This window comes from Pleurodeles waltl, chromosome 9 (assembly GCF_031143425.1).
Source record: "Pleurodeles waltl isolate 20211129_DDA chromosome 9, aPleWal1.hap1.20221129, whole genome shotgun sequence".
In the NCBI taxonomy this organism is placed as follows: Eukaryota; Metazoa; Chordata; class Amphibia; order Caudata; family Salamandridae; genus Pleurodeles; species Pleurodeles waltl.
The window spans coordinates 373,120,399-373,264,577 of record NC_090448.1 but is presented as its reverse complement, the minus strand read 5'-3'; the positions used below and the strand labels follow the sequence as shown (position 1 = coordinate 373,264,577).

The 144,179-nt window shown below is 45.5% G+C and overlaps 1 protein-coding gene across 1 annotated transcript; it reads right to left on the bottom strand.

Annotated features, from left to right (window-relative positions):
- Positions 1-75,344: 75,344 nt before the first annotated feature.
- Positions 75,345-122,138, bottom strand: LOC138259321 (delta-like protein C). The gene is made up of 9 exons (XM_069206954.1): positions 121,474-122,138; positions 108,074-108,313; positions 95,585-95,642; positions 92,385-92,642; positions 84,709-85,070; positions 82,110-82,326; positions 80,033-80,705; positions 79,063-79,177; positions 75,345-76,263 (listed from the first exon to the last, which is right to left on the bottom strand). Exons 1-9 carry the CDS (start codon positions 121,546-121,548, stop codon positions 76,258-76,260), a joined length of 2,004 nt encoding a protein of 667 aa, XP_069063055.1. The 5' UTR covers positions 121,549-122,138; the 3' UTR covers positions 75,345-76,257.
- Between the last annotated feature and the right edge of the window lie 22,041 nt (positions 122,139-144,179).

Genomic DNA, 144,179 nt, shown 5'->3' with positions numbered 1-144,179 from the left:
AACTAACAGCCAACACAGATCTAGATACAATTAATTCTGTTCCAAAACTTTATAATTGGCTACAGGAAGCTTTTGATATCCTAATACCACTCAGAAAAACTAAACACGACAAAAGAAAACCAACACCTTGGAGAAACACAGAACTTGAAAAGATAAAGCAACAAATCAGAAGGTTGCAGCGGACTTGGCTCAAAACCAACAACATTCAAGACAAACTGCAGCTACACAAACTTAACAGAATATACAAATCATCAATCAAAAAAGCTAAAAAAAGCTACTACTCAGACAGAATACAAAATGCTAAATCTGCAACCAAAGAATTTTATAAAATTCTCAATGAATTTCAAAAACCTAAATGCATGGAAGGAAGTCATCCCACTACTCAAGATTTCACAAAGAAACTGGCAACTCATTACACAACCAAGGCAGACACATTGAACTCCTATTTAAAGCAGAAGAACACCATCAGCGCCAACACCTTTTCTAAAATCCCCTCTAAGAATAAACCAACCCAGCCTCTACAGTCCTTCAACCAAATATCACAAGATGAATTTATGGATTTGGTCAAAGTAAGCAGGCCTTCCGGTTGCCCTTCTGACCCTTGTCCACCACACATCTTCAAGAACATTCTTTTATGTACTTCTGCTGACACACCTGTAATAAAAATCATCAACAACTCTTTAACTACAGGAACTTTTACTGAAGACCTGAAAAAGGCATACATATGTCCGTTACTAAAGAAAACAAACCTAGACCTGCAGGACTCCAACAACTACAGACCAATCACAAATGGACCTTTCCTGGGCAAACTGATAGAAAGAGCAGCATTCACCCAGATGTCACAATTCATTGAAGACAATTCCGTACTTTCAGACTACCAAACTGGATTCCACCCAAGAAGAGGCACTGAATCGGCACTCATAGGAAACTGGGATGATCTTAAAAACACAGTCGACCACAGTGGAGTTGCTGAACTACTTCTCTTGGACTTCTCGGCTGCCTTTGATACGGTTGACCATGACACCCTAATTCAAAGACTCCATGGAGCCGGCATTGAAGAGACTGCTCTCAACTGGATTACATTGTACCTTCACAACAGAACTAATATTATCTATTCTCCCCCTTCTCATCCAAACCCTATCTCCCAAAAGCCGGGGTCCCCCAAGGATCAATCATCTCACCTTTGCTTTTAAACATCTACATGATATCATTACCAGAACTGATCAATGATTTTCAACTCACATGCTACAACTATGCAGATGACACACAAATACTACTTAAATTGGAATGCCCCAAAGACAATGAAAACTCACAAATCTTCAGTTGCCGTAGAGCTGTTGATCAGTCGAGGACTTGAAGCAATCTCAAACTAAATGCCTCCAAAACGGAAATACTCCTATGTGGTGACTGGAAAAAATATGACCCACTGTGCGCCTGGCCTGATGACCTCGGACCACCTCCTCAATTATCCAAGGAAGTTAAAAACCTCGGAATTACCATGGACTCCAAGGCCGATATTTATACTTTTTACCGCCGCATTTGCATCTTTTTTTGACGCAAAATCAGTGCAAGCTTACAAAATACAACTGTATTTTGTAAGTTTGCGCCGGTTTGCGTCAAAAAGCGACGCAAATGCGGTACTAAAAAAAAGGATAAATATGGGCCTAAGTTAAATATGAATGCTCAAGTGGACAAATTAGCACAAACAAGCTTCATCACCTTGAAGACTCTGCGATGCATCTTCCCCCACCTCGGATTTCCACACAAGGTGCAGGCTACTATCTCTCTTGGACTATCCAAACTTGATTATGCCAATGGCCTCCATGGATCATCTCTATCTATTATGAAAAAATTACAACGTATTCAAAACTCTGCTGCCATGCTACTATTACATGTAAAGCCACAAGTCCACATCTCCCCTGCCTTGAGAGCACTACACTGGTTACCTGTTGCCAGAACATCCACCTTCAAGCTGCTTTGTATCACCCTCAAAGCTAAACATGGAACAGGACCACTTTTTATCAAAAACAAAATAACCAAATACATTCAACAAAGAAATATAAGATCCACGGATAACTATCTTGTCTTCAGAAGACTACTCAAGAGTTGGCTCTTTCCTTCATAACCACCATACTCAAACAGCAGTGGACTGCGTATGCCTGTGTTGATAAATATTTTTAATCTGAATATGTGTATATTCTATTCTAGATGTGTATAGTTCTTTAGGAAATATGTATTGCTACTATGTCATAACAATAAATTACACATATACTCTTTAAACCTGTTTACCAAATGTATATTTGCCCACGATTAAATATGTATATGCATGTGAATATATATAAACATATGTGTATATATATATGTGTGTGTATATGTGTGTGTATAAATAAAAATAAATAAAATAAAATGCATAAATAAAACTCAAATTATAAATAAGTAAATTAAAGTTAAAAAATAAAGAGAATTAAATAAAGAAATAATAATAGTAATGGATAAAATAAATTAAGGAAAAATAAAATTATTTACAAATGTGTATATATATATATATATATATATATATATATATATATATATATATATATATATTATTATATATATATATATATATATATATATATATAATTATAAATAAATAAATAAACATAATATACATTTACTCTCTTTGAAGCTTTACTGTGTCTACCCATCACCATATGTCATGTCTCTATCAATCTAACCTCCATCCCCACTCTGACTCACCCCAAACCAATTCTACTACTTTCATATTCAAAATAACCCTGTCTAAGCTCTTCCCTCCTCTTCCACATCTAGCTCACCCAAATCTCACTTTACTACCATGATCTCCCAAACAAACCTAATAAATTCTCCCTCGTGTATCTCCCCTCGACTCATCCAAAACACCTCCTGCTACTATGATCTCCCTAACCCTTTCCACAGACTCTTCCCTCCTCCATCTCTCCTTTACTCATCCCAAGCCTCATCCTATTACTATAAACTCCCAATTAACACTTCTAGATTCTTCCCTCTATCCCTCCATTACTCTAGTAGATCCAAATAATAAACTCACATATCCTCTGCTCAAATTAACTCATAAAAATACTAAAACTGAACTCATATTTCCCTATAATAATCCACCACTAATTCCTCTTGGGTTCCGGAGTAGCGTGCTACTCGCCGAAAAGCGCTTCAACGCCTCGTCAGGGGTAGTGAGCGCTATATAAATACATTACAATACAATACAATTATTTATTTTCCTCTTCAACTTGTCTTTTATTTCGCTCTATCTGCAACCACATCCTTTCATCTCCTCCATTTCACCACTCCTCCCCAAAGACACAGCCAACATACTCACCTGAAAACACTACATTTTATTTTCCTTCGGTGCTGGCTATATTTCAACAGTTGCGACTGACCATCGCTCAGTGTTCTCTGCAGAGAGGCCAAAGACTGAATGTGCATGTGGCCTGCCCACATTTATGACTCACTGACAGGCCTAGTGAGAAACAGGCACTCCGGTCAGCCTCAGCTCCTTATCTCTCAATCATGCCCCTTCATATATACTCACCCACAACCTAAACTCACCCAGACACCTGAGGCAACTCAGATCACAGTATTCACTAGATAAGAGTCAAATGTTGCTTAAAAAACTACAGAAACACAACATCTGGAAAAAGCAAATAATCTTAGGAAAAGCACAATGAAATAAAACTTGAAACGTAAACAGGGATGCATAGCTGACATGAATCACCCCAAGGGTGTTTTAGACATTGTTGATAAAACAGTGTTTTGCCTGTAAAGTTAAGGACATGAAGATGGGGCCCAATAAAACCCATTTCAAATCCATTTTTAAATTACTGCAGCGTCTGACACCAGACAGGAACGGTCTCACTTAAAGCACTGAACACTCCGCTCTGGCTTCAAAATCCTCTACCAGCACAGAACACCTACCAACTCACAGGGTGCCACAGTGTGCCACACGATTGCAACTTTTACAAAAGCAATACATGTTTAAGGAAGGGCGACTTGGGCTGTCTCTGCAGGCCGATTTCTCTGAAAGTGATTGATACGGGCTGGTTCCTGGTTGGCAGCACTTATAAATGGTTTAAGTAGCAGATCTTTACTTTACCTGGGGTGTTGGAACCCCTACTTTTACAAAAAAATGGCTTGCCTTCCTAGGAAGACCAACAATTATGAATCAGTTCTGCAATAGTATCTCCTACATATGCTCAGTCTCGAATCCTGGACTCTATTCCACAACTCCCTCTCTTAAACCTACTATGATGACACATCACCTCTTTTAGAACTACATCACCTTCCAGCTACCAACAAAGTCTCCAAAGTCTAGCAGTGCAGCTGTACCTCTGCCCTCAATGGTATGATCCAAAGAGAAGGCCCCATCCTATAAAATGAGTGAGCTCTGCAGTATAATTGAGGCTGGGTGCTGTTTACCTTACAGATGTACAAAAGCCTTGGGTTGACCAGTGGTGCAGGGGATGCTTCCTGCACTGCTGTCTGCAGGGACTACTTTATGGTTTTGGATAGTTCCTCTTTAGCCCTGTCACTTCCTCACCCTGCACAACCTTCAGCAACCCTGCACCATAAATAATTTCTACATTTTCACATCACTACGGCATCCCTCACTCTTTTCAGGATTGTATTCCTGCTGCTCATGTTACTTTTATAGTCATCCTTGAACCTTTTCCCCATCTAGCAATACCTTTAAGGCTGCACACATCCCCACAAACCATGATTGTTAATTTGACTAACTCCCAGTCCCCCATCCTTCCCTACCGCGGATAGTAGGCACTGTTTAGCCCATATCTATTGCCTCCCAACATTGCACTGCTTGCAATGAAACACCTGCCTGAGTCCCTCAACCTACCACCGCCGTCTTCAGAGCTGGTTGAGAATGGAAGTGTTTTCTGCATAGTCAACATACAGCGACTAGCTCCAGCCACCCCCGTGCTGCCCTGAAGAATTATAAAATGAGTGCACCTAGGTAAACTGTGATTTAGTTCCATTTTGTCCTAGAATTTTACAGCTAGAGATTAAAGCAGCAGTTCAAGGCTTGTTTCTACAGTGGTGGATGGGGTCAGAAGGCCAAAGCATATGTTTGAGAAAAAATCACAGAATAGAGACAGTTGCAGCTTCTAAAATATGAAACACACTTTTAATAGTCCAGATTGCAACTGCAGTAGCCAACTCATGCCTCCACTTCAAAGCCCGCAATTGTCACTCTTAGTTACCTTTTCAGATTGAGCAACTTTTGTAATCCACCAGAGCTTGTTACTAGCTTTCCCCTTTCTGTTGCCAGAACTGACCCCGTTCACTGCGGCCAACAGAACACTGCAGTGGGAATATGACCATTCACTAGCACCTCGAAGTACTCTCCAACAGAGGCCCAATCCTGCAATGATCTCTGGGGCAGTGAATCAGCAGAGAGGACCTCGGCTGACGGGGAATCTGGATCATGCTCACTGTGTACTCTGGAACACAGCACCAAGAGGTCCGTGTGACCTCAAATCACTATGCTAGCAAACACAATTGACAGCTCCTGCTCCTTGTGAACTCTGGGCAGTGTTCACTGTGACCTCAGGGCACAGCATCAGGAGATGAAACCCAGGTCACTGGTAAATTCTGGGACACTAAAACGACTCATGCGCATTGGCCTCCGGCGGCAAACTGCACCATAAATGACACCCCTAATCATTCCGACTTCTGAAAATTAAGCTAAAGCCATAACCACTATTCAAGGTGGCATCTGGACACTGCTCCATGAGACCTTTTTCAGTTTCCTAGATGTAGGGTGTCTATGTAGAGTCAGCTTTAGCTGACTGCTGTCGAAGGTCTATTGTCTACAATGCAGTGTGCGAAGAGAGGTCTTTGGGACAGTCCCTTGCTCATGACTGAAAGGCTCTCTTGTCTGGCTGCTTCTTATTCAATCACTTTCCTCCCTATTGAATTTTCTTTTGTTTTAAAAAATACCATTCCAAAATTGCCACTGTGAATGCGCACATATATATACAGTGGCCATTTTTGATGTTTTTTACTTTATTCTTAACTTACCATTCTGAGATGGTGCACAGCCCTTTCATAAATGTAAAAAAAGACCTATTGGCTTGGACAATGTTTTGTCTTTCTTAGTGGTATTCCTTCTCTTTTCCTGCCCTTTCTCCAAAATGGAACTGAGGATGAACTAAGGCCCTGATTGTGTCTATGTGTGTGTCTTCCGAATCCTATGTACTGAGTACTGTTTGCACGACTGGAGTTTTGAGTTCTGCAATAATTATCCCGCACCTGCTGTTTTCCTATGACAGATTTCTCTTGGTAAAGCCTGGTCAAAATGTATAAAGGAAAACAGGCAATTAAAAGCAAAACATGCAGATTCTAGTGCAATGCCTCGATTCCAGAACAAAACTCAAAACAGGATGCATTTATTGCACTTGGTAAATATCATACTGCAAGCACTAATATTTACCAACTGTGGGAAACACCATCGCCTATTCTCATCATCTCATAATAAGAGAATTCGCGCCTAGAGGCTCACTCAATCACGGTTAGGGCCCACTGGGAACGTCGCTCTTCCTCTAGATTGCCACCTGAATGGCTATTCAATCACTCCTTCTCTCCAGGGTGCTCCAACTGGGTGTCCAGGTGAATGGAGGCGAGGGCAAGGGTGTCTTCCAGGTGCATTGTCATTATTAGCATGTCGTGGAGTCTGTGGCCAGAACCCATGCACTGTTTACCCCCTCTTTAACCTTAGCTTGAACCATGCCACTGTCTCAGTTCTTCTGTTACCTGAATACATTCCTTCCACGGACTCACTGACTGGCACTCTCTCTTTTGGCTCCTAAATGTCACACACCGATGGGCCGTGCTATTCCTGCACCTGGATGTTCACTGGAGATCAATGCATCTATGGTGTCTCTTGATTCATTAGGTTGCTTCTCTGTCAGTCAGAGGGAGCGGGACAAGGACATATGCAGCCCAAATAGCATGGTGAATTGTACAATGCTCATTCCTATGGTCTGCTCCCTGGCATGCATGGTGAACCAATCAGAGCATATACTACAGCTGTTTGTACAATTGTTGCACTTGTATCACTCCACAGTAATCCCTATGATCATATACTCTGACTATTTCCTCAATTACTACGTCTTTGCTGTCTCTATTCCCATAGGTTTTGCCTCTGTCACTCTTGGGTGGACCCTTAGCTGGTTGTCTAAAGCCCATTCCTAAGGGGTGCTTCTATGAGGCTCCTGGGGGGGGGGGGTTGCCTCTTATGATTTGTTATATAGCATGAGTTACGTCTAGATGAGCAACACATGGCATGCACCAACAGATCACTCACTCCCACAAGCGGGTGGCCTCCTCAACTATACACTATTATTAATCGTACTTCTGTTGGCATCACTATTTTTCCACAATAACCCATAAGAGTATCTGCTATGGCTGCATGCATAATATCCATTCCTACTGATCGCTTCCTGCTGTTCATAGGTGGACTTCCCAGAGCAAGTTTCACAGGTAGCTGAGTAATGCCCATTACTATGGGTTGCTCTCCACTGCTTATGTATGGTCTTCCAGAACAGATGTCTTAGCTGAGTCAAGATTGCACCTCAAAAAGAGTAGCATCATTCACCTCTTGGCTCTTTCTATGCCCATAATCAATGTGGTTTAGATGTATGACACTGATGACTCCATACGCATCAGGGATCTACATACTCACCAGTAATCTTTTGCACTTTTGCCCTACTCCCTTGTATAAATGCAGCTAAATACTCGCTGCAACACATTTGAACCAGTCTATGCCAACTTAAAACACTTCCCACATAGGCCACACACATCCTATACCTGATTTTAGCACTAGCAATTAATACTTAAACATCCCATCTCTCGTCTGCAAATATAGTCCAATGCGCAGTGGCAAAAACATAAGAGCACATCACAGTACTACCCTGAAAGGTTATCTGACAAACACACTCTCCCATCCACAGCCTTCCCACAGAGTAGCATCCTGCCTGTCTGCACATGTGCTTCCGAGCCTCATTAGGGGTATGAAGCACTAAATAAATGCAACTTCAATACAGAGGGAATCGAATTCCTGGTGCAGGGCACCAGCAGACACAACTTCTGCTCACTAAGGTCACTACATCAAGAAAGTAGATTCCTGCTCACTGATTCCCTTTCAAAAGTGAACTGTGATCTCTGGGACACCACAATGACTCTTGCCAAATGGCCTCTGTGACAAAGTACATCAGGATGCTGGTGATTACAACCCTTGGGCATTGAGCTAAGAGTCGCTATCACTACTTGTAGGAGGTTGGCTATCTATATAGTGTACGAAAAAGATGTGCACTGTGCAGAGAGTCCAAGCAACTCTACTATGGTATCCAGAGGTAAATAGCAGGCCACCTAATCCACTGTTTTGTGGTAGTGTGGGTGAGCAGTTAGGCTTATCTTGGAGATGTGCTAAGCATCATTTGTTGTACTCATAGTATCAATAAATGTGGACACACACTCAGAAGAATAACTTGAGACCATTTTACAAAAATACTCCAGATTTTTATACATTTTTGAAGACTAAGATCATCAATATACGGTAAGTGCTTCTTTTGTTATGATTTTTCAAAGTTTAGAAAATGTATGCTTTTTGTGTGTAATTAAGCACCATAGAAATGAATGGGAAAATCTTTAAAATGCATATAAAATAAGGCAATGCTCTCACAAGTGTCACCTTCTATTTTCAGGGCAAGGTCGTCGAGATGTCCTGGGGGCCAGCTTGAGAAGTTTAGGCGGTTCAGGTGCAAGCGGGAGCAGCGGCTGAAAGTGTTGGAGCTGGTGCACAACGGAGAAGGGGACCACTTGGAAACACACTGCACAGATGGACTTAAAGGTATGTCTGGTGGGTCCCCTTTGAGGGTAGAGGTCGCAAGGGGTTAGGGACACCTAGAGCATAGCTGGCTTGGCATTGCAGGTGCCAGGGAGGCTCAGGTGAAGTGTAGATACATCAGCCAAGAGTTGTGCATCAGGGAGTCCTTGGAAACAGGAGAAGGTCACTTGAAGGGTACATTGCAGGTCAGCAAGGCCACTCTGGGGGTGGTTCTTGGGAGTCCTGAAGTCCCTTGACTGATGCTTGCTTCTGGGGTATGGATAGTCCGGAGTGGACTTTGCTTCTAGGTGTCCAACATTGGGGGTCCACTACTCCATGTAGGCCCTGAAAGTCCCAATGTCACCAAACTTGGCACATTGGTAGGTTTTGTCCTTTGGGTCCCTTGTGTGTTTTTTTTGTCAGGCTACCAGGTCCGGTTCGTTGGTCAGTATCCGGTCAGTGAACTGGACTTCACTGGTTACTTGCCTGCAGGGTGCAGGACAGTGATGCCTTCACTCTGAGGGAGGTTCTTGGTGATATTTCAGAAGGCTGGAGGTGCTCTGGAGTTTTGTAGAGTCCTTCAGGTTTCCAGGCGACACCTCAGCGGCGATTGTCGAGTCCTCAGAGCAGCAGGCAGGGTTTGACACCTTTTTCTTTGTGCAGCAGGACTTCTGTCCCCAGGCCTCGGTTCTTCTTCCTTCCTGGTCTTCTTGTGTCCATTGAATCTGATCTGTAGGTCAAGGGATGCCCGCTAAATACTGCATTTAGTGGGTGCAGAGGGAGTACCTGCTTGTGGTGGCTACACTCTCTAACAGACCACTTCCTGTTTGAAGGGGTCACATATCAAACCCTGATTGGCTATTTGCCTACCATTCAGGATGGAGGAAAATGAAATGGAGTGGTCACCTCGCGTGCCATACCTGAGGAGTGGTGCAGGCTGAGGGAGGCTACTCCTCCTACTCCGGCTAAATTTTCCCACTCAAAGTGGTGGAAAACCATTGGGTAGCCATCTGCTGCTAGCAGCAGAAGCACGGTCAGATTTCAAAGGTGGTAAAGCCTTTGAAGCTGACTGCTGGGGCAGGGTGCCTACCTTGGGGAAGAGGTGTAACACCTCCACCCAGGAAACGCTTTGTGTTGTCACCCCAGGAGTCCAGACTTCTGTCTGACAGTTTCAGAATGGCTAAGAACAGTCAGCAACCATGCCAGGGCTGTTGAGTTTTGTAGGGGGCACCTCTAAGGTGCTCTCTGAGTACATTTTTATAAAAAATCCAACACTGGCATAGGTGTGGCTTTATTATTCTGAGTTGTTTGATACCAAACAACCCAGTATTCGGAGAGGCCATCATGTAGCTGGGGAACTCGTAAGGACCAGTGTCCATCATATGTATTTGCTATGGCTTCCCTATGCACTTACTATGTCTTGAGATTTTGCAAATACAAAGTAGGGGCATATTTAATTAAGCACAAATATACCCTCACATGCATTATATTGCACCCTGCCTTAAGGCTGTAAGGCCTGCCAGTGGGTTGACCTATACTGCATGCAGTCTTAGTTGACATGGCACTCTTGATGAGGGAAATGTAGAGTTGGCAACTTTTAAATATATATTGTCATGCATTTGCAATGGCAGCCTGCATGAGACTGGTGTGGGGCCTCTCAAAGTGACACAATTGGTGCTGCTGCTCTGGGGGGGCCCTCTTCAGTACCCACGCCCTAGGTACAAGGGGTACCAATTATTAGGAATTTACAAGGGTGGCTGAAGTGCCAAACATAGTACAGTTTTCGGGAAAGAGATCTTGCCCAGGGAACCTGTTTAGCAGGGGCCCAGGGCACTTATAGTTTGTAACCGCATCATTTTCCAGCCAAAAAGTGGGCAGCTCCCATTTCAAAAGAGGCCCATTCTCACAGTACTCTTGATGTCTTCCGGACACTAGGACAGAGGCACAATATCTGCTCATTATGGTCTCTGGGAGAATTCGCCAGCAGATGCAACACCTGCTCAAAATGGAAATTACATCAATACTGGAGATTCCTGTTCATTTTTAACCTCTTGGACTCTGCCAGGAGTTATGTCCTCTGGCAGCTATGGACACTCCACTAAAAGAAGATTCCTGCTCACCGTAAACTCTTGCAGATTGTATCAGAATAATTATTCATTTATTATGGGTTTTTGTAAAGCGCTACAACCACCAGAGGCAGCCTCGGAGTGTTTAGCTAAGCCCTGTGATCACCAGAATTTTTTGGACATTGTACTACGATGCTACAAAATCCGGCACACTTTGAAAAGTTCCGGAGAGTGACAGGGTACGGAGTAGCTGTAGAAGGGTGGACCTTTGAGTGAGCAGGACTTGGTGCCAGCTATGGCCGTAGTTATTGCAAAGAAAGAGCGACGATAACGACGCAGGAGAATTTCCCACAATTCATGTGAAAACAAATACATTTTGCTTGAAAGTGCACGGAGATTGCTGGTATTCAGGGGGCTGAGTGATCCACTTAGAGGGCTCTGATGGGCCGCGGGCAGGGACTTCCTTTATCAGATACGACAGTCTGGGTGTGATTGTACAAGCCCCGGGCGTCACTGAAAAGCAGCCCCCTTTCGTCATCCCTAAGAGAGACCTCTCAGATTTTCCAGCGTGGAAAATCCTAGGCACTATAACATACAAGGCTTCAGCATCCTTCGCAGTGGCTCACAGAGGGCTGCACTGTCCTACCCCCCAAGAATGGGCACTGTCTGCGAACTACCCTTTAAATCACAGCCACGCATTTGAGCCGGTTTTAGAGTTCGGCGTCACAAGGGTGACGTATATCCGGTCCTCTTCCGCTTCCTCTAGTGCATTATATCCAATGGCAACTGTAATATGGATGGCAGGATATCCATCATGTTTTTTATGGAGTGACCCGTCTGGCAAACTCTAAATCAGACACATACTGCAAACCAGATGTTTCTCTAAACAGGGCAGTAGGTAACATGCAGCGAACATGCAGCGCTGTTTCTGAGTTATGAAGCTCTCCTTACAGTGGAAAGAAGGAGTTTTTAGTTTGCGTTCAGGAGAGTCAGATCCATACCAGATTTTCAGGATATCAAATGACAAGTGTGTAATGGGAGCAAAACACCAACTTGAAGAAAGTGCTCATACCAGCACCATGGTGTACAAAGTGAGCAAGTAAATTTTGCAAGCAAATCCGATTGCCACCTGCAGGAGAGTTTGGGAGTGCATACTTTATACACGTCTTCAAGAAAATTGCTTGTGATTTCAGAGTTGTGTGCCAGATTAGATAGCTATCCGAACATCAATCCTTAAAAGCAGCCTCCTGGTGCGCAACCTATCTGGAGTTTTATCTGTGGTCAGTTCAGTCCTGCCACTGACCACACTTTGCCCGCTGCATTCACAGATGTCCACTGCCCCTGTGGACCTCTCTTGCATTTACAGGAACCCTCCGTGAAATGCACTCTAAGTTTGATGGACGGCTCCGTCATTTTAAGTTTGATGGATGGCTCCGTCAACATGACATCAAACTTACAACTTTTAAAAATATTTTCAAAAAGAAAATCCCAATGCGCTGGCATGAGGGTCATTTAAAAGTTCTTACTGCCCCTTACTGCCACAAATTATTTTTGCATGGAAGTGCCATTGGTATCTACTAGTGTTACACAATACTTTGACACAGTTTGTTTGTGGAGTTTAGGTTTTGTGCATAATAAAGCATTATTAAATGTGATTTTTGTCACCAGAGTGAGCCAAATGAGAGCTTTTTTTGGCCGACAGGGTTTCACTTCATCAGAGTGACGGAGTAAAGTACTATGTCGGCCTGATGGAGGCCCCATCAGCCATATTTTGAAATATCCGCCAGTCCAGCTGACATCTGTAGCATTAGCACAAACTGCTGTCATGGCCTTTCCTGGCAATGCTTTGTATGTTTGACAGACGGCTCCGTCAACATGACAGAGCCACACAGCAAACTTTAAATGTTTTTATTTTATATTCCAAAACAAAACCCAAAGTGGGATTTTGGCCCGGAACATTTAAAAAAAAGCAATGCCCCTCTCACCATGAGAGTTTTCTACCATGGCTGGTGGGGCATTTTGCAGTTTTAATTGCCGCTTACTGCCTGTTTTTAACTGGCTGTAACGGACAGTGAACACTGACAATGTGTTGTCAATGTAAATTGGGCGAGCGGACACATGGCCAAACCTCCAATGGCCCTTACTCTGTCAGGCCGTCTTAGGTTTATGGTGGCAGCGGAGACAGGGAAGTACTCACTGTCAACATACTGAAGGACAATCAACTCAAATTAGGGGGCAGACCTTCAGTTTGGTAGAGAGGTTACTCTGCCGGCACTGCAATGGAGTACTCTCTTGGGCAACTCCAAATTGGGCCCTTAATGACTTGAGGCCTTTTTTAGAACTCGGTAGACAGGTTACTCTGTCACAACGGGGACGGATATCCCGTCAGCCGAAATCTATATCCCATTATATTCTATGGGATTTAGAATTCAGCAGATGGGATATCCGTCACCGTTGTGAGGGGGTAGCCCATCCGCGAGTTCTAAATCAGGCCCATAGAGTAAGGGTTATGCGTGTGGTCAATTTTCTTATGATTTAAGTTGAGTCTGGAATCTTGACTTCGAAATCCATTCACGGTTCTTCTTTGGGAATACATGTATAGATTCAACTATAATACTCTAATCGTGTCATATATAACAACCTTGGTTCCCTTTTCAAATTGACAATATACTTTTCGGAGAAATACAGGTTTGAAACACAACTTTCTTGTGCCTAATAAATAAATCAGAGTCTAGATAAACCCAACAATAAACTGCCAGAGCAAAATACATTTGCAGCAACAATAGATCAAGAAGAACAAATACACAAGCAACAGGTTAATTAGGGATCTATGCCAAACAGAACACAACCACTTGTTGTTGCAAGCGTATTTGCTGTGGCATTTTTGGCATACCACATTTTATCTGCACTAAGTACGTTTTATCAATGTAACACTGTATTCACCATATCACACACCACAATTCAATACAATTGAAAATGTGTTTCATGTGCTCTGACTTCATTTAATGCACAGTTGAATTGTGCTGTGGATGCATTTGTTGTTCATTTAAAGGGGGTACAGCTTTTTCTGTATATGACTTAATGTGGCCAAATTCCTCTTCTTAGGTTGCCCTTTTCTATATATGGGTAGTTAAATTGAAACCACACCAAGAGCTATTTCTTTAGAAGTACTGTTAATAAAGACCACACCAGGAACAGATATCTGTCAGAGGTATTTTCCACCCACTGGCCCATCCGGAGAAGAGGGGGGACTTTTTCATAATAACATCAGTTGGAAATGTAAGTTCCTGACAGCAGTATTGATTTGATAAGAGGAGATATCCAAGTGGAATCTGTACTTACATACGCATGTAGTAGTTTTGTTTTAGAGCCACCATGTAGTTGGAGATGGTTGTGTCAAAGTGTGCTGGACCTTCAATGGTGGTTAGCCATCGAAAGAAAAAGGGAAGGGGAAACCAGATCAGAAAAAAAAGCAGGTGATCCCTGAGTGTCCACTGTGTTGATGAGCTAGGGCAGTGGTCTGTCTGAGCTGTACTTGACATGCTCATCGGGTGGATTTTATTGGGAAACTTGCCACTAGAGCTACGATCCTTAATTCTTCAGTAGAGTTTCTTAAGCCATCATCTTATTCTCCCTTGGACACCGGGGGTGTAAACCTACACAGATATGACCAATTACAATCTATGTAATGTAGCTGAAATTTTGAACAAACTGACAATCCAGTTCCAACTTATACTGTGTGAGGTCGCGAGACCACAATTGACGGTATCTTTCTCATCCTTCTCATTAGCATAATTGCATCTGATGCACAGTCTGGGGGCACACTGGCCAGTGGAATCAGTGACCACAGCCCTAATGTCTTATCATTGAATCTACCATTTAATCCAATGAGAAACCCCTAGACTGGCCTCAGTACACTAGCACTGAGCCGTACGAAGCTCATGCTATGCTGGGAGACAGTAGACATGATGCACATTTTCAATAACGTCATTAGGGCAAACACTCCTTTAGCAAATAAATGTTTGGCCTCTGACAACAAATATAATCATAACCCCAACAACCCAGTTGGTTCAATAAAGACAGATGTCTGTGGCTAGCCCTGCATAGCAACCCAAGGACCAAGAGTGTATCCAGCATTGCAGAGCCACTTTTAAAACTGCCCCAAAGAACAGGAGTCTGACGATAAAAGAGAAGGCATGGAAGATGTTGCTTAGCTTGTGTTCCCTCAGATACACAAGCATGTTTTGGAAGATTGTTGATTCACAGTCACTGAATGTAGGGACGGATGTTAGCCCTGCCACCTATATTAAGGCTGATGACTGGGTTCAACGTTTTAAGTCAATCTACCATTTGGAGGCTCATTCAGTTGTGGACTGCATTAAACCAAGACCAACATCCCCTCTATCTATCAAGTCTGAGCTACAGGAAGTGCCTTTTGAAATCCTAAATAGTCCATGAGGCAAGACCCCCGTTCCATAACCCGGATCTCAGGACTCCTGTTATCACCAATGCGAATCTGCCTGTAACTCGATAACTCCGTCCTCATGGCACATGGCTGTGACTGTGCCAGTATTTATAAAAGGCAATAAGCAAGAGGCACGTTGCTACAGACCCGTTTCTTTGTTGTACTCAGTAGTTAATGTGGTTGGCCGGGTCATTTTACAAAGGGTCCAGTGCTGGGCAGAGGACAATAATGCCCTATCTGACGCCCAATATGGATTTAGAACTGGCCTGGGAACAATAGAGCAGTGCCTCACCCTACATCCTCACCCTACATCCTCACCCTACATCTTGTAGCAAATATACAGCTGCCAAGTGGGGCCAGTTGTTTGTTTGTTTTATAGATCGAATGAATTGATCAAAGCTCTGGGGCATTTTATCGCACATGAGGATGAACAATGTTGTAAGTGATTTTCTGCATAGTTTACATAGTAATGTCAGATCCTCAGTGAGATATGGCCGGGGAATGAATGTTCAGATTCCTTTGCACTGGAGAGGGGGTTCGCCAAGGGTGTGCCCTTGCCCTAGTACTATTCTTATTGTATATTAACAGGCCCAATGCTTTTTTAATCACACAGTGCAAGGACATGCCTCTGGTAAAATCTAGACCCGTCCCTGCTTTGCTGTATGCCAATGATACTGTTGCAATGGCCAAAACAGCCTTAAAGCCTTGATTGACTGTTTTATGGGATACATTCACAATTTAGACATGGAAACCAACTTTAGCAAATCGTACAACTTGGTCTCTGGCAGAACTAACAGAAATGTTAGAACTTTATCCGTTAATGGTAGATGGTGGGAAAGTTGGCGCACTTCTCATATCTGGGTATTTCTTTTGATTCCTCAAGCTCATAGGCAAAGTGCCTTTCTACCAGGTGTGCGAAATTCAATCAGGCTGCATGTGCCTTATTTAGTTTTGCCCAGAGGATCAGAAGCAAACTGATCCTCTTTTAGAAAGAAACCGTCCCAAGTGTACCCAAATTCTGACCTACTTGGTGGCCATCTGGGGATATTGACCTGGCCAGAACTTGCAGGTAGAAGAACATTATTTTTGAAGGCGGCTCTTGGGGCTTCCACCCAACAGCCTAATTTTCTACCTGCAAGAAGAATTAGGACTGGGTTATGCAGAGCAGTGGTTCCCAACCTGTGGTCCAGGGACCCCTGAGGATCGACGAAGCCTTTTCAAGGGGGGCATGACTGCTTAGAAAGTAAAATAATAATAATAAAGTGTGTATACATAAAGTGGCTAAATGAACAAATGAAAATTCTTAAACATACTGTAAATGTCAAGGAATTTTGAATTGGAGGCTAAAAATTTAATTAGTATCCTCTGATTTGTGGGAGCAGTGCACATGCATTAAACAGAATATAGTATGGAGGATGTGAGGCTTCAACTACATTTAGAATAGCTTCAACCTTCCTAATAATTTTTTGTCATTTATATTTGTTTGCAAACTAAATAAAATGTGTTATCATTTGTGTATGTGTTTGATGAATGCTTGTTTCTGTATTTATGTGCATTTTTTGTAGGTTGAAATAATTGACAATGTTTAGGAAGTCCACTGCTCCCAGTAATGACTCAGTGGGTGGTCCCCAGATTCCAATAATGATTCAGTGGGGGTCTTTAGGATACAGTAATGATAAAGTGGGGGTCCTCAGAAGTTAAAAGGTTAAGAACCACTGATGTAGAGGACAGTGTTAAATTTGCACCCTTTTTTAGGGTCGAGCCTGCGTTGCATGCGCTCAAGCATGCGCATCGCAGCGAGACGCTTTTGTATTTAGAAAAGGGCTCGGAGCCCTGTCAACTTCACGTCAGTGTTTTTTATTGGTTCGTCGGCTTGCCTAATAAAATCTGCTTGCTTTCATTAGTCGAAGGCACGCATACGTCATGCCTTTTCCGGTGGCCAGCCCTCCTCGAGCGCAGCGACCAAGTACAGAAAACATGCGAGGCTCGCTGTTTTCCATCGGGCTCGTGGACTTCTTTTTCTCTAATTTACGAGCGCGATCTCGCTTGGCAGAAGTCGAGCGCTTTACATAGTTAATTTAAATTTTTCCGGTTGTGTATACAAATGCACTTTTGCCCGATAGGTGAAAAGTCGGGTTAGGAATTTACAACGCGATCAGCTCTAACATGAGCAAACGCAAGACCCGTTGCATTGTAAATGCTTGTTTATTATGGCTGTCGTTTTGGAGTAATCCTCAACCTTCATTCATCTGCTCTGTTATTGAAGAATGTTTAGCCTGTGACTATGGTCATTTGATACTTTGGATTGAGCACATTTAAAAATGTGCCACCTTGCTTAGAAGGCCAGAATTATTTACTAGCCCACAAGGCGTAACACAAGCGGATAAATCATGGGCTAGGGAGAACGTCATTGCTCATGCTAATCTATCTGGAAAGGGGGAGGAGTTGATGTCATCATCTATGCGGGAATATGCAATAATTCACACTACACCGGGCCAGGAGCCTATTTGAATCCTGTTATTAATCCATGGGAAAGACCGCTTCTTACTAGATTTCATATAGGTTCCATTCAAAGCCTTTTATGCTTTCCTTTAGCCCAGTGCAACCCTGCAACAATCATACTTTGCCCATGTGACAAATCCTCACCCCCAAACACTTATGCTTTGTCTTCTTTTGCACATTACATAACCAGTTCAGCAGACTATATTTGATATATGTACTCAAAAGCAAGGGTTTTGCAAACCAGCTTTGTTTTACTTAAAGACATTAGGGTCACCAAATGTATGTGAAGCTCTAATGAGCTTTTTAAAATCATCAATAAGACATTGTAAACACCTGCTTTTTAGGGTCGAGCCTGCGATAGCATGCACCTGGGTACGCGTCTCACTTGCAAGACAATGTTGTTAACAAAAAGGGCTTGAAGCCGGCCCATTGCTTACCATTTGTTGGCTTTCTACTTTACAGCCTGGTAATTGCTTACTGCAGGCCTAGCATCATTTGCGTTCCTTTCTGTGGAGCAGAGACCAAACACTGATTGATTCAACTTAATCAGTTCCCGTCCACTGCTCCCAATGTTATTAAGGTACTTGGTTTTGACATCTAAAGTCCAGAAAACAGAAGACATGTGACTGGTCAAATTGTGCCCAGAAAGTCAAACAAAATTGCAAATATATAGTTAACCTTTTTCTTTTATTTTGCCAGGTCTTCTTTTCTCACTTTGCACTAGTGTTTTGCTTTTGCACTTGGGTGCTGTTCTCAAAAGATGACATTATTTTGTTCTAAATATTGGAAAGCAACATTGTTTCTTTCTAATGTGTAATTTCCTAAATAATGCTTAAACACATAATCGTTTAGTACACTGCAATCCACCCCAGCCCACTCCAATCCAGACTGCTCCACTCCAATTCACCCCAATCTACCACCCCACCCCACCTAATCAATTTACCCTAACCCAATCCACCTCACTCCAATTCACCCCACTCAATCCAATCCATCCCACACCAATGCAATCCACCACACCTCAATCCTCCCAACCCACCCCACACCAATTCATCCCAATCCAATCATCCCCACTCTAATACACTCAAATAATCTGTCCCAATCCAATCCGTCACACTCAAATCCTCCCCACTCCAATCCAATCTACTTCAATCCAATCCATCCCAATCCAATCCTCCCCACATTAATCCAATGCACCCACTCCAATTCACTCAATTCCAATCCACCCACTGCAATCCAGCCCAATATATAATTGACCCCACTTCAATCCAATCCACCTCACTCCAATCAATCCACACCACCAAATCTTTCACAATCCACACTACTCCTATCCACTGCACTCCATACACCAAGATCCAATCCAACCCAGCCCACACCAATCTAATCCACTTCACTCCAATCCAACCCACCTCATCTCATCTCAACCTAATCCACCCACTCCAATCCAATCCACCCCATTTCAATCCAGCTCACCCCACTCCAATCCAATCCACCACACTCCAATATGATCCACCTTGCTCCAATCCACTCACTCAAATTTATTCCACCCCATTCCAATACTACTCACCCCACTCAAATCGAATCCACTAATCCCATTCCAGTCCAATCCACCTTAATCCACCTCACTCCAATCCAGTTCACCCCACTCCAATCTAATCCACCCGCACCAGTCCACTTTACCTCATTTCAATCCAACACACTCCAGTCCAATCCACCCCACCCCAATCCAATCCACCCCAATCCAATCCACCCCATTCCAATACACCCCTCCCAATCCATTCAGTACAAAAAATCCAGTCCAACCCAATGAACTACAATGCAGTCCACCCCACTCTAAATTCACCTCAATATAATCAACCCCATTCCATGCCACCCCACTCCACCCACTCCAATCCAACCCATTCAAAAAATCCACTCCAGTCAAATCCAATCCAGTCCAGTCCACCCCAATGTAATCCACCTCACTGCAATCCACCCCACCAACACTCCCAATTCAGTCCACCTGACCCCACTCCAATTCATTTCACCCACTCCAATCCAGTCCACCCCAACCCACGCCAATCCAATCCACCCCATTCCACTCCAATTCAATCCACCCCACACCAATCCAATTTACCCCACTCCAATCCACCCCATTTCAATCAATCCACCCCACTCACAAGTCCAAATCACCCCACTGCACCCCACCCCAATACAGTCCCATCTACCCTACTGTAATCTATCTCATCCAATCCACCCAACTCCAATCCAATCCTTCCCCACTCCACCCCACTCTCTGCAATCTACTCCACCCCACACATTTCTAATCCACCCCACAAGGCTCAAATCCACCCCACATGACTCTGATCCACCCCACTCCAATCTACATGTAATCTACTTCACACCAATCCAATCCACCCACCTCAATGAAATCCACCCCACTCCAATCCACCCAACCCAATTCACCCCATTCAAAACCAGTCTGTCTCACTCCAGTTCAATCTACCCCACTCCATTTCAATTCACCCACTCAACTCCAATTCCCAGTCCAATCCACCCTACCTAATCCCACTGACTCCAATCAATCCCATCCAATCTCCCCCACTCCAATCCAATCCATTGAATCTACCCCACCCAATCCACTCCACTCCATTTCAACCCACCAGATTCCAATCCAATGCACCCACTCTTATACAATCCAACCCACGGCTCCAAACCTCTGCATTCAACTCCAAACCATCTCACCCCACTCCAATCCAATCTACCTCATACCACCCCACATGAATACACCACAATCCAATCATCCCCACTTTAATCTGCACCAATAATCTGTCCCAATCCAATCCGTCACACTCAAACCCACCCCAATCCAATCCAACCCACCTCTCCCCACACCAAACTACCCCACCCCACTCCAATTCAATCCACCCACTCCAATCCAGTCTACCCCACCCCACTCAAATCCAATCTACCCCAACCCACCCAACTCCAATTCAGTCCACACCACGCCAGTCCAGTTCACCCCTCTTCAATTCAGTTCACCCCACTCCAGTCCAAACCACCACAATACACCTCACCCAAATCCAGTCCACCCCACTCCAATCTGCCTCAATCCCATCCAACCCACCTCAACCCAATCCACCCCACCCCACGCTAATCCAATCCAACCCAACCACATTCCCATCGACCCCTACCCAATCCCCCAGTCCAATCCACCCTACCTAGTCCCATCCACCCTACTGCAAACTATCCCATCCAGTCCACCCCACTCCAAACCAATCCCCCCTCCACTTCACCCTGCACTGTCCAATCTACCCCATCCCACACAGCTTCAATCCACCCCACAAGGCTCCAATCCACCCCACATGACTCCAATCCACCCCACACCAATCTACTTCTCTCCAATCCACCCCACCTCACTGCAATTCACCACACTTCAATCCACCCAACCCCAACCCAATATCCCATCCCATCCCAATCCACTCCACCCTACTCCAGTTCAATCCTCCCCACTCCAATTCATTCCTTCTGACCCTATTCACTCCGCCCCATTTTAGTCCACCCCATTCAAATCCAATTCACCCACCCCACCCCAATCCACCCCGGTCCAATCCACCCTACCCAATCCCCCATACTCCAATCTATCCCATCCAATCCACCCCACTCCAATCCATCCAATCCACCCCACCCTATCCACTCCACTCAATTTCAGTCCTACCCATTCCAATGCAATCCTCCCACTCCAATACAATCCACCCCACAGCTCCAATCCTCGGCACTCAATTCCAAACCACCCCACCCCAATCCAATCCACCCCACCCTAATTCACCCCAATCTGATCATCTCAAATCTAATCCGCAACAGTCTGTCCCAATCCAATCCGCCACACTCAAATCCACCACAATCCAATCCAACCCACCTCTCCCCACACCAAACGACCCCACCCCACTACAATTCAATCCACCCACTCCAATCCAGTCCACCCCACCCCACTCCAATCTAATGCACCCCACTTCACTCCATTTCAATCCACCCCATGCAAATCCAATTCACTCCACTCCACCCCACTTCAATCCATTCCACCTCACTCCCCACTCCAATCCAAACCACCCATGTCAAATCCATCCCATTCCAAAAATCCACCACACTCCAGTCAAATATAAATCAACCTCACTCCAATCCAATCCCAAACCTCCCCACCTTAACCCATTCCATCCCACCCCACACTAATCCAATCCAACCCAACCTAATCGAACCCACCCCTCCCCAGTCCCCCAGTCCAATCCAACCTACCCCAGACTAATCTACCCTAGTCCAATCTACCCCATCCAATTTACCCCACTCCAATCCAATCCTCCACACTCCACTCCACCCCATTCCATCCAATCTACCCCCACACAGCTCCAATCCACCCCACAAAGCTCCACTCCACCCCGCATAACTCGAATCCACCCCACTCCAATCTACATTTAATTTACTTCACACCAATCCAATCCACCTCTCCTCAATACAATCCACCCTACCCAATCCACCCCATACCAATCCAATCCACTCCACCCCACTCCAGTTCAATCGACTTCATCCCACTCCAATTCAATCCTTCCCACCCTATCGACTCCCCCCTTTTCACCCCAACCCACTTAAATCTACCCCCTCAAGTACACTTTGCCCCAATGAAATCCACCCCACCCCATTCCACACCAGTCCAATCCACCCCTACCCAATCCCCCTACTCCAATCTATCCCATCCAATCCATTGAATCCACCCCATCCTATCCACTCCACCCCATTTCAGCCCACCACATTCCAATCCAACCCTCCACTCCAATACAATCCACCCCACAGCTCCAATTCTCTGCACTCAACCCCAAACCACCCCACCCTAATCCAATCGACCCCACCCCACTCCAATCCAATCGACCCCACCCCACTCCAATCCCATTCACCCCACACCACCCCAATCCACCCCAATCCAATCGTCCCCACTCTAATCTGCACCAAGAATCTGTCCCAATCCAATCTGCCTCACTCAAATCCACTCCAATCCAATCCAATCTAGCCCACCTCTCCCCACACCAAACAACCCCAACCCACTCCAATCCAATCCACCCTACTCCAGTTCAACCCACCCTAATCCAATCCTCCTCACATCAGTCCAATGTACCCCACTCCAATTCATTCCATTCCAATCCACCCCACTCCAATCAATCCACCCCACACAATCCTCCGCAATCCACCACAATCCAACCCACTCTAATCCAATCCAGCCCACGCCAACCTAATCCACCTCACTCCAATCCACCCACTCCATTTTATCCTAATCCAACCCACTCCACTCAAATCCATCCCACCCCATTTAAATCCAACACACTCCACTCCAATCCAATGTCCCCACCCTCCAATCCAATCCAGCCTACTCCAATCCACCCACTCAAATCTTTTCCACCCCATTCCAATACTATCCACCCCACACAAATCAAATTCACCCACTCCACGCCGCTCCAGTCCAAACCACATCAATCCACCCACTCCAGACCTATCCACTGTCCCTAATCCAGTCCCATACACCTTAACCCACCCCACTCCAATCCAACCCAATCCAATCCAATACACCCCACACCAATCCACTTCACCTCACTTCAATCCAACCCACTACAATTCAATCCACCACGATCCAACCCACTCTAATCCAATCCAGCCCACGCCAATCTAATCCACCTCACTCCAATCCACCCACTACATTTTATCCTAATCCAACCCACTCCACTCAAATCCATCCCACCCCATTTAAATCCAACACACTCCACTCCAATCCAATGTCCCCACCCTCCAATCCAATCCAGCCTACTCCAATCCACCCACTCAAATCTTTTCCACCCCATTCCAATACTATCCACCCCACACAAATCAAATTCACCCACTCCACGCCGCTCCAGTCCAAACCACATCAATCCACCCACTCCAGACCTATCCACTGTCCCTAATCCAGTCCCATACACCTTAACCCACCCCACTCCAATCCAACCCAATCCAATCCAATCCAATCCACCCCACACCAATCCACTTCACCTCACTTCAATCCAACCCACTACAATTCAATCGAACACACTCCAGTCCAATCCACCCCAATTCAATCCACCCTACTCCAATCCAGCCCACCCCACTCCAATCCACCCCATCCAATCCACCCACTACAAAGATTTCACCCCACTCCAGTTCAATCCAATCCACCTCAATGCAACCCACCCCACTCGAAATCCACCCCAATCCAATTCACCCCACTTCAAGCCACCCCAATCCACACGACTTCGATCCAACCCATTCTAAAAATCCATCTGACTCCAGTCCAATCCAGACCATACCACTCCAATACACTCCACCCCAGTGCACTTCACCTCACTGCAATTCCTCCCACTAACTCCAGCCCCAATCCAGTCTTCCCCATCCCACCCACCTCAATCAAATCAACCTAACTCCAATTCAATGCGCCCACCCCAATCTAATCCACCCTGCCCCAATCACCGCACCTCACTACAATTCAATCCACCCTACACCAATCCAATTCACCCCACACAAATCCGCCCCACTTCAATCCAATCCACCCCACTCCAGTCCAATCCACCACAATACACCCCACCCCAACCCACCCCAGCCCACTCCACCCCACTTCATTCCAGTCCACCCCACTCCAATCCAACTGTATCCAATTGAACCCACCCCACTCCAAAAATCCACCCCACCCCACTCCAGTCCAATCCAATCCACCTCACTCCCGTCCAATCCAATGCACCCCCACCCCAATCCAATCCTCCCCACCCTAATCCAATCCAACACGCCCCAATCCAATCCACCCCACCCAATGCCATCCCAGTACAACCCACCCTACCCCAATCAAATCAACCCTGCTCCAGTCTATCCCATCCAATCCACCCCTCTCCAATCCAATCCTCCCCACTTCTCTCCACCCCACTCCATCCAATCTACCCTACCCCATAAGGCTCCAATCCACCCAACACGGCTCCAATCCACCCCACATGATTCCTATCCACCCCACTCCAATCTACATCTAATCTACTTCACTCCAATTCAATCCAGCCCATCTCGTTCCAATCCACCCCACTTCAATCCACCCATCCCAATCCACCCCATCCCAATTCAATCCACTCCACCCCACTCCAGTTCAATCTGCCTGACTCCAATTCAATCCACCCCACTCTATCCACTCCACCCCATTCCAATCCATTTCACCCACTCCAGTCCAATCCACCACACGTTGCTCCAATCCTCCATAATCAACTCCAATACACCAACCCCACCACATCCCAATCCAATACACACCACCTCAATCCTCCCCCTCCAATTCACCCTGCCCCAATCCAATCCACCCCAGTCCACCCATCCTATCCCAATCCACCGTACTCCAGTCTATCCCACCCAATCCACCCCACCCTACTCACATGCAATCAATCGAATTCACCCCACCCTATCCACTTCACCCCATTTCAGTCCACCCCATTCTAATCCAATCCACCCTCTTCAATACAATCCACTACACACAGCTCCAATCCTCCCCACACAGCTCCAATCATCCCTGCTCAACTGCAAAACACACCACCCCAATCCACCTCACCCCACCCCAGTTCAATCCACCACGTTCCAAATCACCCCACCCCAATTCAGTCCAACCTACCCCAATCCACCCCAGTCCAATCCACCATACCCCAATCTACCCTACTCTAATCTATCCAATTGAATCCAACCCACTCCAATCCAATTCTCCCACTTCACTCCACCCCGTTCCATCCAATACACCCCACCCCACACAACTGCAATCCATACCACCTCACTCCAATCCACATCCAATCTACCTCACTCCAATCCAGTCCACCCTACCTCAATGCAATCCACCACACTTCAATCCACCCAACCCCAATCCAATCCACCCAATCCCAATCCACCCCATCCCAATACACCCCACTCCAGTTCAATCCACCCCACTCCAATCCAATCCACCCCACCCTAACCACTCCCCCATTTCAGTCCACCCTATTCCGATCCAATCTATCCACTCCAATCCTCCACACTCACTGCTAATCCACCCCACTCTAACCCAATCCAGTCTACCGCACCCAATCCAATCCACCCCACCCCAATCCAATCCATTCCACTCCAATTCAATCCTCTCCAACCCACTCCAGTCCAATCCATCCCATTACAGTCCAATCCAATCCACCACAATCTACCCCACTCCAGTAAATGTAATCCACTCCACTCTCATCCAATCCACACCAATCCGTTCCACCCCACCCCTGTCACTCCAACCCAATCCACCCATTCCAACCCAATCCACCTACCCTAATCCAATCTAATACACCCCACTCCAATCCACCCACCACAATCCACCCAAACATTCCACCCCACTTTACTCAATTCACCCTACTCTATCTCAAACCCAATCCACCCCACTACCTCAATCCAGTCCATCCCACTTCACCCTATTCCACCCAACTCTATGCCACTCCACTCTATGACACTACCCTCTGTCACTTTACTACTGAACTCTACACTTCTGTACTCCAATCTACTCCACTCTACGACATGCCCAAAAAAGCCATTCTACAGCACTCTACTCCCCCACTACACTCTACAACACTCCATACTTTGTCAGGGGCGGCCGGTAATTTTAGGAGGAAGGTGGGCGGGCGGGAAGCACACTCACACTCACACTTATTTAGCCACACACGCACGCACATCCGTTCACAGCGCTCATCAACATTCAAACATACACGCACGCACTCACCAAACATTCTTTCAAAAACCGCACACACACACACTTACCTTCAGCTTGGAGGTCTGAAGAGGGTTGGGACTGCTGCCGTCCCTCATTGGCTGACATAAGGTCAGCCAATGATGGAAGGCAGCAGTCCCAACTTCGTCACAGAGTGGGATGGGGTCAGTGAGACTTCTGACCCCTCCACACTCTGTGAAGAGGTGTCACTGATTGACACTCGCCCTGGGTGCTTCAGGGCTTAAACCTGAATCGCATGGGTCGAAGTCAATGGGTGAAGCTTCCCCTCGTCACCGAGGGGAAGGGCCTCGACGCACCTTTATTGAGCTGAGGAGGTCACGCCCATAGGAGCTGTGACCTCTTCAGCCCAGCAAAGTTCAGCACAGGCAGCCATGAGTCTGACCAAATCGCGCATGTCTCGCTCCTGGCTGCCTGATCTGAACATAAAGAGTGTCTGTCAGGCTGACCTTTGCTCAGCCTGACAGACACTCTTCATGAGGGGCAAAAGATGGAGGGGTATGGCTCCTCTGCCTAAAGGACGGGCTGCAGCTGCTTTTAGCCATGCTGAACAGCACTCACGCTGGTGTACAGTATGGCTAAAACACATTGCCAAAGCCAATAGCTCTTGTTTAGGCGAGACCAATTGGCTTTGCAAATGCCTGTTCAATCTGGATCTTTCACCGTTTAATACATTTGTGGATTGTCCTTTATTGACCAATTTTCTTATATTTGTATCTTTTATTTATGTATTATATACCAGAGCTACAGTGCTATTGTTGTACTTTATGCTTATATTTTAATGATCTAATAAGGATTTGTCTGTTTGTCTGCCACAGTGTCTGAGTGAGTCAGATATTTTCCAAGCTAGTGTTGCCACTCAACAGCATTATGGGACAGACCCTGTCTCCCAGTACTGAAATGTTCAGCATTAATCATGTGGAATTAAATGTCCTCAATCCAAAGTTGTTGTTCAAACATTCTGTGATCTTTCTGCAATGTGTATATCCTTTGTCGAGCAATGGATGGAATTGTGTTGGCGTCGTAAATTTGGAATTCAATATAGTAACAGATTATCAACTTTGTCAAGGATCCCATACATGCATAGGGTGCGCAAGGCGCTTCTATACCTCTACCTCCTAGAGTGGTGCAGAGGAGCGCCAATGTGCTCAGACTTGTGACCACCTCAGATAAGTCTGGCAACGCTGTAGCAGATACAGGGGGTCATTCTGACCCTGGCGGCCGGTGACCGCCAGGGTCACCGACCACGGGAGCACCGCCAACAGGCTGGCGGTGCTCCCAAGGGCATTCTGACCGCGGCGGTTCAGCCGCGGCCAGAAAGGGTAAACCGGCGGTCTCCCGCCGGTTTACCACTGCCCTACAGAATCCTCCATGGCGGCGGAGCGCGCTCCGCCGCCATGGGGATTCTGACACCCCCTACCGCCATCCTGTTCCTGGCGGGTCTCCCGCCAGGAACAGGATGGCGGTAGGGGGTGCCGTGGGGCCCCTGGGGGCCCCTGCAGTGCCCATGCCAATGGCATGGGCACTGCAGGGGCCCCCGTAAGAGGGCCCCGCAAAGTATTTCAGTGTCTGCAAAGCAGACACTGAAATACGCGACGGGTGCCACTGCACCCGTCGCACCCTTCCCACTACGCCGGCGTCCTCGTGGGAAGGGGTTTCCCGCTGGGCTGGCGGGCGGCCTTCTGGCGGTCGCCCGCCAGCCCAGCGGGAAACACAGAATGGCCGCCGCGGTCTTTTGACCGCGTTGCGGTCATTCGGCGGTTCCCGCCAGGCGGGCGGCTCCCGCTGCCCGCCGGGGTCTGAATGACCCCCACAGTGTCAGTAAGGATAAGGGTCCATAGCTGTATGGCACATCAGCCTTAGGATGTTGTTTTTTCACTGCAGATTTACATTTCTGACTTTAACCTTGTGTTCTTTAACCACTGACATTTTTATCATGTTACACACTAGAATTGATTTATGTTTTAGAAATTATCATGAAGATGCCATTGGTCTACGGCACCAGAAACATACACAGTGCTAAAACGGTCAAGGCCCTATACCAATTGTTCTTAGCCTGTGGTTCAGGGACTGCTGGGGGTTCGCAACACTTAGGGGGTTATTACAACTTTGGAGGAGGTGTTAGTCCGTCCCAAATGTGAAGGATATACCACCAGCCGTATTACGAGTTCCATAGGATATAATGGACTCGTAATACGGCTGGTGGTATATCCGTCACTTTACCGTCACTTTTGGGATGGATTAACACCTCCTCCAAAATTGTAATAACCCCCTTAGTCAGGGTGTTCGTGACTGTTTAGAATACTAAGGGCCTGATTACGACCTTGGCAGAGGGGATTACTCTGTCCCAAATGTGACGGATATCCCGCCCGCCATATTACAAGTTCTGTTGTATCCTATGGGACTTGTAACACGGCAGACAGGATATCCGTCACATTTAGGACGAAGTAATCCCCTCCACCTAGGTCGTAATCAGGTCCTAAATATTACCAGATTAATAAAGTGTGTATGACTAAAGAAGCACAATGTAAAATTTAAAAGTTTTAAATGTTCCATAAATGTGGAGGAATTTGAAATTGGAGGCTAAAAATGAAGTAGGTGTCTTCAAATTGGTTTGTGGGACAAGTTCAAATGTATCAAACAGAATATAACATGGAAGTTAGGTGGCCTTGGTTGAATTTAGAAAAGCCCCAGCCTTCCAATCGAAATGACTTTTTTAAACATTATTAGTGAACTAAATAAAATATTTAATGATTTGGTATTTATTTGATGATTTTTTGTTCCTGTATCTTTGTGCATTATTTTCTGGGTCAAGGCATCAAAACTGCTTAGGCATGGACCACCGCAGAATTTATTTCAGCGGGGGGGGGGGTAATTTTAACGTCATCCATCCAGAGGCAGCGTAACACTACGGCGGCTGTAGTGTTACTCTGCACTGTGACCCTGCACACCAGGCTGTACCTAAATACGGGGGGGGGAGAGGAGATGGGGAGGGTCGGGGCAAGTGCCCCTTTGTGGACACCGATGGATCCAGGGATTCTAATAATGATTCAGTGGGGTCCCCGGATTCTAGTAATGATTAAGCCGGGGTCCACAGAGGTCAAAAGGTTAAGAACCTCTCTTTAATAACATACTTTAGAGAAAGAATAATGTATTGCTTTAATGAAAAAAGAATGAGGTAGTATCTTATTTGGTATAAAAAAGCAGAGTCGGCACAAATTCCATCATGTATGAATTTGGGATCGCGTTTCCCTAAACTAAAGGAACATTCTAAAAGATTATTTTGTTCTGAGGTTTGTGTAAGTGAGAAACAATAGCCAAATGACTCCACTTTTGTTAACTTTACAGACTGGGCATTTCCAATAAGGGTTACAATCTTTTCTGTAACAGACCTTGTTGGTTATTGACTATAAAAATATTTATCTATGAGATTACAATTTCTGACAATTTTTGAAGAAAGCCACAAATGGATTGCTCCAAAACAAAGGTGAATGTATTTTAACTTAAGTTTGACATTTATTACTTGACATATGAACTCAAGCATAAGCACTAAACTGTTAAGAGACCAGTTAGAGGGATTGGAACTCTAACCATCAAAGATTACGAGGTGCCACATCTGAATATTCCAAAGTAGAGAAGTAAGCCTTTGCCCTGCCCTAAATTGAATTGCAAGTGCTTCTTCTTGCCTCATGTGTGAGCACAATGAAGTAGGACTCCCCTCCAGGGAACTGAGCAGTCTCTCATGTCCCCAATACTCTCTGAAGGCATAAACAGATCATTGGGTCAACAGGTTAGAAGCCTAAGATGTCCCTTGTGGGGCAAGAGGCCATGAACCAGTAGCTGCCCTCCTACTATGATGCAGGGAGGGTTCTAGCACATTTAACTGATCAGGACAAGGAATGCTATGTGTCTGTGTGTATGAGGGAACTGCATTACACAAACAGAGCTATAAAGCAACAAGGTCCTGTACTTAGAAGGGGGGTTCATTAGACCGCTCATTGAAGGGGAAGGGTATGGTCAAGGGTCAGTATAGTGAAAGGCGAGACACAGAACGTAAGCATTGGACTGCAGGAGGAATAAAGAGACGAGGTCCCAGGTCAGCAAAGTAGCGTGGAAGGAAGAGCCTGGAGGGAGGGGGTTGATAGGGGGAGACGAGAAACTCTGAAAAAATGGTGTGTTAGGTGGAAGGGAAGCTAGGGTAAAGAAGGGACTGAAGTGTCACTCACTGCCTGATTGCCTCCTGTTCCAACTACCCTGATGCTCCCTCCCTTCCACATCACAAATCTAAGTTATGTGTGGCGTTAAGCCACAACCTTTATTCCTCCTTGCCCATTGGTGTTCTCTTTATATGTTCCCACAGTCTTGTCCCCACGCCCTCTTTAGCCTTGGGTCCTTTGAGGCCCAGTAACAACTTGCCATTGTGCAGAATCAAGACATTTGTCAACAGCATGTGCGCCATATTGTGAACATCCAGATCCCTGCTCTGCAATCTTCTTGAGCAAGCTGTAGAGGTACAGAGGCAGGAGAGGCACTTGCACCTCGGATATGAAAGCAGACATGAGTTTACAGTCTCCTCTGGTTCCTCTATGCCTGATCGCAGGCAGTCAAGGCAATTAGTAGTTTTATAGATACAGGCTATTTTTAGCTCTTTTTGTCCTACCTTTTTCTGTGGGGTGCTGGTGCCAGAGACTAGAGACACCAACAATTTACTGTGTCAATTAACATTGGAGATACTGACCGGAAATAATACTTTGATATCCTTTGGTACCTAAAGAGCTAATCCCAACTGCAGTCACCGCAGCTCACTGAAACATTAAAAAACACAAAACATAGATTTTTTACATTGTTATGTATGGAAGGTAGTTTGAACTCGTGCATCATTCAAATTACCTTTACCCATGCCATGCTCCATTTTATGCAATTTTGTTTCTTTGGATTGTAATACTGAAAGTAACTGGTCATTGATAAGTGGAAGCATGAAACTGAGGCCCAGATGTGCAAAAAATGATGATATGGCCTTAGGGCCATAATTATCCCCGTGCTACAATCACACACAGGGGCAGGGGGCCTTAAATAATGGTACTAAGCTTGCTAAGTGCCATTATTTAACGCCTGGGTTAGGGCAGACGTTACGGGACCTGTGGGCCTATCTCCATGGTCAGAGATCATGAAATGGGCCCACAGGTGCCCTTCCCTAGCCCCAGAGACACCCACACCAGAGGGACACCAGAGGACGGGGGGACCTTACCCAGAAAAGTACAGGTAAGTATTTTCATTTTTTTTAAATGTGCCATAGAGGGGCCTAACTTGGGGCCTGTTACATGGCTCTGGGCCCTATTGCCATCCCCAGGGGGCGTATGTCCCCTGGGCATGGCCATTGGGATGGTGGGCATGACTCCTGTCTTTAATAAGACAGGAGTCATGTCCATTGGGGTTGAACATCAAAAAATGACACTAGTCTGGCTAGAGGTATTCTTATGCCTCTGACCAGATTAGCGTCATCCTCTGACGCACAACCTCCTGTTCCCCCTACACCTCTCACACTCGGCTAGCATCCTTTTTCATGACACTAGCCGGGTCTTACTGCTGGCTACCGTCATTCTACAAATATGACATCTGGCTGGAGTCTTGGAATGTCGCTAGCCAGCGGTAAACTTTTTCATGCAAAACTGCTTTAGCACAGTTTTGCGTGAAAAAGTATAAATCTGGGCCTGACTGTTTCTCAAAGATGGTCACTCCAAGATTCTTATAGCAATGCATCAGCTTTACACTGTCAATCGGCAGTGACTACCATCTTTGCTTTGTAATGCTGTTATCTGAGAGCTGTTTGTGGTCATGCTTGAGAACCATATGGGACCAGAGATATTTGTTTTCACTACAGATTATGGGGGCGATTCTCACCCTGGCGGGCGGCGGAGGCCGCCCGCCAGAGTTCCACCCTCCAAAATACCGCTCCGCGGTCGAAAGACCGCTGAGGGTATTTTGGGTTTTGCACTGGGCTGGCGGGCGACCGCCAAAAGGCCGCCCGCCAGCCCAGTGCAAAACAGCCTTCCCACTAGGACGCCGGCTCAGAATTGAGCCGGCGGAGTGGGAAGGTGCGACGGGTGCAGTGGCACCCGTCACGTATTTCAGTGTCTGCAAAGCAGACACTGAAATACAAAGTGGGGCCCTCTTACGGGCGCCCCACGACACCCCTCTGCCGCCAGGAACAGGATGGCGGTATGGGGTGTCAGAATCCCCATGGCGGCGCAGCGAGCTGCGCCGCCATGGAGGATTCTACAGGGCAGCGGAAAACCGGCGGGAGACCGCCGGTTTTCCCTTTCTGACCGCGGCTGAACCGCCGCGGTCAGAATGCCCTGCGGGGCACCGCCAGCTTGTTGGCGGTGCTCCCGCCAACCCTGGCCCCGGCGGTCAGAATGATCCCCTATATATTTTTAACTACTCTGCCAATATAAACAGATTACGAAGAAAATGTATTTTTGAAAGCAAAACAATTCACCTGACAATGATCTCTATTGAGATGACAATGTGTTACATAGTATCTGATAGCACTATTCACACCTTTTTTTTCGATAAAGTAAACCTTGACTGATCAACCACAGATAACACTATGGGGGTCATTACGACCTTGGCGGGCGGCGGTAACCACAGTGCGGCCGCCATTGTGACATTCCCGCTGGGCTGGCGGGCGGAAACCAAGTTTGCGCCCGCCAGCGCAGCGGGGATGAGGCCGCAACATAGGAGCCGGCTCCTAATGGAGCCAGCGGTGTTGCGGCCGTGCGACGGGTGCAGTTGCACCCGTCGTGCTTTTCACTGTCTGCCATGCAGACAGTGAAAAGCTGTCCGGGGCCCTGTTAGGGGGCCCCTGCACTGCCCATGCCAGGGGCCCCAGGACACCCCTTACCGCCAGCCTCTTCCTGGCGGTGCAAACCGCCAGAAACAGGCTGGCGGTAGGGGTGTCATAATCCCCAGGGCAGCTTGTAGCGCTGCCCTGGCCGATTATCACCGCCGGGGCTAAAACGACGGGAAACCGCCGGCCCCGGCAGTGCGACCGTGGCGCTTCCGCCGCGGTCGTAATAGGGCTGGAAGCACCGCCAGCCTGTTGGCGGTGCTTCCGTCCTTTTAGCCTCGGACCGCCAGGGTCAAAATGACCCACTATGTATTTATGGAAGCTTTAGAGTTCTCCAGATTACCTGCAAACACCAATTCCCAAATTGGAGATTAAACAATGATCTTGGGAGTGTGAGGTCTACTACAAAAAGGAGCAGTTATTCCAGTTCTTCATGCTCAGGGAGAGCCTGTCTTTTAATTATTAATCTTTTTAGTTTTTCAACTAGAGGGAAGTTCAGATTACTCTTCGATTTAAAAGTACTGAACAAATGTGTGCATTAAATCATATTTGGAATGGTGACTTTACAATCCGTGATTCCTCTACTGTCACAAAGACGTTTTATGGCAACACTGGACTTACAGGATGCTTATTTCCATATAACAATGCACCCTCCCAGTCACAAATAACACAAATGTGCACTAGATGAGGATCGCTTCTAGTACAAAGCATTAGCATTTGGCCTGTCATACTCACCGACAATATTTACTGAGATACTTGGCCTGCGGTGACATACCTTCAATTACAAGATACTCAAATATTTTTATACCTTAGTGATTGGCTTATTTCTGGTTCTTATTTCCTTAAAGTGCAAGCCAGTGTCAAGTACAAGTGCACAATTTAGCTGATGCTGAAACTATTAGTCAATCATCAGATATCTAGTCTACATTCCTTTACAGAGAAGAACTTCATTGTAGTGTTGCTCAATACAGAGTTAGGCTAGGTCTTCCTTCTAGAACCAAGGAATGTCAACATACAGACTCAGCTGTCAGATCTGTTAGCCCCACCCGTCAGATCTGTTAGCCCTACCCGAGGCCAGTCAGAACGTGGCTCAGAGTAAAGGGTCTAATGTCTTCAACAACAAAGATAGTTTCCTTTTTACAACACCATAATAAAACCATTGGTTTACCACTTCCTTAAATATTGGTCTCCTGTTACCTTGAATTATCAGAAAGTTATTCTAATAATAGTATGTTATGCTATTATGTTACATTATGTTACGTTATATTATGTGTATTTGTAAGCACTAGGGTATCCTGGCACTGAGCAGGTGTGTGTGACTAGCCCTGCCTATGGTAGGTTGGTTAATTGAAAAGCCAGGTCTTTAGCTTCTTGCGGAATTCAAGAAGAGAGGAGGAGGAAACTCTGATGTGGAGAGGGAGGTTGCTCCAGGCTTTATGAGAAATTTCAAAGAATGCTGTCCTCCTGATTTGGTTCTTTGTATGCATTGGATTTGTGCAAGTAGGCGTCCTGCAGAGCAGACGTTTATGGGTGATTGGTGGAAGGAGATGCAACTGTTCAGGTAGGTGGGGCCTAAGTTGTGTAGTTCCATGAATGTGTTTGTGAGAAGTATGAAATTATGTTCTTGTGTGTCAGGGAGCTAGTGGAGATTTTTTATGGGTGGTGTGATGTGACTTGTGTGTGGGAGATTTAGGATGAGTTTGGCTCCCATGCACTGGATGGTTTGTAGACTTCTGGTGAGTTTCTTGGTGATCCTGTCATCGAGGGGGTTTCTGTAGTCCAACTGGCTGTTGACTAGTCTTTTGTGCCAATTTTTCTACTGTTACTTGGAAACCATTTGAAGATCTTCCTCAGCATCTTCAGGGTGTGGAAACAGGGTGCAGTGACTGCATTGACTTGTGAGGTCATGCCCAGATTGCTGTTGATGAAGATTCACAGGTTCCAAGTGTGGGTGCTAGATGTGGCTCTACACTACTTCTTCTGCTTGACAGTGTTAAGCTTGAGACAGTCATCTTTCATTTATCTAGTTAGCACCTTTGATCATGCAGGCCGTGAATTTGTTTCTGGTGTTTGGGGTCTTTTCCAAGATGGAGAGTTTGGGTTGCATGTCATCGGCATAGAAGAGGATGTTGATGTCATGTCCACAGATGATGTTGGCCAGAGGGATCATGTATTTGTTGAAGAGGATGAAGCTGACCGATGAACATTGAAGGTCCCTGCAGATGAGTTTGTGGACTTTCAAGGACAAATATGCAGGCTTACAGCTTGTGCCATATCCGTTAAGAAAGAGCTTATCCATTGAAGAGTGGGTCATTGGAACGCATCATGAGGATAGGGTCAGTAAGAAAAATTGTATGGCAGAAATTAATTAAAATTTTAGCAAAAAATGCATACAAAATGGATCAGCAGAAGTCACAAATAGAGTTCATAGGAAAAAAATAATCATAGAATTGAAAGCATAGGTTATAAAGCAAGTTAAAAATCAAATCATTGATTAGTAAAAAAATATATATATATATTGTATGAACTCGATACTAAAATGAATCAACTGAATATGACAGGAAAAAATGCAACCATACAATCATATACATACTGAACACTGAAAAGGTAATAGTGTGCAAAATACATGAAAATTCTAAATAATAATTGGGGAGAGACTACTCGCAATTGTTCGGTTTTCAGGAAACAAATTTCATGTATTTAAGGAAGTGGGGAATCAACTGGACAGATTCACCCTTCAGGCAGGTCTCCACTGCTACATGCCAAGTTCCAATGGATAGGGATCTAAACATCAGTTTAAGCCAGTATTTGCAAGGCATAACGAGGCTAGGGTAGGTACAGATCACATGGCCCAGTGATTCTGACTTTGCGCCACACAGATGGTAAGAACGATCTGAGCTTTGCCCCAGCCTGCCATACCAAAAGGCAAAACTAAATTGGTGCAGGGTCCTGGTGGTCTGTTTACAAGGGTTCCACCGAGGAAAAAGAGGACTGGGATGTGTATCTTGAATGTTAGGTGTCCGATTTAGCTGGTGGGGGTGTCTGTGTAGGTGGAGCAGCTAATGGTATCTTTTAATATGATGGCGACTCAATTTTTGGGCTTGTGCTGATGGTCTTGCCTAGCAATCTTGTGGCAGGCAGGGATGGCTGTAACGATGTTCTGGTCAAAGGTTTAGCCATGTTTTTGTGAGAAAAAGCAGGTCCAGCAGTAGGTCATATATCTCTGGGGTGTATCCAGTAAGGGAGCGGGTACTGAGGAGCATGCATGCGAGTGTGTTGTGTTGGTGGTGATTAATCTACGTGAGCAGGTGGCTGGTTTCTGTGAGTGTGAGCGACTGGGGAGCTGGGTGCTATCGGTAAGGGGTGTGGTAGGTGTAGGGTGAGGAAGATTGCATGTGAACTGTCCTTCAGTATTGTGTAGTGTGACAGCAGTGCAGTGGTGAGGGCTGAGAGCTCAGATGAGTCAGGCAAGGTGGGGTGAGTAGGGATACAACCAGAGTTCTTGGCGATCGGTGCAGATGGACACATCCACTTCCGCTGCCATTAAGTATGTCTAGGAAGGGGGGGAGCGCAGGGGGTGATGGGTGGGAAACTAGTTATGTCACTTTCTGTGCCAAAGGATGATGAGAAATCCCTCGCAATAACAGGCAAAATAAAACATGAACTACAATAGTGGTCAATGGCGGTTACAGATACACATCATAAGAAAAGGGACATACTTACAATATCCCAACCCTGTAGTAACAGCCGATGCGAGTGCATGGGGTTAGGGGTGCAACACTAGAAGGACAAGAGCTAAGTGGGAAATGGCCAGGCCTAGAACAGGGTGGCTCACAAAATTGGAAATAACTGAGGCCCATATTTATACTTTTTTTGCACCGCATTTCCGCCATTTTTTACGCAAATTCGACGCAAACTTACAAAATACAATTATATTTTGTACGTTTGCGCCGCTTTTGCATAAAAAACTGGTGCAAAAAAAGTATAAATATGGGCCTGAGTGTGGTCTGGATTCTTTGCTAAAACGTAGTCTTAATCACAGCAGACAACCAAGTAGCAAGGAACTATCTCAGCAGACAAGGTGGGGAACAAAGAATACACCCATTAGCAGAGGTAGCAGAGAAGATGCTTACCTAGGCAGAAACAACAGTATAATCCCTGAAAGCCATATATACTTTTGAGAAATATAATACGCAGGAGGGCAATCTCACCCAACATTCCAAAGTCTGTGTTTTTTCACCTCAATCGGGGCATTTAAAAAAGGGACACAGTTCCGTAAAAATGCTCAACTTCGCCAATATTGTTTGAACCAAGTGTAGAAGTGATATTAACTGCACCACATTGGCCATGCAGGACATTGTTCCTTCTACTCAAACATCTAGCAGTAGGCTGTCAGCAATTTCCATGAAATCAGTCACTCCTTCAATTCCCCTTCTATTCCGATTGCTCACTCATACAACTTATGAGTTTATATCTAGCTGTACGGAAATTAAAGTGTAGACCTGACAGCCTTAGGGTGGTCACCCCCACCTTTTTGCCTGCCTCCCTCCATTTCTTTATACTGTTTTTGCCAGTTTTACAACTCTGCGCACTTTACCACTGCCAACCAGTGCTAAAGTGCATATGTTCTCTCCCTTAAAACATGGTGACATTGGCTCATACCCAGTTGGCATATTTAATTTACTTGTAAGTCCCTAATAAAGTGCACTGCATCTGCCCAGGGCCTGTAAATTAAATGCTACTAGTGGGCATGCAGCACTGATTGTGCCACCCACATAAGTAGCCCCTTAAGCTTGTCTCAGGCCTTCCATTGCAAGGCCTGTGTGTGCAGTTTCCCTTGCCACTTTGACTTGGCATTTAAAAGTACTTGCCAAGCATGAAACTCCCCTTTTTCTACACATAAGTCACCCCTAAGGTAGGTCCTGGATAACCCACAGGGCAGGGTGCTACGTAAGTAAAAGGCAGGACATATACCTGTGTGTTTGATATGTCCTGGTAGTGGAAATCCCCTAAATGCGTTTTCCACTGTTAAGAGGGTTGCTCCTTTCATAGCTTTACATTAGGGCTACCCTCACATACTGTTTAAGCGGTAGGTTCTGATCAGAAAGGGGTAGGCAGGACAGATTTAACATGACAGAATGGTAATACAATTACAAAATACTGCTGACTGGTGAGGTTGGATTTTAGATTACTATTTTAGAAATGCCACTTTTAGAAAGTGAGCATTTCTCTGCACTTAAAAACCTTCTGTGCCTTACACACTGTCTCCAATCCACATCTGGGCTGGTTGACAGCTCCCTTGTGCATTTCACCCAGACAAGCACAAGCACAGGATGCCCAGTAACACCTGCACACATCTGCATACTGAATGGGTCTTCCTGGGCTGAAATGGTTAAGGGCCGGACACTTACATTTTAAAGGACAGTGGCTTGCCCTCACACAATGGACTGCCAAACCCCCTACTGGGACCCAGGGACCTTGTGCACTTCAAAACCACTCATTGAAGTCTCCCCCACTTCAAAGGCATTTTTGGGATTGTTAACATATAAACTGGGTCCCTGACCCTACCAACTCAGACACTTCTTGGGACAGACACTTTGCACCAGAACCTGCAACCTGCCAAGAGAAGCTGCCTGGCTGCCCAAAGGACTCACCTGGACTGCTTTGCTGTGAATGACTGCTGCCTTGCTGTTTCCCTGCTGCCTTGCTGGCCTCTGGCTCTACTGAGAGGTGCTCTCCAAGGGTTTGTATTGAGCTTGCCTCCTGTTCCTGAAGTCTAAGGGCCAAAAATACTTAATTGTGCTGCGGCAATCGATGCACAGCCTGCCAGAATCGGCGCACAGCCTACCCAGCGGTGAGAAAATCACTGCATCACCGAACTGGAATGACGCAGCCTGGCTCTCCGAGTAGAGATCAATGCAGCGCAAGCGTTGCGACCAGAACTTCGATGCACAACCCACCGGATCGCCGCATCACTGAGCTGGAATGACGCAGCCCGGTTTTCTGCGAGAAAAATGGATGCAGCGCCAACCGTGCCATAGAAACTCCACCGCAGCACCCACCGAATCAACGCAGCAACTGCAACTTCGTCCCGCATGCTCAGGGTTTCCAAGCATTGTCTCTGGGCATTAAAAGACCCCTGCTTCGCAAAGAGGATCCAAGCCTGCGTGCTGGATTTCAACGCAAAGCCCTTGCCGTGAGGAAAAGAATCGACCCATAGTCTGTGTGCGCCCAGAGAACCGACACACACCTACCTTTTTCCACAGATCTCCTCCTCTGTAATTTTGGAGCTAATCAGGTACTTTGTGCTTGCAAGAGACAATTGTTGCTTTTAAGAACTAAAGACTCTTATTATTACAAAAGTAATATTTCAACTTGTGACTATCAAATCTTGATCGTTTTTTTACCTTAATTTATTCAGATAAATATCTCATATTTTTCTAAAACTGTGTGGTGTATTTTTGTGGTGTTTTCACTGTGTTGTTGCATGGTTTATTGCACAAATCCCTCACACATTGCCTTCTAAGTTACGCCTGACTGTTCGGTGCCAAGCTACCAGAGGGTGGGCACAGGATAATTTGGATTGTGTGTGACTTACCCTGACTAGGATTGTGGTCCTTACTTGGACAGGGGTGCATACCTTTGCCAACTAGAGACCCCATTTCTAACAACAGCCCTACAAAATTTAGGATGCTTTGGAAAGGTTGCTTTGGGTATACAGGAGGAAAGAAAAATCTCTAAGCTTAAGTTGTATTCTAAACACTAGTATCATTTTGAGAAATGGTGTGGTGCCAGAGCTTTGGACGCTAAAACCTGTGATCAATTTCAAAGTTTGGTACTTCTGAGCGGTACATTTATGTTGGGCTTAGCCCCAGCAACTCTATTGGCTCAATGGGCATCCATAAGAGCTTTTAGGGAGTCAACTTCAGATATTTTAAAACATATCTCATTAGTATCAGAGCTGTTAAAAAAATTCAGACTAAAAAAGCTAATCATTCCAGCACCTATGTCAGAGTGGGATTTGTCAGTAGTGTTAAGCTTACAAAAAGACTGTTTGAACCCCTGCAGACTAGCAGTATTTGATGAGTCTCCTCAAAGATAGCATTTTTGATTGCAATAACATATGGTCGGCTGCTAGGAGAACTAGGCTCAATAGTGATGAATTACTCTTACTTAAAACTATTACCAGATAAGGTTGTCCTTAAACCTGTTCCAAAATGTACACCTAACCTCCACAAGATGTGTCTTTTGTCTCAGGAGATAGTATTACCAGTCCCGACCTCAAATGTACTAAATTCCATTTCAGTTGAACTAGATGTGAAAATGGCTATTCAAATCTACTTAAAGAGGGGGGAAAGTGAAGACATATTACAGCTTTGTTCATCATACTTGGGGTAGCCAACAAAGAAAAAAGGTGTCTACAGCTATATTGAGCAGGTGGGTGAGGTAGGAGATTTCACAAGTTTATTTGTCTGAAGGTGTTGCAGTCCCTTTTACTATTAAGGGCACGTCAACAAAGACTGTGGCCACTTCATGGGCAGAAGTAGCAGAAATTCCTTTACAGGACATATATGTAGGGAAGCTACATGGTCCACCCCTAACTCATTTGTGTTGCATATTCATTTCGTTTTGGGGAACAGTAATTGTGATCATTTTGAATTAAGAGTACTGAAGACTGCAATTGTGTAAGTATGGTTTATGGTATTGTAATTAGCTAAAGCTATAAAGTTTTATTTTGTCATGCTAAACTTGTGACTTCCATATATCCTCAGATAAGTAATGTTGGAGGAGCAGGAAAAGAAGCAGTAAAGATTGGGTAATGTTTTCATTGCTTACAGGTAAATGCACTGCAGTGATTTTTAGACAGGACAGGAAGAGGGACAAGGCTCTCTTTGTTTAAAAAACACAGCAGATTAAACTTTAATCTGCAAAGTTTTTAGGTCACAGCCTACAATACACCGTAGCTGTAGGTTTTGGTAAATACATCTTGGGGACTTTCAAAAAGTTGACCTAGGAATGCATTCCACTCCTTGATTACCATTGGCTTTGTGGTTTGTAACTCACACTTTCTGGCTTTCCATTTGCTGGCTTTATTTGCTTTAGACTCCTAAGGTTCAGTTTGTCCCTCCTGTTTCATATACAATGTTTTATGTATCCTTCCACAAACTTGCTTTCTATTAACAGGCCTTAAACTATTGTTTTTATATTGTCACATTTGCAGTGCATTGAAAGGCAGAGGTCAAATGTCAGGAGCTGTGCTTGTTTACTTTCCTTTCTCTGACTTCAAAGTTAGAGGATTTATGTCACAATCTTGCTGGATACTAGGGGAAGGAAATAGTTTTTTTTCTAGCACATGACAACATTTAAATTAACTGTGTAAGTATTTCCCAATATATCAGAATTATGAACGCACATATAAAGCACATTTTTGTAATTTCAGAAGTGTGTTGGAAACAAATACCTTAATATGATCAAAACAAATCATTAAACTAGGTGATGCAAAGTAAAACTGTATGTCACTGTAAATGTAATGGTACTTTCAACTGAAAATGTATTGTCTGTAAAAGTAGTGTGCTATCATACAATGAATACTCCACTTTACGCCACTCCACTCAACACCACTCCACATCACTGCACTCTACTCTGCACCACTCCACTTTACACTACTCCGTGCCACTGCACTCTACGCCTCTCTACTCTACCCTGTACCACTTTACACCAATGCACTCTTCACCACTCTACTCTACACCACTGAAGTCTAGGCCACACCAATCTACTCTCCACAACTCCACTCTACACCACTGTAGTCTATGCCTCTCAGCAACACTGCACTCTACGCCTCTGCACTCTATGCCAATATGCTACATCAATGCACTTTACTCTGTAACTCTCAACTCTATGCCCTTGCACTCTACACCAATCCATTGTGAGCCTCTCTAATCTACTCTGCACCACTACACTCTATGCCACGGCACTGTACGTCATTACACTCTATGCCACTCTACACAACTGCACTCCACTCTGAGCCACTTCACTCTACTCTGAAATAATCTACTGTACGTCACTTCACTCTACCCCACCCTACTCCACTCTGCACCACTCCAGGCTATTCCACTGCACTCTATGCCATGCTACTCTTAACCAATGCACTCTACACCAATGCACTCTACACAACTGCTCTCTATGCCACATTATTCAACTCTACACCACTGCACTCTGACACTCTACTCTGCAACACTGCTGCTCTCCCTCTGAACGATGTCTCTCTGCTCTGCACTGTTCCACTCTACACCACTGTACTCTGACACTCTACTCTGCAACACTTCACTCTCTGCCACTGAATTCCACAGCACTCTACTCTGCACTACTCCACTATCCGCCACTGAAAGCTCCATCACTCAACTCTGCACTACTCCACTCTTCACCACTGAACTCATCACCACTCTACTCTGCACTACTCCACTCTCTGTCACAGAACTCTACGCCACTCTACTCTGCACTACTTCACTCTCTGCCACTGTCATTGCACTTTAAGGCATACTCTACTCTGCACCACTTGCTACCACTCTACTCTCCGCCGCTGCTCTGCGGCACTCCGACCTTCGCCACTCTACTATGCACCACTCTGCTATGCACCACTCCATCTACACCACTTCCACTGCACCCAGTGCCACTATACTCTGCAACACTCTACACCAATGCACTCTACACCAGTCCACTCTACTCTATGCCACTTTACGCGGCTCCACACTATGCCACTCCAATATACAACAATCTCTGCCACTCCACTCTATGACACTCAAGTCCACTCTTAGCCATTCCACTATACGACACTCCATACTACTGTTCTCTATGCCACTAACTTTTAGCCATGCTGAACAGCAGCCACACTGGTGAACAACATGGCTAAAACACATTGGCAAAGCCAATATCTCTTACGTAGGCAAGACTTATTGACTTTGCCAATGCTTGTTTGAACATAGAGAGACTTCCCCCTCTTTCGGCCCTGTTTGAAAATCACAGCAGTGCATACCCCTCAACACCCATAAATACATTGCAGTGGTTACTGCAGAGTATCTTAGGGCGCTGATAGATATGCACTGCAGAGTAATATGTAGTGGTTTCTAAAGTTCGGAAACCACTGCATACCGCTCAGCAGGAGCACCCTTACATACTCTGCAGTAATAACCACTGCAGAGTATGTAAGGGCGCCAGGTTGTACCTGGCTGCGCAGTTTTTTAGTGCAAAATGCATTCTCACATCGATTTTTGGATGCAAAGGTGAAATTTGCACTAAGAAAATAGCACCAAGGCTCATATTTATACACAAATACAATTGTATTTTGTAAGCTTGCGCCGCTTTTTAAAAAAATGACGCAAATGCGGCGCTAAAAAAGTATAAATATGGGCCCAAATGCCCACTCCGCACTGTTGTGTAATTCCGTAGAATCTCGCGGAATTTAAATGTAATTCGGCAGAATCAAACTCCGCCAATGTAACCCACCTCTACTGAAAACCTTCAGGTAAGTCCTTTGTCTCTTCACAAGGACTTAATGATGAAATTACTTGGAATCATATTCATTCATTAGGTGAAATACGACCCAACGTCACATATGACACGTATGCCCTGTTCTCTATGATGACCTGACCAGATATTTATGTGGGTTATTAATTTATGTTGTTTATGTGGGCACCGGGACAATATATGCTCACCTGGTTTTGTTTAAACACACACACACACACAAAAATAAGGACTTTGATTCCTGCTCTTTGTATGATGCTGAGTATACAACATAACCCTTTGTTCATAGGTTCCCCTTTCACCGTGGACACATGGGCAACTTGGTGTGACCTGAGTCGGTCTAATTGACCTCCTTCTGTTGCAACTGCATTCAAAACCATTATGCCAAAAACAAAATGAGTTGGTCTGCTTCCGTCTAATATGCATTGTAATAATTCGCTATACGATTCGGGTATCTAATGTAAAAGCAGATGGGAGAGAACACTGTGGTAGAGTTATTATTCTGAGAAGCACCTTTCTTTCATGCAACGATGACACAGAACAGGGCATTCAATGCCAGTTCATACGGGACTACTTTTACCATAATCCTTAGAACATACGCATCATGTTACACACACTCACGCATGCGTGATGGCCTCCACGGGTAAGAAACCCCTTTAAACAACTGGTAATTCCATCCAGAAACAAAGACTTCAGACATTAGATACATTTTCGACCCAACACCATTGACGAAGTAAATGACGGGGCATAAGGATGAAGGCAGTGCACATACAGGGCTATGATTTTCATCTTGAGTGCAACCCCACAAAGCTTGGTCTTCTCTTACCCTCAGCACTCCATAGTGTGTGACTATAGGGATATGTCACCACTTGCTGCTATGAGGCCTGATAGGATAATCGTAGCATGAGATACAGAAATAAGTTGATTTGTAAGTGGTTTTGGTCACCCCTTGTTTTCAGTGGTGTGTGTTCCACAATCTTCACATTGCTTGCAGTGTGCTGTATTTGTGCTATGTTTTCTTAAATATAACTAAGGTGTGTCATACCGCCTCTCGCCAAACCTTGGAACAATTGGAACCATTTGCTGAATGTATGTATACCTTTGTCATTTCAGACACTAGTAGAAGCAATACTCACTGGCTAAACACTACTAGTCACTATACCTGCTGGCTAATTGAGCCTGCATTTTTTTACATTTGTCTTCCCCACTGAACTTACCTGAATGGTAGGGGTAGGACTGGATATAGACAAAGATTAGGGGTTTTATATTGCTCCTGATGAAAGCCGAGGACCCACTGTAGCTTATGAATAGGCTGACCATGCCGCCTATCATGAGGATTTGTGTGGACAATGATATCCAGAAACATTCAGAATTTAAGGGGCATATTTATAAGCCCGTAGCACCACCTTGCACCACATTAGCGTAATTTTTGTACACTAATGTGGCCCGAGGCCAAAATCCTCACGCCACATTTACAACGTGGCACAATGTCTGCATTGAGCCACTTTGCAACCCTTTGCACTACATTATGCCAGCACCAGGCATAATGTATGCAAAGGGGGCATTCCCCCGTTGGGGGGGGGCTGAAAAATCAAACAGATTTCCTTGCGTCATCTTTTACGGCACTTTTAACACCTGCTCAGAGCAGGCATTGAAAAAGGGCTCCATAATTTATAATGGGCCTCTATGTACTCTGCAGGAGTAGTGCCAATATTTTGGCACTACTACTGCAGAGGCAAAAAGAACAGATGATGGACGGAATGCAGAACAAATCAAACATTCACCCCCAGTCACAAAGATCTGGATTTCATCCATCATTTTTTTGCTCACCACGCCACCCCAGGTGGGACCCAGCCATATGCAAATCAGTCTTGACCCTGTTCCTCATGGGAACAGTCCAGACCAAACTGCCAAGCCAGGTCCTCCCTGGACCGTAAACAAGCATCCTAGGACCGGTTTCAGGGTAACACCCTTCATCAGCTAGGCTAGCTTGAATCCAGTGGCGCAGTTCATCAGCTAGGCTAGCTTGAATCCAGTGGCGCAGTGAGCACGGGACCCACATCTGGGCATACCCTTCCCACTTGGGGCAACAAATGCAAAAAGAACAGATGATGGATGGAATGCAGAACAAATCAAACATTCACCCCCAGTCACAAAGATCTGGGTTTAATGCATTGTTTTTTTGCTCACCACGCCACCCCAGGTGGGACCCAGCCATATGCAAATCAGTCTTGACCCTGTTCCTCATGGGAACAGTCCAGCACGAACTGCCAAGCCAGGTCCTCCCTGGACCGGAAACAAGCATCCTAGGACCGGTTTCAGGGTATCACCCTTCATCAGCTAGGCTCGCTTGAATCCAGTGGCGCAGTGAGCACGGGACCCACGTCTGGGCATACCCTTCCCACTTGGGGCAACAAATGCAAAAAGAACAGATGATGGATGGAATGCAGAACAAATCAAACATTCACCCCAGTCACAAAGATCTGGGTTTAATCCATTGTTTTTCTGCTCACCACGCCACCCCAGGTGGGACCCAGCCATATGCAAATCAGTCTTGACCCTGTTCGTCATGGGAACAGTCCAGCCTGGCTGATGATGGGTGATACCCTGAAACCGGTCCTAGGATGCTTGATTCCAGTCCAGGGAGGACCTGGCTTGGCAGTTAGGGCTGAACTGTTCCCATGGGGAACAGGGTCAAGACTGATTTGCACATGGCTGGGTTCAAACTGGAATGGCATGGGTGGCAAAATAATGATGGATTTAGGCCCAGATCTCTGTACTGGGGGTGAATGTTCGACATTGTTCAGCATTCCGTCCATCACTTGTTCTTTTTGCATTTACCACTCCTGCAGAGTACATCAATAGTGTTATGAAAAATTATGCTATAACCCCCTTCGCTGCACCATGGTGTGCCGTATTTTAAATACGGCGCACACACGCCAGTAGGGGGGTGGTGAAGGGTGCAAGAAAAGTGGCGCTGCACACAGTGCAGCGCCACTTTTCTTAAATATGGCCCTTAGTTTTTAACCATACTGAGGGCACTCAAAATAGAGAGAAACCAGATAGCCCTTAGATATTTTAATTTATACATTAAGGGCCAGATGTACCATCATGGCCCATTGCGATTCGGTAATAGCGATTTTTAAGAAATCGCTATTACCGACTCTCAAAGGGCCATGTATCACATTTGCGAATCGGTAATAGTTATTTCTTAAAAATCGCGAATGCTATTACCGAATCGCAAATTGCAATACCGGCCCCATTCGCAGCTATGGGCCTGTTGGCCCATAGCTGCGAATATTTTGCATTTCCAAAATTGCGATTTCTGAACCAGAAATCGTAATTTTGGAAATGCAAAGGCCAGGGTGCTGGGGGCCTACGGCCCCCTCTCCTGCACCCCAAAAACTTTTTTTCCAACATGTAAGGTACACACATACCAAAAGGGCATGTGTGCTTTACATGTTTAATTTAAAAATGCATTTTTAAATTTTGCACCAGGATACCACCTGGTTGCAAAGCATGGTATTTTGCAAGTGCAATTTCCAGGTCGCAACGCAAGAAATCGATATTTTAGCGATTTTCTTATTTGTGGTCTGCGAATGCATTTCATGCATCACAGACCACTGTTTTGCACTTGCAAACGGCCGAATTTACCGATTCTCACCGTTTGCGAGTGCAAAACTTTTTAATACATCTGGCCCTAAAAGAACCCCTTTTAGGATAATATCTAAAGTGCTCCCTCTGATAGGTTCAAGCCCGTACTGGCCTATAGGGACCAGGATGAGATCCAGTGGAGCAAGTCCCAGGCCCCACTCTCACTGTGGGCCCCTGCTCTGCCAGATTCTTGCCATCCTTGTGCTTAATTTTTCCTTCTTCTGATCTTTGCTTTTTCTATTTTTTCCTTTGCCTTAGTGCCCTTGTCTGTTGTGCCTCGTTTTTTCTCTTCTTTTGCGCCCTCCTTCTTCTCCTGCTTGTTTTGCTGCCCCCATTTTTCCTGCCTCCTGCTAGTCCTGGCCAAAGGCACCCAGCACCCAACCTTCCTCCCAGGAGCTACTTAAAGGAGGCCACAGTGTGACCCCATTGAGCAGGTCTCAGGCCCAGCTCTCACTGTCAGCCCCCAAGCAGACAGATTCTTGCCCTCCATGTGCTTAATTTTTTTCCTTCTTCAGGTGTTTGCCTTTTGTGCCTTTTTCCTTTGCCTTAGTGCCTTTCCCTTTTGTGCCTGCAGTGCCTCATTTTCCCACCCTTTTCGCCAGTTGTTTTGCTGCTGCCCATTTCCCTGCCTCCTGCTAGACCTGCCCAATGCCACACAGCACCTCTCCCTCCTCTCAGGACCTACTTAATAGAGGCAGCAGTGTGATCCCATTGAGAAGGTCCTAGGCCTAGCTCTCTCACTGCCTGCCCTGATCAGCCAGATTCATGCTCTCCTTGTGCTTCTTTTTTCCTCCTTCTGGTCTTTGCCTTAATACCTTTCCCCTTTGCACCTGCCTGTGCCTGTTTTTTTTCCTTCATATTTTTCCCTCCTTTTTCTCCTTCTTGTTTTGCTGCCACCTGTTTCTCGCCTCCTGCTAGCCCCACCTACTGCCACCCAGCGCCCCTCCATCCTCCCAGAACCTACTTAACGGAGACTGCATTGTGACCACATTAAGCAGGTCCCAGGCCCAGCTCCCTCTCTCTCTCTTTCAGCCCCTGATCAGCCAGATTCTTGCCCTCCTTGTGCTTAATTTCTTTCTTTCTTCGGGTGTTTGCCTTTATGCCTTTTTCCTTTGCCTTAGTGTCTTTTCCTTTTGTGCCTCACTGTGTCTCATTTTTCCCTCCTTTTTCTCCCTCCTTTTCCATCTTTTTTCTCCTGCTTGTTTTGCCGCTGCCTGTTTTCCACCTCTCGCTACCCCCGTCCACCGCCACCCAACGCCTCCCCATCCTCCCAGGACCTACTTAATACAGGCAGCAGCTTGATCCCATTGAGAAGGTCCTAGGCCTAGCTCTCCTGCTCTATTGGCCCCAATCAGCCAGATTCTTGCTCTCCTTGTGCTTATTTTTTCCTCCTTCTGGTCTTTGCTTTAGTGCCTTTTGCACCTGCCTGTGTCTGTTTTTTTTCCTTCCTTTTTTCCCTCCTTTTTCTCCTTACTTTTTCTCTTGCTCGTTTTGCCGCCACCTGTTTCTCACCTCCCGCTAGCCCTACCTACTGCCACCTAGCACTCCTCCCAGGACCGACTTAAGGGTGACTGCAGCTTGACCCCATTGAGCGGGTCCCAGACCCCAGCTCTCTCTCTCGCTGATAGCCCCTGATCAGCCCAATTCTTGTGATCCTTGTGCTTTGTTTCTATCTACTTCTCGTCTTTGCTTTTTGTGCTTTTTTGCCTTTGTGCTTTTCCCTGTTGTACTTGCTCTCGTGGGTTCATTTTAGTACCTTGCTCGGGCACTTATATTTTAGCTTAGCTTAGGCCTGTGCCCTTTCATATAGAAAATATGCTTTATTCTTATTTATTCATTTTAGAACAGCTTGCTTTTCAGTGGAGATATTTTATTTTTCCCAATCAGCTGTAATTCTGTGAGAGTGTAATTATTATTGCTATGTACAACATTTCTCATCATGTTCCTGACCTGTTGACAAGGAACAGTAAGAGACCAACACAAGATAATGCTTGGCACCGCTGCCACAAGAGCTTGCACACAGCATAACACTTAGGCACATGCCCACATCAAAAACATGCTTTACTATGAAATACCATGTAGGCCAAAAGGGGGTTGAGAGAGGTCCTTCCGACCAGGATTTCCATCTATGCTGCATGCCATTTTCCAGCAAGACCTGAGCTTTGTCTCTGCAAGCCAGCTAAGGAGACAAAGGGCAGACTTTCTTTCTAAGGTAATGGGGCTGGGTGCTCCTCTCATGGACTGAGTATGGACAGATTGGGCTATCACCACTGTGTTCTCAGTAGAAGCTAGAAGCTAGGCATTAGTTAGGAATTCTAAATGCATGTTCATTTCAGTATGTTAGGGTTCTCCATATTTTTCTCACTTACTTCCACAATACTAATTTTATGTCTCATTATCCTAATAATTGCAGCTCATATATTTTATCGTAGATTGCAGACTTTTCAACAAATATATTGAAAACCACCCTGCATCTCTTTATTGCCTGTGTGTGTGTGTATGAGACCTTTTGCTGACAAAAGAAAGAGGGTGAGATCTGTTCACACCGACTTCCCTGAGAGGTCACTAGAGTGTCATGTGATAGGCTGCCACAAGTCGCCTTTCCTTATTGGCTTGGATGAGGTGCTGCTAGCAAGCCTGTGGGATTGAGCCGGCAGCTGCCAACTGGTGTGGGAATGACTCAGTCACCCACAAGCAGTGGTGCTGCTGCCCCAAAGACAGCAGTCTTGTTCGAACAACGAGGGCCCTACTACACTGCCTGTGTCTCGTTTTTCCCTCCTTTTTCTCCAGCTTGTTTTGCCACTGCCCATTTCCTGCCTCCTGCTGGCCCCACCCACAGCCACCCAGCACCCCTCCTTCCTCCCAGGACCTACTTAATAGAGGCGCACAATGCAGCTGCAAAGTGGGCGTGCCGCTGGTGCGCTAAAGCCAAGCCTGTCTGCGTTCTTCTGTGCCTGGACCGCTCCCAGGGCCAGAAACCCTGGTTTTTCTACACCCCACAGCTACACCGCTGCTGAACTCCGAGCCCTGAACCCCAGACACCATGACAGGTGGTGCTGCTACACCTCCCCATAATCCGTGGTAGGACCTTTCTCCTGTATCCACTGCTCCTTCTCCTGCATCATCAGATCGCCACCAAAACACCATCAGTCACCGCGCACACCAACCAACCCAACGCAAAAACTTCACAACAGCTTGCCGGCCTACTCTTCAACACACGCTCGATTTACAAACACACCACTAAGATCTGGGACCTCATCACCACCCTCACCCCAACGCTGTCTTCCTCACTGAGACCTGGCTCACACCAGCGACTGCTCCTGACATCACCACAGCAGCGCTCAAGGGATACAAGATCACACACCAAGACCACACCAACAAACCCGGAGTAGGGATTGCCATCATCCACAAAGAAAACATCCACTGTACCACTGAGACAGAAGACACAATCAAGACCATGGAACACCTCAAATTCAAACTCCAAACAGATGGAAAAACTACCAGAGGTGCCCTCACCTACACACCACCTGGACTACACCCCAGCTTTTGTACTGTCCTACCCCACTTCATCACCCCTCTATCATTGACTCCAGAGACTACATCTTCCTTGGAGATCTGAATTACCACCTCGATGACTTCACCCAACTAGTTACTGACCCCACCCACAACGCAGGACACACCCTGGACCCCATCTTCACCTGAAGCAACAGGGTCAAACACAGCCACATCACCAAACTCACCTGGACCGACCACTCCATTGTACACTTCAACATCGTCAGCTCCCACACCCTCACTGCTGAGCCACCTAGCGTCCCCCACCACAGCTGGAGCAAAGTATCAGAGAGCCAAGGCACCAATGCTCTCACCATTTCATGGCCTAACACTGCATCAAACCTGGACCAAGCTGTCAAAAACATAAACTCCTACAGCACCAACTGCACCAACATAATTGTTCTCATCAAGACCTGCAGACACAGGAGATCCACCAAGCAGGTAAGGTGTTTCACTAAGAACAGCAAAACGCCACGGCAAGCAACTGGAAAGAAGTTGGTGCACAAGCTAGGACCACCTTCAAGACCTCCCTCAACCCCTACCACCGGCTACTGAAAGAGACAAAGAACAAAGCCTGAGCCGACCGCATTGAGTCCCGTTCTGACCACAGCCAGGAGCTCTTCAACATTTTCAGTTAGTTTGCCAACCCTACAGCCACAGAAAACAGCATCACCCCCTCCCACGAACTATGACAGACTCACCAACTTTTTCCATGCAAGATCATCACCATCTACAAGAACTCCAAACCCCAGCCCATGCCCTCAGTCTTCCTTTACACACTCACTGAAATCAACATGGCCTACCCACCTACCTCATGGGTCTAGCTCACATGCCAGGACACTACCAACATCATGAACTCTGCTCACTCAGTAGCCCCCACGGACTCCTGCCCACACCATATTTTCAATCTCAGAAGCTGCAGGATTAGCAGCGAGCTCGCCACTCTCTCCAACTCCTCACTTGCGCAGGCACCTTTCCCAAAAACTGGAAACATGCAGAAGTCAAACCACTCCTCGAATAAAACATCTGCCGACCCAAGCAAACTCAAAATCTACAGCCCCATCTCCCTTGAAAGTCCTGGAAAAAGCCATCCAACAACAACTGACAAAATATCTGGAGAAGAACCTTCTCCTAGACACCTCGCAATCTGGATTCCAGGCCAACCACAGCATTGAGACTGCCCTGATTTCAGCGATAATGACATACAAGCCCTCCTCTACCGGGGAGAAACAGCAGCTCTGATTCTCCTTGACCTCTCAGCGGCCTTTGACACCATATCTCATCACACCCTGATGAGAAGACTGCAACATATCGGTTTCCAAGGAAAACTCCCTCAAGTGGATCGCCTCCTTCCTCACTGGAAGAATGCAGAAGGTCCACCTACCTCCATTCACCTCCGATCCCAAGGACATCATCTGCTGTGTCCTTCAAGAATTCTCCCTCAGCTCCACCCTCTTCAACACATACATGGACCCTTGGCCAACATCATCAGATCCCACAGACTAAGCATCATATCTGATGCAGATGACACCCAGCTCATCCTCTCGCTCTCAGAAGATCCCGCCAACACAAGAACCAACTTCCACAGGTGCATGGCGAGCTTTGCCAAATAGATGAAGGACAACTGCCTGGAGCTCAGCACAGACAAAACGGAAGTGCTGTTCTTCAGCAACAACACCAACCCTTGGAATGACTCCTGGTGACCCTTGAAACTAGGACCATCACCCAAACCGACGGACCATGGCAGAAAACTTGGCATAATCCTGGACAGCAAACTGATCATGAAGTCCCAGATCAACGCAATTGCCTCTGTCTGCTTTCGTAGTCTGGGCATGTTAGTAAAAGTCTTCAAATGGCTCCTCCTGAACACCTGATGTACCGTCAATCAGGCCCAAATCACCAACTGATATAACTACAGCTATGCACTCTACACTGGGATCACCACACACCTTCTGCAGAGACTTCAGACCATACAGAACTCAGCTGCCAGTCTCATCCTTGACCTACCCAGACATAACCACATCACCCTCCACCTCAGAAAGTTCCCCTGACTCCCCGTACAGGAGAGATGCCGATTCAAGCTAATTGTCCATGACTAGAAAGCACTGCACAACCAAGGACCAGCATACATCAACCGTTGCCTGAGCTTCCACAACCCTACCAGACAACTATGCTCCACCTCCCTCTACCTCGCCCGCACCTCCCCCTCGCATCCCCTAAAGCAACAGTGGAGGACAGTCCTTCTCCCACCTCGCAGCGAAGTCCTGGGACAACCTCCCTCTGCAGCTACGGACCTCCACCTCTCTACTGGAATCCTGGACGGAAAGCACTCAAAACCTGGCTGTTCCACTGAGTCACCTGAACCATCATGCCCCTCAAGTGCCTGGATACCCTTTCGCACTATATAAATCCACTTGATTGATTGAGTGATGAAGCATGCCACCAATAGAGTGGGCGAGAAGCTTAAAAAACAAGAATGGTATTCATAGGCAGGTTTCAGTTCCCCACCATTTGGATTCCATCCAGGTTATAAAATACTTGTGTATTTGTTTTATAAAGGGAGACAGTATCCTAGATAACTACGGTTGCCCTCTCTCTCCCCACCCCAACTCTGGGCTTGAAAAGTGCTGTCTCTTCACATCAGAATGAGAGTACTACTGTGTGAGTCAATGAAATGCCTAAAATCTAATTATCGATGTTTTACTTATGATGGCACTGAGGTCAAGCCATCAACGCTTGCTCTCACATGGAGATTTTCAAACAGAGCTAATAGTTAAATGTTAACACAAATAACATGGAGAAACAAAGGTCTCTGTCTGTGGTATGTCTTTCATCCAAACAATAAGACAATATATATAAAATTGTAACATAGTACCATAGAAGGCATTGCTGAGCAAATAAATAACTGTACTTCAAATGCCATGTCTGCTGTCTGCATGCTCTATACAATGTAATATTGGGGGGAATTTAGAATCAGACACTGAGTGTGTGTCAGATGGATTTGTGTGTAGTAATTTGCAAGTAATTGTTCAACTTGCTTATATCTTAAGTGTTCCAATCCCTTTGGCAAAGGGTCTCATCTGTGCCAAACAGTGGGCTGATAATTCTGGAAGTAGCCATGTTGGAGAATGTCAGGTGCTCCAAGTGCTTAGCCTCAGGTACAGGTTTATGCAAAAAAATAACAAGCAGTAGTGCCAGAAGTTTGGATGCTGGTGGATCTTCAGGAACGCTCAAGGCATGCAAGTGGGATCCACATGCTCTGTTTCCCAGAAAAGCCCACCACCGAATAGTAAAGTTCGGTCATCAATAAATCCAGTGATTTCATTTAGGAATGCAGTTTCTGCCTAGGGGTCTTGTCTCTGGAGTTTGATGCCCACTGTGTTGCCTCCACAGTCTGCTGGCTTACTGTGACATCTCTAAAGATGGTACAGGAAAAGCCTCACTGGATAAAAACTAGAACAGGGGCTTATTGTAATGGACACAGAGGAGGAGAGCATTTGGACAACATGCATTTAAGGCTTCTTGAGCTCCTTAGTGGTGACATTCCCGAAGGAGATAAAAGGTACAAGAAGAACTGCAGTGTCTTAAGCAGCACCGGCAATCTTAGTATGGCAAGAGGTGCTCACGCTCAGGAAGCAGCCCGTCCTCAAGCAAGTGCAATAGTAGTTGTGGACTTCCTAAAACTTGTTCAAGTCGATATGGTCAAATTCAAAGGTATCTTCTCTGACATGCTGCGAATTTTGTAGATCCACTTCAGATACTCACACCACTAAGCTGTACTGACCTTCACAGGGAGAGTGAACTAACTTGGCAGGATCTAAGACGAAGGGAACAGAGGCCTGGCATGACCAACATCTGTTTTCTACAGCAATCTACAACATTAATGATATATATCAAGTTACTCAAACCCACCATGTTTGCAGCCATGTGCATCCATAGGCATGCCACTCTCATGGGTGTGAGTCTGTGCAGTTACGACAGTGTAGATTTATATGGAAAGAGGTAATGTCAGTCTCCCCATCTGGTGAGCAGGTACCAAGCCTGTTGCCCCTTAATTTGATCACATGCCACCAACCCGAAGTCTCTCCAAAAGCTGGTTTGGTAGACCGTGGTCTCCCTTACCAACGGTGGGAATTGGCATGTAGCTAATCCCTAGCCATGTCAAACACTTGGCTGAGTTGCAACAACATCAGATACAGACCGATCAAGTTCCGTGGGGCTCATGACATGGGTTTCCATGCGAAAGAGACAAAACTAGGCCCTAATGACAATTGTAAATAAACACATGTAGATTTATTGACGTGCATATTTACTATTACATTTAATAGTACATATCTACTGTTTTGCTTTTCACCATTTCTGAGGGCAAAGCACCCCCTTATGGAGTGTCCTACACATGGATTTAGGAGTGTAAAGTTACTACTCGCAACTTTTTACACATAGGCAGAGACCTCCATCACTGTGGCAGAGGTATCCCTATGGAAAAGTACAGGGAAATCGTGTAAAGTTTATTAAACGTTTTTTCACAAAGTTAATAGGAATATTTTAATGTAAACATTAACGTAAAACAATGTGAAATATTGATTTTCAACCTAGAACTAATATAATCAAATGTTACATACAGCACAGTAACTTAAATGTGTATTAAATAATTAAGATATTTAGTTAATTGATAAACAATTTTTTTTAATTGTTTTACAAAATCCAACCTGCAGATTCATTTTTGTAAACCTTAGTAAAAGTTATGTACGCAAAAATAGATCTCATCGAAGACAAGCAGTGTCACCTCTGCTCAAGAGCAAAACATCTAGATTCATTCTAAACATGCTTTTGTGTCGTGAGCACAGCTGATGATATCATCAAAAAGTGATGTTTGCTAAACAGGGAGTTCTGCAAAGCGTTGTCTTTCCCACCGCTAAGTACTGCGCGTTGAGGGGAACAACAGTAGAATCTGTTGATGAATGCTGGGATGGAGTCAGTAGAGAATTTCTGACCTCAAAATGCTGCACGGGTAATTGGGTGGGAGAGGAAAGGTATTGAATGCTATCCAAATGATAATAGTGATGAGAGGCAGGCAGGGGCATGTACTAAGAAGCATAATTAAGAATCTTTTCCAATTGATGTAGAATATATAATTAGGGGAATGGCTTAAAACATGTAAACTAAAATCCAGTGCTTCCCATGGCATACCACCAGACCAGTATTTTGGAGCTTCTCTGTGAAACGTCTGTCATTCCATCCAGATATCACACAGTAATGAGTGTGTACCTACAACAAGCCAATCTTATTGACTTTGTCAGTGCAAGTCATCAGTATCAATTACATGAGTAACAACGATATCTTTGCGATATGAAACGGAAGGGGTAGTATTCTTCGTTGTGCCTCAATCACTCCTTTTCTTTCTTTTGCAACTCTTTCCTCTACGGCCTCTCTGCACCCCATTTCTTCCGGCATCTTTCTGAAATCTTCCATCTGCATATCTCACTCCTCATTTCTTTTGGGTCAGCCCTCTCTTTTCGCTCTCTCCTGCACGTACTTCTTTGCATCTCCTTCAATATCCCCCAACACTCGTAGCGTGCCAACTCACCTGTAAGCACTGCATTTTTTTTTCCTTTCACCCTGCCAGTATTTTGACATCCTCGCACCTACTTCCCACAGAATCATGATTACAGTTGCCACATGTTACCATTGGTTTGTGCGCTCTGCAGGGAGACCAGGGATTGGATGGGTATGTATTCTGGACATCTGTATGACCAATGACTGGCACCGTGAGAAAATTGCACTGCCTCAGCATGAACTCCAGAGCTCTCATTTGGGGTCCTTTATAAATACCCAACCTGAATGTACACAGACAACTAAAGACAACCCTGTTAATAGTCTCTATAATTGCATTATGCGGCAGAAAAAAACAGAGAAATCCAACATCCTGGAAAAAAACATTCTTACGGAATGCAAGTGTAGCAAAATGAAAAATATAAACAAACTATATTGCTGACACGAATTACCTAAATGGTTTTAGGCCCTTTGTTCAGAAATCGACCATCTTTTTTACCTGCAAAATTAAGGGCATGAACATAGGGTCAGATAAAGAACTATTTCAATGTCCGTTTTTAATTATTGCACAATATGAGACCTGGAGGGACTTGCCTCACTTAAAGACCTGGAGAGGTCAACGATAGGAGTGAGTTCGCTCTGTGGAAATGACAATAAGTGTAGAATGTTGGTGGTGGGGATTAAGTATGAGGGACTGCAAAATTTAGTAGGATAACTTGCATTTCAATTTGCTGAGGTGGGTCGTATGACTAACATTCAAATTCTTGGTGACCCATAGATATCCGTAAGATGGAACTAGTTCAAGCTTTTATGAGTCCAAATACCCTGTAAACGTTTATTTAAATCTGCCAAAGACCATTTTGAGTTATTCTCGAGGAATGAGAGGGTGTATCTGAAAGTACAAGAAGGAGATGGATTTCTTCATTAGGGCCTAGATTTACCAGGGATTGCCAGGCAATTGCTCAGTGCTGCACATTTTGGACAGTATCCACAAGCCTTTTTAATGATAAGTTAGTACAATGCTTTGCGTTGCTTTGTGCAATTCAAAGTGCCTGTGCAAAGCGTTAGTAAATAATCCTCTAGGAATCCAACTCTTCCTCCTTCCTGCTCAAATGAAGCAAGTGAGTGAATGTTGCATAGTGGGTATGAATGACAGCTGCTGCCTCCATGTTAATGGGTTCAAACTATTTCTCAGTGATGGCTGGGAAGTGAAGAGGTGGTGACAATCAAAATGGTACACAAAGGTTTTATTCCAAATTAATCATGTGAGAGGCAGGGCAGGATGGTTTTAGTGATGTGTGGTGAACTGCTGTATTTAAGCATCCTTTGGACATCTAGCAGAGGAGGAATGTGGAGGTAGCTGGCAAGAGGTTTGTATGGGTTGCTGTGAAGCATTAAGATAGGTGGTAAAAGGAACAAATGGTGTGGCTGAATGGGGTGACAAGTTATAATGAGAAGAACAATTGTCCCCAGACACCAGTGATTTTAGGCATAGAAACGCACAGCTCGGGAATGAGGGTGCTAATAGGGGAAATCATTATTTTGGTGTATAGCAGGACACTGGGGTGCGGTAAGTTGCAGTATTTATAATGGAATATGGGTGTGCCGATCATTCTGTTCCACATTAAGACTGTGTGTAATGCCTGCACATTTGTCTAACTCAGAGGTCTTCACACTGGGGGGTGGGCCACCCACAGGGGAGGCCTCAAGTGATCCCTGGGTGTGCCAGTTTCTGGCCAAAAGAAGCATTATGCTGATAGCAGGCCTTTGTTTAAAGCTGGCAAAATAAGCAGCACTAAACCACTCTGTAATGGGCCATCCCTAACATGTTTTGTCATTTATATCCAAGCTGGGAGAATGTGTCAAAAGGGGAGGGACTCCAAATACTAAAACCCCCACCCCCGCTTCTAATAGTCATACTGTGAATACTTTTACTTGTTGGTAAGGCCTGCCTGACCAGAACAACACGTGTGGCATCATGTGTTGGATTGCATTTTTTAAACAGTAACAGAAAGTAACTGCAATGTTTAAATAAGTTTACGCATATTTAAACATTGCCAATTGAATAGAATAATTGTACAAAATTCATAAGGGGGGCAATATATGTATATATATTTTTAATTTGGGGAAGGGGGTGCGGCATTCATTGTTTGAAGACCACTGGTCTAACTGCACCTTAAGGTGCGTGAGATCTAGTTTCTGCATTTTTGTGTCTGAGAATTTTGGTTACCACCTACACATGCTTGTAACTATATACATATTTGTAGAATCACATATGTGCATGTTGCCTGTTCATATATGTGTTTGGTAGTGTGAGCACCTATCTCCGTGTTCCTCTGCACGTTTGCCTCTTTCTTAGCTCAGCGCAGGCCCTCTCAGAATCATTTCCTCCTATTCCGTGGGATAGTGGACTGTCTCTTGAATCTCGTCCCATGCAGACCGACTTTCCTCTCACTCACATCCTTAAACAGGATACTGAGCTCAATAGGAGCACAAGGCTGGAGGTTCCTCGTCTGAGAAACCAGCTAACAAGGGAGGAAGGTGTGGCCCTGGATCTCGGATACACTTGTTGCTGAGTCTTCCTCCCCCAAGGGGACTACGCTTGACACAGATTCCATGACTACTACACTTAATGCAAGTGTAGCGCTCGATTCCATCCCAGAGGAAGGCTTTGCCATGAGCTGCCTGACTGGCACTTCTGCTATCTTTCGGTCTTTAACCCGTAAAACCACGAATTGACTGAAATCGAAGGGTCAGACCCAATTCCAATTTGTCACTGATCTGCAACAATGGAGGTCTTCTAGCAGTAACTCTTGTTCAGTCCCGTTTTCCCAGCAGAAGCACTTCGAAGTAAATTATGTTTTCTTAACCAAAAATCTATAAAGGCAAAGTAATTTTTAAAAAAGCAAAGCTATCATTTTGAGGGGAATGGCCTACAAGAAAGCAGACATGACCAACACTGGAACGTTGAGGATAAGGTCAGAGAAGGGTGCAGGAAATATCCCTTTAATATAAAAAGAGAAATTGTGCCAAATAAATACAAAGGTGTGGTAATGTTGTCAAAATAATGGGCCTCATTATGACCCTGGCGGCCGGCGGTAAGCTGGTGGTAACACCACCAACAGGCTGGCGGTGTTCCGCCAGCTATTATAACCGTGGCGCATTAGCCACGGCCATACCGCCGGCCCTTCCAACAGGACATAATCCCCATAATCCCCAGGGCACCAGTGCAAGCACCGCTGCCTCAGGGATTATGAGTCCCCAACCGCCAGCCTGTCCACGGTGGTAAACACCGCCATGGAAAGGCTGGCGGTAAGGGTGACTCGGGTGCCTCTGGGGGCCCCTGCACTCCCCTTGCCCTCTGCATGGGCAGTGCAGGGGCCCCCTGGCACAGCCCCATCGTGCATTTCACTGCCCGAATTTCGGGCAGTGAAATGCGCGACGGGTGCAGCTGCACTCGCTGCACATCAACATTGCCGCCGGCTCTATTATGAGCCAGCTGCAATGTTGAAGTGACTTTTCTGCTGGGCCAGTGGACAGAAACGCTATTTCCATCCGCTGGCCCAGCAGAAAAGTCATATTAGAGATCCAGATATACCGGTATAGTGGCGCCTGCAGCTTCGGCGGTCTTTTCAAATTTGTTTAGGGGGGAAAAATAGATTTCTCAAATTCCCAAAGCACGGTAAAGCAATATATTCAGCACTACCTTTTAAACCCATCCGAATATTTATCACTGGATGGTGGCCGAGGCTTTAATGAATTCATGCTGCTACAGAAAGTACAAAAATGCTGCAGCTCCTCTTTCATTCAATCTCGAAAAAGTGAAATTTGCCTTAGCATTTTTCAAAGGGGACCTGGCCTGGCAACTCAGGCTCGACTGTTCTTATAGAAGTAGAGACAAAGTTGATTGGCATGTGGCTCATATCTGTCTAGAGTGGCAACGCAGGCAAAAAAAAAAGATGGACTAGAAGGAAGAGGACCCAAGTGATTGCCAGTGGGTGAAATTAATTCAAGCATTCCTTCCATTACTTTGGGAAATGTTGCAATACAATGGAACGATTGCAGAGGCAGAGGGCTTTAAAGTCCCTGCATTTACTGTTGGAGAGCTAGTGAAGGTTGATAAAAAGGGCAGAAATAGGGAGGTTTCGGTTGTGCCTCAATGTCAAATATGCTGCGGCATTCTGTTTGCACGACGAGGACTCAAGGCGTTAGGGCGCAACCCAGCAGAGGGCCCGACATGCATGTTCAGATGCACAAGGAAACTGCACCCTCGCTGTTGTTCATGCCTTGGAAAGGTGAGGGCAAAAACTGCGACCAGAAAAGCGATAAAGCACCAAAAAAAGTGCACCCAAAAGCCTGTCTGTAAACCCTGGTTTTCCAAAGTGAAGTGACGCAAAAGTAACAGGCCCAGATTGGCTGGCACCTTTTAAATCAATCAATGGAGTTGCCAGAGTTAAACGTGCCATCCCTGACAGAGCCAACGCTAGACTGACAGCGGGGAAGTTTCTCTTTGAAGGGTGGTGGTACGAAACTAGCTTACTCCTGAGCATACATGCCAAAAAATCCGATTCAGGCAGGAGACTCACGATTTTCTAAGCCAAAAATGGATTTATTTTGGCTGCCTAGCGCCTGAAATTGCCTCTGCTTCGGGGTGGGAGGCAGTGGAATACATCCTCCCAAATTTTTTTTTTTACATCTCCCACTTTCCTATTCTAAAATGTTGACATGTATGCTTCAGCTAAATGCCCACAATTTCCACGCCCTTGTCACAAAGATGGCCTTATGGAGGACGATATGACAATGCAGCGAGCGTTGTGATGCCAAACACCCAGGCTAGCTGAAAACGACAAAGGATGGGGTGACGTCTCAACAGACATGGGACTCTCAGCCCAAGCCTGGAGACAGGCTCGCTGAAACAAGCAGACACTAGCGAGTTAAACCTAAGGGCTGCTACCTCAGAGATGTACTGAACAGGGGAGGCTCCTCGCCTATGGCGGAGGAATGTCGCCCCACTGCTAATAAGGCAGCACAAAAATAAAATGATAATACATTATTATCATTTTATTTTTCTGCTGTCTAGGGAGGAACCAGCATCCTCCGCCGTCAGGAGGGAGGCAGAGTAGTGGTGCACTCTAAGTTCGCATGTCAGTTTGGCTGGCCATCTGAGGCCGGCCAAACTAATATGCGCACTTAGAACTCTCCACCTGAGCTGTATTTCACAGACGGGTGGAGACCAAGTGCAGGCTTCCCTGAGCGGCATTTCAGCCAACTCAGGCCAATCCCGGCACTTCTCTCTTGCTGTGTCACAGCATGAGAGAAGCATCTGGATTGGCTGGGGAGTGGAGCAAAGGTAGCACCTAGGCAGCGGAGTGGCAGATGCGACAGGAGCGGTGGAGGCAAGGAGGCAGGTAAGTGCATATTTTGTTTTTATCACCCCCCCCTTACCCTTAGGCGTGCTGCCCCACCAGCCCTGCCCACTAGCAGCCCCTACTGAAGCCAAACTACTTTCAAGGACTTGAAATACAGCCTGGTGGTTGTGTTTGCTAAACTTTGATTACGATATATTGATACGGAGCGATTAAAGAGTGACCTACCCTTTCTTCTGAGCGACCTGCCTGAGGTGTCCCGATAGTGGTTCTAATAAAATGCAGTCATTTCAACTGCAAAATTCTGTCTCGATTAAGTGATTATTCAACACGGCGTAATTTGGAAGAGGCTCGTGGCTTAGACGCCCAAAGGCTTCAGTAAACAAATATTTACGCATGGAAAAAGTGAGATGGTAAAGCAGGGAGCAAGATGCCCATATAACGAGACTGAAGCCTCGGCTGCATAAAGCACACTGCCTCTTACATCAAGCATCGCACAGTGGCAAAATGATGGAGGTCCCTTGCAGAATTTGATATTGGCCCCTGAGTAACCTGAATCTCACAGATATGCATTAGTCTTAGGCTCAATGGGGCCCTCTGAACGGTTATGGGGCACCCAAAGAGTTGGACACCCCCTCCACCGCAGTGTCTGCAAGGAGCCTGCGTTACGCCCCTGGCTCTGTAGGTAAGGGCTATTGGCGGTGCAGGATATTAGGCTCGAAACTTGTCCAGTTATAACTCAGGATTTTAAAATCGACGCTGAGAACTGCCCCCGTGTGCGTCTTTGCGCTGCGCCGAGGCTCGCAGCCAGTCACGCTCCTTGTTTTCGGGCTCTTGGCGCGAGGTCACTCTGACTGACAGAAATCCTGGTGTCCTTTGTTGTGGCCTCGTGTGCGCTTCCTGTTTTCGAAGGCTGGTCTGTGGGAAAGCAAAGCTGCCATAAACTCGAGGTGGGGGGAGAGGAAAAGAGGGGGGAGCAGCTATTTATTCCCACCACATCTTACACAAGTAACCAGGGAAAGAACCGAGGCGGCCTCCTGCGTCGCTGGGCCCAATGTCAGAGGCCTGCCTGGCAAGAGAGTGCTGCCTGGCACTCGCTTGAATCTCAGCACGGGATGGGGTGGGGAGTTGGGGCGTTTGTGTGGGAGGGGGGAGCATTGTCTCCACGGATCTGGTGAGTCCGGTTTTACCTTAGGTTTAAATGATAGCAAACATTGCTGCATCAAGGTCAAATCCATTCAGTCTTCTCTTTCCAAGTTCAAAACTGCCCCAGTTTCAAACAAGGGCCACCTTTTAAGATCGCTAATTAACTAACGGAGGCCACATTTATTTTGGTGCCCAAGTCTATTTTCTGTCCCAGCCCGACTGCCTATCCACCCGCTAGTAGGTCTCACTCACTTGGTGCAAGGTCTGTCACTTTAATGCGCATTCTTTGCCTGCGACAGTCTATTCCCTGATTTTAATACACCTGGAAGTCAGTCTCTGTCTTACTATTTTTCCCTTTATAACTTTTTTCCCGAGATGGGTTCAGACTACATGCCTTGCATTATTAGGCTTGCCCTGATTATGAATCCCGTGAAACGCAGGCGAGCGTGGTGTAGTACTTACACACCTTAATACCCAAACCCTGGTTGGTTGTTTTACTGGATGCGGTAAATACCTCCTGGCCTTAGTTTTGCATGTAAAAGGTTGGATGTTTACGTCTCCTAATTCTACGAATAATACATTTTTATGGTACCCCCCTAATAAATTTGCAAGATGTTTGCAGTTTAAATCTGCCAAAAATACAGGAAAGGCGGGGGTGAAGGACTGTAGTAAATAAGCACGCATGGATATTGAGTACATGCCATTATAAATCACATTGCTTTCTTAGTTGAGTGCATCTTACACAGTTACTTCTCATTTTGGCATTTCGATCTTTAATCATTTGTCATAGTATTCTCTTGTGGATAGCTCTTGATAAGGATTGAGCAATCCTTGATGGCGTTGCGTGCTCTTTTTCAGTGAGAAGTAGCTATGTGAGATATACTGAATTAAGAAATCTGCACAATTACTGTCCATGGCTTGATAAATATAACCGAGAAACAGGTGTCAGCAATATAGTGGAATAGAAACAATGATGATATTTGGCATATGATATTCAGTACTGTTAGTTGGTTCCCATGTGATGATTTTTCGTGAAATGAAGATAAATAATTGAATAAGAGAAGACTGGAATTGCTTGATTTGTACAATGATTTAAATCTTTTTGCACTTCCAAATAAAAATGTAAATAAACTGTTGATCAGAACTGAATCAGCAGGTGTAACTGGTGAAGGGAGGCCATGACGCCAGGCTCTATTACCCAAGGGGTTTGCTATACATACACATCTGGATTTCCATATCAAGCTCCACTTAAAGGGAGATAAAACTAAAATAAAATATTTGTCTTTGTCCTCAGTTGCTGTGCTGGTAGTGGTCACTTATCATAGATTGTGCCCCAGTGGACAAACTTAGTAGTGACTAAAGCCCTCACTGCATGAGCTGCTTAATATGATGCAATAATAGCGCCTAGGGAATGACCAATAGTGCAGCAATATTCCAAGTTTTGCAATTCAAGATGAGGGAATGTGCAGTAATATTGTATGTTTTGCCCCTGTTCTGACCTGCAAAACTTGGAAAGTTGAGCTTTTTCATAACTCACATTTCGTCAGGATTTAAATGGCAAAATTTGTGTACATATGAGCCATTATGTGTTGTATTTACCCACAAGATGTAATTCACATTCGGACACAAATTCCTTCTAGGGATAAACTTAAGAAATGCATCTCCCGTGCTCTTGCATGACTATTAGTCAACGATTCAGTGCCATTCAGAAGGTAACCATACCTGTCATTTCACAGGTTGCTTTGCAGGTCAGAAACGAACGAGACCATCTATGAAACAGAAAGTGACTATGGATTCTGTGTTCCAGCTTGCCTCAAAATTCTTGTGGTTACTGCCTTCCTGAGGTCACAGCGTACTTCACAGTTCAGAAGATAAGTGTCCTCTCTGCTACAACTCGTATAACAGTTCAAAAGTTAACGTCAGCAATATCAAAGAACTTCCATTTCAAATCCTTTCTGTGTTGCATCTTGCTTCATGACTCAGAAGTTACCTCTGCCTTATGTCACAGCTTGATTTGCAGTTCAGAAAGAAACTGTACTCATTATGCCAAAGCTTCTCCACAATTTGGAAGCCAATTTATAACTCCTGTGTCACAAATTGGTCCCAGTGATAAATGGTAATGCTGCTTGCTGTTACAACTTGAGTAATATTTAAGGTAAAAATGCTGCTATGTCACAGCTTGCCCAAGACTGCCTCACGAATCAGCAGGTAACCATATCCCCAGCTTTTTTTTTTTCAACCTGTCCGAGCACATAAATATTGCAGTGAGTAGGGCAGATCTGAAAAGCAGATGTTTACCAGAGCAAAAAGCATTATTTAAGGAACACAGTTTTTAAGGAATTAAGGGCCTGACTTAGATTTGGCTGGAGGGAATACTCTGTCACAACTTGACAAATATCCCGTTCACCCTATTACGATTCCCATAGGATATAATGGTATCGTTATAGGCAGACGGGATATCTGTCACGTTTGTGACAGAGTATTTCCCTCCACCCGAATCTAAATCAGGCCCTATGACTAAACAAACAGAAAGGTAAGATGCTCAACAGATGCAACATTGAGTTAAGACAGTGTAGGTCTTATGAAAGTGACAGCTTTCTGAGAAAGCCAAAAAAGGGGTGCTGATTGGGTCCATGGCCCTTATCTTACAAAGGCAGACCAAAAGAGGCTGGCGTTCAGGAGCAGAGCCGTAGGTAAGAGCAGATTGAGACCCAATATTGTAGTTGAGTCCATGCTACGTACCATCATTTATAGAATCATGCAAAGTGCACTCTGGTCCTTGAGAAGTACACTTTTTAATATTGAATAAATATGATTGCTGGTTGAGAAATTTATGGGGGCAAGGCTATCAACATTCTGGGATTAACTACCACCCTCAACACCTGGGGCTCTCAAAGTAGGTTTGGTTGGGGCCCTTAAGCATATTACAAAACCCACGCTTCTGGGGCCAAACACGCATGACAATAGTTGCATACTCTGGGACTCCCATAGAGAAAAGCGAGGAACAGTAAAGATCTTGGATTCATGCAAAGAGGATTAAGGAAAGACAGATCAGGGGTTTCCACAGAAAGGAGAGGGAGCAAAGACTCACAACAGAGCAGCACACACCTCAAGAAGCATCCCACAGAAAACCACAATGAACAGGGTTTCACATAGAAATGAACAAAGAAGCACGAGAATCAGGATATACCGCAGTGAGAAGCAGAGTATGACAAGTAGCACGGATTCACACAAAAAAAATGCAAAGAAGAACATGTATATGAAATTAAGTAAAAGAAGAAGTAGGGAAAGGAGCATAATTCACACAAGAACCACCTGGAGAGAGGTGAGGGATTCAAAGAGACAGGAACAAAGAAGACCTGGAACTATAGATTAACAAAGAGAGAAGCACAGAGGGATTGATTCAGAATTCACACAGGAAAATAAGAAAAGACGTGTACTTTAGACTCACTCACAGTGATCCAAACAAAGGCAGGATGGGGGTAATGGATTCCTTAAGAGAAGAATATAAATTGATTTGGGATTCACTAAGAGAACTACATGGAAAGTCAGGGATTAGGAATTTATATAAAGAGGAGCACATAATGTGGAGAACAAGGGATTTATACAAAAAGACAACGGACAGGAATCATCAATTCACCCAGAGAAGGGCAAGAAATGATATCGGTGTGGGGTACTCACAATAAACAAAAAGCAACAAAGATGCACATAGAAACACAAGGGCCACATCATAGGGCCTACTCCTCGTCGGATCGGCGCTGCATTGCCCAACAGGCCCCTTAGTGAGGGGCTCTTTGCCGGAGATCTTTTAGTTGGAAAGTGCTAACGCTGACTATAGGGATGGACTCACAGTGTACAATACAGTACATTGAAGTAGAGAGTTTTTCTACCCGGCTCCATTTAGAGCTAGTAGGAATGGTAATTTTCTCGACACTCTCCCTTTGTTTTTAACCTTGGCATAGGCTCTGTAGGCAAACATATATTCTTTCTTATGGCCTATAGTCGATTTTAACCCCGCTCATTCCAGTCCTATACACTACACAACAGCAGGCCGAACAAGGAGCAGGCCTGATGATGAATCATGTAACCTATTGGTTTGTGGGCCTCTCTTGCTTCTAACAAAAGAGTGCTTAGATGACCTAGACTCTCCCCTAGCTGGGTTCGAGTAGGACTTCACTCCTTGCAACCGTGTACCTTACAGTATTAAGCATTTAGAATAGGGAGACCGTATACTGGACCGATTAATTCTCCCAGACCCCCTATAGATTGAAGTGTTTACAGAGTCTGGAAGAACATGTAGGAATGGGTATCAGGGTGCAAAGTGCCAAAATGAAGGCCAGGGACCAAATATCTACAAAGGCCAAAAGGGATTGACATGGCCTGGGATACAAACAGTGCCACCTATAAGGGAAGGAGAGAAAGATTGTCATCATGTACATTACAGGGATGTCAGATCTATGCTGACGTCAGGGATGTTGAGATAGAGACCACTTTAGAGCAGTGGTTCCCAACCTTTTGACTTCTGTGGACCCCCACTTTATCATTACTGAAACCCGGGGACCCCCACTGAATCATTAATTGAATTTGGGGCCCCCCTCCACTGAGTCATTACTGGAAGTTGGGGACCCCGGCCTAAACATTGTTGATTATTTGAAATGCAAAACACTACACAAAAAATACAGATACAATCATTCATCAGATACATACACAAACGATAACACATTTTATTCCATTTGTAAACAAATGTAAATAAATAAAAAATTAATAGAAGGGTTGGAGCTTTTCTAAATTCAACTGAAGCCACACATCGTCCATACTATATTCTGTTTGATGCAGTTGCACTGCTCCCATGAATCAATCCGAGAATACTAATTTAATTTTTAGCCTTCAAATTCAAATTTCTAGGCATTTACAGTATGTTTTAAAATGTTCAAATGTACATTTGGCCACTTTATTTACATACACTTTATTAATCTGTTAGTATTATTAAATTTTCTAAGGAGCTGCGGACCTTCTGAGGAGGCTTCGCGGACCAGTAGGGGTCCCCGGACCATAGGTTGGGAACCACTGCTTTAGAGGACCACAAGGAAAAGCAGAGATCCACAATGAAAGGTAGCAATATTTGATCCACAACATGGACATTTGGTGGACTTGAGATTAACAGAGGCACAGTTAGGGGCACAACACGGATGTAAAAACCTGAAGGGGGACACCAGGCCCAGATGTAGAGAGGAACCATAGGTCTACAAAGTAGACAGGGATAGAAAAATATTTGCATTCCAGGTAACATGAAGGACTTGAAATACAAGTAGATACATGGGCCCAGCAAGGGGCTGCCTTTGGATTCTACATGTAGGGATTTCAGAAATAGATGGGTGGAGACTACAAATAGAGAAAGAGAGAAATTGAGGGACCAGAGATTTAGAGTCACAAGAATGGTGAATACCTTGGGATACAGAAATAACAGTAGGGCTAGGCAATGGCGGGAGATCAGCATGAAAAGGAAGGAAAGAGGAATGCACATATATACCAGACATGGCACATTAACATGCACAAAGACCTGGGATCTTTCTCTCAGATCTGACCTACGACTCACATTTGGAATCAACACAAACCAGTCCTAGGATTAACACAAGCAAGAAAATAGCCCACGATCCACACAGCTCTAGAACATGAAATGCACATTACCAGCTTTGGATCCATGTAGATTCACCTATACTGGGACAAGGGATAGTATCCACAGAAGCTATCTAACCTGGGAATCACAGAGTGACAAACATCTGAGATAAACACGGGCATACTGGCCTATGACTTAAACTAGTAGTACAGTCTGGAACTTGCTTTGGAATGTTGGCCTCATATTGGCACGGGCACAATTACCTCACATCCTATATTGGAACAATACAGTTTCAATGATTTTTACATCCCCAAACGGTTGGGAGGATGTCTTGTGATTCACAAGATCAGGGACTTTTGGTTTACACACGTACCTGGACTTACAATGCATACACAATGAGTCCTGGGATTTGCACTGAGGCCCAATCACCGGAACACAACAGAAGACAGAAAATTAGCATTCAAAACTCCCACCGACACTTTCATTCCCAAACAGATGACTTAGGGCCCGAGTTAGACATTGGCTGACGGCCACTCCGTCACAACGGTGACAGATATCCCATCTGCCAAAATCTAAATCCCATAGGACATAATGGGATTTAGCTTTCAGCGGATGGGATATGCGTCACTGTTGTGACAGAGTAACTCATCTGCCAAAATCTAAACCAGGCCCATAGTTTTCATACTAACATGTAATTATAAGATTTCCAAATTACAACACAAGTGACGTATGTGAGGTGTTTACCAAACTACAATATAGTCATAGATAAACAATGTATATGATAAGCAAAAATTTGCTGACATCTTTATGTTCTTTCATGCTCGATAGGATGCATGGCCCCTCGGTTGAGCCAGATTCTAATATACATAAGAAGGCCCTCAGCCTTGCCAGCAGCGATGAGACCACTTTCCAATACACCAGACTAGTTATTATAGCCACAGAGTTGGCCTGCATCTGAGACAGCATATTGGTCTGAAAGTAGATATCACTTACAGCACCACTCAGATGCACAAGGAGTGAAACAAACTTCTAATGTTCAAGAATTAGTTAAAGTTTATTGGCCCACAGAAACTCAAGGACCTAAATTGATTTCCAGCAAATCATAGTTGAAGTCATCAAGGTTGTTCAGGTGAGAGACTGGATTCTGAAATGTAACAGATATTAGAAGAAATAAGGACCTGATTTAGATCTCAGCGCAGGGGTTACTCCGTTGCAACAGTGATGAATATCCCATCCGCAGAAATCTAACTGACATTGTTTTCTATTGAATTTAGAGTTCGGCAGACGGAATAAACGTCACTGTTGCGACGGAGTAACCCCCCCCCCCCGCTGAGATCTAAATCTTGCCCTAAGCGACTTTGGAGTCTACACGGTAGTGAAACTGCCTACCAATGAGTTATGATCTATAAACATCCAAGGATAGAGTGAGAGTGGCAATACGTTAAGGAACTGGAGACCTGTTTGGTGATATTAAAAAGTGTAGGGCAGGAAAGAAAGAAAGCAGGCTTGGTGAGGGCGTCCCTAGCTTATAGAAGAAAGTAAATTGCACACATTTGTGAGGCAGTGAGCGAGAGTTGCAAATGTGTACAATTTCAACAATGCTTGCACATTGTTATGTAAGATGGCTTTCAGGCCTTTTTATACAATTTTTTATGAGTTACGATATCAATATGAGAGTAAAAGGATAATATTTTTTGGGAGGTGAAGAATGCAGAAGAACCCCAAATCACTGAGAGTTCTCCTCAATTGTTGTTAGTCACTGTGCAAGTAAATGCTACTATTTACCAACACAATATTATTTAAACATTTGTTTAGGAGATTTAAAAAAGTGGCATGTTACCTAATACTTAAGAGTGCAAGATGAGTTAACAAAGTACAAGTGTAAGACAGCAAGTTGTGTTATAAGTGGAAGCGATCCGGAACAACACGTCCGGAACCATGCCTGCGTTGTTCACCCAAGCTGAATAACGCAGGACTTTTTCTCTGCCTTAACAACGCATGTGCTGAACAACACCCATGCGTGGTTAAGGCAGAGAAAAAGGAAGATCCATCGGGGACGATGCGGTCAGGTAAGTGGGGCAGGGTTGGGGGTAGTTTTTAGGGATGGGGCCGGGGGGTGAAGGGGTTGTGGTGGTTAGGTTATATTCTTTTTTTTAAGGGCGGGGTGTCGGTACTATGGTTTTTAGGGTGGGGGTGGGAGGGCGGGGTAATTTTGTATTTAGGGTGGGTTGGGGTGCGGGTTTTTAGGGGCGAGGTGGGGGGTCAGGGCAGTTTTGTATTTGGGGGTTGGGGTAATTATGTTTTAGGGGCGGGTTTTGAGAGGTGGGTCAGATTAATTTTGTAATTAGGGTGGGTGGGGGGGTCAGGTTTTTAGGGGCGTTGGTGGAGAGTTGGGGTAATATTGTATTTGCGGTGCGTGGGGGCAGGTTATTATGGCTGGTGTGGTGGGGTCGGGGTAATTTTGTATTTAGGGCAGGTGGGAGGTCGGGTTTTTAGGGGGATGGGGGTTGGGGTAATTTTGTATTCAGGGCTGGTGGAGGGGTCGGGTTTTTTAGGGGCTGGGTTGGTGTAATTTTGTATTTAGGGCTGGTGGATTGCGGGTTATTAGAGGTGGGGGGTCGTGGTAATTTTGTATTTAGGGCGGATGGGTTTTTAGGGGTCGGGGTAATTTTGTTTTTAGGGGTTGGGTAGTTTTATTTTTGGGAGGTGGGGGTCTGTTTTAGGTCCCAGGGTGGGTGGGGGTATCAGGGTAGTTTTTAAAGGTGGGGTGTCGGGGTACTTCTGTTTTTAGGGGCAGGGGTGGGGGTCAGGGTAATTTTGTTTTTAGGGGTTGGGTTGTTTTATTTTTGGGGGTGGGTAGGGGGTATCGGGGTAGTTTTTATGGGTGTTGGGATACTTCTGTTTTTAGAGTGGAGGGGTGGCATGCGACAACCATGCATGCCGTTTCCACACATGCCTTTACTAGGCTTGCCTTTACAACGAAAAGTCGTTGTAAAGGCATGCGTGGAAACAACGCGGTCGTTGTTCCGACCACGTTGTTCAGGCATACGTGGTTGCTGCATGCGTGGTTCCATCATACAACCGTTATAAGTCTCTTCAGAAGGAGGGAACCCATATTTGACGTTCGTCCATACCGAGCTTGATTTGGGATAAACACAGATAAAAACCAAGTCTGAAGAGTTTGGTCTTCAGGAGTTTACTGAATCAAAGGTGATTGGGGTCTCATCTCAAAGTGCGAGAAAGAGCTTTATATCCCTGATTTACCAAGGAGCTGCATTCATGTTTCATTCTTTTTAATGGTGTATGCTGGATATGGTTTCTGGCAGTCCTGGCTGGCACACAGTAAAGTAGTTTATGAAGATATTTTGGGCCTTTGCTCCAGTACGGTTTGCTGACAATACAGATAACTTTATCCTAGCATGGCCTGGAAGACTGTAGGGATATCAGGACAGGCTTGATAGGATTATGCTTGGGGAGCTAAACACACTTTCTCCCTGCCTGGTTTCTTTGCCCTTGCAATCTACTGGTTGATTTCTTGAGGAGAATGTGGATGGTGTCATAATACTTCAGACCAGCCATGACAAGGGCTCCAGTCATCTCTACTCCCTGGCCAGTTTGAAGATGTGGGAGATTATTAAAAATATTTGAAAATTGAAAATATTTTTAAACCAATTACTATTTCCGGGTTCCTGGCTTTTTATGGAGTTGAAAGAGAGGCTTCAAAACTTGATGGCTAAATGGGAGTATCTTATATAATATCAAACATCCTGGGTTTTGGCACCATTCATGCAGCAGAAGCTTTTCTCCATCCAATGAAGCACATTTTCCAAGCACAAACTGATGTTGGTGGGATTAGTGAATTGTTTCTCTACCCGGAAAAGGATATGCGTGTCCTCCATGCACATGCAGAAGTTTACCTTGTACTGTTGAATTACCTGAGCCAGACGACAAACGTGTACATTAGAGAGCAGACAACACAGGGATGATCAATGAAGATGGGCATGTAGTACTGGGTGCATGGACAGTTCAGCAAACCCAATCATGTTTTTATCTTTCGACCAGGAAAGACAGAATCCATGGCTGAGAAACCCAGCTAAACTTACCCAAGATTTTCAATCAGTATTGTGAAACCAGTGCAGTGGGCTTCCACAAGGTCAAGGAAAATAAGGATTATGATATTTACCCTGTAATTACTCTCGTAGTTCTCTGCTGAACCACTTGCGCTTTGATAACTTGTTTGGGTTTCAGAAGAGTAACAGAAGCTACCATATCTACGGCAAGTGTATATTGTGACAGAGGTAATCCAATGTACTTACGGGCTCTTTTGGATTGCGTTGTGTGGGCTTCATGGCACTGTAAAGTGAACTCAAAGCTCTCTGTTATAATTTTTTAGAGGGGGTGGAATTACTGTTGTTTCAAAATGCCAACACATGCGGGGTGATTTCCACCCTGCGTGCTGTGTAGGTGTGACATGGCGGTAGAGATGAAGCACAAATAGGACAGCAGTAGCAGCAGAGCCACCAAAATCGATTTTCAGTGGTATGTAAGAAAATGGGGGTGATTGTGTACCCTGCAGTGTGCATTGAGGACGTCACCAGTCATTGTAATCCTAAGGCTTGCACAGTCACAAGTAGGCTCACTGCCGACTTTAACATGGAGTTGTCTACTAATATGTTGAAGATGTCCGTGAGGAATATTTTGTTGTCTTTACTCTGTAGGCGGAGTGTAAGTTAAATTAACTCCTCTGGGACATTATGGGTGTTTGTAGAGCAGCAGTAGAAGACCACTGCTGCAATGAGAGAGCTACACGATTTAATGATGGGAAGGGCTGCTACGCACTCAAATGTTGAGCTATATTGGTACGTATTAGGTCAATAGCATGTGCGAATTCTACCCCTCCTTCTCTCTTGCCCTCTCAATCCTTCATCTTGATCTTGTGGCTTGGGGCGGTATTTTCTAAAGTAATTATCCCCAAACCATGTTTCAATAAGGCTAACTGTATGACAATGCAAACTGGATCGGAAGTCTTGGGTGTCCAGAGCATGCTTCAACGCTGAGCAGGCAAATGGGATAAGCAGTTTGGGGACATCTTTATTATTAGTGGATACAGGGTGTAGGCCAGAGACACTGACTGGGTCTCGTGGGGTGAGATAGTGTTTTCAGAAATGTTGAGGAGATCAGTCAGCTCTCTCTTTGGACTGTGGTTTGGTGTCTTTGTGGAGCAGTATCGTGGGGAGAGGCTGAAGAGTGCTTCTGTATTTGTGTGTGGTAATAGCAAGGGAAACACAAAAGGATGATAGTTTGGAGGAGGTAGCATTGGCAGAAGACCGGGGCAGTGTAGGTTTTGTTATTATAGTGGTGAGCGGTTTTGATTTCTTGAAAAGCTGCCAGATGTTTTCCAGGGTGTTCTTGTAACTGGCCTGAATCATAATAGTTCTGTTGCTCTATAGATTAAACAGTGAGCTAGTGGTGCAAACGTGGCTGGCAGCATCGGGGTGACTGTCATAAGTGGGTTGAAGGCATCTCTTTGCTTCGCAGTTCTCCCTGCTGCCCAAACACACTGAAAACAAAATTGATTCTGGAAGCCAGAGGGCTTGTTTGAAATCTACGTGGTCAGTGCTGACAGCATCAAATCTTTCAAAGAATTCTTTCTACTACGTTAGCTGCATTCCCTCATTCCTCGTGCCCTCCCATCCAGTGTGCTTTTCCTTCCAGCTGTGTGAAACCGGATGTGCTGATGATGCCAGTGGAAGGAGGGGGCGTTCCACGACACCTGCACATGAAAGGCCCCCTAAACAGGAAGGCTGAGCTACGCAAGAGGATGACCGGGTCAAGGAAGTTCTAGGGGAAGGAGCCAAAGAAAGATCTGCAGGCCTTAGCTTTTAGTGAGTGGTTGAACAGGCTGAACAGTAGACTGGGGCATTGTGGGATGGAGTGGGGAGGTTAGATTGAGCCAGTCCTGAACCATTACTGAAGACGTGCTCACTGGGCTATTGAGCAGGGCCTTGTGAACTCAGAATGACTGAAGAGTGGTCACTTTGTGTGTGCAGTTTAGTGCGTGTCCTTGGTTTCATATCATCATGTTTCTGAACATCACGATGATAATAGTTCCAGAGAAAACGTTAAGGAAAAGGAACCCCTCCTGAAGCAGCATTGAAAAAAACACTTCAAAATGCCAACACATGCAGGGTGATTTACGTAGGGATTTAACGAAAACGAGCAAACTGGGCATTGCCAGCTCACCTTCATGACTTTGCCCATTCCTTTGTGAGCCTGCATGGCCCTTAGGGAGATTATAATCCCTTGGCATTCTGAACCTCGATAAGAGGTCTCCCAGGTATCATCCCTAACACTAAGAACAAGAACAAATACATTTAAAAAACGCAAGAAACTAAAATGTGCATTTGGCAAAATATATTTCATATATTCCTTTCAACAGAAAGCCATACAAGGAAACTGACAGGGGATCTATATACAAACACGTCTTATAAATATACAAAATATACAAATTAAATATGCATATATAGCGATATATAAAAGGAATCTCAAAGCTTTGTACAAGTAGCATTTTTTAAATTATAATTAAAAACACATTATGATAAAAACATTACACCCAAAAGTTTGTTTCTCGTTGATAAAGCTCAGTTTTCTGCGAAAGGTTTGTAGTCCATGTTTCGTATTTTTCTTTTGTCCTGAAGTAGAAAAGGTTTGGACACGCTGGCCCTAAGTCAGCTGCTCCTGGAAGTCTGTCCGGATTAAGTCAGGAGAAGGTCCTGTCAACACCACTCCGTCCCAAGTCTTCCCAGTCTCAGGAAACAGTAGAACTCGGTCGAGAGTTCTTTGGGTTGTCTGTTAGACTTGGCCTGGGTTCCACCGAGAAGCATGCAGCATGATACAGTCATCTTTCGTGCATCGAAAGTAGGATGAACACAACAGTTTGTGGAGAGGCCATGATACGGCCACCGGGGTAACGTTTGGAAAAAAGGACCCGCCTCTTTGCCCAAAGTTCTGGAGCGGAAGTCCCTTGGAATAAAATGGAATGCATCATGACCTTGCCGTTAGTGCAACTTTTCCCCCGGCTCTGCCCATCCTACACACTCACCGGGACGCCAGTGTCAAACGCTTTTTCCATCCATCCCTGCTTCCTCCAGGATTCACACCACAGTCAGTTTTTATAAATAGCAGCAGGAATAAATATTAAATATAAAAAATGGTCTATATATAAATAAAAAAATAAAGAAAATTTAACTCCAGAAGTCCAGGAAAGTTGTAAACATTGGTTATTGGTGGAGGCCCCAGGTCAGGGAAGTTTCAAACCTAGAAAAACAAACCAAAGAGAAAAGGTTAAGAATCTGTTCTCCATTTGCACTGATGAGTTAAAGTGAGGCTGCTGGTCGTCCATTGCTAAATAAGTAAGGACGACTACATGGCATGAGGGAATGAGTTTCCAGAGAGGCCATTTCTAAAGGGTCTGCTCTGTCTCAATGTCCTTTTAATGCCTGGCCGACACGTGAAATGGCACCCTAAATTAATAAAAGAAAATGCTTGAGACAATGCTGCAACCTCTGTGAAACCCTGTGGTTAGCATTCTATCCCATACTCTTTTATTTTATGTGTACAGTTGAACCTCTCCATGCTCTCCATAAGCAATCTGCAGCTATATGTATGTGTTCAGATTATAATACTCATCCAGTATTTGTTCTCTTTTTCTGGAGCAATATCAAAATCAGAGAGGTCAGACTCCTCAGTTGACATGTAACCGTGACAAGTATTTACTCCTTGCACCTCCAGGGGTCAGACAGGAATTCACTTTTGTACTCTTTCAAGATAGTGACCACTCAAACGAAGTATAAGTGCTTTCCAGGTTTACACTTTTTCCTTGAGAGTGCTGACCTAAGTATCAATCAGTGCTGTCAGACAGCAGTCTAGTTTGTGCGGAAATAGAGCATTAACCAAGCTAGCTTAACAGTATCAACATTCAGATGACAGGTATGGACTACTGCCTATACTACAGTTCTTGCTACATTTCTAGCACTTGAAAAATATCGTGCAGTCTTCACTAACATAACTACCCTGAGGCAGACTCTTGAATCATTAACGACATCCCTCACAATGACTGATGGTTAACCATAACTCGGGTATCACCAGGGGTTATCACTAAAATGGTCAATTATCATGCATCCAGCCTGAGATACCCAATAACCTAATTTAAACCATTAGAGACCTTACCTCATATTAACTTAATATCCAGTGAGTAAACTAACATCACAGATCCATTCAGTGCCACTTCTAGTAGCTCTGACATCTTTTACAGCATTAGGCACAAACAGCACTTCTTGAAGTTGAGTGAGTTGGCACCATACTGTGCCTACTTTTTGCTACCCCTGACTTAACGTGATTAGCTGAGAAGCTTCCCAGTCTTGTTCTGATGTTAGGGAATAGCTGTTTCCTCTAAAGCAATACTTTCTCTCACCACAGTGCACTGCATCAGATCCCCTATTCCCTGCTCTTCAATGCCACAATGGCATGGTGGTGCTTGCTGGGTACATAGGTCTCTGCAGCGTTTGGTGGGGCCAAGGAGATAGTGTGACCAGAATTGTATGGGGGGTGTTGATATGGCTCTACCCTCGTCTGGATACACAGTAAAACACAAGCTTGAGTCCTGGTGAAAAACAGGCCCTGTTATTCTACAACAAATGGAAAGTAAGGGATTTTAAAAACCTACATTAAAATGAACCCTTTATTTACCAAACTGGTAGTTTAAGAAAATATCTGTTGGTAGCTAGAAGGCAGGCCTGCAAGTGGGGAATGGTTGTAGGATACCTCGTAAGGGCGTGGGCAAGAGGAAGATTTGATTAGTGTGTTGTAGGCAGGAGAAGGGTCTGCTGAGGTAGATAAAAGTGGTGACCATTTCAGATTGGGGAAACGTGACATTTGCAACAAGCATAGTACTGCATGCTTTAACTGAAGAAATGGGGGCACCTTAGCTTGCCATTACACTAGTAGGAAGGGGAGTCTGACCCCATATTCTTTTACAGTGGCCACTAAATTAAAACATAATTGCAACTAAATTTTCACTTTAGGATTCCCAGTTTTTTGAATGGCCATACAAATGTTATCATTTGTAAACAATATCAGTTTTCTATATTTATGAAAATATAGATCCAAGGTCCTAATGAAGAGTTCCCCGAGCTATTGAGTTGGTATTGTTTTCAAGTTTGGCTTTAAAAGGTAATTGCTGAATACTCTTTCACAAACAATTTCACTCCCAAGGCCAGCTGTGTACAACATTTATGGGCAACCGCCACCACTGATACCTTCTGAGATGCTCCTGGGCCATAGGATGCCTTAGACCCTACGCTTTTGGCTACCCACCACTTTTACAAACCCAATTCTAGTTTGAAACCCACTGTAAAAAAGTGTATGCCTAAGTAGTGAAGGTGCACGATGTTAAGTCTCCCTTTGGGGATACAGAGCATGTAGTGGTGGCTCACATGAGGGAAGAGGGGTGGGGAGACGCGGCGACTGGCGGTGAAGAGGAGGGCCCAAAAAAAGAAAATATAATCATTTTATAAAACAAACAAACCTTACCTTTCTTGACGCGCTGCACCACACAGATCCTCGGTCCTCGACTGCAGGCACAGGCTCCCAGCCTGCCCTGCTTCCAATCCTAACACCGCTTTCATGCTGTTGGCAGCATTAGGATTGGATGGAGTGCCCATCCAGGGCACTCCGAGGCGGAGTGGAAGTCTCTGCCTGCTGTCACCAACCCGGCAACGCAGTGCCTGCGTTGCAGGTTGGAGAGAGTTTAGTGCGCATGCGTGTTTGGCCGGCCCAGGATGACCGGCTAAACATACATTCCCACTGTGCACTCCCCCTCTGTGCTCGTCACAGCCTATGGCGCACCCACTTTTACAAGAAAACAATTATAAAAATAGTTTAGCGTTGTTTTCGTTTAAAAGTTTTGCTGCTGCTTCGCAACTCCGCAGTAGCAAAGGAGCTGCCCCTGTGAGTATGTCCAGAGAAGCTTCTGGTGGTACTTAAAGTTTTGAAAGAATGAAAATATTTCAATAGCAGAAGCTGCTATTAGACTCACATCTCTGACATATTCATTACCTCTGTGGCATAAATGCACGGCTCTGGGGGGTCCGGAATGATATAAATAGGGCGATAGCCCCCTTCTTTAGGGTAACCAATGGGTGGACTGCAATGCCTTGCTTCAGACTTTTTACTGCAATGTAAAGAAAGCACAAGTTATTGAATATTTTAGGGGAAGATGGGATCATAGAAGTACAGAGCACAGTGTGGAGCAAGGGTTCTCTGCAGGGCTAGCTATCAATAAAGTGAAGCATCAAGTTAGAGCACAGTGTAACACATGAAGCTCGGAAGAGATAAAGCTACATACATACGACTGTCAGTAACACAAAAACAGGATGTGACTGCAAGGATGAAGTAACAGGGAAGAACTAAATGAGTCAGAGTAAAAAAAAATTAAAAGAAACGTGAAAGAGAAAAGGAAGGGAAAAATTGCAAACAAAAAAGTGGAGAAAGACACCAAAACACAGTAAGAGAGAGAAGAAAAATGTGGAAAACAACTTTTGAAAGCAACAGTACAATGAGAAGAACAGCAGGGATAGAAAATGAGAAGCGGGGGGAAAGATAAATGGAGAAATGAATTGATTTGAGAGAAAATTGGCAACGAATAAGAAAAAGCGATAGTAAAACAAGCAAAGCTGCAAGGTAAGGAAGAGTGTAAGAAGAAAGGAAATACGGCAGTGAAAAGCGACTGAAAGGAAATAAGGGAAGCAAAGGTGGGAAAAAACTAACCAGAAAAGAGAAGGTTGAGGAAAGAGCAAAAGAAGGCAAGGAAGAGGGTAAACGAAGTTTTGTGGAGGGGATAAAAAAGGAAGGATGAAGGAGGAAGGAAAAAATACAGAGGGTAACAGGGGCAAAGTATAGCAAGAACAGTGATGGAATGAGGAAAAGAACAAGAAAGAGAATTAAGGCAACCTAGAAGAACTATCAGAATGAAGAAAACGACAAAAATAACCGAGCACTTAAGAGATTTAGAAAGGAGTGCACTTACTTCTCTAGCTTCTTCCTCCCAAAAATCTCTGCCTCAGAGACGTTGCGCTCCAGGAGCTTCTGCTTGTATTTGAAGGTGTCACTTAAGCAGTCCGTGCCGAATCGTTGTTCTTTGTTGGGCACCTTGAAGCACCCGGGTGAGATGAGGAAGGCCTCCTTTTCTTTCAAGTTGTTTCTGGTCTCCAGGTCATTCCTCACTGCATTCCTCGCTTTCTGCTGGTTCCGGCGCATCTGCTTCAGTACCACCACAGCGGCACACACCATCAAGGCCAGGGTGATCAGTCCCAGAACAAAGGAGATGGCTACAGCTGCTGGAAACTGGTCATCAGCCACTCGACGGCTAGGAGATGGGGTAGGGTTCTGGACCCGGAATTCACAGGTGGAGCCCATAAATCCAGGAGGACACTCGCAAACATGGCCACTGAAGTGGGTGTAGCAAGTGGCCCCGTTGCGGCAAGGGTTGGAGCCACACGCATCCATGCGGATGCTGCAGTCCTTGCCACCATAGCCAAGGGTGCAGGAGCAGGTGTAGCTGTTGACGCCGTCCACGCAGGTGCCACCATTGGCGCAGGGATACTTGGCACAGTCGTCGATGTTTACCTCGCACCGGATGCCAGCAAAGCCAGCCCGACATTTACAGATCATGCTCCGCCCCATGTCCAAGCAGTGCCCACCTTGGAAAAGAAAAAGACTGAGTAAAAAACACAGACATCGGTTTCTCACATTCCTCCAAGTGTGGATTTGGACCCCTGGATGTCAGGGGATAGAAAATGTACACAATTGAGAGGAAAAACACCGAATTCTAAAGGAATGTGTTTATTGCTTGGATCATAGGCGGGCCTCCATAATACACAGTGTGAAACTGCTTCTGAGCTAGGGGACAGTGTATTGCTTTCAAATGCTGTAAAATATGAGCAATCCTCATCCTGTACTGAAGTGAAATCATCCCAGAAGTGTGGCACCCCATACCTGCACTGGTCTTGCTGGATTTTCTGTTGCAGATAAATAAAGCTAATATACGGTGCCAGGCACTGAAGAGAAGATCCAGCACACTTGCTACAGTCCCTCCTTCTCTGCAATATGGGGCAGGTATTAGTAAATTCCTATGGATGCTTTTAGCTCCTTGTCCTGCCCAGGCCTTCCCTGACTGCGGAGTGGGCAGTAGACTGATTGTGAAAACTCATGCCTGAAGTATGAAAAAGTGATTTCTAGGGTGAGAATGTTAAGCTTTATCGTGACTATGTGGAAATTGGGCACCAACCAGGAGAAAAGTGGCTATACCCACCTTGAGACTGCAGGGTTGAGCATTGCAGCATTTGATATTTAATCCAAACTAGACTGTCCTAGGAGGTCACGAGGAGCCAGATTAGTGACTGCACATCAATCGGAACAACAGCATGCCAAGGAATATATTCCTTCAAGTGTCACCGAACCACAGACTCCCACCCACCAAGTGACCAGGCTCTTCTCATCACCCACCATAAGGTATCCCCCCTCATCCAATACCTTCTTATTCCATAGTGTCTCCCTGTAGATTCTGCTTGGCCTCCTAAACCCACGTTACATTCAGGTAATCAAACCACAGAGAGAGCCATCTCATTAGACCACGAGGCTCTCAACCAGCTCGCAGACTGTCCAATGGGTCACTTCTACTCAACACTACACAATCTCCACCACTCCCAAAAGTACATTAATTTCTAGTAAATTCCCACTATTGTACAATCTTGTGACCAGCTGCCAAAACTACATGTTCCAACCAGTACACAAACCCATACAATGTCAAATAGATCTTAAAGAAGAACATATTCTGGAACAGTTGCCAGTTTGAACAGGCTACACACATTCTTGACAGTCTAACGAGATTCCACCTACGCTCAATCAACTGTAAGGCCTGCTCATTTCTCAACCCGTTCAACACCGCAGAGAAGCCACATGCACTAAAGATCATACACATGCCAGCAATACTCAACCAACTCCAATGCACACCCACCTCAACAGCATGCAACTTTGTATCTACTCTCAATAAATAACCAGCAAGTCAAACTTTCCATCCCCACATATTCATACGTGGTTTGTACCGTTCAGGCAGGGGTTATTGCTGCAGCGGTCAATCTTCTTCTCACAGTTGGAGCCGTGGTAGCCCACTGGACACCTGCAGGTGTATCCACCACTAGGCTTCTCTGCGCAGGTACCTCCATTGAAGCATGGTCCGTCCGCGCAGGTCATGGCACTAATCTCGCAGTTCTTGCCATAGAAGCCCTGGGGGCAGGTGCACTTGTAGTCGTTCTCCAGATCCTGGCAGAGACACACACCATTAGAGGTCAGTTACCTGGTTGACAACAGTAGACCAAGAAACTAGTTCCCAGCTTAACATATAACTTACCCCATCACCAGTGGCTTAAGGAAAACTTAGATGGCTTCCCTGCGATAAAAAATGGTAAGTGGGCTTTTTGCAATACCCATACCCTTGAACTGACAAGCCAAAGAGGCTCCTCTTCATAGCTAGATGACTGGGGGCCCCCTGTACCATAGGGTTACACCCCTGCACACCACTAAGACTCTACCCAATGCACTCACTTGTAGGAAAATGACAGTGTCCTATTTCTTCTGTTCACAGTGTTCTCCTAGTAACACTCTCTACTGAAATGAACATTGTGATTGTGGTACCTTTCAAAACTGACAGGGGTTTCTAAATCTCCAGACAACTATAGCGAGCCACACATTTTCCAGAGTACACAAACTACTTCTTCAGATGTCCACAGAGAATGAGGCTTACTTGCTATCTTTCCAGTGAGCAACAAGACATGCAAGCTTGGGTGCAGGAAGGGCGCACAGAGTCAGCATCATGCTAAAATATATCCTGAACACTAGACTGCAAAAGTTTCTACTTTAAAATAAATCTAGACGGCCAAATTATTTATGTAAAATAAACAGTGTTATTGTTAATAATCTCTCCTAATGCATCTAAACCAAATATTAAGCACTTGCACCCACATATGGTGAGAATGGTCCGAATTTTGGACCTCATAACAGGTAGAAATCATGTAAGGAGGTGGTTATGTAGGACGAGATTTTGATACTCTATTTTTAGTAATGTTTTTACAATATATATTTTTATTTGGAACCCAAGGACTCCCATTTTGAGGGATCCATGTCATCCAAATATTTAGGCATAGTCTACTCACGAGTACAGAATTAGCTCCCGCTACTAGTGTTCTCCTGAAACTATTCCAGTATAACAAAAATAAAGGCACCATTTTGATCACTAAACATGTTACTTTTGCCTCTCTCCGTCCTAACACGCCACAATTGTGAATATGTTTCCTAAGCGGCAGAAGTATGTGTCTTTCCTTATGTGTAGTCCCCCATTACTGTGGTGTCACACTATTGATCACACAGTAGTTGGGCTCAGAGACATCATACCTTCTACACGAAAAAATCAGATTGACCTCAACATCAGCTCTAGCCCATTCTTTACTGTGCTAATGTGTCTGTCTGCCAGTCACTTTTAACTTAGGAACCAGTTTGGCTTGCAACCACTTTTGCTTGGGGGCAGATTAAAGAATTCAAGGTCATCATCCTTAAGTAAGTGTATCTCCATGTTACTTCTGAGGCTCTACACCCAATCGAGTCTCACAATTTTAATTGTGAGAGTACAATTTCTTTGAAAAATGATGCTTGCTTGTGTAACTTAAATGTCTCAGTCATACCATTGTCTCTCGTTTCCTCTGCAGTATGTCAGCAGGATACAAAGATACTTTTCATAGACAGGTCACAATGAACTGATTCACCTCTAGGCACCAGGGCTCTAGGGCCTGCATACAATGTGACCACCTTGAGGTAAATTCATGATTATTCGCCCTATGAAAAGTTTCTTTGTGTTATCCTGTCAAAAGCTATCAAGCCAAAATAACATGTTTGGTGAACATTGCTTCCTTTTGAAAAACAGATACCCATCTTTGGTCCTTGAGTGCAAGAGCAAGGCCAGATTTTCAGGATGATCTCTAAGTATTTGAATCCTTTACATTTAGGCCCATTAAAGGCACCCTGATTTCATGTTGAGAGCCTGAGAATCTGCTTGCCAGCAGTCCATGTTATTCTATGTTGGACATCCATGATCCTCGATAGATTTTGTAATGGAGCATTAACAATAGGGGCTTAAGACAATAGCGAAGGATAGAGTGAGAACTGAACAGAAAGGCAAACATAGCTTAATGGAGAGAATTCCCAAAAAGTCAACCTGTCAGAACTTGGGAACACCAACGTGAGGGAACTCTCCAGGAAGAAGAGAGTGGACAATCACGGTTATGAGAAAAACAACTCATACAAAAATGCAAACACTTAGAAACAGTAACATGAATAAATGACATGTTTTCACAAATTAAAATTCATAAGTATTCACAGCGAGAATATGTAACTTGAATTGTGCGGCACCAGAATATCATCTGCCATGAATACTGTGTTATAAATATCATCTATAAAAAAGTACCCCCACTGGAGTTCGGAATAGGAAATTATACAAAGTGGGATGATATGTTTGTAAACAATCATTAGAGAATGAGAAGTATGGCAGATGATATTTCTGTACGCAATATTCTTAAATCCATCCCCAGCTGCCCATGTAAATAATAATCAGAACGGCAGAGTATGAGAAGTATGAAAGATGCAGGTACTGACGTTGCAGCTGCCGCCATTTTTGCAGGGGTTGCTGTCGCACTCGTTGATCTCGATTTCACAGACGTTGCCAGTGAAGCCGGGCTTGCAGCCGCAGGTGTAGCTCCCCTGGCCCGTGTTGCTGCAGGTCGCGCCGTTCATGCAGGGCCTGTGGTTGGTGCAGTAGTTGAGGTCCTGGTTGCAGAAGAGGCCGCCCCAGCCTTCCTGGCAGTTGCACTGCCAAGGCTGGCTGCAGGTGCCGTGCGAGCAGCCGGGGTAGCGGACACACTCGTCGCAGACTCGGCCTTGCCAGCCGATGCGGCACTTGCATTCCCCGGGGCGCTCGCAGTAGCCGTGGCTCTCGCTGCAGCCAGGCAGGCAAACGGCTGCAGGTGCGGAACAGAATCAGGAGAGAAGAGGGAAGGATGGGAGAGGGCAGGAAATGAGGAGACACAGGGAGGATCATGAAGCAAACATTGGAAGGAGTGATGGAAAGCACAGAAAAAGCAAGAAAGCAAAGAGGTTGGAGGATAAATACAGTAAAGTAATAAAAGGAAAAGTAGAAGGGAGGGGGGTACAACGAAATGAAAAAGGGAATGCAGGTAAGTAAACAAAGGATCCAAAGGAAAGGGAAATGAATGAGCACGGAGGAAAAACGAAGAGAGGACGTTCAGTAGGAAGAAATGACAAAAGAAAATCAAAATAAAGGAGGCAGTAGAGAATGACATAAAAGAAGACGGCAGAGATAAAAGAAACGATCAAAATGAATGGGCGGGAGTGAAGAAGGGAACAGAGAAGAGAATAATGAAGGGACCAGGAACATAGGAAAGTGCGAAAGGGTAGGAGAGGTGGAAAGAAGCAAGCGTGAAACAAAAAACACAAACGCAGAGTGAATAGAAAAGAAAGCAAAGGAAGAGAAGCGTTATAGGAAGAATATCGGAAGGCATGAAAACAATGTAAAATGGTTTTGAAAAAAGTGAAGAGGGAAGGAAAGAGAAGAAAAAAGAACAAACAGAGAAAAAATGGATTATTTTTACATACTAAACAGTTAAACAACATCAGGCAGCTGTCGTCCCCTAGATCAGACAAAAGGCCCAGCATCCCCCTTTCCCGCCCTGTGCCACATGCCTCACAGGGGCAGAGGATTTGGGGGAGGGTCGGACACGCGTGCCCCCTATTCACAGCGCCAGCATCTATTGTTGGCTTGACAATGGGGCTAGGGAGCTGCAGAATTAGGGCGGCCGCCTTGTGTGAATGGGGACCAGAGGGCCCAGCTTAAAGTCTTCTTACTTAGCAACCAGTCTAAGGAAAGAAGAAATGTTACCAAGGGGAAGCTTGCTCCTGTCCAGCCCTCGCTTTGTAAGGACGAGCATAGGAAGAGGAAGCTGGTTAAACCTCCCACTGCCCCAACCCTCGCCTCGTATCCAGACGGGGCCCGTCAAAGGTGCCGCCTGCATTCACCAGGCCCCACAGCCTTAACTCACGGTGCGCCATATGCCAGGGATCAAGACGCTGTGCAAAGCAAGTTAAACACTCCGGCTGGTGCCCCGCCACGGCTGCCCAGGGGGGAATAAGGAAAAACAAAGATCATCACTGCAAAATGTCAAGATTAAACCAGCAGGCCTTGAGCGTGGCAAGCGGTTCTAATCCACGGGTCTTGGACCTTCCCAGGGGCTACTGCACTGTTTATAAGCAAGGCTTCAGTCACGGTATATTTTAGGCTTAAATGTGCCATTTGAGGCGAATACTATGTATTGAGTTATGACGTGTTGTACTATATTATCGTGTTTTCTGGGTTATTAATTTTACTATGGTGTATAACATACTATGTGTTATGCTAGATGGTGTGCTGTGTGTCTTGTTCTGGTGTTTGAAGTTGCTTACCTGGAGGCAACAACATTTCTGATCTGGTTTACTTGCGCATTCATCATCTATTCAGACATGGTGGTGCCAGAATGGGACGCTCATTTTGGCAGGCCCCAAACTGGGTACCAGAGATAGCCAAGCTCACTTGGTGTTGTGTCATCAGGACCACTGGACTGGAACTGAAGCTTCCCAGGGCCAATACTTTCTGGTGCAAAGATGCAGTCTGCCAAACAACTCACATACCCATGCAACTGCTGTGTGTTGACACGTGGGTGAAGGAGTTTTGAATAAGACCTTCATGGCCCATCCTAGCTAATTAAACCCTTCACTGACTTAAATGATCGGAGAATGAGAGGAATGACATAACACAAGACAGAAGCTCCAGCTTATAATGGGAGCATCCTTACAAACCTAATTTTCCAATCCTGTTGATTGCTTTCAAAGATGTCTACCTAGGTAGCACTCCAGTGTGGTAAGGTTCCATTGAGCTGAATGCATCAGAGTGTCTGTCTTTGAGTTTTGATCTGCAGCTTTACTGACAGGACTAGACAGACTGTAGAGGCACAGATATCCTATGCCTTTCATTTTTCAGGTATGGTATCATGGTTGTCCATCAAGACCACTTATTATTAAATATCAGTAGAAGTGACCATTGTTGAGCTAAGAGGACTTCACATACTTAAAGGAGACACGCCTGAAGCCATATACTTGCACTTCTCTGAGTTAGACATACAAACTGCCACACAAGCTTGCATGACCAGTTAGCTGGGTTTTAGGATGGGAAGGACCTTCCTGCGGGGAGACTGGCACACTCATCTCGCAAAAGGCCAGCACAATTGGGTGAAGGCTGGCACTGAAGTGCCGTCAAAGTGTACACATCTACAGTTAGGCCTATGGAACAAGGACAAAGTATGAAGGATGAGATTAGCACACAAGTCAGAAGTGATGAACCATTCTTTTACATGTGTCTGACTATGACACTGGAGGTAGAAGATTTCTATTGCGCAATACTAACAGGTGGCCATAAAGCAAATAGCAAGCACCAATCAAAACAACAAAATTAAAAGATTGCTGACTACACGGGGGTCAACTTGCCTCTCCAAATTTGAAACCATCATCCTGAAATGAGTTTGGGGCAAATAGAGACTTCCACACAGAGGCCTTAAGTGCTTTCAGACAACGAAGCACTAGGAGAACACAGAAGGAGGCATTGTGACAGCGGCTCACAGAACACTGCAGCACTTGTAAGGATCTCTGATACAAACATATGATTCACCGTCAGCACTTCCTGCAGGACCTTGTGCTCAAAAACTCATGATGAGAAATCCCAAATGAACCATTAGCCAAAACACTGACTAATCTAGCTTTGAAAGAAAAGGGTTCAAGTCCCATGTGTCCTTGGAGCAAAAAGTAGACTGTGCACTTGGCAGACTGGGTGCTAGTAACATGTGCCACAAGTAGTGGCATTAATAGCACGTTTGCCTACGATTGGAACACTTTGGCAAAGACACTAGAATACAGCAAGGCAGCGTCAAAGATGATGAGTGTGCAGTAAGAAAGTATTCATCTAAGCTATGGTGTAAGTGTAATTATATTTTCTTTATTGTATATATTGTTGTGTCATGTTATACAATAGTCTGTATTAAAAATAATGTAGTGTCTTCTGTTGGTGTTTACCAAATATCATTGTATTCATTATTAAAAAGGGGAGACACAGCCTGGACATGCAGAGAGCTGATATACGTCATTTTCAAGTGGGACATAAAAATGTTCACAGTAAGAATAGCATGATAAACATTACAACACACGAAAATAGACAACATTTGCATGCACAATAAACATAGAAAAACATTTTAGAAGGACTGTAGTCATGCCAGTTTTTGATCACATGGAGAAAGTCTCGGCCGGGCACGTTACAGACTATTCCCCAACTCTGTGGACTTTTCAGAGGCATTATCCTGTCAGGAAGGGCAGTTCACCTCTCGCAATCAGATATTCTCCACGAGTATTATAGGGTGTTAATTGTGCACTGCCGCAGTGTAGTGCTTTTTGAGGCTACAGGACTCCCCAGTGATTGTTGCCATGTTGGGTTTGAATAGCACTGGCAACAGTACTGGTCCCTGGAGCACCCTACACTACCCTGATAAGGGTTGTGCCCAGGCTCTCGGGCCGAGAACTATCAGAAACAATGTTGTGAACCAGGGTAAAGTTGTGTGCCCAATAATTCTAACTTGGAATGATAAGAGCTCCTGCGCACACCTCGGTCCAGGGGCCAACTGCTGGTAATAAGTCCAGCACTAACAGCAACGGGCTACATACTTAGCTGGATGGCAATATTTGTGTGCAGCACAGGACTTAGTAAGGGCAGTTGCATAGTCAGCCATTCTTTCATTCTGCGTTTACTTGGTTTAATAATGATCTTTACCGTAAAGAACTATAATCGAGTATTGGCCAGGACAGCTTCTCAATGACCATCTATGTAAGCTTGGGGAATGTATCCAGTCAATCAGTTTAGTCTGTTGGAACTTCAAAGTTCCTAGAAATAGAACTGCTTATGGGGGCCTCCTGGGTAAATTAAAATGTCAGCTCTTTGCATGAGCAAAAGAAAATATTAAATTCACTGTTTAGTTGTTCACTTAATCCAAATCCATGTTGTTTCTTTTTAGGGATGAGTTCCTGAACTTTGTAAATTCCGAATAGGAAGTAACTAAAATGTTGGATAAAAAACGTTTCTTACTAAGACTGAGTTCGTTTTCAGAAATGCAATTTGAGAGACTATGGTACTAAAAGCTGCCTTTAGAAAAATGATTGGATTAAAAATAAAAAGAAGCACAAGGATGTAAAAAAGTACAGTTTTACAGTTAATTTAATGCAGTAAATGCTTAAACAGGTCGGTAAAATTAATATTTTTGTGACATTTTAAGAACTAATGTACAAAGTAAATTGCCTCATCAATACCAGCAAATATAGAGAAATCAATCTATGTGGCTGGCTCCTGTGAAGTTGGTTAAACAGATTCCACTATTAACTGTCTCTTTAGTGCGTAGTAGGCACAATACCAGGAAAACACGTGTGGAGTAGATTGTGAATGCTTTCACAATGAAACTGTTAGCCAACCTCTTTTAAGCAGTTCAACATAATACTTTGAAAATAGTATTCACATCCCAAAGTCTGTACTCCAATGCATGTTAAACTGTTCAGCCAAACTTATCCTCTTGTGTATATCGTCTTCTCACCAATCTGGTTTCAAACGTTCACAGAGGCTAGTAACTAGACTACTATAAACAAAATTAAAATGGATGGTGTGATGTTAGTATTCAAAGAGTGCCTATGAATCAGATTTACTAATAATCAATTTGGTAAAAGTGGTTGCAAATTCCACACTGACTTACCACATCGATTTTGAGAACCGGTTTATGTACCAATTTGTAGGAAGTCACCATCTAAGCTGCCCAACTCGTTGTGGGTAACAATCCAATCTACCTCATTAAGGCACATGAGGTTGGTCGCAAATTGCAACCCACCACAAACAGCAACAATCACAGGGATGGTGGCCTGCTTGTGCCCGCAGATCACCATGTCTTTGATTGCTTTTCAATTAAGAAGTTCTTTTTAAATGCAGGGCTTTTTCCTAAAAGGAAAAGGGGAAGTGTTAACAAAAAAATAAATAAAAAATGTACAAACATTTTTATAAGTAAAAATTGATCTCATCGGCCAAAGCCTACTCTTAAAATGTGTTTTTAACAATGACATAGGGTAGGGGGACCCATAGAGAAGCCTTTTTGTTTGCAAATGATTTACCACTACCTTTCAGTAGATGGTAAAATATAGCATTTTGCCACCAGATTTCAGTCGCAAAATATTAATGCATCCCACTGTGAGTCACGGTTTGAAAGATACACTCTAAATACCCCCCTTCCAAAGAGTGATACAGTATGTAGTCACAAACCCAATTTGCATTTCAGTGATGTGCTACTGAATTGCAGTTTGGAGATGATACATACTTAAAGGCCGTTCTGCAGTCTAAAAAGGCCCATTTTCATAAAACGGATCCTTTGCAACTGCAAAACGCCTTAGAACATCTGGTCATAAGAAAGTTCACGTTAGCAAGGAGGTCATTTTTTTCTCATGCTAAGTTGTGTCCCTTGTTGTATCGTATGCGAGCAGCTGTCCAAGCAGTTTAGGAACCGTTCAACCCTCTAGTAACTATGTTGCAATGAACTGCCTGCCCAAATTGCATATCATGCTCATATGCAGCATCCAACGAGCAGTGCTTTGCGGGGGCAGTGTTGCCCAAGTGGCCAACGTGCACATTCTCCCTTGAATGGAACGCTTCTTTGAAAATTCATGGATTATATGTTGTAATTAGAGAGCGTCTTTAATTCTACTGGAATGAGATCTCAAAAAAGTAAAAGGACAGCTGATTTCCTAATTAAATTGAAACTGCGCGACCTTTCGTTATAAATGAAGTCTATACGCAGAGAGCTATCTTATCTCTAGGATATAGGGCTGAGAAGCAGAAACAGAATTTAGATAAATGATCCTCACTACAAATGAGAAAAACTCATTAACGTGGAGCAACAAGTAATTTATTTACTTAATCTGGCTGTCCACATTCCTCACTAATGCAAGGTGGTTGCCTAATAGGGAGGAGTTGTGTTGCAAAGATTAGACTCAGGTCTTCATGACCAGCTAGAACAAATGACTGGAGTAGTTGGTATAATTCTGCCTTTTGTAGAACCTGGCAATTATTTTGTCAGTGACGTCCAAAAACACATTTTACGCAATAACGGGGCTAGGGCTTTGGGTTTAGCGTCAGGATCATAAGATCAGGAGACTTAAATGTAACCTCTTCACCTCTGGTCACATCCTGTGATTTTATAGGTAGTTCAAATATGCTCCTGCTCTAAATGTGAAGCATTGGTGGCGATGTAGTCTAAGTGTCTATACTATGACAGGGGCTTCAGTCAAGGTCGAACTGAACTTGTGCTTAGAAAAAAGAAGTGTTCTTGGTTCTCTGAAAAGTGATTTTGATGGTCTGAAAACTCCTATGGAAGAAAGTTCTAAGGACGTATTGAGCAAAATCAATTGTAAAAAAGAATTGCAATCAATGTGCATTAAATCTCTGATGGAATAGCTGGTATGTCAGAGCTTTTCAGGGGTGGGGTTTAAGGACAGGGAGAAGAGAGCGGCAGCAGTAACAGACACAGACCCCGGGCCTCCGGATGCAGCCCTGATCACAGTGGCATGGTCTGTGTAGGGCAGGGGTCTTCAAACTGGGGGAGTGGACCGACCCTAGGCGGGCCTCAAGTGAACCCAGGGGGGTGCCAGGCTCAGGCCAAAAGAAGCATTACACAGATAACAGTGTTTTGTTTTAGGCAGAAACATGCTATTGCATTTTAAAAAAGGTAACAGTACTTAACTGCAATGTTTAAATAAGTCTCGACATATTTAAACATTGCCATCTTTGTAAAATATTTGCGAAAAATTCTGAGGGGGGCCCAATGATTTTTATTTTTCAACTGGGGGGCATTAAAAAGTTTGGAGACCACTGCAGTAGGGTCAGAAGAAGGGAGAATTAAGTGGGTAGTCAATAAAGTTTACTTTTAGGCTCTACAAATAACCTCTTGGCACTAGTGGTAAAAAGGCAAGGGTATCTCACCACCACTACTGTGAATGCCAAGGGCGATTGGTGTTCTGTGGTATTTCACTCCAAATCACTACTGTATAATTCATGGTTTTGCCTGTAATGAAGTGCCTAGACGCTTTCATGGTCGGGTGCCCCAGCGAGCACATTGCGGCATGGCAGGGATGAGGCAGTGATGTATACTCACGTTCGGAGCAGTATTCGCCCCTCCAGCCAGCCAGGCACAGGCGGTTCCCTTCTTCGTCGCAGCTGTAGTGTCCGAAGGTGTCATCCCGGGGCCGGCAGTAGTCGGAACAGCTGTCTCCATAGTAGTGCTCATCACACAACACGTGATAAGAATAGCGCAGCTCACTCTGCTCCCCAAGGTGCACGTCCTGTGACCAGTCCTCGCCCACAGCCAGGCGCCGCCGCGTGGCTAGGCGGCTGAGCAAGTTATCACTGTTTTCTGGAGGTCAGAGGAAACGACATTCAGGTTAGACAGGCACCTCGGAAACTCTCACGACGACGGCCGTTCATTTACGCCTCACATGCTAGCATGCAACAAAAAAGCGGAGCACATGCCCATTTAAACTTTCAGAAGCCAATCAATTGACCGATAAAGTCGGGCATGGATCCCTTTTCAGTCATAGTATGTACCCTACCTTTTATCTGACTAAACAAATAAGGCATGTTTTTGTTTCTTAACCCCTTTTATGTCTATGGTGTGACCCAAGGCTTGACTCCTTGTTCTAGGCACCCTCTATCGTATGAGCTAATAAATAGGTTGATCCCAATCTTTCCACCGGAAGAGCTGAGGCAAGACTACATCTTTTGCAGTGCTGTGTGAGATGGAACAATGTGATCAGACAACTCCAACCGCCCAGCAAATCTCCTCAAAAAACTCTTTACAAGCTGCCATGTAGTATTGGCCATACAGAATGACTGTATTCTGTATGAAAAAACATCTAGCACTCCAAAGTTTTCTTAAGAACAAAATACAGATTTCAATAGGTATTTTTATGTTCACATAAAGCAATATTGTAAGGGAGCACAAGAAATCTATTTATGGAAATCTACTTCTATGGGGAAAATCTATGAAAAAAATCTAAACTCAAAACCACTGCACAAAATATCCATACATGGCTATAAGTTCACAAAAAATGTTTACATTTTCGCTGCCCAGATCAGCAGACGTTTGGTTGTGAGAGTGATAAGCAGTTCGTTGAGTTAAGGACTTGTATACCTACAGGGGGCCTGGAAGGAGACAGGAGTCACTGTTGTTGGTCAGTTCCTGGACTGAGTAAACTTCCATCAACTATGGTTCTGTCTATCGTAATATCCTTGTAGCATGCACAGCATCTTACACTTGGCACTTGTGGCTCGATTTCTGTTATTATTTAGGGATCTACTTTCTTGTTCCTCTGGTCTTCTGCTTGGTCTGTGGCTGGCAGCGATGACCTTCTTATGGAGAATAAGGTGGGATCACACATACAGGTTTGACAGGGCCCCGTGAAATTCTTTAATCAGGAGAGTACATTTTTAGCCTCTGCAGAAGATGTTATTGCTATTGACCTTATCAGTGGTTATAGCTATGCCACGTCAGTACCATATCAGTGGGTGAAATACCACGTCATAGAATTATTCAAATCCTTCCCAATTTTGGGAAAGACATAGCTGATAGAACACTCTCTTTATTACTCATCTCATACCTTAAGCAAAGACAAATTGCACTTGTTTTGTTGTATATTTGATTTTGGCAGCGATGTGAACTTGAAGCACCTGCTACCAAACAGCTATGATGACTGGGAGGCAACGCCTCCTCCTGCCTTTGGTCTGCTTATAGAGGCACTAGAACCTCAGCCTACTCATAAATGGAAAAGCGTGATCATAACGTTTCTACCACAAGGCACTCAGTATTTCCAGTACAATCACACTTTGATGCTTCTCTCAGTAATACAAGCGATACCACTATAGGACCCAATGTGATGGGGATTAACATGTAGAAAATTGTACTTCTGCGCCATCCAGAAATACAGGGGTGTTTTCTAAGGACACATTATTCCTATTGTGACCCAAAGGTTTGACACATGGAAACCCATGCAGTATTAACACACAAAGCAAAACTGGAGAACTCTTAATTCTAATTTAAATAGAAACTCCTGTCCTGCCCTCGCACATCAAATGTATGTGGCATTCCTATTGACTGGGTGGATCAGCACGGAGTATCTCCGTGTGAGATGGCAGTCAAACAAAGAATGCCCATCATTGCTTGAATGGGTCAAAAAATGAGTGTTCACAATCGACTGAGTGTGACAACCAGCAGTGTCCTTCATTGGTGTGGCATTAAATAATGAGAGAGTTCAATTAAATGATAGGGTGCATTAAATAGTGCCCACCAATGGCTGTAGCCTCAACAAAATTGCCCAGAAGTTACCTGGTATACCAAATATGCCCATTATCAGTTAAGTGTTAAAAAAATGAGTATTGAGTGGGTCAACAAAGAGTGCCCTAAGTTTGATTGTGTTAACCAAGGGAACTTAATAAATGTACCAATAATTAATGTTCCGCAGCAGTTGGGTGCCCATCTCTGTCTATTGGTGGTGAATGTAGACAACAATGAGTGCCCATCAGCAGACGAGTGTACCAACAATGTGTACTTATTAGGGGTTATAAGTGTCAACAAAGTGCCAACTGGTCACTGTGCTAACAAAAGTACCTATTTGTGTTTGGCAGCTCTAATAAAAGGTATGCATTGTTGGTTGGGTATAATATCAAAGAGTATCAGTCAGTAAGGGCTAGCCATCAGTGCATAGGTGCGCCAACAAAAAAAGACATAATTTAAGGTGGGTGTGAAATATTCTTTCGGTCATACGACTGCATGAGAATAACCCATTAGTTGGAAGTGCTAATATAACTCGGCAAAATGTCTGGAAACATGTGCACGCAGACCTCTCAAGATTTGGAAGTGGGAATATATAATGATCCCCCCCAAGGCAAGGAATTTCAGCACTCCAGACCTTTTCTAGGTGGAACACTGGCTGCCACACAGCCTTGCTATACATATTTTGAAAAAATAAGCATATTCCTACTAGACACATTTTTTAACAGAAGAGTGATGGCTTCTTGGGTGCCACGTGTCAGGTTGATGGATATTCCCTGGCCTCAGTGACTATGGCTATGTCGCGCAAAATCTTGAGAGAAACTGCATCAGTTGTGTCAATATAGAAACATACCACAAGTTCCGACAGTGCGTAAATGTATCTAAACAAAGCACACCCTACTGCCACCCAGCCTATGCACCCTTCTTACTGTAATATGCTTTGTATTTGTATTTGGGCACTGATTATACCTAAATATGTCTGCAAAGAAAGACCCCTGTGGGGTTTTGAGGAACCTAAAGTCACTTACCAGTAGAAGCCTCGGCGTTATTTGTGTTCCAGGACTCAATGATGAGGGAGAAAGTACCCTGAAATGCACAAAGGCTTATACTTTAGGATCCTGCAAACTGAAATACATAGAATCACTTCTAGTCCCATAACGTACCGATATACCCCAGCACTATGTATACAGCAAAACACATCAGTTTGTCAACTCTGTTAAAGTTATGTTACTTACCATAGTATCAGGAAATATCTTAATCAGATAGAATCAATTTAATAACTAAAAGGTTTGGCGTCCCTCCTCCTCTTCTATTCTTCAAAGTCATGAGACGAACCTGATATTTTCTGTCACCTTATCACATTTGGTACACCCCATAACTGTCCTTTATTTGTAGGCTCAGACCTATTCTTATACAGATCTCATTTTCTCTTCAACTTTTATTGTTCAGCTGCATTGAACAAACAGAATCCAGCAGCGCAACTGTGAATGGCAAAAGGTTGGTTAACTGAAGAATCTGATTGAATGAAATAACTTATCAGACTGTGGTGCTTATAGTATCATGTCACTGATTTGGCCAAACCTTTTGGCAAAGAATAACTAGTAGATGAACAGGTGAGAGATGCCAGCATCTTAGCAGCAATCCAGGTAGGGTAGATTTCTGATAGCTGAAGCAATTGGCATTGAAGGAATGTATAGTCTACAGGGGGCAGACGGAGGAGACTATGTGGCAACCAGCAGGCTGATGAGGGGTGGCTGCCATGCCTAGGGAAAAGAAAGGCACTTTTTGTATTGTGTGACAGTGTTCCTAGCTAGACAGGGGGTCAATAGCCGATAAAGGAACCCACAGTGTTGTAACAAAGACCCCAGCAGTGTGCGGGGCTCCCCTCAGCACAGGATACTGTGCACGGGTGGCAGTCCCCTGACTGGGTCTATGGGGAAAGGGCCACCCCACAGGTACTTTACACGGAGGGCCTCTTTCAGTTTTCTTGCACCACTGGGAAGCCAAAGCATTGCTGAATGACCACATGTGAGCAACATCACGGGGTGAAGCTCATCTCTTCAGACTCCATCTTCATGTCTAGGCTACTAAAAAGGTTTTCAGCAGAAAATCTGCGACAATTTCTAAAGAATACTTCTTAAAGACCGTTCTCTAAAAAAAACATGTAAAGCTGCAGAGAGGCATAATGTGTAACCATTTCTCTCAAAACTCTATTGGGAGGTGCCGTAGCCTCAGTATTACATTTATGAAGCCTTTAGTCACCATCACCAGAGCTGAGTGATCGTATCATAAAAAGGGTTCCTGGTTCAGGCACAACAGATTCCAAGTACCAGGACACGTACTTCCCTGTTAGTATAATAAAAGGATGAAAACCAGGTCATGGGATAGGATTGAAGGGGCCAAAGACAGCGATCAGAGGGAAACATGGGCATTTCATTCTAAATCATCTTAAAGTTTCTTATGGGAGAGTAAAAAATGTGCATGAAAACCATAGAAAGTCCAAGGGATATGTGATTCCAATTACCATGGGGCGAATATTTTAAATGACAGTCGACTGTGGCCTTTCTGTTGTTTGCTACCACAATCCTAGCTCACTGTCCTAAATGAAACATGGGAACTGTGTTTCTTACTCTTAATGTGAAGATTACCTAGTCTTCCTCTACGACGCCCATCATAATATATTAGGAAACATGTAAGGATCGTAAGAGAAATAGCATAAGGTGTACTGAATATAATTGCCCCTTTTGAGAAATTTCTTCTAACAGTTGAGGAAGCACCTTTAGAAAACTTGGAATTGCTCGAAATGGCGAACAGTTCTATTTTTGGACATCTATCCAATGAGTGAAAGGTTTAATTCCCATCACAGTGGACCACGGTGAAACTCACTATAAATATCTGCAACCACTTTGTATTTTCTAATAAAACTGACTGTGACAGGGGCTATATGAGAAATAACATCCAGCATGTGTACTACAATGGAATCCTCAGAAAGACTGTCAATTACTAGAAATAACCCGGGAGCCATTGTTCTGTGGATTGGGATTAGCTATCAAACTCGGACTCAGAGCGTAAAAGACAAGCTACTTTCCGGTAGCAATAGTGTACAACCATTAACAATAATGAAACTTATTATCATAAGTCATAAAATGGATGGGGGCCCTGTGTTTTGCCCAGCTGTGTCTATGACGAGATTACCACCGTGTCATATGTCTGTGATGAAGATCTGTCCCCCTCAGTAATGATATAGGACACCCGATGTCTCTGTGCTAGGAAGAATCACTGGTGAAAAGGAATCATGGGTAAATCTCTCCAATTCAACCCAAACAAAGAGAGACTGCTGTTTGCTGGATGAGTGCACGTATTTTGAAAAAATGATGTGGCAAACCAATTTCATTTCCAGGGTTGAGTGCACTAGGAATACAGTTAATAAGAACTGGATCTGCTCCCAGAAGGCTGCACTTTTTCTCCAGCCTTGGCAACGTCTAACTATTACTGCGGTAGAGTTACAATGATGCTGAAAAGATGTGAGTAAAAAAATCGATGCACGAGTGAATGTTAAAAGAATTACCACTAAAAATAACTACTGGCAAGTTTCTTAGGCCTTGCTTAAACTCTCTGCCTTCAAGGGTTTATGACAGCTTCAGTTTCTCAGTTTATTCCCATGCGCCACTACTGTGATCATATTACCCCCCCACCGCTACTACCAATGCTTCCTCTATTGGGGTTTAAAGGGACAGTCCTCACTTAACCATTATGGAGCTGCAGGTTAACAGGACGCCACAGCTCACGCAGCTCCAGTAACCTGCTTCCTCTGTCCCTAGTGACAGTGAGTGAGGAAAAGCCTCCGGGCCACAGTGGAAACGAGCGAGCCCATGTGGGACATTTCAGCTTAAGATATTGGGCACCTTAGCTGATGGGCTTCCTTGTGTTCACATCTACATGGAAATTCGGTTTGGAGTGCTTTTCTTGGGTGGGTAAGTGGGGGAGACATATTTTCACACTTTTTTCGGCCTTTTATGCTTAGAAATGCAGCAGAAGAGTTACTTTTTGCGTTCACTGAGGTTATACTCATTTCCCTTAGCTATCAGTCTACCTTGTAAAGTTATGTCTTTTTTATTCGATAATTTGAAGAATAGCAAATGGAATTAGTCTGTGATTCTAGCTCGCTGGGTTTGGGTAAGCATGCAGGAGATACCGAACAGATCTAATACTTGCACAACCACAAGGGGGTGGATTAGCTTGGGCAAGGCTCCCAGTACCACCAGGTTGAAGTCGATAAAAGTCCACCTGGACAAAAATTGTGTGATGTCTTTCACTAAAGATTACTGGTAAAGTCGCAAACACTCCCTTCAAAGATAATGAATGCTTTTATGCTGACATTTTCTGGGAAGGGACACCTGTCAAAAGGTTCTTTTTAATCTTCTGCTTGCTTACAATTCACAGAGTCACGAAAGATTTACAGGAATTCACTATCTTGTGCTCTACTAGTGTCAGGGACCTGTAGGTTGAATATATTCTCGGTTGACTCTTCCTCCCACACTATCAATATCACATGCTTTACTAACCGCTCCCTAACCAGTACTTGTATTTCACCCCACAATCACTGCCCATCAACCTGTACAGGCGCTTCATCGCACAACCAATACTGACCTTTCATCGGACAGAAGGCACTGAGGCCTCATTACACTTTCAATACTGATGCGTCAACAGCCAAGAAGGAAGCCTAAACCCACATCTAAAGCCGTCACACTGATGCACACCTAAGAAGGCATTTTCAACCCACACTAAGGCCTGTGCTTATACTTAACAATCAATGCTCTTCGGTCAACATACGCTAAATGCTGGCTACCTCTCATTAACTAGATCAAGAAGCTTTTCTCTATGCCAAAATTTGACTTTCATTTATCCCCAACCCGCTGGAAATCACTGCCACCTTGCCACGGAAAGGAAACAGCTTAACAAAGCTGTTAAGACAAAAAGCAGTACCGAGGTCATCCATGTCCTCTTACCCCATCCCACCATGCACGCCTACTTCAGCTGTTGTCAAAAGCGAGAGTCTGGTGGCTTGGGCCTTGTCTGGGGATAGTGTTGAACTACCATGAACAATTGTGTTTTCAGAGTAGGAAAGGGATGCAGTGGAGGACCGTTTATGGGTGTGTGTGGGATTGATAGCAAACTGTCAGCTATGCTGTGCATCACTGGGGCTTCATCACCTGCCAGTGAAACAGGCATCTGACAAACTGCTTTCTATCGCCAGAAGATGGCTGACATCCAGCAAGAAGAAGATTTTTCCAATGGGCGCAGGTGTCCCATTATGGAAAGCAACAATGCTGTGGGTTCATGGTAAGAGGGAAGACAGCGCTGGTGAGGAACCTGCAAACCCAGTTCTTATCAGTGGAGTTTCCTCATGGCATGCATTGGTAAATACAATTAGTTTGTCTCTGGTAAAAATGACTAGGTAAACTAACATTCTGTTTTTCCATAAAGAATAGCTGGATCACCCAAGGTTCTGTTTTCATCTTAACATGTAGATGCACTGTTATTTTAAAGACACGCAGCATGGCTTGTCCAAATATCACACAAAGATTCACGAGACCTGTGTGATATTTGCTTACTGCATTCATGGTTCCGATCCAGCATTAGTTAATCAAGCAGTATACCTTCACTGTCTTCCAACTCCAACGTCCTGATATTGCTGAAAGTTCATTTGAGTGTCACAAAAGTACTGAATGTATTAGTTTAATTTCCATGCAGCAGGGTTGCAAGAGAGAAGGGGAAACGTGCTTTAGAGAGTTTGATTCTGTAGTACTACCTTTCGTTCAGAGTCTTATCTCTCTGCACCGTCGGTTCCCCAGCCCAGCATGTCACAAATATTGTTATCAGGAAACTTGTCACCACTAATCAATGAAACTACTCTTCATCTGCACTTAGGCCCTCATTCCAATTCTGGCGGGCGGCGGAGGCCGCCCGCCAGAATTCACCCCTCCAAAATACCTCTTACGGGGGCCCCTGCAGTGCCCATGCCATTGGCAGGGGCACTGCAGGGGCCCCCAGGGGCCCCACGACAATCCCTACAGCCATCCTGTTCCTGGCGGGCGAGCCGCCAGGAACAGGATGGCGGTAGGGATTGTCAGAATCCCCTCGGCGGCGCAGCGAGCTGCGCCGCCTTGGAGGATTCTAAGGGGCAGTGGAAAACCGGCGGGAGACCGCCGGTTTTCCCTTTCTGACCGCGGCCAAAGCGCCGCGGTCAGAATGCCCCACGGGGCACCGCCAGGCTGTCGGCGGTGCTCCCGCCTACAGCGGCCCTGGCGGTGTTACACCGCCAGGGTCGTAATGAGGGCCTTAGTGTGTCCATCCCTCGCAAATTTTCTGTGTCTGTAAAGCTACTAATTGCAACCCAAAACCTCTCATCAGGAAGTGCAGATTGTTCCCAAAAGACAGGGGGACCGCAATTCAGGCCAAGAACCATGACGGCTTATTTTGTCGAAGGATGCTTTCGACAAATAACATGTAATGTAACGCTTCCCCTGTGTGTCCATCTACCAGTGATGGACACACATTAACCAGGACTCTTTGTTATAGTGCAGCATAGAAACCAGGCTTCTCCCTTGCTCACTCAACCCATGATGTCTCATTGGCTATTCTATACCTGCGGTCTACACAAAACAAGTTCCTTACCATTAAGCACACTTTTAAATATTCATTCTTGGGTGGTACGTGGTAGTAAGACCAAAGAGATACTTTCCCGATCATTTGGTTATGGGAAACATCTGTAAAACATTCCTCCTCTGCTAACTACCCATAGCGCCAAGCCACAGCATCTTTCTTGGCCTTACTACTGTTGCCTCATCAATGCTTTTATGAGGAGCTCCTAGAAGTAGCTAAAGCCAGGTTCAGGAGCTGAAGTCCAGTGAGGCTCAGATTTATCATCGTGCCATCCATGACTGAGCTTAAGTCACTGGTTCCTAAAGAACTATCATACTGACATTTAAGCTGTGGGATTCCACTGAACACCCCATCACATGGAACACTGCCCTTTCAACTCAACCCTAGGCCCCTCCTTTAACACTCAATTCAGTGCAATTCTCTGCCTTGTACGAACGCCTTACATGTTACCTCTTTTCCAAAGATGAGCCTTCATATAATAGACAACCCATGTTCTCGGGTTTTCCAAACCACACAAATATACCCTGATAGTAACTGGTCATAATGTGGGGTACACGGAAAAGAGAACGAGGCTCAGAAGAAGCAGGAGCATTGAACATCAGTTGGTGGAAGAGGGTTGGCATTAATGGTTATCATATCCCATTGGTGCTCCTTTACTTCAAACAAGGCGCAAGCCGTTAACCCTACATCCAAAGACATGGTATCACATGGCCGCAAATGTTTCACTATTAAACCACACCCAATAATGTTTTTCCCATGGTCCCAAGTTGCTCCTCCACTCATGCCTAACGCCCAACAAAGCTTCCCCTCCCAACACTAAAATTAACAACTCTTTCCTACTACAACCAGTCCTGCCCCCTCCTCCTCAAACCTAATGATGTCCTTGCATCCCAAACCAAGATAAACCAAATCCTTGCAGTGCAGGGTTTTGGTTAATTTGGATAGGGGTGTAGGGCTCACACCCAAATGCTGGCCCTTCAACAGACACCCAATTCTGCCCCTTTACTTGTAAATTCAGTGTTGTCCCTGTAAGCTGCATCTTTGGTACCTACAAAGTTGTACTTTACATTAACCACTGAACATATTTTTCCCTCTGACCCTAAACCCAGATATCCAGCAACACCAAGTCCCATATTTATACTTTTTTTAGCGCCGCATTTGCATCATTGTTTGATGCAAAAGCGGCGTAAACTTAGTATTTTGTAAGTTTGTGCCACTTTTGCGTCAAACAATAACGCAAATGCGGCGCTAAAAAAGTATAAATACGGTCCCAGGCATCCAGAACATATTGACATGACTATTCCACCCTTTTCAGATGACCCTGTCTAGAACTGACACTCGCCTTACTGTTGGAAACAGCCACTTACTCACCAGGTTGGCTACCCCGCTTCCAAATATCTTTTTCTGTTGATTTTTCCACAACCTTAAATTTCACTGAAAACCATGGAGAATCTACCATCGCCAGAGTGAAGCTGTGTAGGACGGCACGCAGCCACCAGCCAGCTGTGCCACAAACCCTTGGATGGGGTGGTTATGTGAGACTTATCACTGGGGGTACAACTAAAATGGGGGGGCAATGATTATAACTTCTTTTCATTATGAGTCACAAACAGGAGAAAAGTATAATGAAATTTCCTAGAGAACAAACATGTTGCACATTATTTTCACAATCACAGAAACATGCACCCAGCTGCATTAGACAAGGATTCCATGAGTTTGAAAACTGGTTTCACATGTAATGCCAGAACAATGTTCAGATATCAAGGAATATGTGTTCGCCTGATAGGGAGAATGTTATTCAGAAATCTATTCAAATGTCTGGGTTGGAAACAAAGAAGCTGGAAATTTGGCTGGACGTAGAGTAGGACTCACGGGACAGATTTTTCGAAAATCCCATGGATGGAATGTATTCAAACTTGTGCAAACAAGATAAAACAACAGTGCAGACCACCAAGGAACTGAGCAACCACTTTTGTCGGTCTGTCATCTGGTAAAGTATCCTCTGACTTCCTTGAAGTCTACTACATTATCAGCAGGGCCACTGAAGTTATGCGATTCTGCGCCCGTAGCTTTTATTTTTTTTTGCTTAATTATGGATTTGCCACATTTGCCATATAATCCACCATCCGCTGTATAATCTGCAGATATTTAAAAAATTGTTCCTAGCTCAAACGGATCATAAGCTACTAAAAATGTGGCATCAAGATTGAGCATAGTGGAAGGCACTTCACAAATGTTAACTGGTAATCTTTCAGTTGCTTATTTCTGTATTCCGTTGTAACTGGTATTAGTGGGTTGAAATCTTTACCCAGACAGTATCGCCATGTGTAAAAATCACTAAATAATTTAGTAATACTATCAAAAAAATGTGCTGAATTATGCCACATAATTTGCCTTATCTTGTTACGTAATTAGGTGTTCCTTGTTGCATAATTTGGTACTCAACTGCCACATAATTTTGGTGGCCCCGATTATGAGTCAGGTTCAAGTGCATGATAGCTAATTATACAAGACGAGGCTTTGAAGATCTTGTCAATGGGTAGGGGCTATCAGAGTGAATTAATTATTTCTGATCTTTAGATGGATTACTTACTAGACACTCTGGTAATTTATACAGTTCCATCCCACCCTAGTTGATTAATATAATGTTCAACCTAGAAAGCCCTTGCTGATAGCCCTTTGTATTGTGCCTAGTGACAACCAGTAAATATAAGACATATCCTAGGGACTAAACATCCTCTAGGAGTCTGTGACATCCGGGTTCCATTTCTTTGGGATGTTAAGGAGACTGATGAATCTGGCTGCTTCCACTATTAGATGGATGGTGATGGGAGATCCTGCTGTGTGGGGACTGCTTCAAGACCGTTTTGGAGCCACCATCTAAGAATCTAAGAGTAGCTGAGTGCCACTCTCTGCTTTTGTATGCCAAATCCAATTTCTATTGGGGTTTAAAAGATCTACTAGAACATGTGCGAACAACTTCTTAGCTGCCTGAGTGTCCGCACTCCAAGTGAACTCTGAAAAACTCACACGACCCACTTGGATGAAGATCTGAGGAGTTGACACCTCTTTGGTGGAGAAAGAAATGTACCACAAAGGATAGAATAGGAAAGATGAATGCAAGTGCACCACTAATGATCAGGTTTGCTCTAACCATGAGCGTGGTTGTCATTGTCAACTACCAGTTAGTCAACCCAGAATCAAAGTTAGGAAACTTAAAGGACTCACCTGTAAAGGATGGGATGATGAAATAGTTGTGAGTCAGAGGATCCACCGAAGATCAGTTTCACAACATAAAAGTGATTGCTTATTATTAATCAACATATGGTTACACATCAAATAGACATGAACACATACTTATTGAATCATGTGTCAACCCATGGTCTCTGTCACATTCTCTCCTTCCATGGTTTCTTGGCTACCTCATAGCATCAGCTATGTAAGGGGCCATTCACCTAGAGGTAATCTGCTTAGTGATAGCCAAGATCTTTGAATCTTCCATGTATCCCACAAACAGTTCAGTCCATGTATATTTCTGCTGTTTGTGTAATGTACCTGAAGGTTCAGTAGATGTATTAATGTAATTTAGAGATGTTTGGTAGAAATTAAGCCTTAATACAAAATGCAATGCTACCACTGGAAGAAACCATTTAGAAAAGTAAGATTAGAAGCTCAGTGATGCTAGAAGCCAGGGAGAAAGCTTTCAAAGATGCTGTCTTCCACACCAAAAATTGCAAAATATGGGATACCAAAGTATCATCCACTAACATAAGCAATTATGGCCCACTGAACTTGGTATAACAAGATGGTATCTCATATTTAATGCCTGTATTAAATGAAGATGAAATAATAATAACATTTAATTTCTTTAGATAGGTCCATGCTTAGGAGTGAAGCATCAAGACAGACCTTAAATATGTTGCTGTTACTGCTCCTATCACCTACTGAAATAATTCATTCCAGTATACAGGAATCTGTATCTCGTATCACATGTGCATGTGCTAGGTCGATTCAACCATCTAGAAAATATATTAGTTAACCCTGAAACTCAGGAGCCAGGCAGTCTGTCTGGTGGAATGAACATTCTGAGTGGCTGGGTCTGGGGTTCACATCAACCGCAGTGATGGAACTCAGCCTGAGAGAAAAAGATCTGTGTAAAAGGCTTCTCCAGTCCATCCCAAAGCAATGAGGACCATCAGTCAGGAAAAACAACAAACTCTGAAGGACAGAAGTGATTAGAAAAATCAGCAAAAGCAAGCAGATAAAGGCAATCCCTAGCTGACTTTCAGAGTAACTGCAGGGGTATTTTTCTCAGAAACTCCCTGGAAAAGGACAGAAGATATTCAGTGTTAGTTGCAGGCAGTAACAGGTCCAGCTAAAAGACACCTCCTTTGGTAAAATTCCAAAGCAAATATTTACAAAAGTTTATTTTTTTTAATGAAGGTTATTTAGAGGATCTGTATTGCAAGTATCTGAGAGTTCTGAAATTGCCCACGTAAATAGGCAGGGATTTTTGGCAGAGCTGAAGAGACTCACAACCCCGTTTTCCCCTAGATAGCCCATCAGAGTGGTTTTATCAGCAAGGATTGGCATGCAATGCCATGCTAAGGCAGATTGTTCTCTGTACGACTGCTAATGAACCACAAATAACTATATTCCTGTCCTTGATCAAAGGAAGGAAAAGGCTTCCAAGCCAGGCAGTTACCCCAAAGTCCAAGCTTCATGAGCACTCAATAACAGCTTGTCGAGGTGGGACTCAGAGCTCACTGTGGATGCAATTGTGAGAAGTGTTGCATGTGATAGGAAGATGGGAACGGCTACCCTTCGGCAATACTGTATTTACCTTCTGGGTAGCAGCGTTACTTGAAAAAGTACAAGCTACTCTTTGAATGGGGCTCCTGCTGGGACCACTTCTGCAGTCTGCCTTATGTAACAAAGTAAGCGCAATATGATTTCAGACCCAACGTTGGTACAACATGACTGTCTGACGTACACGCGCTCCCCACTCACCACGAAACAAAGATACTGAAAGAGTGATGGCAGGATATATACATCCAGCAAATGAAGGGATACACCTAGAAGGGTTGGGTTGCAGAGTAGTGTGGAATTTTTACCAATGTGATCATCTTTTGTTTTTTAAGAGAGAGGCTGATCTAACTCCTCAAAACACAGGTCATAAAGCAGATTACATACCGGGCAAGCTCAGAGAAGGTTTGTTTTCTATTTTGTGATACATTTTTCGGCAGTTTCTTCCCCACCTGCAATAACCCATGGGTGGAGTGAGCTTATAAACTTGTAGCTCTGGAAGATTTCGAGGCCATAGGTCCACTAGTTAAAGTTATATTTTGTGACGTGGCTATCCCACTTGATTTCCTATTGTCAAGATGCAATAGACACCAAAGAGTCAAGTTGTAGCACGGGTGTGATGAAGCATGGGTCCCCGGGGAGCAGACTGTTGTTGTAGCCAGCGAACAATAAGCGTGAATGACAAATGACAGATAAGGTTTGCCACTAAATAAGGGACACCTCTTACTCAAGGACCTCCACTGCTTTATGTGAAGGGGCCCAGAAAGTAGAAGTCACCCAGGCGAAAGAAATGACTACCTGCAGGGCATCTCCTGCACTACATGGATGTACTCATCAAAAGGGATAGTGAGCCACTTTTATGTTGCTTGTGGTGCATATGGTTCTGTACCTTCATGGAAGGAGAGCAAGTATGGACGAAGGGTGAACTACCATCAGTTGTTACTCTTTGGCCTTCACTTTAATTCTTTTTTCTGTAACACTAAGACCCGGCAAGGTGTATTGATGGCCCACTGTCACTGCCTGGCCTTTCTGAAGTATTCGGAAGAGAATATTTGTTGGTTCTTTGAAATCAGGGTGAAAGATTGCTTAATAGTTGATCTTACTCCGCACTGACAATTATGTTCATTGACAGCCTGCCTTTTCAATCTGTTTCGTTATCCAAGTGCAACCAAAATCAATATGACTTAGATTTGTGTTATATGTAGTAGATTTCATCATAGCACCCCTAGGAAGAACCAACATAACTCAACTTTGCCAGCTTTGCCAAATTCTGACATTTTCAAAGTGGGTTTTGTCTTGTTCAAAGCTTCATCAAAAACTCTTACCTCATCTCTTTGCCTTTTGATGTTCAAGGCAAACAAATTATATTCAGGCTATTTTGTTTGGTGCATAAATGTGTGAAAACAGCAACAACTCAATATCTAAGACAGAATATTCTAAATCCGATCTATCCAGAGTAGTGCAGGCAGCCTTGGTCCCTAAACCTCTATTAGAAATTTAAAATTCACATTTCTGGGACCTGAAACTGGAGCTCTGGAAGTATTGTCACCGCTTGCCCAAAAACTTCACCATCCACTACTTTTGCTGACCATCTAACAACACGCCAGTCTTAAAATGTATGGATGTCATAATGGTGGATTTCTCAATGCATAACAGCACCCAGAAGCAATCAATCTCAGAAGGGGCCTGGTATAAATTTATGAAGCATGAACTATTGCAATGTGGCACCTTTATCCCATGCTGCCAGCTCCCTCCACATCCATTGCAGACCTTCTGCCCCTCAAGCGAAGCCTCCCGCTTTCTACACATCTAATGCTGCCCATTCATTTTACAATTAATATTACTCCCTTACCTAACATACACTAACCTATCATTCAAGGTGTGTTTTCATCTCACTCTGTGATGTCTCATTATCTCACAAAATGTTATTGCTTCGCCTCAAACTCAAACCCCCTCCCTTACATGTTCATCTTCCTTTTTTTGAGCACTCTAATTTCCTCCCATTTTCAAGTACATTGAAAAGACCCTATTGTCTTGTTCCTTACCGGCCATTTGAAGTGGAATGGCACCCGAATGGGGCTACTTGCAGCAATAGAGCTGGGGTCGGCAGAGAAGATGTCGCTCAGTGCTGTCCCAAAAGTGCAAGGCGGATCTGGGGACACAACGGCTTGAGAGTGCTTCAGGCATACTCTGAAGAAGAGGCGGCATGGACGTCCAATGCGGCACAGGTTGCGAGAGCTACTGAAAGAGTGGACTTTCAGCTCGAAGACTCCAGCAGGGTGCACCTGCAAAGGGAAAAAAGGGTTAGATGAGGCAGATAAAATAAGAGATGCAATAGATATAGTGATACATTAGAGAGGGAAAATATGAGGAGAAAGACATAGAAATTGGTTATAGTTTATGTGACTTATAGTGTTTAGAGATGGTTCGCGCGTGGAGACAGTGAGAGTGGTCACAGACAGAAATATTGTAGAGAGGTCAAAAGATGTGAAAAGGGCTTTTTGAAGAACTATGGGGATGGAGACCAGAAGGGGAAATAAATAATTTACTTACCTTGTGGGGGCAATATTTATTAGAGCCTCATTACCATGTTACAGATTACTTATTATTGAAATTGGTTTGTTCTGCAGACCCTGCCTCTGCAAACTTTTTGCCTTTACCCCCCTGTTTTCTGAACGTGTTTTGTTGGCTTTTAAGGCTCTATTTACTTTACCACTGCTGACCAATGTTAAAGTGCTTGTGCTCTCTCATTAAAATATGGTAGTACTCGCTCCCGCCTAATTGACTAATTTTATTTACTTGTAAAGTGGTACATCATGTACCCTGGACCTAAAAATGAAATGCTACTACTGGGCCTGCAGCACTGATTGTACCACCCACTTAAGTAGCCCTTTAAACATGCCTCGGATGTGCCACTGCAGCCTGTGTGTGCTGTTTTAATCTGCCCGTTTGACTTGGCACAATAAACCCTTTGCCACGCTAAAACCTGTCTTTTTAATACATATAAGTTAGCCCTAGGATAGCCCCTACACAGCCCATGACGCAGGGGGCAGTGTATTTAAAAAGTGGGATATGTAATTTTAAGTGGTACATGTGATTTTTACTACTGCAAAGCCTGCTTCTCCAATAGGATAATATTACAGTTACCTCATCACATTTAATAAGCAGGAACCTCCAAGTGGGAACATTTCTTTTGAATTGTAATGAAAAATCCTTTCTTATGGTGAAGTTGGAAGCTTGATTACAGTTTTGAAAATGCCACTTTTAAAAAGTTGACATTTTCCTGCCTTAGCTACTTAGTGCCCACAGCCTGTCTCTGGGTCACATGACTGTGTGTAGTTGGCACTTGGTCTTTGTGTATTCATCCTAGACAGCCACACACAGTAAAGAGCTTAGGTGCACCTGGATAAGCCATCACTAGCAGGATGTGAGAACAGAGTTTGGCACAGCCCCACTTACCACCTGAATAGGCTTTGTCCTGCCTACTCACGAAAGTGTGCATGCGCCCTGTAGTTCCTCTGGAGGCAGAGCAGGGGAGGCAGGAAACCTGAGCACTTTAAAAGGAATCCACTAGAAGTTTCTCCCACTTCAAATAAGGTGCCATTTACAGACAGCAGACAAACTGTTTTGAACTATAGGGACATAAGCTGTAGACCCTCCTTGCTACTGCTCAGATGACCTGAAGCCTGGATCTATAACAAATCTGCCTGAATCTGCCTGAGCCCTGCTGGCCTCTGCTGGAGTGAGTTCCTGACACCCAAGTGGAGCCTCTCAAGTCCTGGACCCCTGGTGTGGCCTCAGTTGAGCTCCCCTGACGTTTTTAGCCTTTTTAAGAATGGCCCCATTGGAGTCGAAAGCCTGCCGCCCGCACCAACCACTAATGCAAAGTTCTAGTGAATAGACTTTTAGGGATACAGCATCGACCGCTCATAAGGACTGCCAAATCGAAGTACCAGCAAGGACCGTTTGTGTCGTTGCGCTACAGCGATAACCATCTGCGACATACAGCCTGAACTTCATGCTACTTCAGCGGCTACCCGTTGTGATCTCCCTGCTCTTCTCAGCCCCTTCCACTGCAAACAGAACTAGTTGTGCTGGACTTGGGTAACTCTTTCAACATGACTTACCTAGTCCCTGTATCCAGCCCATGCTCCATTATGGTCGGCCTGAACTTGTGACTTCCACCTAGTCTTGTATGGCCAGATAGCTGAAGTTGGTGCTTTGGACTTTAAGACTGCATACCTCCAGTTCTACAAATTGGATTTTTGTTGTTTTAGAGTCAAAATATTTATTACATTTTACTCTATTTTTTAAAGCTGGAGTGGGATTTTTCTTCTGTGGAGTTTTTACTTTATTGCTGTTTGAGGTGCTGCATACATACTTTACACATTGCCTCTAAGTACAGCATGACTGCTCTGTGCCAATCTGCCAGATGGTTGAGCACATGCTAATTTGGGGTTGGCTTGTGACTTCACCCTGCCAAGAATTGTGGTTGCTGCTTGAGTAGGGTTTCACCCCCTTCAACCAATAAACCCATTTCTTACCCTTAAACACAAGTCTGGCCATGAAAAATGCATAAAACCAGAGAAGACTGATATTGTATTTAGGTGTTTTACTGTGGGCAGACATCCTTGTTAGCCCTGACACTTCACATTCAACATTAGCCACACATACCACTAATGTCTGGTCCTGCATTTTTCTAGAAGAATAAGAAATTGATACCTAAATGTATATTAGAGGTGTGAGGAAAGGAATCTGCAGGTAGACGCATCAATTGTAAACTCTGTTATCATAAGATGACAGACTTTTAATTGATGCTTTCACCTGCACATTCTTATCTTGTAGAATATTACACCAGCAACCGAAAAAGATGAATTTGAAACAGGCAGGCGAATTAGCAACCCACCAAGTGTTGGGTTCCTTTTCCATTATAAGGGAGTGCCTAGGCTTGAGTGCAACCCCCTATAAATGAAAGTCAATCCCTGCTGATCTGAGTTTTGAGCCTGCAGATGTTAACAGGAATTTTAAAAACTGCAAACTAATAAGGTGATTGGAAAAAACTCTGTTTATGGAATAATTACACATAGAACTGAGGCTAAACATTTTGCCATGCTTGTAGTCAAAATAACAGTAAGAAACTTTGACATTCACAACATTCAAAATAGGACCCAATAAAGGTTTTATTTGCTTACATTAACACATAAAAAATAGAACTTCATCCGGTGTCTCAAATACGGTCTTCTTCCAATAACAAAAGCATACATGATTTCAACTCCACCAAGTCACAAACGTCATCTTGGCAGCAATGTATGTAACTGTAACTTGTCTTAGCTTGGAATGTCGGATCCTCCCTTATTTCTGGAATAATAAACACTATCACTTTGGCCATAGAAGAGACAGAGGGATGCTCAACATCTGCACGTTGTAATACTAAATATTCAGTTCCAGTGTGATGCAGATCAAAATCATGGTAGCCTGCAGAGACCTTTGCTTCTTGAACACCAAATTCGAGAGAAGGGAAGACAGTAATACTTGCTATCAATTATGGTAACCATCATACTCTTGGTGCCATAGGCATTGAGTCAAAAAATTGCATTTCTTTCTGTGAGCAAGACAACACAGTGAGCAACCAGTGGATAAAATCCTTATGGAGTTCTCCAGCTCTACAAAGTTGAGTTCACGCTTTCAGTGTTATCTGGCTAAATATTCAACGTACCAGTCTAACAGCAAGAAAAAAACAAGAGTACAGACAAAGACCCCACCACCATTGCTTCCCTGCAAAGATATCCCAAGCTACTTCTCTTGTTCACATAGTGGGCCACATTTATGCTCTTGTCCCAAAAAGAAAAACAGAAGAGTTAAACTAATTATTTTTAATGCCAGCAGGTTGATTTGAAGGTGTGTCTTTAGCCTTCACAGAGCATTCGGCGACAGGCTATCTTTCCCGAGATACAGACTCTGACAAAAAGGAATTCATGGTCAGAATAACAAGCAGGACAAGAGTACAGTAATTGTCCCCTTCAAGGATATTTTCTTCTGGTGTCCACCAATGAAACATCAGCAACTCAGAAGTGATTATCTGACAAATTCCCCTTTCATGATATGGCTATCAAAGAAGATACAAGAAGGCAGTAGGAGGCCCACCTCACTAAAAAAAGAACCTGGCTTACCTTAAAGTCCTTTAGTAGAATATCACACACCCACGTTAGCATCCAGAATACTCCCTTTGATGAGAAGATGGCATGGCAGTATGAAACTTCTATCCTTTGTTGAGAACCCCAGGCGATGCAGCCAGAAGGAAGTTATCAGAAAAGAAACTGGGTTTGAATATCATCACAGTCTGTATTAATCAGTTGCCCAGTTTTGGAAAGCAAATGTCCAGCCTTCATAGATGTGTTGCCTGCCTGATTTAGATATTGGTGTATGACTTACTCCATCACAACGATGACGAAAATCCTGTCCACCAAAATCTAAACCCCATTATATTCTATGGGATTTAGATTTTGGCAGACAGGATATCATCACTGTAGTGATGGAGAAACTTGTCCGCCAGTATCTAAATCAGGTCCTGACTATCTGAAGCCCTGAGGTTCTAGAGGTGCAAGAACTATGAGTGCTCATGTCTCACCATAAACTGGAGGAATCTGCTATGCTTACGGTGGGTCTGGATGAGCCGGTGACAGAATTATTATTTTTGCGAGGCTGGATAGTCTGCGTTAGACTGACTACATGGAACCTTTAAGGAATGTGCTCAGGTGAGAAGGAGTTGGATGGGATTCAGAACCACACTGCTCATTTATGAGAACAAAAATAAAATGAATAGCATCCTGAATGCCATTCCACTTGGCATCATTTTTTTTACTGTCTTTTTTCCTGGTAACTCTTGTCCTTCAAAGAGCAAAGGCTACCGGAGATATGGGCAAGTGTGAAATTTGTTCCCAAAAGGTAGAAAATACTAGAATTTGATGTGACTTACTAACTGATCTCCGATTATCACTTTCGGTCTTCCCATGAAGCACAAGCTCATCTCCGACTGAAGTTGAGGGAGGACAGTCTCAGATTTTAAAGAGGACTTGCAGCTGAGAGAGTGCGAGTTGCATTAGAATGATGGCCAACATCTGCCTCAAGAGGATCCTTGTCCCTTGGACAAGCATAAATGTTTGAGTCTGCTAATTAGATCCCTGATGCTCAGGAGGAAAATCTTGATGCCATTTTATAACAACGGAAACATGAACCATGCCTCGTAATATGGTAGTGCTTTCTAGCTGCAAATGTATTTTTTCACTAACGCTTAAATAGACAAATATTCATTCGATTGACCTGAAGGAGTTGTTAATTATACACAGTAATCTGAGGGTATCATGAAGAATGCATAAAAACTAGAGATCTGTGAGCACATCAGTACTGAAAGGGGACCCTCTTTTGGCCTCTTCTCCCTCCTATGACACATACCGGCAGGGAATCTGACTCATTGTCCCACTATGACCCATGATAGCGAGGAACTGAAAACTCTACCAGGTTCCAGATTAATCTGATGGTGAAAAACTTGTGCCCAAATGTGTTGTGCCAACCACCTAAAATTCGGTTTCCAGAGTGAACAGATTGAGATTATTGAACCATGTTAAAGGTGGCCACTAAAATATAACTGGGAGGCTGAAAGTTTCTACCAGGAATGAACTGGGAATCACTGTCAAGTGGAGTGGCACAGACATGTTTAAATCTGAGTGAAATGGCACTGCGGAGCAGGGTCGAAACCCAATGTGTCTAAAGATGAACTAGAATCAATATCTGACCAGAGTATGGAAGTCAAAAGCATTGATAGGTATTGTCAGAACACAACTGGTGTCCCTGTTCAGTGAAAATGCAGATTAAGGCTGTAATTTAACTGAGGTGGCCACCCTACTGGACTTCTTGTCTGATTGTGACTGATTGTTGTTAATTGTCATGCTGTGCTGGACTAACTGTGGCTGAGTGGAATGGAAACAGCGCCTCGGTCTAGGTGCACTTTCTTCGGTATGGGAGTGGCTATTTCTGAAAACATCAGCAAGGGACTCTGGATCGTCCTCTGATGGACCTTCACTCCAGTGATGGTAAGCAGTTTCTCTTCCGTGATAACGAACCAGCATGACCCTCGCAGTTGCTTTTTCTCTGTGAAGAAGAAACCACAAGAGACCAAACAAATGGGTATGCTACCACCTACTCATGATTTGCCTTACATTGGGAGATGTGAGTTCAGAGGCTATCTACACGAGTGGGGATGGGCTACTGATTAACTGCCTACCAGGAAATGCCTCTGCACTGTACTCACCCATGTCACGAGCCAAATGTTCCAGGCAAACGAAGCTGAGGAAACCATCATGGTGGTTCTGCTCCCTACTCTGACTAGAATAACGACAGTTCAGGATGGATACCCCAATGCCCATGATTTGCCTCTAGCCCATGCGAAAGAGGTGTATGCAGCCGCCTCCATTCAGGGCCTCAAGGCACTATATCCAGATGTCATTACTGAACCTGTGTGATTCAGAAGATGAGGAAAGGGGGTTACACATATAGCAGCCCTAATGCCCTATACCTGGTCACAAGAGATAATTAGGGATAATCTTCTAAACAGTCTCTGTAGAGAGGTCCTGCATGTTCAAAAAACATGCTGAGAGCACACAGTAGTCATTGCATCAGCGCAGCTGGAGAAGACATTCATTATTTCAGGCTGATGTGCAACTAAAGGGTGCTTTAACTCGTGTGAATCATCACTTGGTGGTTGTCTGTATCACCATCATCCAGTGGTGATTGTCTTATGATTTGCAATGTCCATCAGTCTTGAGGGAGATGAAGGACTCCTGCATGAGTGACAAAGCGCTGCAAATCAAGGATCAGAGACAACTGGGGATGCCAATGGGAGAACTTGTGTCCTGAAATTCAGAGAAGCAGCAGCCTTGTAAGTGGGAAATGAAGCATCTGGAGCAGCCAGAGTGAAGCAGAAGATCTAGCTTGTGCCACCTCTCAAGCCAGTTCTTGTGCCAAGTGGCAGAGAGCAATAATAAAATTCAGGCCATTTGGCCAAAATATTTGTGCCACATGCATTACTAATAGAGCAGCGGTCACCCTTCTGCACAGAAACACGGCAGCGAGCTTACAGTTGCTAATGCAAGGGATTAGCTTGTTAGATCTTACTGTTAAGGCTGAGCAATATCAATCTGATTTTTTTTCTTTAGCATTTTGTTGGCAGTGGCCAGCTGTAGTGCCTAACAGCAGTATTGTTACCACTGCTAAGTGACCCACCCCCAAGGCTCAGGATCAAGTGAAGGTTTTTCTTGGGATGGAGGAGCATTACAGGCACTTGGCCCTGAGCTTCTGTCCCACAGCACAGCCCCGGTTTTGCTCGCCTAAGTTGTGTCCACCCAAGATGGTGGTCTAAACATCACATTCATTCAATTCTCTTAATTTGGTATGAGGGCTGATCCCCGACATCACCTGCTTTGTAAGGCTCAGTCATTGCTGTGACTTTATCATAGGTCCCTTGAGTATGTGTAGAATTCTGACTTTCCTTTGTGGAGAACAGAGGGAGGCACATTGAGATTAAATACCGATTTTAGTATAATAACGCTATTATGTGCGGGCTAGCTGGATTGTGAGCTTAAACTGCCTTGTAAAGCTTGTGGAACTCTATACAATTTGACAACATTCCGCAAAGCTGTTTTTTACTGTTACTGGATCTACCACACTGGTATCTCAGCTCCAAGATACACTGATACTTAGAGATGTGATCCATTGTATAGTTTGTGATCCATTGTCTACATGCGCTTGTTGCATGTTCAGCGGGTGTCGACCCTTGAGGTTTTCATGAAACCCACTTTGCCTGAAAGAAAAAAAGAATTAGTATTTCCAACGATGGCAGTACCCAATATGTCTGTCTCTAGCTAATGGGAAAAAAAGTATTGAGGCCAGGAGCATCACTTCTTGGGCCCGCAGATGCTTTGCGGTTGACTGCTTGGTACTTATGTTGCTGCCAGGAAAAACCCCTGTGTTTTTAAGTCTTCCAACTTCAGTCTGGTGTGTGCTAATATTTCCAAAGGTAAGGAATCTGCAAGGAGACACATGCACTACAGGCAAGGGTGAAACATGGAGATAAGAGTTAAGAGTGAGAGTTACGTCGCAGGAGAAAGATGCAGACAGAAAGAGAGAATTGCTAGGAGATTTATGGAAGATAGAGTAAGGAGCTGCGTAGTTACGTAAGGGTTAGTGGAAATAAGAGAGTGGCTAAAAGGAGGAGGCAGGTATGGGAGGAAGATGGGTATATCAGTCGAGATTTTAGCAATGTATGTTTGAGTAATGTTCTTGCAGACTGTGTTTCCACGTTAAGTAAATCGAACTCTAACCAGAAGGCTGAACATGGAGAGACAATATGTGAGGGCCTCCTGCATTTCATCTGATGGAGGCGTGTGCGGAGTGGACGGCGGATGCTTTTCTGGCTCCAATGTCTGCAACTATGCATGCTGCAACCTGAGCCAAGCATGGGGCTCCGTTTGCACGTAAGAAACTCTGTAATGAGGACACCTGAAACCACCAAGCTGTAGTGAAGAGGTGGCACCAGCAGTAATCTGAAGGATTCTACTGATGCAAGATCCTTTCCAGCATGGGGGTGGAGCACAGCCCACCAAGGTGTTCCAATAGAGTCCTGGGGAACGATGGGCGCTGTGCCAGAATCACATTCAAAACTATCACTGTTATCCAGCACCTGTGAAAAGAGTTGTACTTACCTTTTGGTTCTGTGTGACAAAATCCTCGTTCTTCCATGCCAGACAGAAGTCGAAGGTGGGTGTCCATCAATACAAATGACTCTTGAATGGCCTACGTGTAGCCAGGACAGAGACCATATCTGCAAATGATGTTTTGGCACCAAACACTGTAGATATAACCAATAAGGGCAGCTTGCAAGCCAGGCTTAATTTGTGCGGGTGTTTGCTGGTGCTCAGCGCTGGTCTTTTTTTTTTTTTTTTTAACACCAGCACTTGTTCATGAGGGTACACCACAAGGGGGCGCTCTCCGCCTATTTGCTGAGCACAACACGAGTGTTGAGCGTTTCAGTGTATTTAAGAAAATGATAAAATTCCCACTTACGAGTCACCCGAACAGTTTGTGGCGACCTGCAACAATCCAAAATATCACACCTGTGATGGTTAGCAGGTGATGCTAGCACTTCCACCCGACAGCAGCGGCTGGAAACGTGGGTGATCCCCGCTGCGGTGGAATACCTTGGCTCTTGGCACATATATTTTTAAGACATAAAACCCTCCAGTGCCCTTTGTAATAAGAGTGAACCCTGGAAGAAGCATGAGGAATGTGTCCTTGTGTATCGTGACCGGTGTCAATGTAAAGCGCTCCAATAACTTCGGACCGAGTTCGCGCTATATAAAATCGCAACAAAAAAAAAGAAAGAAAAAAGAAAAGGTGATTAGCAGTAACGAGGAAGGTCAAGTCCCCCTGCCCGCTTAAACAACGACAAAGGGCCTCCAGAAAATGGGTACGAGCAGGAGCCTACAAGCGCCCACATCATGCCCGGTCTCAGCTGGAGAGGACAGGCTAGTCTCAAGAAAAGAGATGTTTGGGGCCGGTCTGAGATGCTGAAGACGCGCAGCGGCTTCTGAATTAGTTTCAAGTTATGCTGGACGAAAACAGAAAGGATATGTAGACAAGAAAGTAGCTGGTGAAGGTAAGAGACCGCCGTCGCTTTTGTCCTGGAGTTAGCGTGAGGTGGCCCGCCTTCAGGAACTGTGACCTTCCCAGTACCGCAGCCCGAAACCAAGACCAACGCAACGAGAGCACAGAGGCAAGGATGGGGACCGCCCGTTACCTCCAGTGCTGAACAAGACCCCAGCTGGCGCCGGCACGGGAGCATGGGTCACCCCCGCACTCACACATGACCCGGCCACACTGGGAGTCTGACACCTTCACAGCGGGGCTAGAGGCGCGACGGGGCACAGAGATGGGGCAGGGTTATACACGAAACTGCCATGGCGAGGAGGTACACGGCCATCTTCACCCTCCCCCTCCCCCCCAAAGAAACCTGGGGGAGGAGGGTGGCAAGAGGACCGATTATGGCTAAAGGATTAAACGTAGCGCTTGGCGAGTCGGGAGTTAAAATCGGAGAAAGCGAGGTTCAGGGTTATGGAGGTGCCAGATACTGGGATCTAGTCTGAGCCGGAATGGGAGAGGCGAGGGGGGTTCGGCGGTGATCCAGCTACATGTTTTATTGGTCTGAGAGTTGGTAGGTTCATTTGGTGGGGGGTGGGCGAGGGCTACTAGTTTTCTGATGCCAAGCTGGGCAGAGGCCGGAGCTGATAACTTTTTTTCGGAGACAAAGGTTTCTACAAAGCGCGCTACATACGACCATTCTCACCTTCTTCTAAGAAAGTGCACTTTGCCACCTATGCATAAATGCTCATAAACCCTAGACCTGTTTAAAGTCCAGCCCCATTATCCCATTAAAATCAGACATAACTGTTACTAATTAAGCCTCTCAGACGCACGGGTCCCGGCGCCGCTGCACCTGCTGCGCTCCTCTCCTGATCTGAGAGAACTACGTTTCCAGGTGTGTTCCTGTTGTTGACACACGATGCTCAAAACTATGGCAGAGGTTTGATCTATTCTGTCTCTCAGCAGCTGTCTAACTCGAAGCCCCCGCATGAATGCTGCGTGATGGAGAGCAAATGTTTTATTTACCAGAGTCTGCCGTCATTTGCCAAAATTGGTAGCACTTCCACAAAGACTAACCACTTTCATCAACCTCTACTTAAATTAACTGCTAAAAAACAACTTTAGAATTGCCTTCACAGGGCACGGTGGAGATGAATTTAAGAAGTGCATGTTATCGCTGAAAATGAGATGTAAATCCGGGATATTTGTACGCATGCTGGTTTGTTTTAGTTCTGAGAACTGAAATGACCCTCTGTAGTCCCTATGACGGCTAAGGATGAAGGGAGGGGGGGGGGCGCTCAGGCTGACTACCCTGCAGCAGATGTTGTTAACAGATGTCGTTTGCCCTTCGGCTCTCCTGGAGATCAACCCTAGTTCTAGCGCCCAGACGCTTCCGCGAAGCCATTCTTGGCACTGTAACAAGCCTATAAACGAAGTCGAAGTGGGGAAATACAGAGTTTTGTGAACAATGGTTGATTGAAATTAAGGTGTATGAAAGGGGAAGGGGGGGGGGGGTTAGCGTAAGAATGCAGTGGGTGTGAAGAGAGCACTACACTTGGTGTTAGAGGTAAAAAACGGGGATTGAAGGAAATTCACTGGCATAGAGCGAAACCAGGGGATTTATATGTGGCTGCTGCAGAGGGATGAGACTGGGAGCACAGAGGAAACAGGAGTATGGGAAACACGGCGGAGATTAGGAACACAGATTAAAGCATGGGATACTAAAATGAGCCTAGGGCCGTGGAAAGGTGTGCAGACTGAGTTACAAAAGCGAGGCTGGTAACCGGGAGAAATAATAGTAACTAACACAACAGGCATGGAGCGTCGATCAGGATCACAACGAGATGTAACATCAAAAGTAGACGCGGGTCATAGAGAAACTGGAGAGCGGAACATAGAGTGACGACGAGTGCTATAGAGGGGAGACCGGGGAGAGTGGCGCGAGAACGGGAATGCAGACCAGGAGTCTCTAGGGGCATAGAGAGGCTGGAGGACGGAGCGCAGCGCGCAGACTGATACCTCAGAGGCGACACGGGAGCACAAGGAGGGCACTGGAGAGTAGAAAGGCGCCCAGGGGCATATAGAACCCAGGAGATGGGCCAGAGAGTACAGAAGGAGGACATAGAGAGTAAGTGTGAGGTCAGCGAGGGCAGACTGGTGTTAAAGGGAGAGGAAAGGCATTGGTTCAAAACAGGAACATAAAATATAAAATGAGACATGGAGCATGTGGGTGCACAGAGGAGAGCGTGAAAGGATATTAGGGCCAGAGAACCGAAACATTCTGCCCTGCGGGCATACCTGAAGGCACCGAAAGGCACAAAGGGAAGCTATGGACCTCTAAAGGCAAGAGGAACTGTAAGAGAGAGAAGGCTGGGGGGTGCAAACGGGAGTCAGTGGAAGGAAGAATTCAGTTATTTGAGGGATTAGGTTAAATATTTCCTGCCGTAACAACCCCACTCTCTCCAGTTCCTCGTCAGTCAGGGGACAGCAAAGGGAGCCATTGCTGCTCAGCCCTACCCCCCAGGGATGATGTACAGCGACTTAGTATACAACTTCAGGGGCCCCGGGCCACTAAGCAACACAGAAGGTGCATAACCTGCAGTACGAGGAGGACACCAAGGACGTGGGCGACTCTGGTGCCGGCGGGGTAGACAAAGGTGACAGCCAGAAGGAAAGTGAGAGGAATGCCGAGCGTTAGAGACATCGAAGAGTTGCACAGAAGGATTAGGACGAACTTGAACCAGATAAAGAGGCAGCACGGGTAAGTCACAGAGAGCAGCAGCAGACCAGGGCGAAACAGGGAAAAACCAGCAAGAAACACAGACAGATCAGGGAGGAATAAAAGAGGCAGTCCAGGAAGAAATAGAGACAGACCAGGGAAAAATAGAGACAGACCAGGGAGTAAAAGAGACAGACTGGGAAGAAAAAGAGACATATTAGGGCGATATAGAGACATATCAGGGCGAAATAGAGACATATCAGGGAGAAATAAAAACAGGCCTGGAAGAAATAGAGACAGGATTAGGAAAATGAAGACATACCGGGGTAAAATAGAAGCAGTCCAGTAAGGAATAAAGATAAATCAGGGAGAAATATAGAGACAGACCAGGAAGAAAGAGACAACTCATGGGGAAATAGAGACATATCAGGGAGAAATACAGATATGGGAGAAATAGAAACAGTTTAGGGGAAGTAGAGATAGATCAGGGGGAAATATAGACAGATCAAAATCAAAGAGCAGCACGCGCATATTTATCAGAGGCAGGTCTGACAGTCTCACAGACCGATCAGGGCCACATGATGGAGCAACAGAGAACTCGGAAAGAAATAGAGGCAGGTCATGGAAACGGGACAGGTGGTACATCTCTATCATGTAGCAAGCAGCGCGTGCAGATGTTGCCGGATATCGAAGGGTGAGGGGCAGAGGTAAAATGTGGAAACAGGACAAACAGACCGGGAGCGGCAAGCAAAGAAAGTTGGAGGAACAGCTTTAGTACTAGGTAGTATGGACAGGTGAATAAGCAACACACGCGGGACTGAGAGAAAAAGAACGTGGAAAGGGCAGTACGGAATAAGGGAGCACCAATGGGACCAAAGGGTGTCGGAGGCCCCAGGGAAAAAGGAATGGGCTCGGATGCTAGATCAAGGGCCAGAGAGAGGACAGAAGAAAAACAGTTCAGGCAACACAGCGTTTTCACTGAGCTGCAGGTATATCAGAGAAACAACACAACCAACAAATTGAAACACTCACCGATGCTGGCCAGAGCAATGAGAGCAGTCCGACCAGAAGCAGGGCCCCTCTGGGGCAGGCTGGACACGGGGCCATGTCGCTGCTTTTCCGGAGAGATCGCAGGTGAAGAAAATATATCACAGCCCACGAAGAATAAATCTAGTCCAGAAAATAGAAGATTAAAGTCCAAGAACTCCAAGAAGGATACAAGAGACGAGGAAGCGGCCAAGTCCTAGGCTCTCGGTGCGAGACGGAGACCGCAAAGAGCTGGACAGGATCCTCTGTGCCCTGCCGCCCGGGTCCTTGTGGGATTTATTGAGTGACCTGGGACCAGTGGCTTCCCCTCGCTCTGTCCTTAGGATTTCCTCTGCCTTGCCTCTCAGATGCCCTTAGATAATCTAACTTTATGATGATGCCAAGTCAGCGCCCTGCCCTTCCTGTCTACAGTGTCCTGTGATGTCCTTTGACATTGGCAACCTGTCACCAGCAGAGCCCTGTTTGTGCTGTCTTGGGCTCCCCGCAAGCTAAGGTGTCTCCTGGTAGTCCTGTTGGGTCCCCGGGAACCCTCTTCGCGCACGGTAGTCTGGGAGCACTCCCTGCAGATGGTCCCCCTGTCACCGGTGTCTGCAGCTGCCTGCTCCTGACTGCCTCCTGGCCACAAGGTGCCAGCGTCTGTGGCTATGAATGGACCGGAGGTGCCTCCCACCGACTTTATACTCGGAGCCTCCTGGTGTCAGATCTGTGTCGCCCTGGCCCCGCCCCTCGCGCTGGCCCCGCCCACCCGGCTGCCTACGGCCTTTCAGTTCGTCAATAAACCATACGGGACCCACGCGCCTCCTGATTGGCCCCACCCACACCGCTTCCAAAAGCCCGCCCGTCACTCCAGTGCACGCGACACGAGACCCTCCCCTGGCAGAAGTAAACACCTTCTATCCAAACTATTGCGAGAGCAGAGATTATGGCAAATTTGACACAAATCTCCCAGTGGCGGGCTCACTCCAGGGCCCAAGGCAGGTGCAAGGGGTGAGACCCAATAACCGTGGGGGGAGGGAGGGGGACTCTTACAAAAAAGAAGGAGAAGGGTTTTAGGGTAATGTCCATGTAGTCACATGCGAAGGCATAGGGCACAGCACTTATACAAGCACTTATTACACAAAGCGGTCTTATTTTTGCGGGCGAATAAAGATATCTACCCACACCTTTCTCCCCGCCTTACTATGGAGCTTTTGCGATTTATTATATTTCTTTTTAGTTTATACCGCGAAACTAATTTATGATAGAGCCCTTGCAACGCCTTGCAGATTTAAATTCACATTTCCGTAGTCATGAGGAGTACAATATGGAACAACAGATTTATTGAATACAAATAAATAATAATACTGTGGGAAACGACATCTTTTATTATTTAGGTGAGAAGAAATAGAATGGCAGAAGAAAGAGGAAAGGTAAAAAAGAAAACAACATACCAGCCAGTAGAAACATCAATAAATGCAATAAGGTGCATAAACGATGTCAAAGAGAGATCAAAATCTGATTTAGACTAGTAACCCAAAAATGATGTGGAAAGACAAAACCATAATGATAAAATAACACAAAATCTCAGAAGCACATTTTCTAAGCGGTCGGGGGAGTTTCACGGTGAAGGGGGATTTTTGGTACTTTTCCGAGTAGGTGCCGGTCGAGGAACACTCTGCCAAATTATTTAGGGTGCCAGTACCTGTCGTGGTTATATGCCTCTGCACAATCTTCCATTTTTGGGACCCCGATCCAGTCCCCTGCATTTATTACCTGGCTGCCTGGTGATATCACCTCGACATTGATGTCTAGGGAACTGTCTTGTTTACATTTTTAGACAGAGGGGGCATTGGTGGGCACAAAGGAGGCAGGATGTCGCGCTTCCCCAAAGCGGTAGGTGGAGCCCCCACGTACTGGGCACACGTGTGCAGCAGGCATATGTCTCTCTTTTTTCGGGGGTCGTTTATGAGATTGCTTGTCAGATGGTAAGGGGGCGGGGTACCCTGGGGGCCGCGTCTGGACTCCGCCTAGTGCCAGATGGACCTAGACCACAGTCGCCATCCTCTGTTTGCGCGGGAGCCTCCCTCGCTGTGTTTTTTTTTTCACAAAAATGCGAGACACTTTTTACTTTCTCTCTCATATCAGCACTCTGTTGCGTACTTGGTTTTGTGAAGTCCACAAGCGGTTCAAATATCAGAAACTTCCTGAGGTCGCACAGGTAGTTGCCGTCTGCCACCTTGCACCCCCCCCCCCCCCCCCCCCCCCCTGCAGAAGTTAACGAGCCACACTCCGTGCATCCTGTCTTGGTTTTCTCGCCACCAATATCACCTGGGAATTTTCCTCCGAACTGTAGGGCGATCGGTGTGATCTTGGACACCCGGGAATTAACGAGTAGCTTGTTTTAGGGAGAAACTCTTAAAGGCTGACTCTCAGCACAGCGACTGATTTTGTGCAATGGCGACGATGGCACGGAGTGGACGGTGCCCCACCTATACAATTCCCCACACCCCCTTCACCCTACTACCAGCGACAGCCCAAAAAACACGAACAAAAGACACCAGACACTGAGGCTGGGAACAGCATTGTTGTTCCTATTTACATTTCTCGTTTTAATTGTTCTTGTACTCTCTAAGAGTATTTCCTTTTTTTCAATGTGGTGTGCTTCTGTAGTTTAGTATTCAACATATTACTCATTTATCGTGTGCAAAGTGAAAAGATTTGCTCCTATGTAGCTGTGCGAGTTCAGGGTGTGGGAGGGCTACGATTGAGATCTGTGGAGTTCAGGTCCAACAAAGTGGACATTTCTCGCAGTGGTTGTCAGTGGGTCGCATATGGTTTCAGGCTCATTCAATCCTTGGCCTCTCTGCAGAGCACACACGCTCATTGGTCAAGTGTGCCTATTGTAATTGTGAATATATGTAAAGGTGAACTAAGAAGTTACTCAGCAGTCAAAATATTAACAGTGCAAAAGTTATCGAAAATGCAGTGCATACAGGTGAGGGGGTATGCGTGTGTGGGGGGATTGGTGAAGGAGATGCAAGGGAGTACTTGCAAATGAAAGTTAAAAGAGGGCGCTGAAGAGGAAAGAGATGAGCTGTGGGATTTTCAGAAACATATGAGGAGAAAAGAGCATAAATATCTAAGAAAGAGACTGCAGGGGAGGGGTGTGAAGAGGTGAATTGAGAAACTCCTAAGACCTTGCCCCTTCCATAGACCATAGAAATATTTTTTCAGTCTGCTTTTAAAAAAGAGAGCGTGCCTGTTTAATGCTCTAACGTAGATTTCAAAACGCCAGCCATGACCTCCTGCTGCACCTGCTACGACTGTCTCCCCACCGCTTGCTCATCTGTGCTTGAAGGGGCAGTGAGATGCCCTGGCTTTGTGCCAACCACTATGAAGTACAGGATGGGTGAGGGTGCTGATGTAGCCACCCTTGTGCCCACTAACCTGAATGTGCCCGTACACCTGGATCCTCCAGTAACAATTACAGATCTCGGGTGTCTTCGGGCCTAAGGTGATTAGCCCAGGATCACACAATGCATTCACTCGGAGGAGCTGTATTTCGAACAGAGAGCTTCAGGCTCCGAACTCTGCATCATACCCATTGGTCCACAACTCTTCACCTGTCCACCACGCCCACGCCTTTGGGTTCCCGGGCATCTCCTTGCACTTCTCTCTCAGTTACTCACTTTGAAGCGAGGGGGCATATTGCTGTAGTGCCCTATACCCGCTGGTGCGGGGAGGGGGGTCGGTGGCGGCTTGGCGTTCATGGCTGCCTTGAGACACGGGTATGGTCCTGTGCTGGGCATTTCTTCGGGTTTTGGGGGTGGCGGGAGGGTTGTTATCCCTGGTGCACTTCCAAGATCAGGGTTGAGGGGCTGAACATGACCGGACCCCCGCCCCACCTTCCTTGCCCACAAGTCACAAACACAGGACTAGTTGGCGGGAGGGGAGGGGGTGTTCCCAGATCTCTTTAGAACTGGTAATAGCGGGACGCGTGGGCGTCATTACACTGGGCACTTCTGCCTTTCTTTGCTGCGGGAGGGAAGGGGGGGCTCTTTGTTTAGACACGGGACTGCAGAGGAGGGGGGCTGGGAGGGGGATAGAGATTTCCAGATAATTGCTGCTGAGGACGCCTTGCCTCTTCAGCTGTATGCTAATGCCCAACACCTGCCCGGCAGCCCCCCTCCTCCCCCGGCACCTTTCCCTTCTCCTCCAAGACCACTCCACCCCCCTCCCTTCTCGCTCCACACGCCAGGCGCTCGCCACGCACCAGCAACTGCCCCAATAATTGGCACCTTTTGTTGGGACAGAAGGGGGTGGTGGTATCGGATCTACATCTGTGAACATTTCTTTTATGGTCTGAGTCGGTGCGCCCGACTTTACAGCACTCGCACAGCCCTGCATCACCCACGGGCCCGCCCTGCAGTCATGGAGCATAGCGGCACCCAAGGGGCCACTCGGATCGAGGTTAGCTCTGAAACACCCAGGGGGGTCCGTCTAGCACCACACTAGGGTTCTGCAGCACCCAAGGGCCAGTGCGTCACCCACAAAGCTCTGCAGCACCCAAGGGCCCACCGAGCACCCACAACAGGGCTCGGTTGCAAGCTGGCGTGTGATACAAAACAACCGTAGCTGCGGATCTCCATGTACAAAGGCAACAATATTAGAAATAAGCCTCCCTAAAGACTCATGATTTATCACTGAAATATCAGCTTCAAATAGACTTTGAAAAGTCAGTTATTCTTCTCTAAACGAAGGTAATGAGTTCTGAAAAAAAAACACATCCTTGTCTTGAAGTTTGGTATATATAAGTACTTTTAAGTAACATAAAGCTTCTAATTTAGTAGGCTGGGCTGCACACAGGAGAGCTGGCGAGCCCCCAGTAGCTCCCAAGCTACTAGTTGGTGAAGCCTGCTTTAGAGAGATCATTGCACACAGACCCTGCACAGCACAGATGTTCCATCTAGTTGGTTATTATCAAACTCAGAATTGTACTCTTCACCGCGACACACCACGCACTATGGTGCAACAGAATACATTTGGACAGAAGCTCTAACCAGTTCTTAACTTGTAAAAGAAAGAGTACTGGTGCCTAGGGCTCTGCTCAGAAGCTGCTAGTGTGCACTTGAATGTCAGCGAGCTGAATGCCAAGGCTGCATAATCCTAAATGCACGTAATGCCTCTTTGATGCACTACCAGACACTCCCTGCCTGTTTATTTCTCTTTTGCAAGTAGTGCTTTCTCATTTTGAGATGTTGTTCTGTCCTTCTCTTCCTTCGACTTTCCTTTTCATCTGTGTTTTTTCCCTTTCTTGCTCTCATAAATGTCTGTTGCTTTAAAATAAGTGCTGGTCCCCAAAAATGAATGCCAGTGGCCCCCACTGGCAACCACCATCTCAAATTAAGCATTGCTCCTAAAATACATCCACCATAGCTAACAAGTGTCTTTATTTCGCAATTACACTCAACAACACTGGTTACTGCAGATGATCTTGCACATATGACTTCTGCTGGGAAATAAGCTTGCTAACCATTCTACAAGATAAATCAGTGATTCGGTACCGGCCTTCAGTCTCACCCATCAAACACCAGGAACACACCCACTCACACTACTCACCCATCATTTTCACAAGCCAAATCTCAACAGAACCATTGAAGTCATCCCTAGGCTAACAAAAACTGTGTGTTTCCTTACAAATAGAGAGTGTTTAATTTGTGCAAAATGAAGTGCTGGGGTCCAAAGATTTCCTTAGGATCCCACTGCCAGTGCTAGCGGGTGCTGGAAGCTCCAAGGCACTAGCCTTGGTTCCACGTCATGCCTCTCTCTTCTACCAACCTACACCACCCTACACTTCCTGTCACTTCATCTTACTTGGGAAGGAGTTCCTTTTCATTCCCACTTTCCCCCTTTAATCACCATTTCCCTATCTTTATTTCCCTCCTTCTTTCTGCCTTACTCTGTCTTTCTCTCGGTCAAAGTCTAATGATGAAAAATAAGCCTCAACCTCCAAAATTGTGTTCTTGTGCTCATTACCTGCACAAATTAAGCACCCCAGATCGCGGAGTGTGCACCATTCCAACGCTAACCACATAACGTTACCCAACTTAATGGCAATTAGTTCACCAACCGAGGAGGTATAGGTCGGCCAAGATCGTTTTCAACACAGTGACCTGTACAATTTTTTTCACTGAACACCCTACCCTGGTAGCGGTGCTCTTGGGCCCTCGCATGAGGGTGCAGGGTGAATAGAAGCAGAGGTTCAGGCAGAGCCCGCTTTTGACATGAGCCAGCTGGGTCCATGCCCGGACACCACCCTTCAGAGGGGCGCAGGAGCAGCCTTTAGAAGTGCCCCTCCAACCTGCCTCTAGAGAAAAGTGTAGTAAACATTGTTCCGAAATCTGTTTTTCTACTTTCTCTTGCCCCCTCACCTTCCAGTTTCGCCCGTGGCGCCATTTTAGCTAAGGCCAGCTCTGGGTGGACGCGTGAAGGGGAGGCTTGCTCGCTGGGTAATAATCAAGTAGTGGGATGCGCTTTGTGGAGGAAGAGGCGACAGAATCAGACCAAGGTTGCCCTCCCCACCCCCAATGCTTTGATTTGTTTCAGTCATCAATCCCTTTGGCTGAAATCTCAGGCCCAGCAGAACGTCTGTCCCGGGAAATGGGCCCCATTGTGTGCAAGCGCTAGAAGTGCGGCCTGTGAATAGAGCTGGAATTAGCCCGAGGCTGAGGCCCGGCTTCTGCTCGGCGGTGTGTGCCTGCCATCTGCCCACCTCCCCCAGCCTCTCCTGCTCGAAACCTCTCACAGGAGCCCCACCTCCACCCGCGTCTGCGCGAGGCGTCTCTGTACCCCAGTCCTTCCACTGTCTGTGTATCGCGTTTACTGCCCCCCTCAACACGTCACCCAGTGGCGTAACGCAGAATGAAGGGGGTACCAACAGAATGCGACGGGGGCCCCTGAGTCTCCCATATCTCGCAGATATTCATTGAATTTGGGCTGAATGGGCCCCCTTGAAGGATTTGTCCCCCGCCCCGAAGAGCTGCAGGGGCCTAGGTTATACATCTGACGTCACTAAAAAGAAACTAGAAATGTGCCTAGAACATGCCCACCCGCCCAAGTGAGGTCCGTTCGAAAAATTCGAAAAGTTATCAAGGATCCAAAGTAAAGTATGATTCTACCAACAGCAAAACAGGCGCTTTCAGGTGCACCAAGCCCCAATACCTGGATTAGAACAGCTCTCCTCCCCAGAACCTAAGATGAAACCAAATGCCAGCCACTACCCAGAGGCGTAGCTACCATTGGTGCAGCAGGTGCAGTGTCACTGGGGCCCAGAACCCTGAGGTGCCAATTGAACCTTGCTAATTTTTGTTTACTATCACAAAAGCAGTCATATGTGAAATTTTTCTTGCTTGGGCCCATGGCATTCCTGCTACGCCCCTGCCACTAGCCCACAACCCGGGACTCTTTAGACCCTAGAACGAAGAGTCCGGGACAAAGAAGCCCCCTCGCGCTCCACCTCACTCTGGGTTCATAACAGACTCTGAAAAGAAAGAATTAGGCACACAAGAGAAATAAAACATCACACAATTAAGCAGTGAATTGTGTGCTCTCTGGACATCAACACCAGGGCTCTTCTGCAATCCCAAATGCCACTGGACCACACAGGTGTAATCACCTGCATCTGTGAGGGGAGGTATTTCCTCTGTGTACCCTTGTCCTCATTATTCAGGCACCACTGCCAAACAACAAGCTCCCTGAGGGGCTGAAAGGGGGTGGCCAGGAGCTGAAGCCCAACGCCCACCCCCAATGATTTGTGCGCCCTAACCCCCAAGATGGTGTGTACATCCTCTGGTTGGCTCAGGACTACTGGACCATACCCTTGGTGCTGTCCTGGGGAGTCTGCTTTGGAGAACCTCTCTGCTAACTAGGGGTGAGTTTAGGATTCAAGCTCCTAAGTGGTCCAATGTACATATTTCCTTCACACACCACATTGTTGATGTGAAGCAAATAGATGCGTTCCAAAGATCAAAATGGCAAAATCTGGGATGCAATCCAGGGAGACAGTATTGCCAGAAATTACTTTGAAACCAGCGCAGGTATAACTCACAACCGATCTGCCAGCCACCACAATGTTCTGTTTATGAAAGGCGGAGGCTAGGGTAACATTTATACCCCGACCATCAAGGCAGCGGTGGGCGGAAGTGACACGCATTCTGTGACAACACCACCACTTCCTGTCCCCCCACATCTCACGAGGTGAGGGGACAGGAAGTCATCTTTTGCCAGGATGTCACCAGATCAAGGAAGAGCCTGGGCCATGGTGGTCCCAGGCACTAAACACCTCGTCCCCCCATGTGGGGTAGGGAGGGGGGGCGCACTGACTTGAGATCCTGCTGGAACGCCTGTTTCACTTGTGAGTTCTACCTGCACTGTTTTCAAAGTGATTTTTGGCTACACTGTGTCCCAGGATTGCAACTCAGATATTGTGGTTCCATAGCATCCATCTTGACCCTGGAACGCATATATTCTCTTAACATCAACAATGTGTTGTGTGAGGGAAACATGAACATTGAACTACTAAAGCAAATTAGAATATGTTGGGCACGTTTGCAAGAAAATGAATTTCCAAATGTTTCTCAGATTCAGTTTTGGAGAACATCCAATTAATTGCTCAAACAACCTGTGAACCACCAACCAACAATGGTGGCTTGTGAAACATATGGATTTTGCCAGAGACAAGAGACTTGAACCGCATAAGGTTGGTCCTGAGGTCACTTTACACCTGGGGCCCATTTCGGACAGTTTTCTATCAAACAAAAATAATTTTCACACTTTTGAGAAGATGTACTTTTCTCAGTGTAATCTCTGACTGCGTAATTTGTAAAAATGGAAAGGGATATATTTGTGCCCCAAAAACATCTGTCAGGTTTTTCTCATGAACTCGTGCACTGGCTTTCCTGTTGCAGCTGCTCCGTTCCCATTGTGAATTCCACCTGAATTTTACCTGCTCAACTCGGTTCCTTCAGTTAATTTAATTCCAGGCTTTGTGAGCCAGATGAGTTCTGAATTCACTGTGGTCCTCCGTGAGTCTCCCAACACTGTATCATCAGCGATTTTTACATGTTCTGCTTGTTTTCCCTTCCAGATGTAGCTGCCCTGTGTTCCTATGTGAGTTCTATCTGCTATACCTGTTTCCCCCGTGATTTGTGGATGTGATGGGGTTTTTCAGTGGGCGTCCGTCTCTTTCTCCCCTTGAGGTCTAATTACACCGTTTTTCCCCGAAAGTTTTGGCTTCACTGCATCCACAGTCATACGGAGATGGCCTGTTTCCCCTTTTAATTCTGAAAGCACCGATTTTCCAATGAGTTCCAGGTGCTCTGTTTCCATTGTGAATTCCGGACGTACACTTTTTGTCCCCATTATGCTGCCAATTGTGATTTCTAGCAGCGTTGATTCTGCATTGAGCTGTGGCTTAATATGTGCCAGCACTTGTCCCCGTAAGTTCCACCTGCACTGCATTTCCCCCTTGAGTTCCACCTGCATTGTGTTTTTCCTGTGATTTTGCTGCGCCCTCTCTCACTGTGTTTCTCCGGTGATTTGTTGCTGTCATGCACGCTTTCCAGTGAAGACCTGCCTGACTGTCCATCTCATCGATGCTGCTCCCGGGGCCGTGACCCCGGGTGGATGGGACAGCCTGTCCTACACAACGGGGGGAGGATTCGCCCTTTCAGCCATTATTGATGTGAACAGAAGTTTGGTTAAGTTCTTCGTCTGTGGGTGTGGGGGACAGTGCTTTCCCTTTCAGAGAGGGGGCCATTGAAGTGCTGCTGCCTGCCTGATGTTTAAGGCCCGACACATGGTCTGTGTGGGGGGTGGGCCGGCGGGAGATTTGCAAACTGTTGCTCCCTCTGGCCTGTATTGTGATTCTAATGAAGGGACGCGTGCCTCAGCTGGGCTACCGCCTTCATTACCCTAACCTGCTGGCAGAGGGGCCGCACAAAGAGCAGGGGAGACAGGCAGGGCCGGCTTGCATGACGGCTCCCACAGTCGCATCTAGAAGTGGACCCCCGATATTATCCCCGAAGGCCTCCCATATGGAGGCCGCAGCATGGCTCACCCTTCAGCGAGGGGAAGGGGGCACTGCTGGCCGATCCTCAGACTACGGCGAGGCTCACCCCCCAGCAGAGCGTGTGTTAGGTGGGGGGAATGGGGTTTCAGGCCCCTCCACAGGAAAGCACAGCAAGGCTCAAAGGCTCACTCCCTCATCTCTAGCGAGTAGAGGAAAAATCTCTGCCTACTTTCCCGCCAGAAGAATACAGAAAGGCTCACCTCTCATTTAGAAAGGGGGACATTACAGGCCCCACCGGGGAATAGAAGACTACCCCCTAGCTGGGAGGAACGAGGACCTCACACCCTCCACCCTCCCAGGAAAATACAGCAGGCTCACCGCTAATCTGTAAGGGTGGGAGGAAGGGGAAGGGGGGAGTCTGCGGTCTTTCTCCAAGAAAATACAGCAACTGAATGAAAATTTACCTCAATTTGATGCTATCTGGGGTACTTCTTCAGAGTTGTGAAATTTCTTATGCATATTTCCTACATAAAAGAACTTTTTGATATTCAATATGAACATTTTGATGATTACTTGCTTATAGTATTACTGTGAGCAAATTAGATGTCTGATTATAAGTTTCAACTGGTTATTTTCTGTTCATGTAGAAATTATATTATTATATGTCTTTTACCTATTTATTTCTTGTTTACTACTATTTTTATATTCCAAAATGATTATTTTCATTAATAATTTGTCCACTTTTGATTTGTGTATCTTGTGTACTATTTTCATATGTGATTTTTGTTTTTTAAATAATACAAATTTAAAATAAAAAAAAAAGGCTCGCCCCCTCATTTTGTATCAGGGAGGAGGGACTACATGCCCCGACTCATCACTAGCGGGCCGGTGTGGCGGGCACTGCAGGCCTCTCCAGCTTCAGACTGGTCTATCGGGCAATCAGGCACTGCCCTATGGGCTGATCTGGCAGGGTAGAATGGACAACATTTTTTAAAGCAGTTTGTGAGCCTGTTTTATGGCCAGGTGGGCTGGTTTTTAGTGTGCGTGCTCCTAAAATTACCACAAGCATTGTTTGCAGCAAACACAGAAGACAGCAATCTCCCATACATTGCAAAGTCCCCATACAGTGTGTCTTTACAAGTTTAAAACTGGCCTGATCTGCAAATGTGGGCCACGTTTTTCTAGCTATCTGATTCACTAACGGGAGTCACTTTTATTGTGGTACCCTGGCCAATTTTTTTTATCCCCAGTCTGACCATGAGCCTACCCCAGGTGACTACAACAAGATCCTAATCTCTAGCTGGGTTTGAGGGTGGGGGGGAGGCTCTGAGTCTCTCCCCAAGAAGCTATTGCAAAGCTCACCCCTCATTACTAGCCAGAACTGGAAAACACCCCGTGCCTCAGGAACACAAATGTTTACCCTCTTCCCCAGCTTTGGAGGGGGGCTGCGGAAGGAATTGTTGAATGTGCTGCAGACGTCCTCCCAGGAGACTACTGCAGGGCTCACCCTTCATTTCTTAATTTCTATCGGGTGAGGGGGCATTGCAGGTCTTCCAAGAGACTTCGCCTTTCAGAGGTAACTTAAGACACCAGTCCCAATTCCTTGTGCAGTTGGAGGTCAGTGCATGCTGGCTTCCCTCCAGGGCAGCAGCTCTGGCCGCAGACCTCCTGTCCTTGTGGAGGTCAACATATGAGCACCCGGGTCTCTGTTCTTATGTCAGTGGTATTCAAACAGTGGGACGCCCCCTCACCCCCGAAACTGGCAGGGGAGGAGGCAGGCTCTGTCAATCCTACCACATCACAATTGTCCCAAAATCAAACAAATTAGGTCAGTGTATTAGGCGAAATGTGCTTTAAAAAGCACAGCTGTAGAAATGTTAACCTCTCTTGCTTGACATTTCACATCTTTATAGTAAGGATCATCAGTGCTCAATATGAGCCGGTAGTTGAAGGTGGGGCCCACCAGTACTAATTTTTGGGGACTGACACTTACTTTTTCTGATCAGATTTTGATGCAGAAAAAGAAACACAAAAAGAGGGTAGAGAGACAGACGATTAAGCACTGATGCCATGAACTGCCTGGTGTCTTTAAACACTAAGGGGCATAATTATGAGAGGCATGCGCCGCAGTTGTGTCACTGTTAGTGATACAGCAGCCACGCAAACCACTCAACCATATCTATGAGGCCATTCAAAGCCGCTTTGCATGGCTTTGAATGGCCTCATAGATATGCATTAAGGCAAGACAGTGCAAACCGCTGCGTTGCCTTACTCTGCGACAGGGAGGCGTTTCATGGGTGTTGCGGTGGGTCTTCCTATGCAACATCCATGGATATAGATGCATCCCTAGATTTACAAGAGCCTGTAAACCTGGGGATGTGCCAAAGGGGAGGTACAACAAGGAGAAATCTCACTATTTCTTTTTGTTTTTAACTCTGCATTCTGCAGCACACATTAGAAGAGAAAACTGCTTCCCAGGATTATTTTTGTGCAGGAAGATGCCCCTTCCAGCATAAAAACAGTCCTGCCTACAACTCAGATACCCTTGCACCATGGTGCAACGGTGCCTGCGTTGGCACTAGGCTGCCAAAATGGCGCCCTTGCAGGGGGAAAGGGCAGGAATGCACTGTATGCCATAGATTTGGTGCACTCCTGCCCTTTCACTTTGACACAGGGTAGCACAGCAAGGTGACTTGCCGCACTGTCCTGTGCCAAATCCCCATAAATTTGGGCCTACATTTGTCGAAAGACATTGGGGCATAGATAACTTCAGAGCCAGTAGAAGTATTTGTTCGCAGTATTTTAAATGTCATTCACGGGCTCCTAGAAAAATATTTTTGACAGTTTCCATAAATATATGGTTATTATGATAATTTGTTGATTGTTGTTATTGTTAGTTGGCATTTGTATAATTAAAAAGCCACTATAAGTGTGCTGTGGTAACTTTTTCAGGAGTCTCAGGGCAATCATAGGTTATAGGGCTCACTTTCCTATTGAACCCAAAACTGTGCACCAAGTACATACACCCCTTTAGCACTTGATCCTCAGGGTAGTGAAATCAAGTAGTCCAATGCTTGCACAGGTGGTGATCCTAGGTTGAAGAGTCAGCACTTAATAAAACATCTGATAACAAGAGTTACATTACTGACCAGCTAGTACTTTAGTTTGTTGAAGACAAGTACTTTAATACTAACCACAATACAACCACTGAGCATAACAATCTGACGACAATGTCAATAATATACCAATTTTAATTTATTAACTAATATAATCTGCGGGCGATTTAACTGCGCTCTATAGCCATGTCTTAGATAATTATGTGTTCTGGTCCTTGGGCCTCTGGAAGGGACAAACTCATGCGGTTTAGTTTGTCCTTATGCCCAAGAGTTAATTTTGTTAGTTCCTCCATCTCCCTTAGAACCTGGATGCCCCCAGTAGGCCCCAGCCCCAACACCTACCAAACAGAAATCGACAAATCCTGATTGTCTTTGACATTGGAAGATAATTACTCAGATTATGATTAAAAACGTATCATGCTTAGCAAATTTCATTTGGCAATAAATCATGATAACACCCACAAAACCAAGGATACTCGCGCATTCCTGAACTCCGCTGGACCACACAGTTGAAGCATACCTCACCTGTATCCATGGCAGTTGATTCCCAACACCTCACTGTCCCTTGTCCTCGTTCTCAGGTTTCAGCCCCTCACCAAACACCAATCTGTTGTGGGGGTGCAACGGGGTGGCCAGGAGTGGGAGCACGATGCCCACCCCAGCGATCTGGGCACCCTAAACCCCCCAAGCTGGTGTGTACATCCGCCGGTTGGTTCAGGACTGCAGGATCCTACCTTTGGTGTTATCCAGGGGACCCTGCCTTGGGGAGCCCTCTGTTGCTTAGGGTGAATTCAGAATTTATTATCTCATCTCACGCCTCATCTCACAATCTCATATCCAAAAGATGGGAAGGTGAGTGACGCCGATCGCTGCTCCAGATCACTGGCAACGCTTCCACAAAAAGGCTGAGGCCTGGTCTGGGGGGTAGTTAAATACCCCCCAATGGATGCGGTGCTGGCGGACAGAAGTGACGTGCCTTGCGAGGCGAGAGGGCAGAAGTGCTTGGGCCGGTCAACGCTACACTGGCACACAGAGCCCGGGCCATGGAGGCCCCGGGTCCTAAGTGCCACGCTACCCCGACTGGGGCAGTGCTTTGCCATAGAACCCGGATGCCCCTAGTTGGTCCCAGCCCCAACACCCGCCAAATGGAAACCGACAAATCCTGATTGTCTTTGACATTGGAAGATAATTATTCAAATTATGGTTAAAAAATATCATGCAAAGCAAATTTCAATCCGACAATAAATCATGATAATCCCCACAAAACCAAGGATCCTCCTGCATTCCTGAACTCCGTTGGACCTCACCTGTATCTATGATGGGGGGGCGGTTCCCAACACCTCACCATCCCTTGTCCTTGTTCTCAGGGTTCCGCCCCCCCTTCAAACACCAATCTGCTGTGGGGATGCAACGGGGTGCCCAGGAGCGGGAGCCCGTGCCCACCCCAGTAATCTGGGCACTCTAACCCCCCCCCCCACGCTGGTGTGTACATCAGCTGGTTGGTTCAGGACTGCAGGATCCTACCTTTGGTGTTATCCAGAGGACCCTGCCTTGGGGATCCCTCTGTTGCTTAGGGTGAATTTAGAATTTAGTATTTCATCTCACAATCTCATATCCAAAGGATGGGAGGGTGGGTGACGCCGAACGTTGCTCCGGATCGCTGAGGACACATCCACGAAAAGGCTGAGGCCAGGTCTGGGGGGTAGTTAAATACCCCCCAATGGATGCGGCACCAGCAGACAGAAGTGACGTGCCCCCCATGCAACTCCCCACTTTCTTCCGCCCTCTCACCTCGCAAGTCAAGAGGGCGGAAGTGCTTGGGCCTGTCAACGCTGGACCGGAGCACAGGCCCTGGGCCACGGAGGCCCCAGGTCCTAAGCGCTGCGCCACCTGGACTGGGGCAACACTTTGCCCTAGAACCCGGATGCCCCTAGTAGGCCCCAGCCCCGACACCCACCAAACGGAAACTGACAAATCCTGATTGTCTTTGACATTGGAAGATAATAATTCAAATTATGATTAAAAACGTATCATGCAAAGCAAATTTCAATCTGGCAATAAATCATGATAACACCAACAAAACCAAGGACCACACAGGTGAACCGTACCTCACCTGTATCCATGGAGGGGAGGTTCCCAACGCCTCACTGTCCCTTGTCCTCGTTCTCAGGGTTCCGCGCCCCCAAACACCAATCTGTTGTGGATGTGCAATGGGGTGGCCAGGAGCCGGAGCCCCGTGCCCACCCCAGCGATCTGGGCAACCTAACCCCACAAGCTGGTGTGTACATCCGCCGGTTGGTTGAGGACTGCAGGATCCTACCTTTGGTGTTATCCAGGGGCCACTGCCTTGGGGACCCCTCTGTTGTTTAGGGTGAATTTAGAATTTAGTATCTCATCTCATGCTTGAGGGCGACCAGGGGCCCAAAGGTCTTCAAACTAAATGTGTGAGAAGGCCCAAATATCCTCAATAAAATGGTCTGTCCCAGCTTCAGACAAATGCGCCCCATCCTTATGGAACATGTCTGTGCCCTTTAACAGTCTGTGTGGAATATTCCACAAGCGCCCCGGTCCAGGGCACAACCTCGCCAGTTCAGAGTTGAGGCGTCGCACAGGCATATTCATGATCCTAGATTTTATGTCATGACCCCAGTTGCGGCATGGTACCATGTGAGACCATGCAATAGCAGCCTTTGGGAATTCTTTTGACAATCAAGCAATTTCCATTAAAACTGCCTCCCTGAGTGCTTTGCGCCCCAAGTGAACCAAGTCATTTCCTCCAATATGTATAATGATGAGGTCTAGGAACTGGAGTCCCTCGCACTCTTTTGACAACTCTACCGATTGCTGCAGTTGAGTGACATGCAGACCACCGATCCCACACCACCGGAAGACCACGTCACGAAGGGGTGCTGTCTTGGGTTTACGGAGCAGTTGCAACCTGTAAGCTGCTCCCCGAACAAAGGAGTGACCGAGAACCCATACCACATGAGATGGCATACTACTGAAACAAAAAAAAACATCATGAGTATGCTGCAAACAAAGGAAGCACAGTCATTGTATCTCAGAGCGAATGTAACGCTAGTCAGTGCAACTCAGGACGAATATAACGTTTATAGCACAAGGAGGACCATCGGCCAATTGTTTTCACCTCCTCCGAGGACATACCAGCACCTGCCGCCAACGTCGCTGCCTCTATTCAAAATGAATATGGCGAATAGCCCACTGGATCAACTCCAGCTGCCTCTAATGACGCAGCCATAACTGCCAAAAACTGGTAACGCAACAAGCAGTCCCCACCCATGTGGAGGAACAATGCTAGGGCACCTGTAGCTGGGCGGACAGCCAAGTAAGACACCAAGCGATCAACCTGGCATAAGGGGGAACTCTGTGCAGCCCTAAGCTTAATGGCTGTCCCTCTCTCCTCCTGATCGGTCTTGGACTTTCGTAACCAGATTGTTAACCAGTCAGGCCCTATAGGGACATCACCCACTGCAGTCCCCTTGTAAAATCCTTTTTGGAGGATCCAACTAATTCGCCCATGCAAAAGGCGCCGTAAAAGGCTACTGTGAATGCTGCAACAAACAACGTCACTTTGAATGGGGAAGCACAGACCCTATAGAGGTTCAAGAGGAGAAGACCTAAGATGTGAGCCATGAGGGGGCGTCTGCCATCCTTCTTAGAGCCGTCAAGATGGGCCCAGCCGGCCACTGCTCTCCTAATGATGAAGGAATTTAAGTGGATCTCTTAGCCATGTAATTTTGCGAAAAAACAGATTGCAGCGAGGTGAGTCCTCGCACAAGAGACTGGTTTGCCCTGGTCTCTAAGGCTACCTAAAAAAGAGTCAAATGGCCTCAGTTGAAAACAAATTTGAAACTTGGAGTGTGTGCAAGAATAATCTATATTGCCTAAGTGACTTCTCATATGACCCGAGTGCATTTTGCTGGGGATGCCACCACTAATTCCGCAAGGACAGAACTCCAATCCTCCACAGATATGCTGGGAACTCTGTCATCTTCTCCGCTGCCTGAGGGTGGAACTTCTGAAAATCCTGCATCAAGGAGCGAGATAAGGCATCAGCAGCATTGTTGTGAATGGCAGGGACATGCCTTGCATGGAATGTAATGTTAAGCTTTAAACACAATAGGACCAGATGTTTCAGCAACCTTAAGACAAACCTACATGAGGTTCCCTGCCTTGTGATGGCCTCCACTACTGCCATGTTGGCAGACCTGAAGGTTACAGATTTGTCTTTGAACAACATTGACCATACCGTCACTGTGACCACACTGGGGAACAATTCTAAAAAAGGCCACATTTTTTGTAATGCCGCTGTCATGCCAATCGGCCGGCCAGTCCCCTCTGCACCAGTCAGAGTCCAATATAACTCCAAACTCACACTGCCCGCTGCATCAGTGAAAAGGCCCAAAGTAGAACTGGACATGGAGTGAGAAGGCCATATGACTGCACCATTAAATTGTTTCCGAAAGGATGACCAGATCTGTAGGTCCTCTTTGACCTCAGGAGAATGCCAGGTGTGATGATGCTTTTCCCAAAGGCCACACATTGCACTATCAATGGACCGAGCCTTGGGGATAATTCTTAGGACAAAGTTGAGCTGGCCCACCAAAATTTTAAGCTGATGCAAGGTGACTTTCTTCTGTGCCAAAACTGTATCAATAGATTGCTAAAAGCCATTATCTTATCCAAGGGAGGCGGCACTCATCAGTCACCGTATCTATCTCAATGCCAAGAAATGTGAGGCAAGTGGAAGGGCCCACAGTTTTGTCTGGGCTATGGGAACACCAAATTCCCCCAACATAGCAGTCAACGCTCTTAAAGCCCACAAGCACTTCTCTGAATCTGGGGTGGCCCAGGACTAGGAAATCGTCAAGGTAATGAATAACGTCCTTATGGCCTTTGCGCATGGTGAAAATCCACTGTAATATGAAGCTAACTTGTTCAAAGTATGTGCAAGACACACTACAAACCATGGGCATGCACTTATCATAATAATAGGACCCCACAAATTGAAAGCCCAACAAATGGTAATCATCAGGGTGCACTGGGAGAAGCCAAAAAGCAGATTCTATGTCAGTCTTCGCCAGGAGAGCCCCCCGGCCAAGGTTGCCAGGCCTTACAAGAGCCTGGTCTACTGTTGTGTAACGGACCGAACACAGCTAAAGATCGATTTCCTCATTCACTGAGGAACCTTGGGGGCCTGAAAGGTTATGAATCAGCCTGAATTGTCCAGGTTCCTTCTTGGGAACTACTCCCAGGGGCGAGCAGACAAACTCCAACTGCAGAAGAGAGGGGAAGGGGCCTGCTATTCTGTCTAACAACCTTTCCTTCTCAATCGTTTTCGCCACTACCTCCTGATGCATACAGACTGACAACAAGTTACTGCAATGTTGGATGGGGGCTACACTGAGGGCTGGGATCCTTAAACCATAAGAGAAGCCCATATACAATAATTCTGCTGTGTCTTTGTTGGGATATGACTACAACCATGGGAGCATTCCTGAAATCTGTACTGTTGTAGGCAAGACCTGTTTAGCTTGAGGGCTTACTCCCTTCCTTGCCCTTCCCCTTGTTTTTCTTATTGCATTTAAACTCAGGATGGGTGCCCACAGAAGGAGCAATTATGCTTGTATTTGCAGGACCCCGCTGAGCAGGAGTACACCTTTCTGTCAATGGCCAAGCAAGAGCCCTTTTTGTCCCCTGTGTGTTGGTGTCAAAAGGGCCGTTTCCAATGTACTTTATTAATGACACACTCCAGCCAAACATTTACTTCAGTCTGGTCCCAGCCTATGTCTGGATCCTTAACTTTGGCCCACTTGAAGTCCCTATCGTACTCTAGCCATGCGGTACCCCCATAAAGGTGATGTGCCTTCAGTATCGTGTTCGAGTAGAATATCACGGATGTTTCCAATTCGGGTTTCTTTTCCAGCATGACGGACATGTGAACATTAACACCAAATAACCAATTTGTTATGTTTTCTTCAACCCTAGGTTTTTTGTCATTGGATGATACACCCTTCCCATCCCTTTCTATCTCCTCTACCTCCCTTCTCTTAGCCCTAATCAGTGAAAAAATATCAACAAACTCCCCTTTACAAATCCTGTCTTTCACATCAGAGGGCACATGAGACGATCACATAGGCGTGATTTGCTGCACCGAACGTGGTAACCCTTCCGCAGGAAGAGAAGGGGATTGCTTCTTAGCTCTGTGCTTTACTGGTGGGAACGCAGTGGGGGGAGGCACATGAGACCGCCTAGGATGGTCACCAAAAACTCTGGCTTTTTCTCTCTCTGATTCAGAGCCTGAGCTCTCAGAAAGACCCTTGCCTAACTTTGCCAAAACTAATTTCAATAGTTGGGACAATTCAGGGTCCTTGCCTTTCTTTACCCTATCCTACTCTTCCCAGGAGCCATGACCCTGAGATGCAAGTAATCCCCTAGATTAACCCTTAATCAAAGTTATAACTTCGGTCACAGCTCACACAGGCAATTATGTATGCATTACTAACTACACCACAGTACTGTGCAACACAATCGACCTCCTTCTCTCCCAAAGGCCCACACTTACTCGCAATCCTGGTCCACGTTCCTAGGCCCGGGCCCGGGCCCGAAGCTGATGTCAGTTGCAGTTATTAAAAGGACCTGAGCAGCCCCGCCAAGGTCAGGAAGGCAGGCATGGCACAACGGAGCAAGCGATATCTACTGCAAGGGAATGCTAGGGTTGGGGGGAATGTTCATGATTTATGAGGAAGAACTGTTATATTAATGGTAATAATATGTTATGAGAAAGAACTGTTATATTAATTGCAATAATATGTGCAGGAACCTAACCTGCAGAGACAAAGGATTTAACTTGTGGAAAAACATAGGCAGCCTCTGATGATATAAGTGGCTGTTGCCAAGGTGCTACCACCGGGGGGAAACTCAACCTCTGCGACCGGAGTCGCTTAAATCAATACTACAAAATCAAATGCCTAACAAAGTCAATGGGAAGCAATGTTACCTAAAACAGCTAACCACTAGACCAAGCACTACATGGGCACGGGGGGAGCAGGTGCAATTGGTACAGGGGTCACGAGCGCCAAAGGCTGCCCAGAGGCGACTCACGCACCAAAGGGATTTCTCTCAGATAATTAGAGCAGGATGCCCAGGGAGAACACAGGCACTGGGGAGCGGTGAACACGGGCGCCACAGGAAAGCCCCAATGCAGGCGTGCTTCGATGCCATGATACTCGCCACGGGTCCGACACTCAAGTGCTCAAATGCTGATCACTACTCCGGATCGCTGACAATGCATCCACGGAAAAAAGTCAGAGGCATGGACTAGAGAGTACTTAAATACCCCCAATCTATACAGCACCGGCGGCAGAAGTGGACGTGACTCCCCACTTTCTTCTGCCCTTTCGCCTGGTGAGGCGCGAGAGAGCAGAAGTGCTTGGGCCGGTCAACGCTAGACCTGTGCACAGGACCCAGGCCATGAAAGTCCCAGGTACTAAGCGACGTGCCACCCTGACTGATGCCATTGGCATCACAATTACACTTTGGGGGTCATTCTGACCCTGGCGGTCTTGGACCGCCAGGGTCACGAATGACGGAAGTACCGCCAACAGGCTGGCGGTGCTTCAAATGGCATTCTGACCGTGGCGGTAAAGCCGCGGTCGCCCTGCCGGGGCCGACGGTATTCCGCCGTTTTTGCCCCGGCTGTGAGAATCCACCAGGGCAGCGCTGCAAGCAGCGCTGCCCTGGGGATTCTGACCCCGTACCGCCAGCCTGTTTCTGGCGGTTTTCACCGCCAGGAAGAGGCTGGCGGTAAGGGGTGTCCTGGGGCCCCTGGGGGCCCCTGCACTGCCCATGCCAATGGCATGGGCAGTGCAGGGGCCCCCTAACAGGGCCCCGGCCAGCTTTTCACTGTCTGCCTAGCAGACAGTGAAAAGCGCGACGGGTGCAACTGCACCCGTCGCACCGCCGGCTCCATTCGGAGCCGGCTCCTGTGTTGCGGCCTCATTCCCACTGGGCCGGCGAGCGCTAACTTGGTTAGCGCCCGCCGGCCCAGCGGGAATGTTGGAATGGGGACCGCGGAAATTTGCCCGCATGGCGGCCAAATGGCGGTTTCCGCCTGGCGGGCGGCGGTAGCCGCCCGCCAGAGTTGGAATCACCCCCTTTGTCTTTTGTGGTTGTCCATGCTTGATGCACCTGCAGTTCATTGGTGGTCGATGGCATTGCCACTCAAGTTGGAGTGCACCATTCACAGTCCACCTATTGGGATATGCATGCTCTTCTCGTTGGTTAATAGAAGTTGATCACAGTCCGAAGTGGAGGAATCAGCAATCAGTCAGGGGAGCTTAAACAATGCCAGTACCGGCAGCAGAGCAGCTGACCAGCAGTCATGCTGCTCGTGCCCAGATGGGTCCTGCTCTATAGGTTCTTCCTTGGGCCAAGAAAACAGTACCCAGACCTACCCAGGAACAAACCCCAGTTGCAAAAGTGAGCAATGCGACATCAGATGTCCTCACCTGCAGACAGGGGACTGCCTTTCTTCTTGGCTTTGCTCACTCTGACGCAACCTATAACTGCATTTTAAGTTGATGAGCCTTTCTGAAATCCAGGCTCTGGCTTCTAGTAGTGAACTGCCGTACTGAGTGTTTAATTTGTAAAAGAATAAGTGGCATGGCCACATTTTTTGCCCAGAAGCCCGCTGCAATCAATATCGAAGATCTAAATGAGTACCCGGTCCCTCGCCCCCTACAACCAACAGCACAAAGTAAGCACTGCACTAACTAAGCATTTTGTGCTTCTTCAGGAAGGCCCCTTTATTTCTGGCACTTCCACAGCACAGCTTACCCTGTAGGTGCACTTGTTTCACTCAGACCTCACCTGTTATTGAGAGGGGTTCAGGGACTCCCCAGACTACAGCAGCTGTCACAGTTCACAATCTCCTTGGCTCATTTGCAGTCTTTCTGGAAGGTCACTGTTGTAATGAAGACAATTTCCAAAATCAGGTAAAACATCTGTTTATTGCGCATCTCCACTTCTCTACAATATTCCCTAACTGTCCTCTCCTCACAGATAGAATTCTGCCAACATTCTAAAGCAGGCATCACTGCTAACTGTGGGAATCTTCCAAGTATCACAAAGAGAGGGGAACTAAGAGAATGTACTGTTATAACAACAATAACATAATCAAACTAATAATATTATAACAGACACCTTACCATTCACACTGAGGAAAATGAAAAAAAAGTGATGGTTGTAAGGCTATAATTAATCTCAGCTGCTGGTAATTACTCAGAAGCTCATTCCAGTCCATATTTTTGTGTGTTATGCTACTCTAAACAGGAAGTGGCCATATGAAACTAGAATCCTTTCTGTCCCAGTAGGAACAATCTACCCAGAACTGCCAGGCCAGGACCCTCCAAATGAGAACACAAGCAACTCTCTGTAGTTTAGGCTGGACTGTTCCTATCTATTTTTTATATCCTTATGTTTTCTTTTTATGAGGGGTAAACACA

Excerpts from the sequence above, each read along its gene's own strand:
- LOC138259321 (XM_069206954.1), bottom strand. The coding sequence starts at position 121,548 with ATGGCCCCGTGTCCAGCCTGCCCCAGAGGGGCCCTGCTTCTGGTCGGA. Across the intron at positions 95,643-108,073 it reads CATTCCACTTCAAATGGCCG|GGTACTTTCTCCCTCATCAT; the intron begins GTAAGGAACAAG and ends TGTGCATTTCAG. Across the intron at positions 80,706-82,109 it reads CAATAACCCCTGCCTGAACG|GTGGGCACTGCTTGGACATG; the intron begins GTACAAACCACG and ends TTCTTTTCCAAG.